This window comes from Stenella coeruleoalba (genome assembly GCF_951394435.1).
Source record: "Stenella coeruleoalba genome assembly, chromosome: 16".
NCBI classification, from domain to species: Eukaryota; Metazoa; Chordata; class Mammalia; order Artiodactyla; family Delphinidae; genus Stenella; species Stenella coeruleoalba.
Window position 1 is genome coordinate 60,470,204 of NC_137162.1, and position 122,416 is coordinate 60,592,619.

Genomic DNA, 122,416 nt, shown 5'->3' on the forward strand with positions numbered 1-122,416 from the left:
CTGTGCCCTATAAAAGTCAGGATAGCGGTTACTGCTCCTGGAGGAGGGAGGGGTGGTGCTTGGGGATGGGCGCGTGGAGGGGTTTGCGGGCGGGCTGGCCACCTTCTTTTTCTTGATCTCGGTGGCATTAACCTCGTAGTAATTGGTTAAGCCATGTATTGGAACCATAGGATTTTCTGTATCTGTGTTTTATTTTACAATGAAAACATTTAAAAGGTATTCAACCAATTAAAGTTGTAGAAGTAAAATTCCAGTCCTAATTTTCTCCCTCCCTCCCTCCCTCTCTCCCTCTCTCCATCTCTTTCTCCCCCTCCCTCCCTCCCTTCCTAACTTTTCTTTCCGTCTTCCTGTCTTTCAAGAAGTTTTTCTTTTTTCTTTCTCTCTCGATTTTTCTTTCTTTTCCTCTCTCTTTCTCTATCGGCCTTTAACAAATATTTTTCTGAGGACCCACCATGTTCCAGGGAATGGTCTGGGCTCTAGAGACCCACTGGTGAATAGACATGGTTCCTGCCTCCTAAGAGCTTACTGTCTAGGGAAGGGAGGTTGACAAATACATGGGAGAACAAATACTGCATCACTACACATTGGGATAAGGATTCTGCAGGTGTGGTGTATATCAAAGATTTTGCATGCATGTGCAAACATACAGACAATTTTGTATATTACATATATGTAGACTTTTTTTTTTTTTTTTTGCGGTACGCGGGCCTCTCACTGTCGTGGCCTCTCCCATTGCGGAGCACAGGCTCCAGACGTGCAGGCTCAGCGGCCATGGCTCACGGGCCCAGCCCCTCCGCGGCATGTGGGATCTTCCCAGACCGGGGCACGAACCCGTGTCCCCTGCATTGGCAGGCGGACTCTCAACCACTGCGCCACCAGGGACTTTTTTAAAGCATAAGGGTAGACTTTTTTAAAGCATAAGGGTCATATATAATACATGCTGTTCAGTAAATAGCCTTTCTTACTATAAAACAAAGAATATTGCCCACCATCCAGTTCTACAAGCATCAAGTCATTAATCACCGCAGTCGCCGAGGTACAGTACCCCTGGAAGGAATTCAGGATGAAAAACAGGATGAGGTGCTCTGTGCTTTGGAAAAACAGCCTCCCCTTAGTTAGAGATATCTCAGGAAAAAAAATCATTACATTTTTTCAGATTAAATTTCAGATTCTTGAATCTTCCCATACATAGAAGAGTAACCTTTATGCTTGACTGCACTTATTATTCTCTCACTGAAATCATATATATACTGGCTTCTCCCACTACCTCTTCAGAGCAGTCCCCTCAGAGATTCTGAGAGGCTGTTTCTCGGGCCATAGTCTCCAGCAGGGTCTCTGAATAAAACTGAAACCCACAGGGACTTCCCTGGCGGTCTACTTAGTGGCTAAGACTCCATGCTTCCAATGCAGGGGGTGCAGCTTCCAACCCTGGTTGGGGAACTGAGATGCCGCATGCTGTGTGGCGCGGCCAAAAAAACAAAAAACCCTGAAACCCACAACTCTTACGTCGTGCATTTTTCTTTCAGTCAACATCAATGCATTGTGGGAAATTCTCCCAATTGGTACATGCAGGCTACCTTATTTTTGCAGCATAGTATTCCATGCTACACTTACAGTGTTGCTGCATCAGTGACTCTCCACAGATTCTTGAAGTCTGCATGGTCCTGGGAGCAGCCTCAAGGATGGTTGAGAAGGGAATTGAGTGGGGTTTGTGGCTCTGCCTCATTTTAGCTGGAGCAGCCCTTGCTTTAATGTGTGTCTTCAACCCTGTCTGCATACAGGAGCCACCAGGAAGGTTTTTAAAACATTGAATCAGGATCTCTACAGTGGTCACTGGGAATGTGTGTATTTTTAAAAAGTTCTCAACCAAAAAAAAGTTATCAGATTTCTCTAGAGTACAGTCAGGATTGAGCAGCATTGTGTTATCATGGGCTGGGGGAATGGGGAGTTTGCATTAAGATTTTGAAAGCTGATGACCTCACCTCTAAGGAGGATGCAGAACCCTCACAGCAGGTTAGGAGAAAAACTGGACCAGAGCCGGAACTTTTTTTTTTAATTGAAGTGTAGTTGATTTACAGTGTTGCATTAAATTCTGTTGTATGGCAAAGTGATTCAGTTATACATACGTACATTCTTTTTCTAAAAATATTTATTTATTTATTTATTTTGGCTGTGCTGGGTCTTAGGTGCGGCACACAGGATCTTCGTTGCGGCATGTGAACTTTTAGTTGCGGCATGCAAATTCTTAGTTGCCACATGCATGCAGGATCCAATTCCCCGACCAGGGATCGAATCTGGGCCCCCTGCATTGGGAGCGTGGAGTCCTACCCATTGTACCACCAGGGAAGCCCCTATACATTCTTTTTTATATTCTTTTCCATTATGGTTTATCTCAGGATATTGAATATGGTTCCCTGTGCTATGCAGTAGATCCCTGTTGTTTATCCGTTCTATATGTAATAGTCTGTGAGTCTGTTTCTGTTTCGTAGACAGGCTTATTTGTGTCATATATTAGATTCCACATATAAATGATATCATATGGTATTTGTCTTTCTCTTTCTGACTTACTTCACTTGGTATGATAATCTCTAGTTGCATCCATGTTGCTGCAAATGGCATTATTTCATTCTTTTTTATGGCCGAGTAGTATTCCATTGTATATATGTACCACATCTTCTTTATCCATTCCTCTGTCTAGGGAGATTTAGATTGTTTCCATGTCTTGGCTATTGTGAATAGTGCTGCTATGAACATAGGGTTGCATGTATCTTTTTTTAAAAAATTAATTTATTTGTTTATTTTTGTCTACGTTGGGTCTTTGTTGCTGCGTGTGGGCTTTCTCTAGTTGTGGCGAGTGGGGGCTACTCCTCGTTGTGGTGTGCGGGCTTCTCATTGCGGTGGCTTCTCTTGTTGTGGAGCACAGGCTCTAGGTACTTGGGCTTCAGTAGTTGCAGCACACGGTCTCAGTAGTTGTGGCTCACGGGCTCTAGAGCGCAGGCTCAGTAGTTGTGGCGCACGGGCTTAGTTGCTCCGTGGCATGTGGGATCTTCCTGGACCGGGGCTTGAACCCGTGTCCCCTGCATTGGCAGGCAGATTCTTAACCACTGCACCACCAGGGAAGTCCCTGCATGTATCTTTTTGAATTATAGATTTGTCCGGATATATGTCCAGGAGTGGGATTGCTGGATCATATGGTAATTCTATTTTTAGTTTTCTGAGGAACCGTCATACTGTTTTCCATAGTGCAGAACTGGAACTTTTGCTGCATCTCACAGTGGAGCATTAAGCAGCCATCCAAAAAAAAAAAAATGAGACCAATCTACATTCACATGGAGAAATGAATACATTATATTACATGGAAGAAAGCAAGTTCCAGGACTTCCCCAGTGCTCCAGTAGTTAAGACTCCGTGCTTCCACTGCAGGGGGCGCGGGTTCAATCCCTGGTCGGGGAACTAGATCCCACCTGCCCCTTGGATTCTTAACCACTCCGCCACCAGGGAAGTCCCACCTACATGTTAATGTAAGCATTTCCCCCCACCATGAAAAATCCCTCTCAAACAGCACTGTAATTGGCTGTGTGATATTCTACGACTGTCTCAATTTTCTTAATAATTTTCTTATCGTCAGATATTTGGATCATGTCCAACCTGCTACTATTATGACTAATGCTGTTTAAATGCTGTTTAAGCATCTTTGTACATAGCGCTTTCTTGCACTTGGGCTTTAAGATCCATTCCCAGTAGCTGCACTCCTGGGCTAAATGGAAAGAACACTTTTAAGTCCCTGGTACTTCTTGCCAAGTTGTCTATGAAGGGGAGGAGACTGTCTCCGCTACCCCAGCCCTGTAGCAGCCCACCCTAAGGAGGTAATTTTCCATTTCATTTCCTAAGAAGCCCAGTTCCTTTTCTGAATCTTCTCCCTACAAAGGGACTCAGTTTTCCCCACTCCTGTCCTCCCTCCCCGTGGTTTAGTGGACACAGCAGGGGACGGTAGGTTTTGAAATCATGGCTGGCCCTATGACCAACTGTGTGACTTGAGGAAAGTCACTTGACCTCTCTGGGCCTCCGTTTTCCTCTTTATTTCCTCCCTTCCTTCCCACCTGGCTTGAAAGCTAAAGTACCTGTCCTTGCTTTCCAGAGGTCAGGCGGAGTTGGAGAGTATTCTTCTCTTTCTTCTCTGGGACAGGATCAAACCTCCCCAAGTGTCCTCCAGGGATCTGGCTGGGAATTCTCTCTTGCTTTGTAAGGGGCGTGTCCTGGTGCCTTCCCCGCCCCACAGCAATTACCTCATACTGAGAGGAAGGTGCCCTATCTTCCTTTCCTTAGTGCTTCTGCCCAAGGTCATCCTCTCCCAGGTGAGAGAGCAGGGGCTTGTTGGCTCACTGACAGTTCTGTTTTCCCCTTTCTTTCTTTCTTTTTTTAAAAAATTAATTTAATATTATTATTATTATTATTATTTGGCCGCGCTGGGTCTTCGTTGCTGTGCGCGGTCTTTCTCTAGTTGTGTCGAGCGGGGGCTACTCTTCGTTGCGGTGCGTGGGCTTCTCATTGCAGTGGCTTCTGTTGCTGCAGAGCATGGGCTCTAGGCGCGCGGGCTTCAGTAGTTGTGGCACGAGGGCCCAGTAGTTGTGGCTCATGGGCTCTAGAGCGCAGGCTCAGTAGTTGTGGCGCACAGGCTTAGTGGCTCTGCAGCATGTGGGATCTTCCTGGACCAGGGCTCGAACCCGTGTCCCCTGCATTGGCAGGTGGATTCTTAACCACTGTGCCACCAGGGAAGTCCCACTGTTTTCTCCTTTCTTGCAAACCAGTATAGAGACGCTGCAAGTGGTATGAAATATGGTGGGCCCAGCTGGAGACTAGGAACCAAATCAGCCTGGAGACCTGGGTTCAAATCCCATCTCTGCCACTTTCTGGCCAGGCAAATCTTTTTAACTTCTCCAAGACTCATTTATTGAACAAAAGGTGTTGAGCACCTCGTGCCAGACACTTCTGGACCCTGGATATTCAGTGACCATCACGGTGGGCCCAGGCCCTGTTCTCATAGATTCTTCCTGTTTTTCATAAGCATATAATCTGCAGGGAAGACTATGCTGTGAATGTGGATTATGACTCGTAAAATTCTGTTACCTAGGGCTTCCCTGGTGGTGCAGTGGTTAAGAATCTGCCTGCCAATGCAGGGGACACGGGTTCGAGCCCTGGTCTGGGAAGATCCCACATGCCGTGGAGCAACTAAGCCCATGAGCCACAACTACTGAGCCTGCGCGTCTGGAGCCTGTGCTCCGCAACGGGAGAGGCCGTGACAGTGAGAGGCCCGCGCACCGCGATGAAGAGGGGCCCCCGCTCGCCGCAACTGGAGAAAGCCCTCGCACAGAAGCGAAGACCCAACACAGCCAAAAATAAAGTATAAATAAATAAATTTATAAAAAAAAAATTCTGTCACCTAATGTTTGTTTAAAAGAAAAGATGACCCATTTAGGCTGTATGGTCTTTGTGAAAAACCATCTGAAGGGATAGCCTATATAAAGCCATCTGTGGTGGCAGTGGAGGTGACAATGAAGATGACAGTGATATCTGAGATTTAGGAGGTCCCTAGAGATGGGAGAATGTGGAGGAACGTCATCTCTTGATCTGTGTGGGCTGGAAATATTATTCACAACCTAAAAGTTGAGAGTTATGTTTTATTCGGTGGAAACTTTTAGGATTTCAAGCCTGGGAGGCAGCATCCTAAGTAACCCTGAGAGAACTGCTCTGAGGAAAGGGGATGGGGAGCCAGGCTATACAGACGTTCCGCAAGGGCAGGTGGTCGGGACATCAAAAGATTATTGTTAATTAAAGAAAACCAAATACCTCAAGTTAAGGAATATAGCGCTTTTCTATGTATGGGAAGATGCAAGAGTCTGGGCTCACTGAAATCGTTCCTTCGATATGCACCTCAGCTATCTGGGGCCGGTAGCCTGTGTTTTCACATCCTGAGTTTCCTCAGGGCTCACTGGCTCCCGTTGGAGGGCTGCAACTGCTGATGACTGACATCCTTTGTTTACTGACATGGCAGGAACTATTCCATTTCTCATCTGCATGGGGCCTCGATGGCCCCCTTCAGAATCTCTTGGGGACAGGGCTCCGCTGTACCCTCCTCTCAGTACCCAGTACCCGAGCTCAGCCAGGGTGGTAGAGGAAATGACTGTCTGCATCCCCATCAGCTGATCCCTTGCCCAGGGAGAAGGCCTGTCTTGTCTCCCCGTGAGTCCCGTGTCCCTAAACCCAGATAAAGTGGCCTAGAGATAGTGAGAGAACAATGAGGGTTGTTGCAGACTGAAGCACAGCCCCGGGCAGGGATTGGCCTCCTTCTGGCCTCAGGTCCCATGCCTGAGTCCCCTTCCAGAACTTCACTGGGCTGAGGCCATCGGGCTTCTCAGGGAGTCAACCACCCCAAGGCCTCTCAGGACCTGATAACACTTATCTGCTGCCCAAGCTGGCAATACTGTGTTATCAGAGGACCCCTGGAGGTCATTCCATGCATCATGGGGGATGTGCTCCCCTAAGGAACTGTGGAAGATTGCAGCAAATTGGATAATGCTGGAGCTGGAACAGAAAGGACGGAGCGGATTTTGTCAGCCTGGGAACAGTGCAGGCACTCACATCCATATTCCTCTGCTCCTTCATTTATTCACTCAGTCATTCCTCAAATACAATCATCCCTCCTCGGTAGCCACAGGGGATTGGTTCCAGGACCCACATGGGCACCAGGACATGAGGATGCTCACCTCCCTTACATTAGGTGGCGTGGTACAGTTGACCCTTGAGCAACACGGCTTTGAACTGCATGAGTCCACTTATACGCAGATTTTTTCAATAATAAATACTGCAGGACTATATGATCCAGGGTTGGTTGACTCCTCGGAAGTGGAAACACAGATAAGGAGGAACTGCATAACTGGAGGGCCGACTAAAAGTTACATGCAGATTTTCAACTGTGCAGAAGGTTGGTGCCCCTAACCCCCTCCTTGTTCAAGGGTCAACTGTGTTTGCAGATAACCTATGCGCATCCTCCCGTATATTCTAAATCATCTCTACTTATAATACCTAATACAATATAAATGCTATGTATATAGTTGCTGGTGTGCAGCAAATTCAAGTTTTGCTTTTTGGAACTTTCTAGAATTTTTTTTTTTTAACATTTGATCCTCAGTTTGTTGAATCTGTGGATTTGAAAACTACAGATAGGGAGGGCCAACTGCAATGATTATCTGTGGCCCACACTGGAACCAAACTGTCCCCACTTCATCTGGAGAATGCTCTGGAGCATGTTTCCAGAGCACTTACTATGTGCCAGGCCCTGACCTAGTGGCTGGAGATACAGCAAGATTAACTCTCCTTCCTAACACTTACATTCAAGTACCCTGGACAGTAAGTAAACATACTGCTGGAAAGGATGATGCCAAGAGGAAAACAGCAACAGGGTGACAGGTCGGGTGAGGGTGGAGACTACTTTGGTTGCAGGTGGTCAGGGAGCAGGCACGAGAATGAATATCTGGGGGAGGAATGTTCTAGGAGAGGGAAGAACAAAGGGCCACAGCCCCCAGGTGGGAAGGAACTGGGTGCATTTGAGGAGGAACAGCCACAAAAGGCCACAGGGGACATTTCTGAGAAAGTAAAAATGACATTTGAGAAGCTAGCTTTGGGCTTCTCTGGTGGCGCAGTGGTTGAGAGTCCGCCTGCTGATGCAGGTGACGCGGATTTGTGCCCCGGTCCGGGAGGATCCCACATGCCGCAGAGCAGCTGGGCCCGTGAGCCATGGCCACTGAGCCTGCGCGTCTGGAGCCTGTGCTCCGCAACGGGAGAGGCCACAACAGTGAGAGGCCCGCGTACCGCAAAAAAAATAAAAAGGAAAGCTAGCTTTAAAAAGACAATGATCTTCACACATTTTCTCCAGAAGCACCCTTTAAAATACATTTGAAGTCTTTTTTCTTTTCTTTTCTTTTTTTTTTTTTTTTTTTGCGGTACGCGGGCCTCTCACGGTTGTGGCCTCTCCCGCTGCAGAGCACAGGCACCGGACGCGCAGGCTCAGCGGCCGTGGCTCACGGGCCCAGCCACTCCGCGGCATGTGGGATCTTCCCGGACCGGGGCACGAACCTGTGTCCCCTGCATCGGCAGGCGGACTCTCAACCACTGCGCCACCAGGGAAGCCCTGAAGTCTTTTTAATCATAAATTTAAACTTGCAAATGATGCATTTTGTGGCTTGCTGTATGTTGTCAATATTTTAAAAATATTTTTTTCACCCAAACTTGGGGCTACAGCTTTAGTTCCTTTGATTTAAGAGGAATGTCTGTCACCACAGTCAGCCGAGCAGATCTGCTTTTTGTCAGAACACATCTGACTTCACTTTTTATTTATTTTTTATTTTTTTGCGGTACGCGGGCCTCTCACTGTTGTGGCCTCTCCCGTTGTGGAGCACAGGCTCCGGATGCACAGGCCCAGCGGCCATGGCTCACGGGCCCAGCCGCTCCGCGGCATGTGGGGTCTTCCCAGACCGGGGCACGAACCCGCGTCCCCTGCATCGGCAGGCGGGCTCTCAACAACTGCGCCACCAGGGAAGCCCCCTGACTTCACTTTTAAATTCAAATAAGCATGCATCCTCATGACAACCTTTTTTTTCCCCAAGCTCTGATTGCTGGGAGATGGCAGGAAGTGGAGCCTTGTTGGGACCTGCCCTCACTGGTGTGCTCCTTCTGGGGCCTGGGCCTGCCACGGTTCCCTCTCAAACTGCCCCTTCACTGGGTTCCAGGAGCTTGTCGTGGGGGTGTCCCACAGAGGACTGGGGTTGGAGGTGTGCCTCTCCTGTGTGGAGTGGGAGGATGACACCCAGGAACAGGGACATGGGAAAGCTAGACGGGTGGACCTCAGCTGTGCTGACATCTTGTGTATCCCAGGGACATCCGTGGGCACGGATGGCTTTAAGGGAGAGTTTTGTCAAATCTGCATTGATTCACCACACCCACATTCCTGGCACGGAGGATGGAGAACAGGGGGACAAGGGAGGGAAACAGGAGACCCCCAGAGGCTACCCTGTGAGGTGGGAAGTGGTCTGGCCTAGGCTGGTAGCAGTGAAGGTGGTGAGAGGTGGTTTTGTTCAGGAAATATTTGGCTGCCCCCGTGTTCTGGAGCCTGCCACACTTCTTTGGAAAGGTGACTGATCCTGGGCCTAGTATTAAAAGCAAAGGAACTTAAAGCCTAATCCCGCCACTATGCAGCTTGACAAGTCACTTAATTTCTCTAGGGCTTATTTGTCACATAGGAAAAGTTAGGCGGGCCTTGCCTGACTCTCAGGGAGTGTAAAGGTGAGCTGGTGAGGGGACGGGCTTTGGGAGGTCCAGTGTGCCAGGCTCCTGGGAGACTCCAGACTCAGCATCAAGCTCACCTTGCTTTGTGCCTCCCGGGGATTAGGGTCCCAGAGATTCAAGGTTTTGTTTATTTTTTAACCTTTTAAAAATTTATTTTATTTTTGGCTGTGTTGGGTCTTCGTCGCTGCACGCAGTGTTTCTCTAGTTGTGGTGAGTGGGGGCTACTCTTTGTTGCGGTGCACGGGCTTCTCATTGTGGTAGCTTCTCTTGTTGCAGAGCACTGGCTCTAGGTGTGTGAGCTGCAGTAGTTGTGGTGCGCGGGCTCAATAGTTGTGCCTCTCGTGCTCTACAGCGCAGGCTCAGGAGTTGTGGCGCACGGGCTTAGTTGCTCCGTGGCATGTGGGATCTTCCCGAACCAGGGCTCGAACCCATGTCCCCTGCACTGGCAGGAGGATTCTTAACCACTGTGCCACCAGGGAAGCCCTCCGAGACTCACGGCTTTGAGGGTCGGTGACTCAGGAACCTAGCTGGGCTCTTGTCTTGGCACTGTTTGAGCTTTCTCAGCCCAAGCTCTCCCCTCAGGGGCATTTTCTTAATTAGTAACGTTCATTACGATCTGAATGGCCCAATTCATAGATCAGAGGAGAGGCAGAAAGGACAGATTTTCCAATAGGCACCAGGAGCCCTGGCCCAGCCCTGCACAACCTGTTTCCCCCTCACAGTAACACCTCTGGCCTGAGTTTCCCCTCTTGAGACTCCGCTGCGTGCCAGGCTGACCTCTGAAAGTGCAGCTTGGAGGTTCTAATGGGGAGAGTTTAGACCTGCTAGGTACCTAAAGCCCTACTATGTGCAGAGCCTGCCTGCCGGTAAAAGGTCTCCTGGTCTCCTGGGGAGTGACCTTGAGCCAGGCCGTTGGCCTCGCCAAGCTGCTGGTTTCCCAGTCCTACAATAAGGGCAATAAACTAGACCAGTCTAGAGCTCTCAAAGGGCCCTTTCAGCCTTGATGCTTTCAGTTCTACTTTCCCAGGCTGTGTGCTACTACCTCTTGGGACTAAGGTTTGGCAGAACAGGAACTTCAGCTTCTATTTCCCATCAGGTGTGGAACACCATGCCCAGTGGGTCCTTAACCCCTGTGTTGATTGACCCTCTAACCCACCTTGAATCTCAGGATGCTAGGTGGGTGGTGTGACCAGATGACTCCGAAAAGTATCCTAGTCAGGATGACAGATTAGATGGTGCTTCCATTGTAGGCTGTGGGACCCACCCACACCTACAGGGAAATTGAGGGAGGAATGCCGGATCCACTGACTCATGGGGCACCCAGCCCCCAACACGCCTGCGGGCTCTGACCTCCTGCAAATTAAGCCTTTTCTTACCAGCTGCTCCTGGCCAAGGACGAGGGCAGCTCACGTCTTTCTCAGCCCTGTAGAGGCCTAGTCCCTGTCGCTTCCAGAATCAAGTTTGATAACCAGTCCTCCTCCTTCCTTGGGCAGGGTTCCTTACGCCTTAGAGATTAAGTGAACTTCCAAATTGATGTATTTAGCAGATTATTTCTAGGGCAAAAAGGCCAAAAGTGTAGAAAAAGCATTGTCCGGGGAGTCTGGAAACCTGGGATTAGCCACAACTCTTGCTTTTCTCTGGGTGACCTTGGAGGAATTTCTTGTTTCTGGATCTCAGTTTCTCTTTCTGCAGAAAGAAAATTTTGGCCTAGGGAGTTCTTTGAGGGACTGAAAATTCTGTCTTTTTTTTTTTTTTTTGGCGGTACGCGGACCTCTCACTGTTGTGGCCTCTTCCGTTGCGGAGCACAGGCTCCGGACGCGCAGGCTCGGTGGCCATGGCTCACGGGCCCAGCCGCTCCGCGGCATGTGGGATCTTCCCAGACCGGGGCACGAACCCGTGTCCCCTGCATTGGCAGGCGGACTCTCAACCACTGCGCCACCAGGGAAGCCCCTCGTTGTGGTTTTGATTTCCACTTCCTTCATGACTAATGATGTTGAGCCTCTTTTCTAATAGTTAATGATATTGGTCATTTCTTTTTAAAATAGTTTTAATCATCTTTACTTTTTTTAAGTGGGTAGGTAATGCCTTCACATGGTTTCTAAATGAATTCTAAAGGCCGTTTGGTACAAAGTTTCCCTTCCACCTGCCCTAAATTCTTCCAGAGATATTCTTTGCAAATATGATAAAATATGTACAAATGTTCTTTTTTAAACACAGTTGGAGCATATTAAACAACTTTTCTGTGCTTTGACTTTCTACTTTATATCATTACATATGTCAGCGTTGCTCTGTAAGAGCCACCGGAGGTCCCAGTGTGTCTGCAGGGTCACGACCCTTTAATTTACCTCTGGAGCAAATCAGGCAGAATCTGGGAGGGCTTTTAAGGTCTGGTCTCTGTGGCAGGGTGTTTTTGTTTGTCTGTTGTGTTTTGTTTTAAATTAATAGACTTTATTTTTTAGAGCAGTTGTAGGTTTACAGAAGATTGAACAACTAACAGAGTTCTCAAATGCTCCTTCTTTCCCCTCCCCAGTTTCCCCTATTACAACCATCTTGCCTTGTTGTACATTTGTTACAATTAATGAACCAATATTGATGCACTATTATTAACTAAAGTCCATACTTTACATCAGGGTCCACTCCTGGTGTTACAGTTTTGACAGATGCATAATGTCATGTACCCACCATTTCAGTTACACAGAATAGTTTCAAATCCCCTGTGTTCCACCTATTCATCCCCTCACCACTTCCCCACCCCAGGCCACAACTTATCTTTTTACTGTTTCTCTAGTTTTGTGTGACAGGGTTTTGAAGGGCAAGCCTGCCCTCTTCGTGGGTGATGCTCCCAGCTGCAGGGAGGGGCTGGAGGCCACTCGAAGGCTAGGGACAGGGGTCTGTTGAGAACTGTCAAACGACAGAACAAAAACAATTTAGTCATGTTTGATGTCCTTTATTCAAGGGAAAAACGATCCATGCATTAGGGGGACACTACTTCACGAGCAGGGGAGCACTCTTCCTGAGGGATTTGAGACAAGAGGGTTTTATAGAGCATTAGAAGAGGCAATTTGGGAACAGGATGAGATTGGCTAGGAGGTCAGAGATTTCCTTATAATAAGGCTGGTGGGGCCTGTTTTCTAGGGTCAGGTGAGCTAGCTAAGCTGAATTGGAGGATTGTGATTGGTGTGTGGTAAGTTTCCTTGACAGGTGTTTCCTGTAAGTAAGTAAGTAAGGCTGACTTCAGTGTAGGTTTGTGAAGTGGCGGCGGGGGGGAGGGGGCAGCCTCCATCTTGCGTGTCTGGATATACACGTGAACTTCACCAGAGCTGACCCTGTTGTGCCCTAGGAGAGCCTACGAAGGAGTCAGGTGCTGCATGGGTCTCCTGGTCAAAGAATTTGGGTCATGAGGGGCACACCTTCCTAATCCCCCATGGAGAGGAGGGGAGAAGAGATGCCTCAGAAATCGGCAGCCATGGTCTCCTCTCGGAAAAGGGGGTGTTCACCCATCTGCATCCCCACCCAGACTACCACCTCCTGAGGACAGGAAGACATCTCTGCCCTTGTATACCTGGTGTCTGGCCCAGGGCTGGCCAGGAACATGCATTAGTTGAATTTGGGGCTGAATGGGAAAGTCTGACCTTGAAACAGGCTTCTGCTTCCCAGGGTCACAATGATCCCTTCTGTGGGCTCAGCTTTTTTCAGTTGGTTTTATAGGGTGTAACAATTTGGATGAAATGACTGCGGTCCAGGGGTCTTAGTCCACCCTGCCCAGTGAGAAGTTTAATGTTTTCAGGGCCCAGAGTTAACGAGGCTCACAAACAAACTCACAAGTTCAGTACAAAAGCTAGACCAACAGTCTTTACTGCAAGGAATAGCCCCCTCACCTGAACAGAATTATCTGCCCAGACAAGCAGCATTTTCCCACCGCTATCAGGACCGTCAGGCAAGTTACAGAGCCTGTTCTGGGCTTGTGGAACCTGAACATGGAAAGGTGGTTGTATGTTGGCATCAGGCCCTGATGGCCCCCATGCCTCGGGCACTAAGGTAAGTGTCCCAGCCATGTCACCCCGGGGCAATTCTGGGCATTCTCAATGAAGGCTGTGTGGCATAGGCCTCGGCCCCAAACTGCCTTGGGCTTGAATCCTGTTTTGCCAGGATCAGGGATATCCTAGGTAAGTCAGCCTCCCGAGACTCAGTTTCTCTCTCTGTAAAATGGGCAAAATCCTTGACTTAAAGATTTGAGCCCATGTATGTAGAGTGATCAGGCGGGAGCCTGGCATATAACAGGCAATCAGTTAATGCCAGCTGTGGTTGTGATTGTTGTTGCTGTTGGATAATGCCAGTTTGCCTTTTTGATTCTTCTCTTCCACCTCCTCTAAATTTCAAGTCATTAGGAAGCTTCATTTGTTAAAGATATGCTAATGTAGTCAATTTGATTAGAGCCCAGTTCTTGCTTTCCTTTCAGGCTCTGCAACTAACTATTCAGTCTAATCTCATCTTTGTTATTGTTCACCCTCCAAGCCTGGCCCAGAGCAAGGGCTTGAGGGTGCTCTAGAAGTCAGAGGAAGAGAAACGTGCCTGAGGCCGGAGGGAGGGAGCAGGGAGGCTTCCCAGGAGGAAAGGGCAGGTGCTTGGGACAGAGATTAAACTGCTAAACCAGGAGGACCGGTCCCAGTTCTGTTCCCTACTGGCCTTGTGATGTGTTCTGTCCCTTCCCCTCTTTGGGTTTACTGCAGTTCTCATTCTGACATTCACAGATGGACAGCGGAGGTCTGAGAATCTCCTGAAACCAGTGCAGAATGTTGTGTCTGAGCACTTTTTGGCAGACTTTCAGATTCTCAAAAGGGTTTTGACCTCACGGACTGGCCGACTTCCTCACAGTGACTCAGCTGTTTCCCCTGGGCTCCGTTGCCCACAGCTGGCTCACCAACACGAGCTCTTAGCAGCCCCCGGGGCCAGCTCCCCACAGAGCACCTGATTGGCTCAGCCAAGCACAGTCCACTGTGACTACACCTGGGAGCAGAGCTCTGGGGCCAGGCCACATCGTGGGGGTGGCCAGCTTCCAGAATAGACGGGCTGCCTGAAACTGTGCTTGTCGTCCCCAGCCCGGAACGTGGCCGGGCCCAAGGTACCAACTGGGACCTGTGCACCAGGAGCCCCAAGGGAGCCGTGGAGCTGGTGGGGCAACTCTGGCTTCCATGGAGGGGGTGAGATAACATCAGGCCTCATGTGTGGCTTTTCTATTAGCCTGTGTCTTTCAATTCAGTGTCCACAGCCTTTGGCACAGGATTTGGCATATATAATACTAGGTGCTCAATAAAAGCATTGCTGAAAATAACCAGACAGCTACTTGAGCAGTGAGTAAAGTACAGTAGGGACAAGAGGGCGCCTTGACCATCTCCTAAAACATTGAAAAGTCTTCCCTCTGGGAGTATCATTTTAACTGGGTTTTGAAGGTTGAATAAAAGTTCACCAGGGAAAGAGGTAGAAAAGGGAAGTTGAGGTGGGGAGGTGGGTATTTACAGGGCACACAGATGTGAAAACACACAGGTTATTCAGACAACCATAGAGGGTGTGGGGCAGAGTGGCTGGGACCATGAGATGGAGGGGTAAGGCTGGGAGTTCAAGGGAACAGATTGCAGCGTTGGGTTAGGGCCAAGGCCTTGTGTTCTGAGAAGAAATGTCAGAGAAGAAGGAGGACAACTCAGAGCAGAGGTGTTAGAGTGGTGCTGTGCACCCCCAGGTCTCCCTGTGAAGACCAAGGAACTGTTAAACACAGGACAGTAGGTCCCAAATGGAGTCACCTATGTTAAGTCCCATGGCTCCAAACTGAGAATTATAGTGTTGGCTCTCCCAGAAATGGATTCTTAAACCAGTCATTCAGGAATTACCTAGTCAGGACTTCCCTGTTGGCACAGTGGTTAAGAATCTGCCTGTCAATGCAGGGGACATGGGTTCGAGCCCCGGTCTGGGAAGATCCCATGTGCCGCGGAGCAACTAAGCCCGTGAGCCACAACTACTGAAGTCCGCGTGCCTAGAGCCCGTGCTTCTCAACGAAAGAAGCCACCGCAATGAGAAGCCTGCGTACCACAATGAAGAGTAGTCCCCGCTCGCCGCAACTAGAGAAAGCTTGCACGCAGCAATGAAGACCCAACGCCAAATAAAAAAATAAATTAATTAAAAAAAAAAAAAGAATTACCTAGTCAGCAATCAGTATTAGTTAGGTTATCTGGCTGACATCTGACATCTGTCTGAACCGTGACATCCCTTAAAAGGAAGTGAGCTTGCCATGAACAAGCTGCTTGTCTTGGCCTAGTTTTTTTGTTCCTTCTCCCTTCTGTCCATAAAAGTGTTTCATTTTGTATAGCTCCTCAGAGCTCTGTTCTGTCTGTCAGATTGGATGCTGCCTGGTTCATGAATTGTTTGTTTTTGGCTGTGTGGCATGTGGGATCCTAGTTCCCCAACCAGGGATCGAACCCGCACCCCCTGCATTGGAAGCACAGAGTCTTAACCACCTGACTGCCAGCGAAGCCCCCATGAATTGTTGAGTAGAGCCAATAAGAGCTTAAAAATTGACTCAGCTGAATTTCGTTTTTTAACAACTCATTTCCCTGCTGCCTGGAGGGCAGCCTGCTGAGGTCTCACAGCTGTGCACTTGTCCTGGTCAGCTTGGGCTGCCATAGTAAAATACCATAGACTAGGGTATTTATTTTCTCACAGTTCTGGAGGCTGGAAGTCTAAGATCAAGGTTTCTGCTGATTTGCCTTTTAGTGAGGGCTCTCTTCCTGGCTTGCAGATGGCTGCCTTCTTGATATGTCCTCACATGGCCCTTCCTGGGTGTGTGCAGTTGGGGCTGGGGGACGGGGTGCAGGGAGAGAGCAAGCTCTCTGGTGTCTCTTTTTATAAGGACATGAATCCTATGAGATCAGGGGTCCACCCTTAATTACTTCCTTAGGGGGCCCCACCTCCAAATATAGTCACGGGGGGATTAAGCTTCAATGTATGAATTTTGGAGCAGGATACAAACGTTCAGTCCATACTAGCCCCCGTTCAGGAATTGCCCTCAGCCAAAGGAAGCCCTTGGCCCAAGGTTATGCCCCTCCCCTGGGGCACTATTATGTTGCCTCAACTGAGGACAGTTTGGCAGGGCCATCCCTGCAGCCTGGGGTGGGCTGAGGCCTCAGTGGCAACTTTACTGCAGTTTAATTTCCCGCTCTGCCCTATCTTGCTGCCCTCACTGCCTCAGAGGTGTGACCCTGCGAGCATGAGCTAAAGACCTCTGCCCACACATCTCAGTCTCAGAGCATGTTTCCCAGAGAACCTCACCACTTGACAGGTGGCAAATATGTGTCAGTCCAAGAGCCAACTTTGACCAGTTGGTCCTAGCAGCTGGAGTACTGAGTGAGGAGGCTTTGAAGTCACGTTCTAGTAGTGATGTCTATCATGGGTGAGGAAGTGGGCATGGGGACTTCTGTGCTGGATGTCCAGCATCCTGCAGAGTGGTGCTGTGTCATGGATACCAAGTGGGAGAGTTGTAGGAAGGAGGAGCAGACCAACAGTATCAGACGCTAAAGGGAATGAGAAGGTGCTGGTGGACGTTCCAAGTAGGAATTTACTATTTACTTTCAAAAAGTCATTCAGTGGAGCTGTGGGCTGGGCTAGGGTTAGTCTGGAGGGAGAGTAGTAAATATGGTGAGTGTAGGTGACTGTTTCAAGGAGCAGGGCAGTGAAGGGAAGGTACGAGAAAGTAGCTGAAGTGAAAGTCAGGGATGAGAAGATTTCTTTTAGGATAGGAGAGCCTTGTGTGTATTTATAATCTGAGGGGGAAGAGTCAGCGGTGAGGGGGGAGACTGAAGATATGAAAAAGGAAAGGACAATGGATGGAGCAAAGTGCTAGAGGGATGATAATAAAAATATTTAATAACTGGTAAGGCATGGGGAACAAACAAAAAGAATGGACACACCTAAAACTAATATCATATTGTAAATCAACTATACTCTAATTTTTAAAAAAGGAAAAAACATATTAAAAATAAAAAGAATAAAAAAAGGAAAAAAATACTAAAAATAAAAAGAATAATAAAAATAAAAAGACCTAGAGGTCACAAGAGCTGATCAACAAAAGCACAGGAGGGTTTAGCAGCTACAGTTTGGCCGCATAAAGAGAAGAAAAGGCATTTCCTCCTCAGAGATGGAAGGGAAGAGGTAAAATAGGAAATGAGCATGAAGAAGACAGAGATGAGGTCAGGGCTTGAGCATTGTTGAGAAGATCTGGAAAGTAACAAAAACTCAAGATAATGAAACCTTAAACAAGATATGGCTGTGTTTACACAAATAGTCTGGAGGTGGACAATATAGGGCAAATAAAACCATCAGAGATCCAGGTTCTTATCTTGTTGCTTTGTCATCCTTAACAAGGCTCCTACCTCATGGCCCAGAATGGATGCTTGAGCTCCTGCCATTATGTCTGCAATCCAGCATAAAGAAGAAAAGAGTTTGCAGCCTTAGATGACGTTTAGCTGGTACAAATCAGTAGTGTTGTTCAGCAGTAAAATTATTGAACTACTTCTGTACCACCTGCTGGTAAATAGCTGGTGACTCCCTGGTGCCCATCCCCCTGCTTACTCATCCCCTGGGACCACCCACCCCTCCAAGACAACAACTTGGCTCAGTTGGGACCTTCCAGGACATTCCCCCAACACTGTGGTCAGTGTCCTGGCAGTACCATTTGTTAAATATTTGCACTGGCTGTGTCTCTTCCTTTTAAGAGCAGTACCTTAAAGTCACAAAATGGGCACTTGTTCTTTTATTTCATTGGCCAGAATGAAGTCCTATGGCTGCAAGGCAGGTTGTGAAATGTAGTCCTTTTTCTGGGTGGCCATGTACGCAGCCAGAAATAGGGGGTTTGATTACTAATTATCAAGATCAAGGGAAAAGAGGCGAAGCATATTAGGAGACAATAGGAGACTCGGCCACCTGGGAGGGCCAAATACGTCCCAAGTAACACAGAGGGCTTTGTGAGCCTAGCTGGGATGGTTCATTTCTCCAGCAGCCCAGGGCTGCTGGGAAGAGAGGAAAAGACAGCAGAGGCCAGAAATTGGCAGGTGAGTGACTAAAGTTTGATGGGGAGAGTGGTCTTTGGGAGGGGCTTACTAGAGTGGTTGCCTGAGGGTCCAGACTAGGCAGAAAGGAAAACGCAGGCAGGAGAGACTGGAGGCTGGAGGTCTTGATGAGGGAGATGCTGGCGGGAGAGGAACCTGAGCTTCCTTCTCTGAGACGCAGTGTGGGTGTGTTATGGGGGGAGGCGGTACTTCCAGGGTGGGACCAGGGTGGCTGTTGGGGGAGCCAGAGTGGAGCTTTGGGGCCAGGCATGTGGGCTGGGCCTTCACAGTGGAGGCCTCTGTTCTATCAGCTGTCTTGGCCCAGTGCTCTTTCAGTTGCACAATAGAAGCAGTAACAGATGGAAGCCTTCTGGGGCCAGAAGGGGAATTATTCATCTGACGGGTGGGAGTCTCACAAGATCTCAGGCACTAGAAGTGGGGCCTCGTGAGGAGCTGGGACCCAGAACTGGAAAGTCATCAAGAACCCCGCCAGGGTCTCCAGTATGGATCACATTTCCAAGGAAAAATATCTTTGCAGTTCCCTGAAAACTTGAGCTCATAGTAGGGAGGAAAAGAAGGGGATTTTCTTATCTTTAAAAATTTTTCCTATAATTTTTTCTTTAAGAAGTATGAAGTAAAACGTGGACAGTCCAGTGAGTGAAATAATGCGATGACGGGTAAACCCCAAATCAGAAGACTCTTCTCGCTTCCAATTCTTTGTTCCTCTTCTGAAAATCCTGCCACTTCTGAGAGAGAAGGGCACCTTGCTGATTCTGCCTCATGCTTCAAGCTGCTTCAAGTAACGTTGTTTTGTCCCGGCCCATTTCCTTAACTAGCCCATCATTGTTCAGCATTTGAAATCTTTCCAGTTTCTACTGTTACAAAGGGCTATTCTGTGAACACTTTGGATAAAGTACTTCTTAGCTCTGGATTATGTCTTTGGGGAGGTATATAGCTAGGAATGGTATTATAGGGTCAAAGGGTCCAAATAGAATCATAGCTCTTGTTGCCTACACACAGATGGTTAGGAAGGTATTTAAAGAGGATTGAAGCATCTACTGACGTGGTAAAAAATTATAATAACCCACTTACTGCTTCTATCTTCTTTATTAAAATTCTGTCCTTACAGGGAAGGGGGTGGATGAAGGAACATATTACTCTTGTGTTCCAGGTGTGCAAATAAAAGGCAACAAAAGTTCATCTCAAAAACACGGACATATCCCTCTAGTTGCGGGGGAGGGTATTAAAAAGAGTCGTGGTGGGTTCAGGCTCTGTCATTAAGTAGCTCTGAGAGCTCAGTTACTCCGGCCAAGTGAGAGCCTGTGATCCGAAGGGCTCCAAGTTTCCTTTTGGCTTGGGGTCTTGTAACCTCTGCGTGGGATGCTTTGCCTCCTTCATCGGCTAGGAGCTGGGAACCAGGCTGTGTCCTAGAACCCCACCTCCCTTGCATTTATCTGGCTGTTGGGGTAATCTGCCCCATGCTGTGCCTGGACTTAGGAAGCCTGCAGATGGGGCAGCCATGCAGCCTCCGTCTTGCCATTGAGGCCAACCAGTGAGGCATCCAGTTTAGACCAAATCTTGTCCCAACTTTACTCAGTTCTTTCACATCACCCGCTGCGGTGCACACTTCCCCATCCAGCTCCCCAGTGGGAAGTAAGCCTCGCTGTGTGGGTGGTGGTGGAGGAGCTGAGCCAAAGGTGCTGAGACCTCTGTCTGTGGGCTGTTCCTCAGGGAGCATTATAGATTGTCACAGACAGATGGGACCCTGGGTTTGCCCCTCCCTGGTCAGGTGTAACCTTGGATAAATGTCCCTCCCATTCCAGGCCTCAATTTCCCAATTGGTACAATGATGGAATGGGACTAAATGACCTTTAAGGGCCTGCCCTAAAAGTCTGAGGTTTCCTTCCTTTCCTTCCCTTCGGCTTGTAGGTACTTGGCCCTTGGAGGACAGCGAGGTTGGGGTCATCCCTCTGCTCAGGACCAGAGGGTCAACCACAGGTAGAAGGCAAGTGGTTTTGTGGGCCACCCAGGCCTTTCTTACTCTGGAGTAAGATGAAGATTGAGGGCTAGACAGGGTGGGCAGCTTCCTTCTCCATTAAGGCCCCTGGCTGATTTTTAGCCTGATTCTCAAATTCAGGCTTCACTCACTGTTTCCTTCTCCAATGGCTCAGACACTTTCTATCCTCCCCCATCTTGCTTCTCAATCCCTTTCCTCCACTCCCTCCAACTCTGGGACAAACCGTGAGAGGGCCTTTGCATATTTTAGGAAGGGGAAAATTTCCCTTCCCTTTTTTGGTTCTTTTTGGTTGGTCAAACAATTAAAATGATGTAACACAGATTAACAGGAGAAAATAAAATTTAATTTCATATGTGCGGGAACCCCACAAACACGAGAGGGTCAGAGACAGAGAGGTAAAATGAGGTGTATAAACCATGCTGAGCTAAGAAATGGGATAGGGGTCTGGGGCTTCCAAGGACAGGAGGGTCATCCACAGGCAGATAAGAAGAGCAGATTTTTCCGTAATTAGGTGTCTGCTCTGCCGTATAGATGGGGCCACTTAGATAAAATTTGTTCCTGGTCATAACACCTTTTCTGGGAAAAATCCCCCATTTAAATTCTTCTAGGTAGTTAAGGGAGAGGCAGTAATTCCTCTTGAGCCCACAGGCTCTCCATTGCCTTTAGCCAAAAGAATCCACATGCCAAAGTACAACATCTCAGAGACCTGTTCTGATACCCTACATATCTAACATTGAAAAACCTGTCTGTGAGTCATGGGGAGAAGGGATTGTGGATATGAAATGCTAAGAGGGAAAGTCAGGACCCAGAATGAAGTTACACGCTGGCCCAGCCACGAAAATACTATGAACGTCATTTAAGAGACAGCGTGGGTCAAGTGGTGAGTTTGAGTTTTGACTGTGAGAGCTTAGAAAAAGTAGATAACCTTTTTGAGTACGGATTCTCAACTGAAAAATGGTACTAATAATAGAAAATGGTACTTCATAGAAAAAAGGTGCGGTTGACTTCTTCATTTAGGTATTCTTTGATGACCTCTCCATTCCCTTCCGTCTCCTTTTCCTCCTCCCATGCTCCTTCAATCCTTTCGTCCTCCACACTCCTCCCACCTCCCAGCCTTCCTTTTGCGCAGGCGCCCTGTGCGGCGCTGAGTCAGGCTGCGGGGAGAATTCGGGCCGCCCGGCCGGGCCAGAGCTTGCGCCTGCGCAGTGGGCGGCTTTGGGGCGGGGCACGTTTATATTCGCTGAGGATCAGCTGACGCTCTGCATTGCAGACTGCGGAGTCAGGAGGCGTCATGTACTCCTTCTTGGTTCTGGCCAGCCTCCTGGGCGCGGGTAAGCCCTGGGACCCCCAACCTGGGGAAGGGGACCCCGCAGGACGCAGCCCGCTAGTCCCGGAGCGGGTTGTACCGGGCCTCGCCCCTTTGCTCCCCATAAAGATTAGTGAGGGGCGCGCACTGCGCAGGCGCCTGCGCAGAGCCGGGTACCTGCTGGGCGGCGGAGGGGCTGCTGGAGGCGGGAGGCGGTTGGGAGCCTGGCTGCCTAGGGGCTGGGGTCGGGCTTGTGTGCGAGGCGGGCGGGGCCGGGGAAGTAGCGTCTCCCTCACGGCCTGAGTTGGCGGACTGGGGCTCCCTTAAGCTGCCGGTCCAGCTCTCGGGGTGGGCCTGTAGGGTGACCCCTCCTGCAGCTGTGTCGTGCTTGTGCTGGACGCACGTCATGGAGATGGACTGGAGCCCCAACTTCTGGATAGACTTTGGCCCTTGGCCTCACTTGCCCCAGTTTTTAAGAGTATTGAAGTTGCAGAAAGCACCTAAGTATATCTTCCGTATTGATGTTTATCTTTGCATATATATTTACTCTTGATCCTACATCTTGAAGATGATACGGGGTTTTTGTGGTCCTGGTGAGTTTGCAATGGAGCCCTCATTTCATCTTGCATGGCCATTGGCAGGTTTTGGCAGTGGCCTTTATTTTGGGGAAAATCTAAGTACCTGAGAAGTTGTGGTCCTGAAATAGTACTGACGGTTGTTAAAATCATCGCAGGTTATGTAGCCAATGCTTGGGAACCAGCTGTACTGCCTTCCTGGAATTAGAAGGGGTCCCGTGCCCTTCCCATGTTATCGAGACCAGCCCTCCTTCATTAACCTTCATTAACCTCATCTAAATCATCATGGTAAAGGGAAAGGAGTGAGGTTGATTGACTTGGAGCCAGATTTTAATTTAAATACACAGAGGATCCCAAATCTGGATGTTTTCAGATAATAGCCCACTGAGGGCAATAAACCTGATCTTCAGGCCCGTCCTCAGTTTCTGTTTCTAGTTAACTGTAATCTAAGGGCTAGCTTCCATTCTAACTCATGCAGCAATCCAAATTTTAATAGACAGTAATGTAATGGATGACAGAGTTGATGGGAATCAAATAAGATATTTATAGGTGAGATAGATTTAAGGTGTTTTTCTCATGTTAGCTTTCAGCAACTTCCACGAATGTGTCTTAACCTTAAACCAAGCTCCTAAACTTGCTTTACTTGTGGATTATGAAAGGCAGTCAGCTTGTAAAGAAAGATTTTTGGTTTTATAGTCACCAAAGAAACTTTCTTGCTGGGGTTGATACTGCTTTTATTCCATAGTCAGTATGATAAACTAATGCTAGTCTCTAAATTTTCTATACTGATTGAAAACGAGTTTTTTGTTTTTCAGTATCAAACTGTTCTTACTGGCAGTGAATCACTCCTCACGAGACCCTTAAGGGTTCTGAATCACTCAACCCACACAAAAAGGACTAAATTGTTTGTTTGGAAATGTAAAATCCTCCTCTGGTATATATGGGAGTATGGCTAACCAGACTGTTAAGTTAAACTAGATACCCTTTTCCCTGAACACTTGGGTAAATAGGAGTGTGTAATAATGGCCTTGTTCTAATCTTGCTGCCCAGCCTTTAGGATTATGCCAAGGTCATGCTCTGAACACAATGTATGAATGCCTGCTTGCCTTGACAGCTCTGGCCCCAGTGTAGCTTTTTGGAAATGTATTCCTAAAATTTTTAATATTGATAGTGAGCTTGTTAATGAAGGTGTCTGGTGACAGCAGCCGTCATCTGCTCCCTGAGAGCTTAGAACTTGCTGTTCCAGTGGAGGCAGAGAGTGTCATCCTGAATCTGGAGAGGCTCTATGCTTTGTGTTTTAATGATGTCCTGGTGGTAGAGACTTTTGCTCTTGAGTTATTTTCCTACTCATCCAGTTGCCCCTCCTTTTTCTCCACCTGGAAAAGAAATGGCAGTGATGGTGTACTGAGAGAATTGGAGAGTATCTCCTCTAACCTCTTAGGAGTGAAGACACTGAGGCCCCCCCAGAAATGGCTCCCCCAAATCGTAGGCCATTTACGGGGGAAGTCAGAATCAGAACCCAGGACTTCTGACAGTGCTTGCTCTTTATCCTTCCATCAACACCAAGCGCTTAACTTTACAAACTTATGGGGCTGTAATTTACATACAGAAAACATGCACCTGTTAAGTGTACAGATTGAGGTATTCCCGCAGAGTGAACGAGCCCACTGTAAGCAGCCCCCAAGGTAAAGGAGGAGCATCCAGAAGCCCCTGTGCCTCCCCATCCACTCACCCTCTCTCACTTGCCCCAAAGGAAACCGCTTTGTTAGCTTCTAGCTCTGTAAATGTAAGAACCTAATTACTGTTTTTGAGCTTTTTATAAATGGGATCGTATAGTAAGGACATACTGTTGGGTGATTCCTCTAGTGGAAAAAGGCAGGCCCAGTGTTAATGAGGTGGTCAGTATAAAACAAGTGGCTTGGTGCCTGGGATATGGTACCTCTTCCCTGAAACTTAGCTGCCCCTGTTACTGCCACCTGTGTAGAGGCTAACCAGCTGAATAGTGTTTACCCGCCACTGAGGCAGGTAGCTCTCTAGGGATGCTAGAATGTGTTATGTACAAATATATATACTCATTTGATAGCTTATTTTTATTAAGATGCAAGACATGAACGTATAGCACAGCCTGCTGAATGTCAACAACTCCAGTTCTCACCTGCCAGGAATTTGGATAATTCCCCTGTTTATCAATTTTTAGTCAATAATCAACTTTACTCTGAAAATAACAAGGATTTGGTAAGTGGTTTAATTGCATTTAACAAGGTGTATCCAATACCTCCTACGACGGTTGAAGCGTATTAGATCAGGTGGTCAGGATTTTTCTAGATGGGGAAGGAGAACTTGCTCCTCCATTTTCTTGGGCTCTGAAGCTGGAATGGCTGGGCTGTGGCTTAACTGAATGGGGATGAGGAAGGGCGACAGGGTGTTGCTGGCTGGGGAAAGTACCTAATAAGGCACGGGAAGCTCTCAGGGCCAAGACCATGCCACTTGGGCAAGTGTGCACTGCAGCTTCTGGAAGCAGTCTTCTAGCATGGGCCTTCTAGGTCCTCTAAGCCTTGCTTCCGCCACCAGTTATTTGCTTCTGCCTCCTGGAAGGAGGGTCTGGATTTTCCTGCCCTGCCTGTTTTTTTTTTTTTTTTTTTAAAATCATTTTAAAACTGATGGTAAATACAGTGATTGGGATGAACAGTTTGACTGTTGGCGAAAGCACTCATTGCTTTACTTTTGTTCCGTGAAGTTCCAGAAAATAACCTGAATTATGGCCTTGGGTAATGGTCTATGCACTGAAAAATAACCTGTCAAAATTCCATGTTTTCTTGCGGAATTTGTAATTCTTTATGATGGGAGTGAGATGATACTGTAGAATAGAAGTTTAACTTTATCACATCATTGACTGACCTTGGGCAATTTTCTTCAACTGTGCTTCCTCATCTGTACAATGGGATTAATAATGTGATGCTTTAATAACTTACTGTACGACAAGGCATAGGTAAATAAGTACTATAGGGTTTGTTGTTAAACCACAAAAAAACAATACTATGTTTGTTAATGTCCTTGTCCCACCAGCACAAGGACAAAATCAGTCTCTGCTCTTGATTTTGTGATGTCTCCTGCCTTCTTTCATTTCATGGGATGTTGTAAATTTAACAACAAACAAAATTAAATTGACTTGTAAATATGTTATGTTGGACGTAATTACCAGATCAGAAAACAAACTAGGGTAGGTAGTCAGCCATTAGGAGGGAGGTGGGAAAGAATTTGGCTAGGCAGCCAAACTCTTGGTTTATACATCAGTTTTTAACAGAACAGCCCAGCACATCAGGGCTGGTTCCTGGTAACCTGACTACTCAGATTCTAGGCTGGTTGTCCCTAACCATGGTACCTGGGGTAAGTCTGTTCTCCACTCCCCGCCCCAGTCTGGTTTCCCCATCCCTCAATGGCGGTGAACTGTTCAGATAATAACTGCACACAGTAAACAAGTTCCATCGGTGTAATAGTGCATAGAGTAAAAAGTATGTTTCCCTCCCACCACTGTCCCCTGGGCCTTTCCCAGAGGCAGCCTGGTACCAGCTCCTTTAGGAGCCTTCCGGAGCTACCTATAGGTGGCTCTGTGTATGATTTCCCCTTCTGTTTTTCTTTTTAACACAAACACATATTACACTGTTTCGCTCCTTGCTCTTTTTTAAAATTGTGGAACATTCTAGACATCCGGAAAAGTGGAAGAGTAATGATAATGAACACCTATGTATATAACACTCTAGTTAAGATATAGAACAACCCGCTGCCTTCCATAGATAACCACCTTCCTGGCCTTGGTGTTTATCATCCCCCTGCAGGTCTCTCTTTATACTTTCATACATATATGTGTGATCTTCAGCGGTATGTGTAGTATTGTTCTGGATTTTTTTTTTTTAACCTTTTTGGCCGCACTGCGCGGCATGCGGAACTTCCCCGACCAGGGGTTGAACCCCGGCCCCCTGCGGTGGAAGCGACAGTCTTAACCACTAGACCACCAGGGAAGTCCTGTTTTGGATATTTTAAACATTTTATGAATAATATATATTCTTGGGTTAGTAATTTTTTTTTTTATTTTGCTAGTGAGGTTCATTCATTTTGAAAATGTTTAGATCTGTTTCATTCATTTTCTCTGCAGTACAGTATTACATTTATATCATACTTATTCTCCATTCTGTTGATAGACATTTAGATTATTTCCAGTTGTTTTATTGTTGTTACAAACTGCTTCTATAAATACTCTGGTGCACATGAACAGACATTTCCTTAGAGGATATACCTAGGAACAGAATTGCTGAGTTGTGGAGTATATCTGTTTTCACCTTAATTAGAAATCGCTGAATTACTCTCTAAAATGATTTTAGGAATTTCTGTTCCCACAGAATATGCGGTTTTTAGTTGCAGTGTTAACATGTGATGTCAAACTTGAAATTTTGCCATGATAAAAGGGTGAGGTGGTTTTCATTTGCATTTCTCCTTTTATTTGTATCTTTAGAGGTTATTTCATGCTAATACAGATAGATCTATACTACTGCCTTTCTAAAAAAACATAAATTTTGGAATAATCTTAGATTTACAGGCAAGTTGCAAAGCTAGTACAGCGAGTTTCTATATACCCTGCACCCAAACTTCCCTTACTGTTAACATCTTATATAACCGCTGTACATTTGTCAAAAGTAAGAAATTAACCTTACTGTTCACTAGACTGCACACTATATTTGGATTTTACCAATTTTCCTAGTAATCTCTTGTTTCTGTTCCAGGAGTGGATCCAGAGTACCACATTGCACTTAAGTTGTCCTATCTTCTTAATCACCTTCTACCTCCCAGCTGTTAAAAAAAAATAGCTGCAGAGTATTTTATTGTATGGATGTGTCAATTTAGTTAAACCTGTTGATGGACATCTGTGTCACAGAAAAAGTGAGATGGATTCTAATGACACTTCCAAATTTTAAAATTAAATTCTGGCCACATTTGGATAGATACTGCTTTTGAAAAGAAATTCCTTACATGACAGGAAACTACGTAAATAAGATTGAAGGAGATGTTATAGAAAGTTCTTTTGGCCAGTCTTAGTGGCGTCACTTATTATAGTAAAAAAAAAAAAAACAGAACTCCTTTAACAGCTGTGCTGGAATGCTGTCTCCATGTGCAGGCACTGATGCCAGAGGGTCATGTGGCTCTTCCTGTCTCACTAGGAGTAAAACCTAAAGTTTATTCTGCAAGGTCATGTCATCTGGCCCTCGGCTGCTGTTCAGAGTTCTTCCTCTCCCATCAGGTCAGGGCTGCTTACTTACTGTTGCCCATTTGGTGTTCTACCTATTTGGGTCATCTACCTTTCCAGGTAATCATGTAGTTTACTCTCTGCCCAGGTGTTGCCTTACCAGAGTTGCGCCCTGCTCTGTCTGAAATGTCCATGTCTTGCTCTTCCTTGGCTTCATTTTTCTTCGTAGCACTTGGCACTGCCGGGCATCATATGATTTTTTTTTTTTGCGGTACGCGGGCGTCTCACTGTTGCGGCCTCTCCCTCTCCCGTTGCAGAGCACAGGCTCCAGACGCGCAGGCTCAGCGGTCATGGCTCACGGGCCCAGCCGCTCCGTGGCATGTGGGATCTTCCCGGACCGGGGCACGAACCCGCGTCCCCTGCGTCGGCAGGTGGACTCTCAACCACTGTGCCACCAGGGAAGCCCCATATGATGTGTTTTTATTTGTTGTCGTGGTCACTGACTGGATCTGCAGCACGTACAACAGTGTTTGGCCTGTAATAGGTGCTCAGTCCTGCTGAACCGTGGTGTGAGCTGTAGCAAGAGGACTTAAGCTCAGTAACTGCTGGTGGGTCGGTGTGCATGAAACTTAAATGCTGGTAGTGCCAGATCTTTATCACGATTAAACAAAGCATTTTCTTTTATTAACTGAAACGAATTTTACGAAATTGTGTTTAGGAGTTTGCAAATCAAGAGTGACTTTGGACTCAAGTGAAGTGTTGGCTTTTAATAATAGTTCGTGTCCAGGTTAGAGCCAATCCCCCCACCCCCACCCCGAGCCTTTTGGAGAGGATTTTATGTAGGGGTTAGGGACACAGGACCCTAACATAACTAAGATACCCCTGGTGGCCCTGATTTGAGGTAAATCTGAAAAGGGAACCAGCTATAATCTGAGGAGTTGTTTCCCCTCTTTTTAGTTCCAGAACTTAGTTGTTCTTAAATGTTTAACCCAGTGGTTCTCAAACTTTTTGGTCTCAGGATCCCTGTATACTCCTGAGTCATTGAGAGACCCCGAAGAGCTTTTGTTAATCTGGGTTATATCTGTGATATTTACCATCTTATAAATGAAGCTGACAAAATTTTAAAAATAATCCTTAAAAAAAATAAATCCGTTACATGTTAACATATTGTGATTATAATGAAAAATAGCTGTTTTCCTAAACATAAACCTATTTAGTGAGAAGAACAACTTATTTTACATTTTTGCAATCTTTTTAACACCTGGCTGGATTTTCAGCTGCCTCTGCATTCAGTCTTTTGCACTGTCACGTGTCATATGCTTCCAGAAAAATTCCACTGCTCAGTTTTGAGTGAATGAGTGAAAAGGGCAGCTAACATCTTCATATTACTATTATGAGACTTTTGACTTCATGGATCCCCTAAAAGAATCTCTGAGACCCTCAGTGTTCTGTGGGCCACGCTTTGAGTGTGAACTACCAGTGTAGCTGATTTGCAGGAACTGCAGACATCATAGTAGGTGACACTTCCTGAGAGTTCATTGTGTGCCCAGCACTGTTCTAAGTGCTTTTTGCTTAACATTTTATCCTCATAGCAGCCCTCTCAGGTGAGAGCAACTAAATCAGAATGCTGGGGACATTCTAATATCCTGCCCTAATCCATGCTGTGGTCTGAATTTTAGATTTCAGCATTTCCAATGAAGGTGGTATTCCTTTTAAGTATTAAGTACTCAAAAGTGACATTTATAGTAGACACACTTGCATGTATCTGAAACTTTTTACTTAATAAACAGTCATGTGCGATGAGCCCAGAACACTGAATTTCCTTATTAGTGGGTTTGCATGAAATCTTTTTTTTTTTTTTTATGCATATTATTGTCTTCTTCAAGGGTGCAGAGACCACCCAGCCGGTTAGCAGGGATGGGATAGAGCCTGGGCCGGCTTCTGGCTGGCTGAATTGATTTCTGGGCTGTACCCTGGGCCGAGTGTAGAACCATACAGATGTGCCTTTGCCCTCTGCCTGTACCCAGTCACCTGGCTGGACCTTGGGCATTTCTGTCAGGGGCTTCTTCATGGTCCAGTTGTCAAGTAATATTATCTAAGGTGATTTAAGTTTATGTCTGATCATCACCTGATAGGTTGACACTTTGGAAGAAGAGCTTTGCTGACAGGAGTTTATATTGGACTGGAGTGCTCCTTTTTGCTTTTTTTAATTAATATTTTTTATTGGAGTATAGTTGATTTACAGTGTTGTGTTAGGACTAGAATGCTCTTTCTTTAAATATATATTTATTTTATTTTTGGGTCTTCGTGGCTGCGTGCAGACTTTCTCTAGTTGCGGCAAGTGGGGGCTACTCTTCGTTGCAGTGCGCGGGCTTCTCATTGCAGTGGCTTCTCTTGTTGCAGAGCACGGTCTCTAGGCACACGGGCTTGCGTAGTTGTGGCATGCGGGCTCAGTAGCTGTGGCACGCGGGCTCTAGAGCACAGGCTCAGTAGTTGTGGCACACGGGCTTAGTTGCTCCACGGCATGTGGGATCTTCCCGGAACACGGATCAAACCTGTGTCCCCTGCATTGGCAGGCGGATTCTTTTTTTTTTTTTTTTTTTTTTTTTTTTTGCAGTACGCGGGCCTCTCCCTGTTGTGGCCTCTACCGTTGCGGAGCACAGGCTCCCGGACGTGTAGGCTCAGCAGACATGGCTCACAGGCCCAGCCGCTCCGTGGCATGTGGGATCTTCCCGGACTGGGGTACGAACCGGTGTCCCCTGTATCGGCAGGTGGACTCTCAACCACTGCGCCACCACGGAAGCCCTGAAAATTCTATCTTAACTGGTGTTGGTACCTGAGGGTCAGGGTCTCAGCCCTGTACTGCAGGGCTCCACTGTGGCCTTTGCTCATGGCCTGAGGCCAGGAACCAAGGAGGAAGGGAATTTTGATTGTCACTCATTTTCTGAAAGTGATGACATTTGGTTTGGAGACTTTGGTCCCATATCTGTGGCTAAGCATATGACCCCAGGCCGCCTCAGCCACCCAGGTGGTTCTATGGAGGGATGAGCCTGTGGTTGGGCTTCCTACCAGAGCATGTGACCAGGCAGCTGAGGGCTCTGGCTGGCAGTGAACTTCCTCAAGGCTGTGACTCCAGGTAGGGGTGGAAGAGGGCCCATGAGGGTGGGTGCTGGTCACAGCTCCTTCTGGGCCCCTCTGAGTATGACTTTTCCTTCCGTCTTCGTGCTTTCCTGAATTTTCTTAATTGTAGGCAGTGAACATACGTGGTTTGGTAATCAGGAAAAAAAAGCCTGTTATTATTTTTAAATTTTTTAAAATTATTTTTTAAAATTAATTTTTTTTTTTTTTTTTGCGATACACGGGCCTCTCACTGTTGTGGCCTCTCCCGTTGTGGAGCACAGGCTCGGGACGCGCAGGCTCAGCGGCCATGGCCCACGGGCCCAGCTGCTCCACGGCATGTGGGATCTTCCCGGACCGGGGCATGAACCCGCGTCCCCTGCATCGGCAGGCGGACTCTCAACCACTGCGCCACCAGGGAAGCCCTAAAATTAATTTTTATTGGATTACAGTTGCCTTACAAGCCTGTTATTATTATAATATGTATATATATATATATATATATATATATATATAATTTTGCTGTACGCGGGCCTCTCACTGTTGTGGCCTCTCCCGTTGCAGAGCACAGGCTCCGGACGCGCAGGCTCAGTGTCCATGGCACACGGGCCCAGCCGCTCCGCGGCATGTGGGATCTTCCCGGACTGGGGCATGAACCCGTGTCCCCTGCATCGGCAGGTGCACTCTCAACCCCTACGCCACCAGGGAAGCCCAGGAGTGCTCTTGAATGAACTAGATAGGAATTTCTCTTCCCAAAATCAATTATGCCAAATTGAATCGTTCTTTTACAATCTAAGAAGATCACACAGCCTTGCCCCTCAGTGTGTGTTATCACACAAGGCAGTGTACCTGAGGATTCTGTTGCTTTCTTCATGTGGATTGATTTCTTGTCCTAGAATGATCTGGCTTGTGAGGAAAATTAAAAAGCAAGGGGGCAGTGCGAGAGGAGAAGCAGGGAAGAAAGAACCTTTGTCTTAAGTAACAGAAATAATAGCTTATCTGAGCCAGAGGTGATGGGATGTCAGCCTAGCAGCTTGAAAGCTTTATTGCCACAGATTCCTTCTGTGATAAGAGGACTATTTGGACCTTACTTCCTCCAGATCAAGGCAGGCTGCCTCTAAGCGAATGCCATGCAGAATGATTAAATGGGCAGTATTTTTATTCTGCTCTGCAGAATGTTTTCCAAAAGCAAGATCCTCTAAAGAAGGGACAAGTGCTCTTTGTCATCGAAGGTATTTGTGACACCAGCTGTTTCATCGAGTAGTCAGTGTTGAGTGCATTGTGTTATCTCCTGCTCTTAGGGAATCTAAGTGCACAAATTCTCCTGAGAAATGTCTGAATGCGGGGGACCTGAGGTAGATACTGCCTCTCCTGGGGTTCCTCTCTCTTGGTTTCCTAGCAACCGGCTTGTTGCCATGGCAATGCATTACCCAGGCAGCAGATCCACTGCCCTGTGGAATGTGTACTCTGATTGTTGAGATTGGGAGGCTGCTTGCATTTTCTGTTACCCCCTTTTTTTTTGATAATTAGACTCGAACGGTATTTAGCATATGTTAACTGAAATATTTAAAAGGAATAAAAAAGATTTTATATGGCTAAAATAATAAGACTGATTGTTTTAACAAATAGGGCATAAAACACACATTCTAGGAATGATTATCCCTTTCATTCTGAGGTGGTTTTTGAAAATCTTTGTTAATTATATGGTGTACATGGACTTTTAAATATCGCAGTGGAGGTAGGCCTTAGTAAAGACTTGTCATTTGGAGACGATTTTGGTGAGTGAGGTAGATGATTAAGCTGGTATTATAGTTAGGCTTAAGTTTGACTGCAGACAACAGAGACCTAGAATAATGGTGCCTTAATTATGATTGAACTGTTCCCATCTATCATAGCGAGTTCAGGAGCCAGGCAGTCTAGGGCTAGCATAGTGGTTCTACTTCCAAAAGAATTTGGAGACCCAGGCTCTTCTAGCTCAGTGCTCTGCATCATTGAGGTCTAGGCCCTTTCTTCATGGCCCATGATGGCTGCCAAAGTTCCAGCCATCACTTGTCTTTAAAAGTGCAATAATGTCTACTAACATCCCATCAGCCAGAATGTGGTTTCATGGCCAGACCCTGCTACAAGGGGGACTGGGAAATGTGGTTTTAAATTTTGGCAGCCATGTGTGTAGCTAAGAATTTGTGGTTCTGTTCCTTTGAAAGGAGTGGAGAATAGATATAGGGAGCAACTTGTGGTCTGTGCCACACTGGGTGATAATTGTTCCCTAAAGCAGGTTGTAAGGTTTAACTATTTTTTCTGATTTTAAAAGTAACATGAGAAAAAATTAATTTATGCTAGTATACAAAAATTAGAATGTGAACACCTCCCTTTGTCATCCTTTCCCTCGAGTCCACCATTAACAAGCCAGTGTACAATTAACTGAGCTTCATAAGTACCAGGCACTCTCAGTGCTTTCTGTGCCTTCTTATTAATCTTCACAGAATTCCTGAGAAGAGGGCACTCTTTTTTTTAAAGGAAGTTAATTAATTAATTAATTAATTTATGGCTGGGTTGGGTCTTCGTTGCTGCGTGGGCTTTCTCTAGTGTTGAGCGGGAGCTACTCTTCGTTGCGGTGCGCGGGCTTCTCATCGCAGCGGCTTCTCTTGTTGCGGACCATGGGCTCTAGGTGCGTGGGCTTCAGTAGCTGTGGCTCACGAGCTCTAGAGTGCAGGCTCAGTAGCCATGGCCCATGGGCTTAGTTGCTCCGCGGCATGTGGGATCTTCCCAGACCAGGGCTCGAACCCGTGTCCCCTGCGTTGGCAGGCGGATTCTTAACCACTGAGCCACCAGGGAAGCCCCAAGGGCACTCTTATTTTCCATATTTTGCAGATAATTGTGGCGTTAGTGAGTTGTCTGAGGCTTGGCTTTAGTAGACAGCAGAGCAGGAATTTCGTCAGGTCTGTCTACCCCCAACACTCAGGGCAGTGATCATGTTGCCATACTGCCTCTGTGCCCTTCCAGAGAAGGAGAGGTTTTTGAGGGGGCTTTTCTAAAAAGTGGGTTCCAAAAATATTTTCAACAGTGGCAACTTTCTTGGGATTGGAGGGCCAGTCAGCCTGTAGCTCCAATGACGTGAATTACTGAAAGCTTTTCACTGGTGGTGGTACTGGTGCTTCGCTGGGCACCTCTCATTTTTGCCCACGCAGGGCTTCTTGTTTAGCTCCTAGCTGTACAGGATCGACTCCTGGGCTCATTACAGTGGGGCCTGTGCTTCACTCTCCTGGTGATTTCTGGGTCTTGAATTTAGCAACCAACAACTTCTGAGGTTGCTGGGAAACAGCTCTCTAGGTCTTTGAGCTGCCAGTTAATGACCTGATTAAATGTAGAGAAAGCAAATAGAACATCCTTGATTCAGCTATTTGTGGAACACCTGTTCTGGGCAAGATAGTAGATGTGAAAAAGGTCTTCCAATTGCTACTGTGGATAATAATAGTAATAGTGCTCACTGGACTTCTGTAGCATGCCAGCACTGCACTGTGTTTTAGTCGGTTAATTTTTACAAATCCCTTGGAGTAGGTACTAGTAATAGGCCCATTTTGCAGATTGGAAGACCAAAGTCTGAAGGTCACATGACTAGAAGTGGTAGAGCCATGATCTGAACCTTCACTGTCTGATTTCAGAGGCAGTCTGGTAGGGGAGTCATGATAATGTGGGTAAATTAAGATACCAGAGAGATAGATGATGGTTGAGAGACTAATACTCTGGCCGTTGAAAGTGCATAGTTACGTCGTCTCTTTTCTCAAAACAATCCAGTGATCAATGGCTTCATCCTCATTTTACAGATGGAAAACAAGCTGAGATGGATGGTGATTTGTTTAGGGTCATTTGGACAGGACTTGCAGGCAGATCTTATTTTCTTTTCAGTATACCGTGTTTGAAAAACATTTAACTTGTTAGATGGTGGGTAAGTTGCCTTGGAAGCCTCACTCTAAACTTGGGGTTTAGCTCCTTGTCACTTAAGAAGTCATCGTAAGAGCAGCTAAAACGCACACGGCTGTGGTGAGCTCTCCCTCCTTCCCTCCCTCCCAGGCTCACTGAGGATTTTGGGTCAGAGTCTAGAGCGGCCACCAAGCCCATGACGGATCCAGCTCATGGCAGCTGTTCTCAAGACAGTAAAATTCCACTACAGCCTGTCTTTGATAAGTGACCTACATGTGGAGTGGTTTAGAGCACATCTGCTTATTTTCTTCTAAGCCTAGGAGTAAGAAGGGAACAGAGCCCCCACCCCTTTCCTAAGGAAATAACCACTGAAGTCTTAAAAAAACAAAAAACAAACCTGAAACCCTGTCCTCATAAAATGACACTTGGTTGTGGGGTTTTAGTGTCTCTGAAGTGATCATTTCTCTGACTCCAGCCCGCCAGCATTTGTCACTGAGGGCTCAAATGCCAGGCCCTTGAACTAAGAAGTGTAGTGCTCGCCTTACCCTGAGCAGTGATCCTTCTTAATAGGACAAATTTAATCAGAAATCTCCAGGGTGTCAGGCAGACATTCTAAGAACTGTCTTAGAGTTCAGCCTGTTGCCTCAGGGAAGGAAGTTGGTTTTTGGGGGCAGTGTGGGAAGATGAAAATAGAGATGAAAGCTTTGCTGGGAAGATGTTTTGAGAAATAACTCATAAGAACGTAGGTTAGGGTAATTTTAATATTGGTTATGTGTGAATACTGAAAATGTCATTTGCCTCATTATTCTAACAGTGAAGACTTTTGTAGCCCCTAGAGGTCTTCTAGCCCCGCTCACCACTCAGGATCCCTCTGACACAGAATCCGTCTAGGTTGGGCATTGCGTTTCTGCTTGGTTGCTCCCACTCTTGTAGAGGTCATCACATAACAAGCCAACTCATTCCCTTTTTTTTTTGTTTTTTTGTTTTTAAGCATCAGTTTAATGGTTAGAGGACAGTTCAGGCTTCAGAGTGAGAACTCTGACTTCAAGTTGAGACTCTGCACTTATTAGTTAGAACCTGCTTAATCTCTCACAGGTTTCCTTAATTTTTTTCTTTCTTCTGGCTGTGCCGTGTGGCATGTGGGACCCTAATTCCCTACCAGGGATCAAACCCCGCGTCCCCTGCAGTGGGAACGTGGGGTCTTAACCCCTGGACCACCAGGGAAGTCTGCGATTCCCCTTTTATAGCCTGTGGGTGTTAAGTGTGTTCCTTACCTAAGCTGTGGTCTGCTTCCCTTCACCTCTACCCAACTGCTCTGAGGTCTGGGATCGGAAGCCACCACCCAGAGCAGATCCACCCCCATGTCAGAGGTGGAAGGTGTCCTTCACCTGTGAAGATAACTGTGCTTATCCCGGAAGCCTTCTGTCTCCCAGCTAAACACCTGCAGTCTCCTAAGGGCCTCGCCTTCCGACCTGCGCTTGTCACTGTCCCACGGGAAGCAGGGTGCGCAGGTGTGCTCTGCCTGCCTGTGTCCACTCACGCCGCAGCGTCTGAGCCCCACCTCTGTCCTTGTGCTGTTGGCTTTTGCTGCCCTGCTTTTTCTTGCAGCCCAACAGACTTCACATTTAAATTTAACCCGGAGAGTTTCATTTTCCCAGCTGTCGTCTTCAGCCCTTGCTGTCCCTGCTCCCTGCTCAGCCTTTTTGGGATGAGCCTTCCACTCCATTTAGGTGCCCGTCATCTGGATCTCCCCACCTCCCTCCCCCTCGTTTCTGCCACATCACAACTGGGTGACACTAACACGAGCTGTCGCCCACAGCATGGACCATGGGCGACACTCATCACAAGGGATGAGTGCCTGGTGGGGCCTTTCCCAGTGGGCCTGAGGTCTGCTGGAGCCCCGCTCCTGAAAAGACAAGTGTTCTTTCCCTTCAGCAAAGATCACTGCTCTCCCTCAGAATGTTCAGGAATCCCCCTCCCCCCGCCCCGCCCCACCAATCTTTCAGCTGCCTTCTTTCAGGTGCCAGTTCAATTTTCATTTTGAAGAAGCCACCTCCGGCTCCCCGGAACAGTTGGGCATTCTCCTTGCAGCTCCGTGTTTCTGCTAACGCAGCACCATTATTCCTGTGTCTGTCCCTCCCACCTGAAAGCACTGCTTGTCGCGGTCAATGGAGTTGATAATTGCGTCTTCATCTTAGTTGTTTTCCCACTTCTGTGGAGAAGAACCATGCTTACCCCGAGAGCTTTCAGTCCCCAGCTGGAGTCCCTGGACAGGTGTTGAGAACCCCCTGAAGTGGTGTGAGGGTGTTGTGTATTAGTACGTTTTCTGAGGAAGGGATCTATGTTCCAAACGTGTTCTGACCCACTGTTTGATTCCCTCTCAGGAGACCGGCTCCCGAAATAAGCCCCTGAACCTCTCAGCAGGTCACGCACTTGGCATCACCAGACTTGTTTCAGCCTCATTACCAACCCTGAGGACACGCAGTTGTTTCGGGTCATCTTAGGAAATCGCACCACAGACCATTTTAATAACGTGCACCTTTATAAATTTGGCTTTAGTTTGGAGGTAAATGGGGAGGTCTTGGTGAGAACTGAGTTTCTGGGAGCTGGGACTTCAGTTTTCATTTCTTAGTGTCCCTGAAGTCCGTTTTAGGCTTGGATTGGGTGACCTCTCAGGTCTGCCAGATTGGCCACCAGGCATACATTTTACCTCTAGTTCTGAGGTGGGGGCTTGTTACCATTCAGCGACTGTTAGGACTGGGAAATGACCTTGGGTTCTGCAGTAGCTGGACCAATCTCAGATAGAAGGGGCTACTTTTTTAGTCCAGAATAGCCTGGCCAAAACAAGTAACAAGTCTTTATAGCAGGTGATTACTGTTTCAAGTTCCTAGGGGGAGTAAACAAGTTACAAAGTATTCTTGCAGCTTGGGCCTGTGATAGTGCATTGTGTTCGGGGAAACCTGATAGATTTTGGTCAGTTAAAGCCGGTTCCTGGCTGGAAGTTTGGAGAAAATCCCTAGACTGAGTATTTGTAAGGATGGAGAGTGGTGGTCAGGCCTTGTGCAGGGAGCCCTGCTTTTATCTGCCGAGGTCCATCCTTCCGGCGTCACTGTGTATCTCTGTATGTTCCTTTGCCTAGAGACTCATTTTGTAGCCTCCTGTTCATAATTCGAGCTCCTAATTCAGATGTAGAAGCAGGCGATGTACTTAGTGGGTACTGTTCAGGGGAACTGGGAGGCCAGTGCCTGAGAGGAGCGTGGGAAGCGCTGGTGGGAGCTGCCAGGTCTGGGGCTGGCTCTGTGACCCCCTCACTCCTCAGAGCCCTTACCCTCGTGACGGGACTCCTGCTCCCCTCTGACCTCCCGGGACCTACGGCTGAAGGCCGCAGCCTAGCTTGGCTGTGTTATGGTTAACCATCTGGGGAGTGTGGTACTGTTTTGAATCGGGCACATGTTTACCCACAGAGACCAGATCAAACCAACAGCTTTTGGAATGTGGCCAGTTCTGTTGAGTTCATGAACTGGTTGTGGGTTGTGATTTTTTTTGCTCCCCAAAGGGCAGAGAAGGCTGTAATCTGGGCAGATTAAGAATTCATTTGGTGGTGTCTGAAGGGGCGCAGATCATCTGGCTTGAGCTTTCTGGGGACCTGTGACTTCGTGTCTGCATGAACAGTTTGTCGAACTATAGCTAGTCTTGAATAGCTAGTAAAGTAATAACAGTATTTCCTTTCCTTCCTTCTAGTTTTTTTTTTTTTGTTTTTTTTTGCGGTACGCGGGCCTCTCACTGTTGTGGCCTCTCCCGTTGCGGAGCACAGGCTCCGGACGCGCAGGCCCAGCAGCCATGGCTCACGGGCCCAGCCGCTCCGTGGCATGTGGGATCTTCCCAGACCAGGGTACGAACCCGTGTCCCCTGCATCGGCAGGCGGACTCTCAACCACTGCGCCGCCCTCCATGTGTTGTAGGCTATGATATGTGTGTGTGTGTGTGAGTGAGAGTGTGAGAGAGAGAGAGAGAGAGAGAGAGAGAGAGAGAGAGAGAGAGAGAGAGATGTCTATAGAATTACTGTGTCCTCTCTTGGTTTACAAGGTGAAGCAACATGCAGCATGACTCCTGCGGTTCTAAATCTGTTTCTACGTGGCTGTGGGGTTTTCTTCTCAGACCCAAGCCAAATGTTTTCTGTTTACAGTAGAAGTTACTTCAACCCTCCTGTGATAGCTGCTGTGCAGTCATACGTCTGCATGTGGCCCGGTGTAATCTGTTGCTTCCTAGTGAGATGTGAATGTGAGAGTTTTCTTCCCAGTTTTTAGTTCCAGAATCAAGGAATACCATAGTTCTCTCAGGGCAGTTTATAAAATATTCTTTAAAATTACACACAAGCAACATGACATGGGGAATTTAAAAAAGTAATTTAGCCAACCATCTTGTTTTATTTTCTGATTTTTGTACAACCCCAATTTCATATTCTTGAATATTTTTCTGTTTGACGTACATCATTTTTATAAGTATATTTAGCAACTGCATAATATTTTTTTTTATAAATTTATTTATTTTTGGCTGTGTTGGGTCTTCGTTGCTGCGCATGGGCTTTCCTCTAGTTGTGGTGAGCGGGGGCTACCCTTCGTTGCAGTGCACGCGCTTCTCACTGCGGTGGCTTCTCTTGCTGCAGAGCATGGGCTCTAGGGGCATGGGTTTCAGTAGTTGCAGCACACAGGCTCAGTAGTTGTGGCTTGTGGGCTCTAGAGTACGGGCTCAGTAGTTGTGGCGCACGGGCTTAAATGCTCCGTGGCATGTGGGATCTTCCCAGACTAGGGATCGAACCCGTGTCCCCTGCATTGACAGGCGGATTCTTAATCACTGAGCCACCAGGGAAGCCCCTGCATAATATTTTGGTAAGAATATCACTAGTTTTTTCCCTCTAGTTTTGACCATTCAGGTTACATCTGCCTTTTTTTTAATGTCGTGAATTTGACTTTATATATATGTGTGTATATATATATATATATACACACATATATATATACACTTAGGCATATTGTATTTTACCTCTTGAATTACTGGATTTCCCTAAAATGTTTTATTAGAAGTGGATTTTTGAAGAGGGATTTTTTCCCCTCAGTTCTTGAAATATATTAATATATTTTGAGAAGTACTTACTAGTCACACTGCTGTCAGCCTTATAAGAATGCATCTTTTTCCACAAATTTATCACTATTTGGTGGTAAGGTTTTTTGTTTTTGTTTTCCGTTGGCTACTATTTTAACTTTAAAAATATGGTACCTTCTTGCTTTAACCTGCATTTCTTTGGTTCCAGGTGACTTGAACCTTTCTTCTGTTTTTTTTTTCCCTAATCCCATTTCTGTGGTTGTGACTTCCGCCTGAGTCCTTTCCTTGTTACACCATAGATGAAACTCTGTGTGTGCAATCGGTTTCGAATGGACATACCTACACTTTGTGATATCCAGGCTATGTAGTTTTCTTTTTTTGCTAGCAAACTTGTTTATGTGCAGAAACTCACCCAGTTGATTATAAAAGGTCTCTTCTACTAGAACAACATTAAAAGCCATTGTTTTATGTAATGAGGATATGACTCTTTGTGTTCTCATTACAATTTTTTTTTTTTTTTCTGTACGCGGGCTTCTCACTGTTGCGGCCCCGCCCACTGTGGAGCACAGGCTCCGGAAGCTCAGGCTTAGCGGCCATGGCTCATGGGCCCAGTCGCTCCGCTGCATGTGGGATCTTCCCGGACCGGGGCACGAACCCGTGTCCCCTGCATCGGCAGGCGGACTCTCTACCACTGCGCCACCAGGGAAGCCCTCATTACAATTTTTTTAACTTTGGCCATTTTTCATTTCTACAGAAGTTAAAATCTCTATTTTTAAACCTGCCAGTCTTTCCTCTTGTGATTTCTTTCATTACTTCATGGAAATTTAAGATGGTAAAGATTAAAAGGACTGATCTGATACTGTTTAAAAATAGTGTGAGAGGAAAACGGTGAACCAGGTAGATTAGTCCCTCTCAGCCCTGTGACATATGATGTGACAACGCAGCTCCTTGGCTCTGTGGCTCGTGTCTCATACAGCTGGTGAGGGGCCAGCCTAGTGTCCCGCAAAATGCCAAGGCCCCTGATGCTGGGGAAGCAAGTGAGGTGGGCCTGGTACGTGGGAATGGGCCGCATCCTCACACTGATTCTGCTTGCAGCTCTCGCCAGCCCCGTCCTGGGCCTGAGAGAATGTACCCGAGGCTCGGCCGTGTGGTGCCAGAACGTGAAGACGGCGTCTGACTGCGGGGCCGTGCAGCACTGCCTGCAGACCGTCTGGAACAAGCCGGCCGTGGTGAGTGCCTCCGACGGCTGGGCCTCTGTGTCCTCTGTAACTGCTGCCCTTTATGGAGCGCTCTCTCCTGCTTCCTTTTGTTTGTTCTTCCTGGTGAACCTGAGACCTGTTCGTGGGTGGGGGTACCCATGCGGAGGAGTGGCGGGCTGGAGCGGGGAGGCTCCATTCCCCCAAGGCCGCCCAGTGTCCTGGTGGCACAGATAGGGGGAGGTCCTGCCTGTCCTCCACCGCGTGCCCCATGCTGCCCTCCAGATGCAGCTCCCACCTCTCTACCCCACATAAGGGACCGGCAGGTGCAGCTCCCATTCCCAGGACAGGGCACACGGGTACAGCTCTGTCCTTGGTCACTCACTCGAAGTAGATGCTAAGCTTTTGAAATGCTTTCTCCCCTTTTTTGGTATTTTTTGTCTTTTAAACAGGCAGATCACTGATTCAGACCCTAGAGCTTGGTAGCTATCTAAAATTTTATTTCCAACTATAGCCAGACTGGAAAAGATGCCACTGATTTTTCATCTAAACAGTGATAAATATAGCACATTAATATGGGGAATACTCTTAAGATGACAGACCTCAAGTGCACACTCCACGCAACCTGAGTCCTCAGGAGACGCCCGAGCTCTGCTGGCTGGGCCAGGGGACTACAGGAAGTGCTGTTTGTTTGCTCTGGGATGTGCTTCAGCCTGTGGTACAAGGCAGGTTTGATTGTGTGGAGCTTGAGGTCTAAAACTTGTCGCTGGCCACTAGTACTCCTTCAGTAAGAGAAGAAGAATTAATTCAGTAACACTGCTCTTTTAGTTTTCTGAATTCACTGTCTTAAACCACTCTCTGTGGCCAAAATTACTTTCAGATTTGGTTTCTAATTTGCTTCTGATCTTGTTTTTAATACTGCTTTCTCTTTTGAAATTTAATATATCACGGGGGCAGTTTAGATCTTTCTCTCTTGACAGGACACTCTCGTGGATACTGGAACCTCTCGGGCATCATGCACAAATTCACGATATCATAAGTTCACGATACTGAAAAAAAGGCACATGTAACCTGAGTGGCCGCATGCACCGTATTAGCCTGATTAGGTCCGAAGGTTCAAGGCGGTTTCTCTAAATGCAGCTAAATTCACAGGTGTTCCTTAATCTCACCCAGATGTGTTAGTTCCTTCTTCATGGGTTGAAAATTGGTTGACATAAAGAAGGGAGCGCCCCAAGAGCTTTGAGGACTGACTAGAATTTCCGTGGTCCTGGGCCATGTAGGGATGCCAGTCTTGTCTAGAAGACTCGCGTCATGTCTCTGAGCTCTGCAATGGTGACGTGCGGCCTTCACTGGCACACAGCACTGCCCAGGAGGTGGAAGGCAGACAGAGCGCCGGCAGCAGTGCTGGTGGGAGTGCGCAGAGGTCTGACTGGGCCTTGTTTCACTGCCCGCACCCTCTTACTCTGTGATGTTCCGTCACGTTACCGATTTTCTCTGATTTCTGCTGCCCTGAGTTCCAGCTGACTTTTGAGCCTCAGTTTCTTCACAGAGCTGTTGTGAGCATGAATGCGAAATGTAGCCTGTGCCGTGTGCACTGAGCAAGGCGCTGAGGGGTGTAGAGGGTACAGGAGAAGGGTTTCTATCCTGCAGAAGCACAGCGTAGCGTGATCAGCCACATCTAAGCCTCCCTGGCGGTGTCCAGTGCTTCTCACCTAGGTTGGGGGACCGGGATGTGCCCGTGTGTCAGAGATGGCCATGGTTAGATGCAACAGGAAAACGGCCGTGGCAGTTTTCAGCTGTGTGCGGTGTGAGTTATGTCCTACGAATACAGATCTCTCTCCCTCGTGTTCCTTCCTCTTAGAAATCCCTTCCCTGCGACATATGCAAAGACGTCATCACTGCAGCCGGTGACATGTTGAAAGACAACGCCACTGAGGTGAGCCGCCACCAGGGTGTGTGACCGCGTGTGAGCGGTGGCCGTGTGGCCACATGCATCGGTTCTGTACAGAGCCGTGACTGAGGGCGTCCAGCGAGGAATGGTCTAGGCTCAGGTCGGAAATAACTGTCCTGTGGGCCACAGACTGCTTCTGTCATGTAACGTCCCCCACCCCCATCCTTTAAAAATGTAAGAACCATTCTTACCCACAGGCTGTACAAAAACGGGCCGCGGGCCCTAGTTTGCTGACTCCTGGGCTAGGCGTCAAATGCCCGAGGTTGATCGGGACTTTGTATCATATGCCGTTAACCTTTAGGTCCATTTTTGGTGACTTCTGCTCAGAATTCCCTGTGCCAGTGAGACCGCAGGTCAGAGGATCTTCGTTCTGAATACTGCTCGCACCTGCTTTTTGCCTCCCTGACCTGGCAGGGCCACGGCTCCACACTAGCCCTCTCCCAGGTCCTCTTCCCCGAGGGCCACTGTTTCTAGCCTTCACGTTTCTGGAGTTGTGGAGGGCCTCTTGCTTTCAGCCCGTTTGTGGAGAAGGAGTCCATCCTGGTCCGACCCTTGCCTCTGTCCTCTCTAGCAAGAGATCCTCGTGTACTTGGAGAGGACCTGCGACTGGCTGCCCAAGCCGAACATGTCTGCCTCCTGCAAGGAGATCGTCGACTCCTACCTCCCGGTCATCCTGGACATGATTAAAGGACAAATGGTACGTGATGGAGAGTAGATAGACTCTTCCTTCAAGGCACCTCTGGGGCCCGGGGGAGGTTCCAGACCAGATTACAGTGACTAAAACGGAAAGTCCGTTCATAGACTGAGATTTCGTCACCAGATCTTTTGTACAGTTTTCGTCCAGAATGGCTTTGGCAATGCAGACCACTCTGCTTGTAACGTTCAAGGGTTGGGGAGGGTATGGGAAATGGGAACTCATAGAATTAATGAAGGAATGTAAACTGGTATAACAGTTATAGGTGCTGACTTGATAACTCATGTCAGCTACAAGGATGCTGGACTTTCATTCAGTAAGTATCTGTTATGCATAAACCATGTGCCAGAGGTTGGGTTTTCAGCAAGGAACAAGGAGCCAGGTTTGTGGAATTTGGAAGGACCCTAAAAACCTCCAGTGGGGCAGGAGTGTCCTGAGATGGGACCAAGGTTTTGGTGAGGAAAGCAGGGGTCACATCACGCAAGACCTTTCAGGCTGTTTCAGGATTGTCGGTGCAGTGGGGAGGTCTTGGAGGGTTTCACGGGGAGAGGTGAGATGACCCCTTTTCAAAGGGGTTGGTCTGGTCTGGGTCCCACCAATTGGGAGTTGCAAGAGCTGGCAGGACGGTCAGGTGTGAGATCTGATGGGGACAGTGGAGGCGGACAGCTGCACGTGGTCTTAGTGGATAAACGGACTGGACTTGCTGGTGGAGGGGAGGAGTTAGGCATGTCTTCCATGTTGGTGGCTGGCACCCCCGGGAGTGGAACCATTTGTCATAATGGAGCCGTGGGGCTGGCCAAGCAGGTCGGGCGGTTTGGTTTGAGATGCGCCTGTTAGCTGGGCGTGCGCACGTGAGTCATGCCAGGAGATGAGGAAAGGGAGAATTCGAAGGCGCCAGGGGGGCTGTTTCCTTCTGGGGAGAGGATTTCCACTTGTGCCTCTTTCCCCCCAGAGCCATCCCGGGGAGGTGTGCTCCGCTCTCAACCTCTGTGAGTCTCTTCAGAAGCACCTGGCAGAGCTGAATCACCAGAACCAGCTCAAGTCCAATCAGATCCCGGACCTGGATATGGCTGAGGTGGTGGCTCCCTTCATGGCCAACGTGCCCCTCCTCCTCTACCCTCAGGACGGGCCCCACAGCAAGCCCCAGCACAAGGTGAGGCAGTGGGCCTGGCCGCCCAGGGCCCCGTGCCCTGTCTTTGGTTGGGTTTGAGCTGTGACACGAAAGGGGGCGGCGTGTGCGTACAGCTCTCAGACTGGGGCCTTATTCCTTTACTTGATTCTGCAGTTCCACAACCCACCGTTCAGATGGTTGTGCATGGAGGTTCTGAAGAACCGGGATATCTAACAGACGCAGAGATGGTTCCCCCTTCCTGTTAAGCTTTACTATAATCAATGCCCACTTGATTTTAAACCTGTCAGTCCCTTTAGAGCCTGTAAAAACACATTAGGAACAGTTCAGGGACTCACCCCTGGTGCTGCAGTTACGAGCATGTCGGAATCTGAACACGCTTAGCTGTTTTTAGGAATATGCAGTGTTTACAGACCAACTGCCCCTGTGTCTCTAGGCTGATGGGGACGTTTGCCAGGACTGCATTCAGATGGTGACTGACGTGCAGACTGCTGTGAGGACCAACTCCAGCTTTGTCGAGGCCTTGGTGGACCACGCCAAGGAGGAGTGCGACCGCCTGGGGCCTGGCATGGCCGACATGGTGAGCCTTACCTCAGGCATCGGAGGACGTTCTGGGCCAGGGAGCTGGGCTGTGGAGACAGCAGTGGGGGAGGCAAGAAAAGTTCACTTCCTGGGGCGCCATTTCAAGTTCCAGCCTGAGGGCTTTGAAGAAGAGATGTTCAGACAATTCCCAGTTCCCAGAAAGCAGCCAGATATGTGGTGGGTACTTAAATACCTGGTTGGTTAATTGAGTTTGGATATGCAACAGAACTCGTGGGACAAAATAGTGGAAGGAGAAGGAGACCACTTTTGTGAAGATTTTTTTTTTTTTTCTCGCAGTCGCCACAACTTTAAGAAACAACAGTAGAACCACTTAGAACCCTGTTCTGGTTCTAAGGCCTGACTGTTGTCTATTCGTAATTCTAGGTGTGCTGTCCCCGCCGCCAGCAGGGTGGTTGCCCAGGGGAAGCCACGCGCCTGGCTTGTAAGAGGCTCACCCGGGATGCCTTCCTTACTTTGGTGAATGTTGGTCCTCCAGGCTCAGAAACTCTTCGTTAGCCCCGTGGGGGGTTTATGTCTTGGACCGTGTTCCCATTACCCACACTCATGAGATTGATGTCTAAAACCAAAATGCCATTTAGTACCCGACCACTAATGAACCTCTGCAAGGCTGGACGTGGGGAGGCCAGCTGTAAGAAGTCCGCTCTGGGAGCTAAGGGTTCCTTTCTGTTAACTTTCTTTAAAACCTGTGAATCTTTTAGCCTCGTTGAAGTATCTTGGTATATTCGCTGTGTCAGTTGGCTTCCCCAGGTTAACCTCTCTGAGAGCTGTCATATCACCCTGTTTTCTCACGTATAGAGGCTCCCCAGTCATGACCAGATAGGGTCTGCAGGAAATACCTAGATTTTTATGAAAATCATTATAACTTAACTGGATTATACTGGATTTAAACTTTATAATCCTGTCCAAGAATGTGTGAACGGATTTGAAAAGTAATCTCGGATCCATCATAGTGTATCTTGTAGCCACACTCACTCTAAATTGCCCCTGAGTAGTTGCCGTGTGACCTCGGGGAAAGTATGGGCCATAAAAGAAGATTGGAGGACCTCATCTCTAAGGGCCTTTGGAAAACATTTTCAAAACACTTTTGCACACGTGTTTTCCTGTAAGGTATGGAGTAACCAGATTGCCATTTTTTATCTTATTGAGACTTGCCCAGAGCAGGCATTGATGATTCCACTCTTGGAAACTTGCTTGATACTCACCTGTTGACACTGTTGGAAAGGGTGGGGTTTTGCTGTGTTGTTGTAGCAGTGAGTTTCGCTAACAGTCTGTTTCTCTCTCCCCAGTGCAAGAACTATATCAGCCAGTATTCGGAAATTGCTATCCAAATGGTGATGCATATGGTAGGTGGCAGGGGAAGCTCCTTGTTAGCATTTTTCCTTGTCTCAAACTGTGATTTCTAGGATTTTGAAAATTATATGGTTTAGTTTCCCTTTTACCTTTAAGTACTGAATTGGGCCAGAATGAGCCCTCTTTGACCAGCAGACTGTCCACCTGCAACTCAGTACCTCCCCCTTGCCTTCCCCAGGTAGGGGAAAGGCTGAAGTAGCCTGACCCCCGGGACTGCCCTGCTGGCTTCCTGGTGGTTGGTTTGCCGGTGCGTATGTGAGCTGGCCATCAGATTTCTAGCATCTGCCTTTCATTCTGGGACCCTTGGGAATAGTCTGCTCTGTAGCTAGGCCAGGCCTGAGGATTGCTGTCTTCCAGCCTGAGTTCTGAGGCGGGAGCATCCGCCTCCCAGAGCTGGTCCTGCACTCTGCAGCAGTGTTAGCTGTAGCTGCTGCTGGAGCCCGTAACTCCTGCACTTGCTTCTCATGCATCCAGGGGGTAGGGGCATTCCTTCATTATTAGAGGTAGAAAATATCCAGAAAGCACAGTGAAGCCAGCTCGATCCACGCAGCAAACTGTACAGGGCAGGGAGGTCTGAAGGCATCCTTACATGGGGAAGATGCACTGGCCTCCTGAGATCTGATCTGCAGTGGGTGAGGGGCGAGTTGTCCTTTTTTTCTCTGTCATGCTGACTTCCCAACTATGTTGAGACTGGCCTACAGTCCTTGAGTTTGTTCTCCTCAGGGACAAGTAGATACACATGCGCATTCCTGGTTTTTCCCTTAAGATAGGTAACTAAGACTGGAATTGCTGAGTCAAAGGGCAGGGCTTTTAATAACACAGGCTTACCTCAAAGATACTGCAGGTTTGGTTTCAGACCACTGCAGTACAGTGAATATCACAATAAAGTGAGTCAAACGAATTTTTTGGCTTCCCAGTCATATAAAGGTTACGTGTATACCACACTGTGGTCTGTTACGTGTGCAGTAGCATTAGGTCTAAAGAAACAACGTACATACCTTAATTAAAAAATACTCCATTGCTAAAAACCATTAACCATCATCTAAGCCTTCAGTGAGTCATAGCAGTAAAAAGTTGAACTATTGTGAGAATTACCAAAATGTGACGCAGAAACATGCAGTGAGGAAATGCTATTTATTGGAACAATGGGGGCCAGTAGACTTGCTTGAAGCAGGGTTGCGACAGACCTTCAATTTGTAAAATCTGTGAAGCTCAGTAAAGTGAGGTATGCCTGCATTGTCAAACCAGCCTTCCAGGCTGGCATTCGGCCACCTGGGGGCAGATTGCCCTGAGACCTGGGCTGGGGATTCCTGACCCCTCCGGGTGTATTAGATATTCGGACACACGCCCCTGTTTTGAGCAGCCCTGTGTCTTGTTCCCGGCCGCTCATCCCCAGTCTGAGGTGAGGGCCTTGCAGGCGTGGTGGGCTTGGCTTCTGAGCAAGGAAAGCCCCTCCTAACGTGTTTTCTGGGGACCTGCTGCTCAGTGTTTTGCCGTGGCGTGTTAGGGGCGTGGGGATGGTGCACCAACAGGCTTCTGGGGGCAGTGTGGTCTGACCCTTGAAGGAGAGACTAGCTTTCAGGGTCCCCATGTGCATGCAATAGTAGGAACAAGGTAGGTTGCTGACAGGTGACCGGAAGGGCATTTCACCTAAACTTCTGGTGACAGACATCCTTATACCTGGTTAACTGCTTGATTATTGTTGTTTTAATTTTTTCTTAACTGTTGTGTCCTTTCCTTTCTCTCATTTTTTTTCATCTCCGATTTCCTGTTTTTTTGTTCAGCAGCAGGATCAGGTATGTGCTGGGAATTTGCTTGTAGTAGTGGGTCTGCTGCTGCTTGTTGTTAATTTTGCTCATCTTTTTCTGTACGGCATCGTCAGCTCTGACAGATAACAAGGAAAGATTGGGAAAGGCAGGCTCCCTCTCCGTGTTAATAACTTGGCTGGCAAGGGAGCTTCCGCATCTCTCCCGTGTGGTTCAGCCCTGGGAGGGGCCAGGGGCCTCACTTCCCCTTAGGGGGGCCCAGCAGATGAGGCCCGCAGAGCCTTGCACTCTGGTTGCAGTCAGCGCCCAGCCAGCCACGTGCAGGCCACCAGTGTGGCGGGGAACCATCGGTGGCCTCAGCTTCCTTCAGTGCAGGCCCAGCTTCAGTGGGACACCTTGTTTCTGTCATGATTCAGGAGAGCGTTGCATGTCATTGGTCGTGTTTTTCCTCGCCCCAGAAATGCTTCTGCTGCATGAGCAAGTCCTTTGCAGATAGCCAGCAGACTGTCCCCCTGTCTGTTGGCTCCAGAGAACTGGAAACAGTCTCTCGATGGCTTCTGCCCCTCTGGGTGACGGGGTCCTTTGGGTTCTGGAGCCACACGAGACAACTCAGGAGCCAGGCCACTGGGGGCAACACGTGGGGACCGAGCCCCCAGACTAGACTTACCGAGCCAGTGCCCTTTCGGGGTTGTAGTGAGCACTGCCCTCCTTTGAGTACTGGCATCCGTTTTTAGAATTAAAGATTTTCAAAGGTATTATGAAGTCTAAGAGGAGAGGACTTTGGTTGAAATATCTGAATTTTCACCTAGGCCTCCTCAGGGAGTTAGTGCGGCAAAGCTGATCTGAGACAAAGCAGCCACACCTCCTCATCTTTGTCCTTTTTCTAAAAAGCTTTTGCTATATCTTCAACCACTTTCTGATTTTTGCCCGTTCTTCAAGCCTGCCAGAGATAGGATACTTCTAGGATATACTTTTCAGAATTCTCCAGCCTTGTTTAATTTTAGAGCCTTCCGCATGTTAAAACAAGATGAACCATAGCCATGAGCTACTCTTTCCCCCTAACAGAGCCCGTTTGAGCAATCCTGTTCCCGCTGCTTTATGATTTGCCAGTGGGAGCAAATGCCATCAGGCCAGAGCTAGTTGCATTTGTTTACAAAGTATACCAAGTGTGTATACTTCACTTGCTCTTGGCCATTGTCGTAGTGAAATGGTCAAGATGTTGTCCAAACTATCTAGTTCTTCTGTGGTTTGGTATCTGGAGGGGAAAGGGGATCTGGAGACCTTGTGACTTGAAAAGATTCATGACATGGGGAGACTGGGTTTTCGTTTGTAGTGTGTGTGTGTGCGCGCGCAAGTGCAATTGTGAACGTAGAATGTGGCTTTTTAACAAGCCAGTATTTCCCCTTAATGTATGATTTTAAAGGGTCCTGCTACTGAAAGATCCGGTACGGTTTTATTTCTAACACATTTGGCTTTCTGTTAGTTCATGGGCATCGTAGTTCTTCCTCTAGAAAGAACATGTAGCTTATTACTTCCTCCTCCTGAGGGCGAGCCAGCTGAGCTGAAAAACAGACCAGGTGTCCTTGGAGTTGATTCGATTGCCCTTGAAAGGTGCCAGGAGTTTTGCTTCCCTGGGTGCTCCGCGGCTGGAGCGGATAGTAGTTCTGTCTGATCACTCTTCAGAGCTTTGCATGACCTCCTTCCCCACGTGGAACTGGTGCATCTGCGTTTGCACAAGCCCCTTTAGATTTAATGTGGGCTCTTTGGGGGGCAGTCAGCTTTGACACTGGGTCTAGGATGTTCCTCCAGCACCCCGACTTTGTGTGTAGAGCGTGGGACAGGGGGTGGTGGTTTGGGCCTGCCTCTCACTGCTGCTTCTGTGCTCTTTTTAGCAGCCCAAGGAGATTTGTGGGCTGGTTGGGTTCTGTGACGAGGTGAAGGAGATGCCCATGAAGACTCTGGTGCCCGCCAAGGTGGTCTCGGAGAACGTCATCCCTGCCCTGGAGCTGGTGGAGCCCATAAAGGTACCTGGTGCCGTTGGTTTTGTGATGCCCCGCCACTCCACACTGTCACACCCTACAAGGCACACACTCTTTTGGCTCCCTGCTTGGCTTTTTTTTTTGGCCGTATGCTGGCCTCTCACTGTTGTGGCGTCTCCCGTTGTGGAGCACAGGCTCCGGACGCGCAGGCTCGGCGGCCATGGCTCACGGGCCCAGCCGCTCCGCGGCATGTGGGACCTTCCCGGACCGGGGCACGAACCCGTGTCCCCTGCATCGGCAGGCGGACTCTCAACCACTGTGCCACCAGGGAAGCCCTCCCTGCTTGGCTTTTAAAGGTATTTGAGTTTGAGACCATTAGTTTACCATTAGTTTACAGTATCCCCTAAATTGATGTAGCGCCCCCTGCCCTCGTACATTTATCTCCTTGGTTATAAACCCCGGTGCTCATGGGATCAAGTCTACGTTTTTAGCACACCATTCGAAATCATTTTTCAGTGCCCGGCTCCGACCGAACCTTTCCGATGTGCTTTCTGTGGCCTCGCCCACCTCCTTCCCCATGCTGTGGCTGTGGTACAAACTGATGTTTCCAGAACAGGCGCCCAGCCACGTGATGTCTTATCACATGGCACGTGTGTGCACTTCTTGTTCCAGAACTTTCCATGTCAGTGTCACTTGACCTTTAGCTGTCTCGTCTCCTCCTGTTGTCTTCTCTCGGCACGTGTACTGTGTGGACCACACAAGGGTTGTGTCTGGCAGAGTCGGAAGCGCTGCTGCCGCCCCTCCTGTCCAGCCGAGACGCTCAGAGGCTCTGGCCCACCTTGCTGACTGAGTTAGTGGCTGGAGAAGATGGAGAGTTATAGCTTGTACTCTAGCCGCATGTGATACTTACATTTAAAAAAAAAAGAAAAATTCAGTTCCTTGGTTACACTAGCCACATTTCAGGTGCTTAGTAGTAGACTCATGTGGCTAGCGGCTGCTGTATTGCGTGGTACGGCCAGAGAATGTGGCCACTGTCACAGAAAATTGTGTTCAACAGTATTGTTTTATCAACGGTAGGCTCTGGAAAAGCAATCTCAGGCGCTGAGACTTGAAACGCAAGAGCAGACCTGAAACATGTTTAAAACGCTGTCTTCTAAACAGTAGACTCATAGTGAATCCTCTCTCTGTTCCTGCTCCCCCATTCGCCTCCCCAGAATGAATGCTGAATGATGAGGTGATTGCAAGCAAACGGACATTGAATGGACAGCTCTTTGGGGTTGGGGGACAGTTTCCCTGCTTCTGTTCCTGGTTTTGGGGGGGTGGTAGAGGACTGGGGAAAGGGACAGGTTTCCCACCATCTAGGAGCAGCAGGGACTGGGGCTTGGACACTGGGAGGAAGCCACACCCCATTCTGAATGCAGCAGGAAGTGGCCTTTGTGTGACGCTAGCCCGTCCTGGCCTCTGCCCCACTCCTTTAGAGGAGCAGGACCGAGGAGTGAGGCGAGGCCCTCAGTGTTAGTATTCTTCTGCCCTTTCAACAGAAGGATCCGGTCCCGGCGAAGGCTGATATTTACTGTGAGGTGTGCGAGTACGTGGTGAAGGAGGTGGTCAAGCTGATTGACAACAACAGGACCGAGGTACGGGGATTTCGGGAAATGCTGCCATCGCAAGCGCTCCCGGCCCTGGAGCCAGAATGGCGTGGTGGGAGGACCCAGCCCGAGAGCTGGGTTTGGCCCTTGTGGGTATGGGACACCAGCCCGGGAGTCGGAACCACCACTTCCCAGCAGCGGATCCCTCTGGGCTGGGGCCGGAGGCAGCCTCTTTGCCCTGCTCTGTAGGTCTAGCCTTTGAGGGAGAAAACAGCACCTTGCTGTTGGCTCCCTGGTCACATCAGCATTTTCAGAGTCTCTCCCACCCCACGCAGCCTCCCATCTTCTCACATGAGCCTCTCTTCTTGTGTTTCAGGAAGAAATAATTCATGCTTTGGACAGCGTGTGCTCGAAGCTGCCCTCGTCCTTATCCGAGGAGTGCCAGGAGGTGGTGGACACTTACGGCAGCTCCATCCTGTCGATCCTCCTGCAGGAGGCGAGCCCTGAGCTGGTGTGCAGTATGCTTCATCTCTGCTCCAGCCGGGGGCTGCCTGCGCTGACCGGTGAGCCCAGTGCGCGCGAGGCCGGCCGGCCCCTCTCGGGTTGGGGAGGGCCTTGCCAGCACTGAGCCTGTGCTCTCTTGCATAGCACACGTGATGCCGCGGAAGGACGGTGGCTTCTGTGAGGTGTGCAAGAAGCTGGTGACCTATTTGGAGCGCAACCTGGAGAAGAACAGCACGAAGGAGCAGATCCTTGCTGCCCTCGAGAAAGGCTGCAGCCTCTTGCCTGACCCGTACCAGAAGCAGGTACGCTGTGGGCTGCTTTCGGCCAGAATGTCAGACCCTGCTTGGGACATGCAGGAGCTGGGTAGCTCGCTGAGTGTGCTGCTGGTTGAAGTTTTGAGGGAGAAGCAGCCATTTCTGCCTCTGGCGTGGAGTCCGCTGAGATTTTCTTAAAGGTGCTCTGTTGGCTTAAGTGGAGCCACTAGGGGGAAAAGAACATGAGCAGGTGGGGGTAGGTGTGTCACCCGGGCAGGCAGGGAGGCCCTGGGCCCACTGGGCTGGCAAGGCCAGGAATTCTGGTAGAAGAGCACGGCCAGCGCCCCACACTCTGCCTGGGCCCACCTAGACCCACATTGCTGTTTCCCTAACAGTGTGATCAGTTTGTGACGGAGTACGAGCCCGTGCTCATAGAGATCCTGGTGGACGTGCTGGACCCTTCCTTTGTGTGCCTGGTAAGCGGCGTTGGGCCGGTATGGGTTCCTGGGCAGCGTGACCTGGGAGGTGCTGCGTGGACCCTGGAAGGGTTCCTCTGAGGTTTGGGGCCGGGGCCAGAGTCTGGGGATGGTGTGTGGGAGAACCAGGCATCCAGGCCCCACCACTTGCCTCGGCAACCCTGCCTTTTCTGGAAAGTGCTTATTAGAGCTCTGATTCTAGCTGCTTCTAGAAGCTGATAATCATCTCAGTTTTGAAAAAGGATTAGCTGGGCAGACCTAATTCTTCCCCCTTCCTTTGACCTTACAGAAAATTGGAGTCTGTCCCCCAGCCCGTAAGCCTCTTTTGGGAACTGAGAAGTGTGTCTGGGGCCCGAGCTACTGGTGCCAGAACATGGAGTCGGCAGCCCTGTGCAACGTGAGTAGCTCAGCAACTGCGCCCCAGGACCCCCGCCAGGCAGGCAGCTCGAGGGAGAACCTGCTCTAACAGACTCCTTTGGTGGGGAGCTGGGTAGGGGAGGGGGACTGAGGCCCAGGGGGGCAGTTAGGCTTACTTATGGGCACCAGCAAAAGCCGGGCTCACTGCATTGTCGTCTTTGAGGAGGGAGCGGTGGCAGTGGATGTTCTGCAGTGTTCTTTGCTTCCACCTTCAGCCCCCTGGTGACAGTGTCAGATATGCACGAGGTCACCCGAGGGATTGCACAAAGCCCATCGGATTCTTGCAGGAGGCCTCGCCTCTTAGGTCACTCTTGCCCTGGCTGGCGCCCGGCCTGAATCTTCACCCAGGGCCCAGCGGAGCTCTTCTTGAGCAGCCTGGGAGTTGGCTCCTGGCTGGGCAGCCACTACGGGGGTGACCCATGCTGCTTTCCTGGGTGGGGACGTTTCGGCTCAGCCTCTGTTACTTAATGTTCCTTTTTGCGTAACTTCCTCGTGGGGGGGTCTTCATGACCGGTAAGCCGGCGTCAGGGCCGCTGCAGGGAGGAGGGTGAGGCCCACCGGTGGAGTGCATTTCTGTCGCTCTCCTGGGTGCCCGGGCCCGTTTCTGAGCTGGCCTGAGCTGATGTATACCTCTGACTCTTGGGTGAGGAGTTCTGCCTTGGGGGCCTCGAGGCAGGGGCTCAGGTGTGTAACCAGAGGAAGGGGGTCCTACCTGCAGGGGTGCTGTTCATCCACTGCTCTGGACTCTTGCCTTACGAGTCCCCAAAACTCATAGCCACCTACTATCCCGAGTTTAAATGAGATGCTGTCCCGGGCCTTTAGTAGCATCTTGTGCCATCCCGGCTGATCTGGGACAGGATAGCGGGTCCCAGTTTTGGGTGCCGGCTGATGCACTAATGGGCCAGGGATAGCGTTTGTCACCTGCAGACTAAACTGTTTCCTCTCTCCTGTCAGGCTGTCGAGCATTGCAAGCGTCACGTGTGGAACTAGAAGGCGCGGTCTGTCTTAGAGAAACTGCAGCATCTTTTCCTGCTTGTGTCTGGGGGAACGAACACACAGATCTGTTGGCTTTGTTGTTATAAAAATGATTGATAGGATCCCTCTCCCTCAGTCCCTTTCTTCTCGCCCTCATCTTAGCGTTGCTGTCAGCAGGCCGCTGGCGTAGCTGCTTCAGTGTCCCTTTCCTCCCTGCTACATGGATGCCGACATACCGTACACTGGAGGTCTCTTGAGTCTGTCCCTGCATGGTGGTTACCCGGAGGAGACGGGGCTCTGGCTGTGGGCATGAGCCAGAGCCTCTTGACTGAGGTTGTCCGTCCTCCTGGATGGGCCTTGGGTGCTGAGGGCTCCGGAGGCCTGCTCTAAGGAGGGACCTTCCCTCCTCGTGGGCCTGCTGACTGCCAGACAGAGGCAGTTTTACATGAAAGATGAGAGGCTCAGAATAATTATTAGGCTTTTTAAACAAACAAACAATGTGGTCCTCACTGTAATAGAGCTGCTGGAAGCAGCCGCTCAGGAGACCTGGTGGGGCCGGGCTTGCTACCGTTGGGTCAGCCTTTGATTCGTCTTTCCCGGTTGATGCTGTGTTTGGAGTTCTGTGGTTTGGGGTGGGAGGGGAAAAAACCTGCATGAATGTAACCTGCTAGCTCTTTGTGGAGGTCCTGGGGGCCTGCTTTTGTGCGTGTGGACAGTGGTGACTGCGTCATGCCTGCTCTTGTGTCCACCCTGCTGCTCAGCGCCGCCGTTGCTCTGGGCGGTACAGCCCCCTCCCCTCTGACCCCCCCCCTCCGTAGATGGTCTTTCCCTCTGACCTCCCCCTCCCCCGTAGATGGTCTCTCTGACCTGCGAATAAATGTGGATGACAAGCTCCTAAGCTTCTGGCTTCCAGGTAGAGGGGCTGCTGGCCTGGGGCCTCAGCCGTCGCCCTGCCTTCTCTCCAGTTGGCTGCATCCTCTCCTCCACTTGCAGTTGCCAGGAGACGGCAAGATGCGCAGTTGCTACTAAATGAACTTACCGATTTTGTTTGTTTGTTTTGCACTAAAATTTCTGTGATTTAACAATAAAGTCTGTCAACCAGAGGCCGAGTGTTTCTGTGACACCTCAGCCAGAAGAGTGGCTGCTGATACGCTCCGAGGCCGTGAACCTGTAAGTGCCCAGCAGTCCTGTGGCCCCGTTTGGCCAGAGAAAGAAAATGCCATCTGGTCCTCCCTGACACACCTGGGGCCAGCAGTGGGCAGGGGAGTGCCCCCAAAGGTGGGTCCAGAGCTGCCCTGTCCTTTACCCCTGCAACCCGCCGGCCCACCCCCACGGGTGGTTTACCAGAGCCAGAGTGAATTGCCGGTTCCTTGTGACTTTTTTTTTTTTAAATTCAGACCATTCCAGAAACGTTCAGTGCGTATCAGTTGAACAAAACCAAGGGGAGAATATGGAGGGAATAACTTAATTTAAAAAAGGAATACACACGAACACTATATTCAAAACCCAAGGGAACATCAGTCGTTTTATGAGCCCGGCACGTTTGGAAAGCCAGTGAAATGGGAGAATGCCGTTGGCTGACAATGACCATGTCTGTGTGGGGAAGCAGGGATTACTCACTGCCCCCACCTGGATGTCCGGCCAGGGATGTGGCAGAAATGCACTGGGACTTGAACTGGGGTCAGAGAGTCAAAGCCAGGCAGGGTATGCCTGCTCTGGGCTCCCTCCCCGGTGCTGGACGCCTGTGCCGTGAGGCGGGGTGGGAGGGGAAGAGGGCCAGCTTGGCCTCTTGGTGACCCTCCTTACCTCGTTCTTAGATACTCACCATTTCTGTTTGGTTTTCTTAAAAAAATAACATTTTATGAAGGTAGAGATCAGATGCCGAATGAGCGTCTGGCAAAAGTGGAATCTGAGCGGCTGACGTGGGCCCTGCTTCTGGGCCGACCCAAGGCTGCGCGCCCAGAGCTGCCTAGGGAGGGCCCTCCCCCGCCCGGAGGTCCTGCCCCTGCTCTCGCCCCGGGAGGGGTGGGGTTGGGCTGCTCATACCCGTCGGGCTCCCCCCATCTAGTCATAGCTCTGTGATCTCCAGGGGGCTCTCCACGATCACGTCGCGAAGCTTGTGCCGGGGCGTGGATTTGGCGGACTCGGTGCGGGCGTTGCGCTCGAAGGCGCTGGCTTCGGCGGCGGTCAGCGTCTCCAGCGAGCGGCCCAGGCCCTTCTGGTCGTCCTCGGGCAGGCTGTTGAGGTCGGTAGCCAGCAGCGTGCCCGTGCTGCCGTGCGTCACGTGGATCCCGCCTGGCCCTCTGAGCTCCGTAGGTGGCTTGTGGCAGAAGCGCAGGCTGCCCTGGCCGGGGCTGCGCTCCCCTGGCTCCTCTTCCAGCTCAGTCTGGATCAGCTGCAAGAGGCCGGGACCCGCACATGTTCAGGGCAGGCCCAGGCCCTGAGCAGGTGGATGGCCCCGAGTCCCACCTGCTATGGGCCTGTTGCCTCCCTGCTGCACACGAGGACCCCTGGGCTCGTGCTGCAGCAGGCCTGTGCGGCCTGTGGCAGTGTTTCTCAAACTGGGTACAGAGGGGAGCCGTGGATACTTCTGGTGCTACAGATGTGTTGTCCGGAGCGTGGGCTTCCTATGAGAATCTTTCAGATCTCCTGTATTCACTTTGATCTATAAAGACCCTGTGACTGCGGTTGTGGCATCTGGATTGGTTACCACGTTGGCCTTAAGCAGGATCAGCTCCTAACTGTGGCCAGCTGGAAAGTGTCCACAGTTGAAGCTGGAGGGGATTAATAAGGTAGAGCAGAGGCTCACAAATGGCACTTTTGTCCTGTGTGGAGCTGTTCAGTTTTAGCTACTCCAGTTGAGAATATTGGCCCAGCTGGAAATCTGGGTTTTTAGATAAAGTCTGACTTTCTAAAGTGTTGACATATCACTGCAGGCAAATAAATATGTATATCTATTTGACCCTACAGCCAATTTCTTAAAATGATATCACCTCTCAAAGGTATCTTCTTGGGGCTCCTGAAGTCTAAGAAACACTGCCTCAATACCCACCCACCCACCCCTGGGGAAGCCCACTGTGGAGCCCAGATAGCAGAAGCAGAGCCCGCCGTCTGACTCTCTGAGCCCCCACCCAGTGCAGTCTTGGGCCCTAGCTGCTGATCTCCAGAGACTCTGAGGAGGATGAACGAGAGAGAGAGAGAGAGAGAGAGAGAGAGAGAGCGAGCGCACCCCCAGGGCTGGGGCACAGCACACAGCTCCCGGCCCACCCGCTACCTCGGAGATGGAGGAGTGGCAGGAGGAGGCTTTTTGCACCATCCGCTGTGCAAAGAGCTTTTTGAGCCGCAGGTAATCCTCCAGGACCACCTTCAGCAGCGAGCCCTGGGGGAGGGAAAGTGTTAACCCCCAACCAAGGCCCTCCCCTGCCTGCGCCGCCCATCACTCACTCCCATAACTAACTCGGGTGGGGGTGACGGAAGGCACTCTGGGAGTGTAGGATGTACAGGCGTCTGATCCTAGGGTAGAGGACTGAGAGCAGAGCCTGGTGACGGCGGCCAGACAGAGCCCACGTGGGCTTGTATCTCAGAGTCCCGGCCTCCAGGACACTGCAGGCTGAAGCAGCTCCTTATCAGCCCGGGGCCCTGGCCCCTCTCTGCCTCGGTGTTCTTGCCCCCGTGGAGGGCAGGTCTAGCTGAGTCCCTAGAGGTGGAGAAAGCTGTTTCCCAGGATCCTCCCCACTCCCTGCATCCTCTGGAGCAAGTCCGAGCTCAGCCAGGGGTCTGGGTGCAGGAGCTGCGAGGAGGGCTCACCTTGATGGGCCCCTCCCGAATGATCTGGCCCAGCTTGGCAATGTTGTCATACTCCTGGATGGCCGCCCGCAGGTACCGGTCATCATCAGGCTTGACTGCTGCTGGTTCACGCCCAAAAGTTCCCTGGGGAGAGAGGGGGCGCGTTAGCTGGAGCTGAGGTAGACCGCGCACGCACACGTGCAGGGCAGTGGACCGGTTCCCCCGCAGCCAGCCAGCTCCTTGGCCAGCGATGGCAAAGAGCGTACGCTACCTCCACCTGTCCCTCCTGACTGTCCACCCCATCCCTGCCCGGCCCGGGCCTGGGCTCACGTGGGTGCGGGTGGGGCTGCTCCACAGGTCGGCGATCTCACTCAGGTTCTCCGGCAGGTCATCCTCGTGCTCTGCCTGGGCAGCCAGCTCCAGGTTCCGGCAGAAAGGATCCAGCCACACGGGGTTGGCCCTGCAGGTGGGGAGTGGGGTTGACTCCAGGCTCGAGTGGACAGATGCCCTTGAAGCCTCGCCCCTAACCCCCCCACCGTTTCCCAGGCCGTAGTTGTGCTTTTCACAGGACTGGGCCTTCAGGGCCGTGAGAGGCAGGGCCCTTGCCTGTGGTACCCGTGGGTGCGTCCTCCCGCCTCAGGATCCTGCTAGAACCAGGACAACGTGTCCATCTGGATCAGCTTTGGTGCAGAGTCCTCACCCTGTATCCGATGCCCAAAGCCTACGCCCCCTGGCACTTGGGACCCAGTCAGGGTGGGGAGCCCAACTCGGTGGAGAGAGAGGGGTACCCGGCCCAGCAGGGGGCGCCCACACCCCAGGTTTCAGCCAGTCCATGATGCCCTCAGTGCTTGAGAGGCAGCGGGGGCTTCACCGCAGCTGGGTCCTGGGTGGGTCTCCCCAAAGTGCACCCGGCCGGGTTCAGGGACACCACTTCTCACTCACCCGTCAAAGGAAAACTTGTTGGTGTTGGGCATGTCCATGATGTCAACGAAGCCGCGATTCCCTGCAGGAGAAGGGTTGGGGTGTGGGGGGAGGGGTAGACCCGGCTGGGGAGCTGGGCCTGAGCCAGCCCTGTGGGGCCCGGGCTCTCACCCTAGGCCCTCAGGGGCCCCTCCTGCCCTCCCACCTCCCCACCCATCACAGCCCTCTGACCTGCCGAGCCAGCCACGATGGCTTTGAGCTTCCTCTTGTGTCTGGAAAGAAGCAGAGGGGCCGGTGAAGGAGGCTGCGGCTGGGCTGGCGTCTCAGGGCCTCATGGCCCTGCCTGCCTCCCTGACTGTCCCAGCAGCGGGGCTGGTCAGCCTGTCTCAAAAGGCAGGGCACGTAGGGGTCACTCACACGGTCCTGTAGTACCAGTTCATGAGGATGAAGAGCATGGCAGCCAGGAAGAGGAGAAGGGCCAGGACGATGGTCGCCATCTAGGGCAGCAGGGCCAAGCATGAGTGGCTGAGAGCACCCGGGGCAACAAGGGGATGGTGGGGGCGGTGTCACCAGGGGTACCTGCAGGGCGGACATGTCTTCGGGCAGCTGGATAGAGATGGCGGGCTGCACGTCTAGGACGTTGTAGTTCCGGAATAGATTCCTCAGCTGCTCCTTGTTTTCATCGATCATCTGGATCACCCTGGGCGAGGGGCAGGGGCCTCAGCTCCCATCCTCGGCCGTTCCCCGAGAGCCCGTCCCACTCAGGCCAGCCTGCCCCCACATTCACCCCCGACCAAGCCTTGCAAGATTAAGGCGCACCCAGCTCGGATAGCTCTGTATCTTACAGGGTTCACCATCCCTTCACACAAGCTCCTGTCTGCTGCTCACAGTTGCTGTAATACTCCCATTTCACACATGGGGAGGGTAAGGCTCCGGCGGGTGGAGCTCTGCTCATACACCCAGACCGTGTTCTCTCCACCCGCCCTGCCCACGTCTGGGGTAGAGCCCCCATACAGCAGGCCTGATGGCGTCATCCGTGCCTCCTTAGTGGGTCCCCTCTCCGACTTCTAGGGCAGGGAGGCAGACCGAAAGACAGGCTGTGCACAGACGCCCACCCACCGGTCCACGTCCAGGATACGGTTGGTTTCGCGGTTCACCACGTGGATAAGCAGCTCTGTCTGTGCGAAGTTCACCCGACCCTTCGTGTCCACGTGGAACTAGGCGAGAAGGGGCATCATGGGGTGTGTGGCAGGAGCGAGGGATGGGATGGGCGCCTCTTCTAACAGCCTCTCCTGCCCTACCCTGCCAGTAAACCCAACCCTACTGGATGCTCACCAGGGGCCAAGCTTGATGCCAGTCACTGAACCAGGCACTACTATTAGCTCCCATTTTACAGATGAGGAAACTGAGACCCAGAGACCCGGAAGGACTTTCCCAAGGCCATGCATCTAGGAAATGACTGATCCCCTTCATACCCCTGACCTCTCTGCAATGCCCTGTCCCTGCGGCCTGGTCCCCCTTCTCCCTCCACTGCCCCACACCCCAACCCTTCTCCTGCAGGGTACCTGCACGTCATCGGTGTTGACAATGGCACCAGTGATGTTGGAGAGCAGGCGGATGAACTCCTCCTCGAAGCCACGCACACGGTCGGGGATCTCATTAATGACGATCTTGACCCGCTGGTCATCCCTCAGGATGTAGATGCCAATGATGGCTGTGTCATTGTGACCTGCCAGGTCTCGGGCCACAATGTCCACTACAAAGTAGCCAGGGCTGTAGGCCATGAAGAGATCGAAGGTGCGCAGGATGCCATCCACACTCCCTGTAGGGAAAGCCCGGGGGTGGTGCACTTTTTCTGGAGAATTCTAAGTTTTTATCTAAACGTGCTGCATATTAAAACACAACTTGGACAAGTTTGGGACTCTGCTGCCCCATGCTGGGATGCTACAGAACGCTTCTGAGTTCCCTCAGTATCACCTCTCTGTCTCTTACACATACGCGTGTGCTTCGTAATTCCACAGCCACAGCTGAGAGATGACCAGCAGTGGTACAGCATAGTCTGCTCTTAAAAGGCAGTAGACCTGGGTTCAAAATCTGCCACTTTCTAGCTTTGTGACCTTTAGCAAGCCTCTCTATGCTTATTAAGGTTAAGAGCAGTGCGAACTCAGAGGACAAAGGGATGGTGTCTAGTTGTGTGACCGGGGGTGGCAGCTCATGAACTAGACTACAAAGGGTGGCTAGCGGGAGCATATCTGAAGGCAGAGTTGGAGGTCAGAGTGGTATTCCAGGAGGTGAAGGCCACGGGAGGACGGCGTGGAGCAGGCTGAAGCCATGGTGAGCAGGTCAGCCTGGGTGGGCGCAGTGCACTCAAGGGTAGTGAGGGGCTGTGAAACCAGAAAGAGGGATTAGCAGGAAGACCTGGGGAGCTTTGAAAGCCAGGCCAAGGAGGCTGGATTGATTGCTGTGGGCAGAGAAGAGCAGGGAAGGGGCTGGAGCTGGAGGTATGGTAATGTGACACCCACTGGGACACCTTCTAGAACACCTTCTAGAACCTAACAAAGAGACGCTCAGCTATCCACACAGGCAGATTCACAAGCAAACATGCATACTTCTACGTACAAGTGTGCTTTGTACACCTGGGGAGAATTCTGGCTCCCCAGTGCCTACCTAGCGCAATGCCTGATGCAGGCGAGGGTGAGGTGCACAAATGGAAAGATGGGTGGATCTATGGAAAGGAGAATGGGAGGATGGATGGACGGACGGACGGACAAATGGGTAGATGGGTGGGCAGATGGATGAATGAGAGGATGGATGGATGGGTGGACAGATAGATGAATAGGTGGGTGGACTGATGGATTGTTCAGTGGGATGGGTGGGTGGGTGGATGGATGAGGAGATGGGAAGAAGAAGAGAAGAAAGTGGGTGGGTAGATGTAGAGATGGATAGGTGGATTAGAGAATAGATCGAAAGATAGGTGGACGAATAAAAGGATTAACAGATAATGGCTGGCTGGCTGTCTGGCTGAAGGATGGATGAATGGATGGATGGGTGGGCGAATGGAAGGACTGACACAGCTGGTTGGCTGGCCGGCCACCTATACCCTGGGGTAACCCTACAGACCATATCTCCTCCAGACGATAGTCCATGAAGTGGCTGGAGCCCCTACCCATCGTGAAGACCTGGCCCACATCCTCAGAGTCATTGGCAAAGGCCCGGAAGTAGTGGATGGCCAGGATGCTGTAGAAGACGAGGCTGTTGTTGCCAATATCTGCATCCAGGGCCAGCACTTGGATCAACTCTGAGCCCATTTTAGCGTCGGTGGCCACTCCTGCAGGAACGGGCAAGCGGGTGTAAGCGGCAGAGCAGAGGCCATCCCCCACCCCAGGCCCAGGCTCTGGTCCCTGCACCTGCAGTGTACTCAGCCTTGGTGAAGCGTGGTGGCTGGTCGTTGATGTCCTCCAGCACGACACGCACTTCCTGCAGGGTGAGGTCAGTGACCAGGTCCAGGGCTAGGGAGTGCCCCCGGGGAGGTGTCCAGCTGCGATTGCTTGAGGCCTTGACGATGAAGGAGAAGACAGCTTCGCGCTCCCTGTCCAGGTCCCGCAGCACCAGCAGACGCCCGTCGGGCTGCAGCTGGAAGTTCTTCTCTTCGTCGCCGGCTGAGGGGGGGACCATGGCACAGCGTGAGGGGCAGGGCGGGGGCATATTTGGGTCATCTCCAGCCCCAGGGTAGGTAGGCACTAGCCCCGTCAGGCCTCACCTGCGATGAAGTAGTACACGATGGCGTTGGGGCCCTCGTCTGCGTCCACAGCGCCTGTCACGTTGCCCACGAGGGTGCCACGTGGTGAGTGCTCGGGAACTGTCATCAACTGGTACTGGGGGCTGCCTTTCTGCAGGGGGAGAGGGAGGTCGTGGGAGGCCAAGGGAAGGCCTGAGCTCCTGGCTCCTGCCAGAGGGCCCTAGGCAGTGTTTTTGTGGGTGCTGAGGGAATTTTTTGCCCAGGCCTTGTGGGGCGAGAGAAATTGCTGTAACCTCAAGGGAGCAAGGGCTGGGCTGGAGACACTCCAGCTCTGCCCTCAGGGAGTGTCACCCGTGGCATCCGCCATGAGGGCAGGGCTGAGCTTGGCACGTTCTCTGAAGTCTCCCAGCACTTAGATGGATGTTTGAATGAGGAGGGCATGAGCTTGAGCGTGCTCGCTCTCTGTCTCTCTCACACACACGCACGCACGCACGCACACGGTCTCCAGGGAACATTACATCCTAGGTGCACGCAAGAAGAAAAAACCACCAAGTTAGAGAGTCTGAGTCCACGTGAAGAGGTTCAGCCCCAGCTCGCTAAAGCAGAACTGATTTTCAGGCTTCTTGTGTGAGCGCGTATACAAACATGGGAACACCAGCTCCACGAGTCAGGCATTTTTGTCAGCTTTTTTGGCTTTTTTTTTTTTTTTTTTTTTGGTCTGCTTTTTTGACTGCTGGATAATGCCTTGACCTAGTAGCTGCTCAATAAATATTCTGTGAAGTGCTGTGCAGTTTCCACGTGTAACCACGTGTGTCTACGGCACAGTGTGCACAGGAAAGTGTGTGCTTGCAGGCAGGTGAGTCCCTGTGTGGGTGACCAGTGCAGGGGATGGGTGAGCTCACCGGAGGCCTCACGAAGAGGGGTTCGTTGTCATCGATGTCCTCCAGGGCCACCAGCAGTGGCTGCATAGTCTCATAAGGCACCGGCTGGCCCAAGTCGCTGGCCACCAGGATGAGCTGGGGGGCGGAGAAGTGCAGTCAGAGGAAGAGACGAAGGGCCCCAGGCAGGCATCCCCAGAGGACAGGTCACTACCCTCGCAGACATTCTAGGTGGGGACATTGTGGTCCTGTGCCCAGAGCAGTCTCTTCTTTGGCCCCGCCCCTCATGCCATGCCCCACCCCCTTACACTGTACACTGCCTGCTTCTCTCTGTCCAGGCGCTGCGCGGTCTGGATGAGCCCACTGACTGGGTCGATGGTGAAGTACTCCCAGTCCCGGTTGCCTGTTGTCTTCAGGAAGCTGTAGCGCACGGCCCCATTGAGGCCCTCGTCCTCGTCTGTGGCATAGACCTCGTACACGTTGGAGCGCAGTGGGATCTCCTGCAGGGGGCACAGGAGGGAGGCTCCTGGGGCATCTTGAGAGAATCCCAGCTCCCAGACCCGATGGAGCTCTTGTTCTTTCTCCTCCCCTAGCAGAATGTCCTCGCCACCTTTCAGCATCCTTAGGAAACGCCTGTCTGCTTGGCTGGACTCTCCTGGAGTCTGAGCATCTGCTAGAACATCCCTTCACCCCACCCCCAGCTAAGGCCACTGCCCACTGAAAGTCCAGCCTGGGATCCACCATGCTGCAGACTCTCTCAGGGCGACACCCTTCCGGGGGCTATCCCATCCCTCCGATCCCACTGCATGCTGAGGTTTAGAAGACAGAAGGGGAATCCCAAAGCTGAGGCCACAGCCACCCTGTGTTCCCAGGTCTGTCTTGCTCTCTTCTACCCCAATCACAGAAGTTCTAGGTATCCCCAAACAACACCATCCACCCAACGGGGTACCTGAAAATGGGGGGCATGCAGGTAGGGTGACATGGTATGACATGGTGGCTAGAGACTGGACACGTGCATGCTAATCTGTTACTAAATCACCACGTGACCTAGACATGTCGCTTCACCTCTCTCTGCCTCAGCCTCCCGAGTTCGAGTTAAGTCTGAGATATCAAAAAACCCAATTTACGTCAGACATTGACCCATGAAAAGGCTGCCAAGGGCACAAGAAAAAAACAAGTTTCTTTGCTTTTAGTTCAAAAATGATCAGCTCAGCATGGTTTCACTGTTTACCTCATTGATCACGACAATCAGAAACTCCAAATGGCAGTCACATCTAATTGACAGAAAGTGGGATGACAGACATAATTCCTTAACAAATGCTGGTTGTTTGGAAGACATGAACCTTTCAAAATAGGGACCCCTTGAAGGGAAAAAACTTAGTAAAAGGGGGGGCTTTGGTGTGCAAAAGAACTAGATTATTATTAATTGATACCCTGCCTCACGCTACAAAAAAAGATTTGAGGCAGCTTACGAGAATGCATACACAACAATAAGAGTAAATAAGTTAAAAAAAAATCAGGGTAAAGAAAAACCATGGTTGGCAGGAAGATGGAAACTGAGGGATGGGAGATAAGGCGTGTGTGCTAAGTCCCTGCAACATCATTCACGGTGGGCTGACCACTATGAGCTCCCTAGTGGGCAAAGCAAAGAGGGCCACTGCATCATTGCAGTAGACACAGGAAAGGGCAAATCACAAGGTAAAAGCATAGAGTTTCCTAGAGCTCAGCCCTGGGAGAAATTTCTCTTGTGGGACCTCAAAGAGGAGATAGAGTGACAGCAAGGACTTAACACTGACATTCTGAGATGTGGAGACATGCTGAAGTTTGGGGAGCAAAGAACAAGTGGGAGACACCCCAAGTATTCTACCAAGGAGCATTTTGGGCTTGGGTGCTGAGAGGAAGGAGGGGAAGGGCAGGAGTCAAAGGAGTACTTCCCCATCTTTACAAGACAACTGAGAGCAAGGCATGAAAGAAGAATTGGAGGTGGTCAGAAGCTCAGCCACTTCCCCTTGTTTCTTATTTTGATGCACATCCTCAAGTCCCAGGCTGTCTCCACACTGGTATCAGCAGGAACAACAGACGGACGGAAGGGGCTATGTGTTTATTTTGAGACAAGTGTAGGGGAAGTGACTTGCGGGGAGACTGTCCTTCTTGCAGACGTTTAGGAGCAAGAGATGGGGCATCTACTATTATAAGTCCCACTTTGCAGATGAAAAAACAGACTCAGAGAAGTCACTTGCTCAAGGTCATTTGGCTGGTAAGCGATAGAGTCTGATGTGAATCCAAGAGCCTTTGCTGGCCCAGCCCTTCTTACTAACGACTGTTCAATACTGCCCTGTGTGGCACTGAGCTGGCCCGTTCCCTACTCTGGCCTCAGTTTCCCTGCTTTTGCAGTGGGGGCCCCTTTACCCTCTCAGGCTGCAGGATGACTGCAGGATGGAGAAGCGGGCTGAATACTGGAAGGGGGTGTAGGTAGCAGGAGGCCCCGGGGGTCAGCAGTACCTCTTTGATGTGGAGGATGGTGCCATTGGGTGGGCGCACGAAGACGGGGCGGTTGTCGTTGACGTCGATGACCTCCACCAGGAGCATGGCGGTGCCCCAGAGTGGGGGCTGTCCGCCATCCGTGGCCACCACGGTCAGGTTGAACCTCTCGTAGGACTTCAGTGGCCGCTTTGTGGTCACCAGGCCCGAGTCCATGTCCACGTGGAAGGCCTCTGGCAGGTGGGGGCAGGAGAGCAGGGCATGGCTCCAACTGAGACCTCCTTCCCATCCTTCCTCCTATTACGCCTGGCCTGGGGCTGCAGGAAGGCAGCCTGCCCCTCCCACCCCCTGAGGCATCCTTGGTGGGGAGCAGGCTACGTACCCACGCCCGGGCCCTCGAGGGAGTAGGCCAGCTCCGCATTGGAGCCCTCATCCTGGTCGGTGGCCATCATGGTGATGACGGAGGTGCCCGCTGGCTCATTCTCATACACGCTCGTGCTGAACTGGGGCTTGGAGAACTGTGGCCGGCAGTCATTGATGTCCAACACCTGGATTACCACCTGGAGGGGAGGGTGAGCTCAAAGGTCAGGAGCACATTGGGGGCTGCTTCCGGTGACCCGGTCACACAGGATTAAGCCGAGGTGGACAGTGCCCACTGTTTAGTCTGACCCCAAACTATTGATTTAACCCCCTGACCCTCAGTTTCCTTAGGTGTACGTTGGGGACAATAGGATTTTCTCTCTCAGGGGCTTGTGAGGCTTGTCCGTGATGGTCTATGCGCAGTCCCTGGCCTGAGTAAATGCTCAGCAACTCGTACCGTGGTTAACAGGTCATCTGTGTCTGGGTCCTGAAGCGGGGACTCCTCCCCACATAGCTCCTACTCTGTCCTCTGTTCCTTCCCACAGTGGCCCCATATATCTGACTCTACTTTCTGGACGCCCCTCTTGACTGGGATTTGTGTCTGGCCTGGGACTGGGCTCTGTCTGCTGACCCCAGAGCCCAGGGCAGGTCCTGTGGATACACCAGGAGGCCCTTTTTCCCTGGCTGCTGTGGCCCTGCCTGGCTGCATCCGTAACAGAGCCCTTCACAGCCATGAACCCCTTTCAGGGCACAAAGCGCTTTCCCACCTCGCATCTCCTGGACTCACCGCCAGGCTGGGAGGGAGGCATCATCGTCACTGCCCCTGCCCTGCACTCCCTGCAGCTTTGACAACCGAGGCTCGGAGAGGTTACATGACAAATGCAGTGTACTCAGCTAGTGGAACCTTAGGCTTCTGACTACAAATACTGTGCTCTTCCCAATACCGCACGTGCCTCTGTGACAGGACAGAATGCAGGTATGTGCGAGCGCTCCCAGCTCGGTTGCCTACCTGCCAAAGAGAATTCTTCTTTGCCCACCCAGCTTCTCACCTCCCCACCCTTCAGGAGACTTGTCTTTGGATGGTTAGGTTATTGCTGAGAATTGGAAGAACTGAATACAGAAAGACAGGACTGGAAAGGGCAGAAAGAAGGGGGAGAAAGAAAGAGAAAGCAAAGTCTTGAGGTGTGGGACTCTGGATGGAAATGGGGACAGAGCCTAAAGGTGGGATGCTGGCCTCCCCAGAGCAACTGTGTGGACAGTAGACCTGGAATGGAAATGGGGTTGTGAATTTGATCCCTCATTAATGTTTTTTTTTTTTTTTGGCCTAAAATAAGGAATTTATTCTCTCACTGTTCTGAAGACCAAAGTTCCTCATTAATGTTAAGAGACATAAAGATAAATGCTTTATAATTATGTTTGGTTGCTGGACCGTGTTTCTTTCAATGGGACAGCATGGAGACACTGGGCCATGTGGAGCCCCAGCCTTTATTTGGGTTACACCCAGGTATGTTTAGCTGCCTTAGCAGGGGTTTGACACAAGAAGTTTCTCCTACAGAGTCCCCGTCTCCCTGAGCCACAGCCATCGTGAACCCCCAGCTAAGCTCTTGCCTCTCCTTCCTGCCACCGCACCTCTTGAGGGGCCAGGGTGGTTCTGTTCCTGCCCTGCAGCAGCCATGCTCTCAAGGCTTTGCCTACTGCCTCCACAATGGCAGTCCTTAGTGTCTCTGCTCCACGCAAGGGTCCCTCACCTGCACCGAATTTTCTCGACGGTTGCTGGCTACATCTCCAGGGTTATCTTTGGCCAAGGCAGTCAGGATGTAGTGAGCCTTCTCCTCCCGGTCCAGAGAGGACAGAACATAGATGTCACCCTAGTAGGGGGAGGGTGGAGTCAGGTCCTTCATCAATTCAACAGGTATTTATTGAGCATCTGCTATGTGCAGTCACCGTTCTGGGCTCTGGAGATATAGCACTGAAGAGACCACAGCCCCTGTGCCCCGTGCAGCTCTCATTCTAGTGGTTCTTCTTGTCCTTACTACCCCAGTTCACCTGGAGATGCGATGAATGGCCCAGGCTGGAGCTCACTACCTGGCCAGGTACAAAGTAGTACTCCATAAGTATTCACTGTTCATGGTGCCAGGCCAGGAGTGTGTTTTATTGTTCACACCAAGAGGAAGGAGAGAAACCCTGCTGAAAGGGCAGAGTGCAGGGGGATGTGGGCAGGCGGTGGGAGGGAGAGTCCAGCTCCAGCCCCACAGCTGGGGAAGGCCCTGCCTGGCCAGCCACCCCCGGGCCACAGGGCTCTCTCGCTGTACTGCAAGAGCAACTTTGAACCAATTTGCCGACATTTAAAATCATCACCCATTTTTCTCTTGAACTTCTGCATTCCTACAAGTCTGAGACCCATGGGAGCATGGGGGCTATGTCCATGGGTGCTTCTTCCCTCTCCCAGCACTGAGGATGGGGCCATGTATACAGTAGGTGCTCAAATACTGCTCCCACTTTCCGCAGAGCTTCCTATTTTTGACAGTTTCAAAAAGCAGTCGCATGGACTTGAATCAAGTCTTCCGGTCTGGTGGAGACACATCTCAGTTTTTGTCCCACAAGGGGCTAGTTCCAAAAGACTCTGGCCACTTCCTCCCATGTCTCCTGGGACAGAAAGGCCGCAGTCTACAGGATGTCTGGGACTCTGAGACCAGGGCTTGCCAACTTGGCTGAAAGACCTCTGAGGCTATAGATGTCCAGGTGGCAGGACCCAGAAACAGGGGGATGACTGTAATACTTTTGGTGGCTTCTCAGCCTGTGACCCTGGGCCCTTCCCACTCCCCACTCCCCAAACCCAGGCCCTCCGTTGCCCACTCACTGTGTCGGGGTTGATAGCAAACTTGCCCTCGCCGTCCACAAGGCTGTACTCAATGAGGGCGAAGTTGCCTGAGTCGGCATCAGTAGCAGTGACTCTCAGGATGACTGTGCCCACAGGAGCATCCTCAAAGATGGCTCCCTGGAGCCCAGTGGGCAGGGAGAAAGCATGGGCCATGGTCAGTCCTAGAGTCTCAGCCCTTGCCCGAGAAACTCACTGATGCAGACAACCCAGGGCATCAAGCTACTCATGGGTGGTCATTCCCACGGGACTTAAAGGCTGGCAGGGTGGGAGTGGGAGATGCCCAAAGGTGCCAAGGAACGGATGCAGGTCCCAGACCCAATTTGTTGGCCTGGCCACCCACCTGGTAGGAGAGTTGGTCAAAGATGGGGTTGTTGTCATTGATGTCTACAATCTCCAGGTAGACAGGAATCTCAGCTGCCCGGGGTGGGGACCCATTGTCTGAGGCCCTCACGGTAAAGTTGAGCCAGTGCACTTCCTCATAGTCCACCGTCCGATTGGCAATGACCTTGCCTAAGACACAGAGACACCCTCTGCCCTTTTGGCCACCCCTCACTCGTGGAAGCTCTCTGAAGTATGAAGAGAGGGATCTGGGGCTCTGAGGGACGAGTGTGGTCCCTTGAAGGAGGAGGGTAGCCAGGCAGCACTGCCCAGGCCAGGGGGCCGAGAATCACTGGCATCCAGCTGTTCTCCTATTCACAAGTCAAAGGCATGTACGCTAACACGCTGAGGACCTCCTCTGGGACAATTCCCTCTTGGGCTTCTTGCCCCCTGAGTGATACTAACTGTGGAGCTTGGATGGTAGGGAGGGTGATGGAGTATTCCAGGTTTCCAGCAGACACCGAAAGGGGCTTCCATCCCGACCCAGAGCTAGGCACTCTGTCCTTGCCTGTAGTTTGGGCGTCTGGGAGTGACTAGAATGTTAGCCATACTGGCTCTGGCCTAGCCCGCTGAGGGGCCCCAACTGGAGGGTGAGAAGCGAGCCACGGTCCCTCTCGGAGGCTAAGCAGGCACAGACACATGTTCCCCAACCCTCCTCTGGCGGATTTCCCACCTACCTGCTGAGGAGTCTTCCAGCTGGACATAGCCCGGGGGTATCAGGTCCAGCAGGCTGTAGGTGATCAGCCCATTGAGGCCCTTGTCGGGGTCCACGGCTGCCACGGCGATGAGCGTGGTGCCTGGGGTGGCCCCCTCCAGGACCCTCTCCGTGTAGTAGGTGATCCCGAAGGGCTTGAATTGGGGCGTGTTATCGTTGACGTCCAGGATGTTGACCGTCAGCTTGGCTGGGGTGGAGGCAGGGGGTGAGGGTGGCATGAATGGGCCCCAGTGTGGCTGGGCCAGGCCTTCCTAAGTCTGAGCCAAACCCAGAGGGGATGGCAGCATCTCACAGTCCCCCTGGGGCTCCCTAGAGCTTGCCCCAAGCCTCAGGTGGTGGCATGGCACGTGACCCTCGCCTCCGGTGTGGTCACTCACTCTTCCATTGGGAAAGGGGCTCGGGTTCTGCCAACTGGCTGGGTAACCCTGGTGGAACCCCTGGCCTTCGCTGTGCCTCAGTTTCCTAACCTGTCCCATGAGACGGGACTAAGATGATCTTTAAGACCCTTTTCATGATTCAGCCTTTTGTTTCCTCTCTGAGTTGTTCCCTCTATATAACCAGCCTGGGCCCTTTGCCTCTCTGAGCCTGGGACAAGGATTGGGTTGGCCAAAAAGTTCGTTCGGGTTTTTCTGTAAGATGCCACGGACAAGCCTGAATGAACTTTTTGGCCAACCCACAGGAGAAGACCAGGTCTGCCCTTCCTTCCTGAAAACTTGGGCCTCTGGGCTGTAAAGATAAGCCAGTATCTGCCAGGCCTATCTCCCCACCCCAGCAGCTGTCCTTGTCTCATGGCAGAGTCCACGTGAGGCCACCCCATCCCTACACCCTCCTCCCCACTCCCTGCTTGGCCCACACAAAATCCAGTGCCTCTGAGCAGCCCGTCCGGGCTCAGGCTGCAGGCGGGGTGGCCTGTGCCCAGCTGCAGAAGGCAGCATGCGTGCCCCTCTCTTCTCTGCCGTGGTGCCAGGGTGGTGTCTGTGGCCTCAATTCACCTTTCCTTGCTCTTTGCTTCCTCTGGCCTGACCAGGTGGCTTCTTTTCAGACCTGAAGTTCCTATCTCACATCCAACCACAACCTGCTTCCCAGTTCTGACAATGGGATTCCAACCTAAGTCTCTGTCAACCCATCCTTTTCTCAGTCCCCTTCCAGCCTCTACCAAGCCTTCTCCCTACTCTGAGCCTTTGGAGTTCAAGATCACACACAATTCTGGGCTTCTGGATCCCCCACTGCTGAGCTCTGCCTGACAGCTGGGACCCAGGGCCCCCCTCAGCCTCACTGTAGCTGCCACCTCCCCTCCACCCCTGCGGCCTGACGACTGGCAGCCCCGTAGCTGGGTCCCGCTGCTCCCCCCCGGGGCCAGGCCTGTGCCGGTTCTGGGCCTGTCTCTCTACGGGCTCACGTGGGAGATGCCTGTGGGGAGCCTTACCATTTGGCACACTGACGGAGAGCTCTGGTAGGTCGCTGGCATTGTCAATCACTGAGAGAGTGACCTCATAGGTGGCAACCAGTTCCCGGTTCAGGGGGGATTTCACCATTACAGACCCTGTAGACCAGACCAGGTCAGGTTCAGCCCAAGGGGAACCCCCTAAAATCTGGGCCTCCCAGGGGTGCTCCTGGCCAACCCTCCCAATCCCCACCAAGGGCAATGATCGCCAAAGGACCCAGGACTTGCCGGTCTCATCTTTGGCTGGGATGACACCACAGCCGTCTGCAAGCTGGGGGCACGTCACTCTGCCCCTCACTCACCGCTTACTAGCCGGGCAATTATTTAACCTCTCTACACCTCTGTTTCCTCATTTGTAAGATGAGGATAATTACAGTACCTACCACAGAGGGCTATTTGGAGGATTATAACAATTAACTGAATTTACATTTGTAAAGGGCTTAGAACAGTGCTTGGCACTTAGAAAAAGTGCTATGTAATTGCTTGTTTAAAAAATGCCTGTTGGGGGCTTCCCTGGTGGCGCAGTGGTTGAGAGTCCGCCTGCCGATGCAGGGGACACGGGTTCAGGCCCCGGCCCGGGAAGATCCCACATGCCGCGGAGCGGCTGGGCCCATGAGCCATGGCCACTGAGCCTGCGGGGTCTGGAGCCTGTGCTCCGAAATGGGAGAGGCCACGACAGTGAGAGGCCCGCATACCACAAACAAACAAACAAACAAACAAACAAACAAACAAACCCCCGCTTGTTGGAATTCCCTGGCTGTCCAGTGGTTAGGACTCCACGCTTCGTGGCCAAAAAAAAAAAGATGCTTGTATTCCACAACCATTGAACTTATGGTTAAAAATGGTTATGATGGTAAATTTTATATGTATTTTATCAAGATTAAAAAATGCTTGTATTCTAGGGAGATCAAGCATAAAGGAAGGTCAAGGCAGCTAAGAAGCCCTGAGGGGGTTCCCTGGAGGGGACAGTGGTGGCACAGCCTAGACAGTAAGGCCCACCCCTTTGTCTTGATTACGTGGGACATGACAGGGCTGGGCTGCCTGGGGCACCGTGAAAGGAGCACCGCCCTACAGCAGTACTAGCAAGGAGCTGTTTCCTTCTCTCCTACCCAACGCCTCCCCAAGCCCCTGCCTGCTCTCCAGAGGCTTGGGCTTGAACTGGACAGAACGAGTTTTGCCCATCTCAGCCTGGCTCTGTTGGGACCTCTCTTCTTCCTGCCAGTTTGAGGGCCTGGTGGCTCTTCTTCCCATTGGCCTCATCCTAGGGTGAAACCTCCTCTCTCTTTTCCTAGCTCCCTCTCAGGCGTTGGGGTGTCTGGGATTCCTGTCCCCCTGGCAGATCCCTCTGCTGAGCTCCTGTCCTCCTCGGGGCCCCAGCCAGGGGGCAGTCACTTACCCTGGGCCGCCGCCTCCTCCTCCTCCTCCTCCTCTTCCTACTCTCGCTCCCCGTCCCCCGAGGCTGGGGAGCGAGGATGGGGAGAGGGTGGCTGCATTCAGTCTGCAAAGGCTGAGCCACGGCCTTGGCCCAGGCCCCACGGGGTGGGAAGGGTGGTAGGGGTGCGGTGAGTATGGAGGAAGGCGATGGGGTGAAGCAGAGAAGAGATGAGGTGGGAGGTGACAGAGAATCAGAGCTCAAACCTGTGGGCCTGCCAGCCGTGAGGAAGAGAGAAGAGGGTCAACGTCAGTTAGTTCAGGGTGCAGAGGGGAGGGAGCAGAGTAGGGCGTGGGGGATGGAAGGGCTCAGAGCTGACCAGGGCTGTAGGTTTGGGAGGGATGGGGTGGACGGGAAGAGGCAGAGGGGCAGGAAGCCAGCGGAGCAAGTGGGAACCCAGTTGGAGAGGCACACTCAGAGGGCTGAGGCTCTGGCAGGAAGAAAGGAGAGAGAGGTGAGCAAGGGAGGGGGAGAGCATGAGGAAGAGGGGCAGAGAAGACACTGGAAAGGAAAACAGAAGAGAACAGAGTCAGTCGGAGGGAGGGAGGACAGAAAAAAATGGGCAACAGTACAGCATAAAGTTGGGCTGGGTCATGGAGTAGCTCTCCATGGTCCTGAGAAACCACTGCAGCAGGAATTTTGCTAACCTCACACATGACTAAGCTACCTAATTCCTCCTAGTGGCTCATGGTTTTCCTGTCTTCCTTTTTCCTTTTTCCTCAGAGGCATACTGAGTTAATCATACTCTCTGGTTCACTGCACACTATGGTCACGGGCACTGTTCTTGTTTTATGTATGTATCTATTCCCTTTTATTCTCCTACTCCTCTCCCCTTGGGCAACGTATTAAAGTGTATTTTTTATTTGAAGGTGTTCCCGAAAATCATGTATTGTTTTTGTGTATGTATTTTACATTTATGCGATGGGATTCTGGTATATATAACCCATTCTATTTCTTATTGTTTTCCGTAAGCACTTGTTTTTAAGGTCTACCCATGTTTCTCTGTGTGCATCTCATCTGTTGCTCCTAACAGCTTCCTGGTATCCCATGATGTGCACCCACCACATTTTACTCTCCAACATCCCAGTGATGGATGCCTTGGTTGCCTCCAAGTTCCTGTCACCAGTAACACTGCAGTGAACATCCTCAGATAGTCCCATTATCGACCTGAGTGTTTCCTTGTCACGTATACCCAGGAACAGGATTGCTGGGTCACGGGGTATGAGTGTACTTTGTGTTGGATTGCCGTCTAGATGTGAAATTAGTCAAAATTCCTACAGCAGCATAGGATGTCCCCACATTGTCACCAATACTCAATACTGTCCCGCATCCTAATGTCTGCTAATCACATACGGAAAACCAATATCTCACTGATGTTTCACTATGCATTTCTCTGAATAACAATGATTTTTAGCCTTTTTTCATAACCATGTTAGTTTTTCTGTCACTCCTCTGGGCCTTCCAAGAAGACACCTGTAAGTTTGTCCCATGTCCCCTCCTTAACTCCCCAAAGGAGCCAAAACACTGAGCTTTTGGAAAAATGGTAAAACCATCAAAATTATAATAAGCTGCGTAAGTCATGAAAGATAAGCCACAGTTCACTTTGTTTTGTGATAGTGTAAGAAAATCATTAAGGGTATACACACACATATGTAATATAGAAATATGTATGTGTGTATATATATCATATATATTTTTCTGTATTATATACATATATAGGAAACTTAGAGACAACTTAAATGGCCCGGATATATATGAAGAAAGTGTTCAACCACCCGGTTATTAAAGAAATGCATATTAAAACAAGATGCCGTGGCTTCCCTGGTGGCGCAGCGGTTGAGAGTCCGCCTGCCGATGCAGGGGACATGGGTTCGTGCCCCGGTCCGGGAATATCCCACATGCCACGGAGCGGCTGGGCCCGTGAGCCATGGCCACTGAGCCTGTGCGTCCGGAGCCTGTGTTCCGCAACGGGAGAGGCCACAGCAGTGAGAGGCCCGCGTACCGCAAAAAAAAAAAAAAAAAACAAAAAAAAACAAAAAAAAAACAAGATGCCATTTACCTATGAAATTACAAACACGAAAACTGTGTAATATGTAATGCCGTCAGGAGTGCGGTGACATGGGCACTCTCATATAATACTAGTAGAGTAAGAGAAGCAGACAGAGAGGGAGCTAGTCAAGGGAGAAGGAAGAAGAGAAGGCAGAGAGGGAAGGAGCCAGGGGAGAGACGGCAGAGAGAGGGAAGGATGTGCTGTCAATAGTGGGGAAACGAGAGGAGGAAGGAGCAGCTGAGGGAAAGGGAGGAACAGAGCAAGAGAACCGATAGAAGGAGGGTAAGGGAGAAAGCAGAGAGCCAGGAGGCTGGGGCAGGGAGTCAGGAGGAAGGCTGGAGGGGAGCAGGCCCTTGTACCTGTGTTGATATTCACGGCAAAGGCGTCCTCCTGGTCGGGCACCAGGCGGTCAGTGTCATCCTTGGCCACGATGCTGATGATGTGGTACGTCAGCTTAGGGTTGAGGTCACGGTCGATGGCGGTGACGTTGGCAATGACCGTGCCTGGCTCAGCTGACTCCAGCACGCTCACCGTCTGGATGGGGTTGAGGAACTCAGGGCGGGAGTCATTGATGTCATCGATAAGGATAGTGATGATGGCTGTGCCCGAGAGAGGGATGGTGCCCCGGTCGGTGGCCACCACTGTCAGCCTATAGGATTCCTGCTCCTCTCTGTCAATGGTGACATTGCCGACACGTATGACACCAGTCGCTGGGTGGATGGTGAAGCGGTCCTGAGCCCCAGCTTCTATTCGGTAGACGAGCTCCGCATTGAGGCCACTGTCCTCATCTGTGGCTGTGACCTGAAGGACTGAGAATCCTGTGGGGGTGGGAATGGGGAGCAGCTGAGCACAGTGGCTTCTTCTAAAAACACCACACCGAGATACTTTTCTTGGTGGTTCACAAGGGCCTCTTCCCACCGTAGCCTTGCCAGCATCTACCTTTGTTTTTATTGTTATATATAAAGCCTACTTTATTTTTAAATTATTTATTTTTAATTGAAGTATAGTTGATTTACAATGTTGTGTTAGTTTCAGGTGTACAGCAAAGTGATTCAGATATATATTTCGAGATACGTATACGTATATATATTCTTTTTCAGATTCTTTTACATCATAGGTTATTACAGGATATTGAATATAGGTCCTTGTTGTTTGTCTGTTTTACATAGTGGTGTGCATCTGTTCATCCCAAACTCCTAATTTATCCCTCCCCACCCCCGTTTTCCCCTTTGGTAACCACAAATTTGATTTCAAAATCTGTGAGTCTATTTTGATTTTGTAAATAAGTATCTATCTTTTATGCCTTTTGCATGTTTGCAATTTTCTAGGAAAATGGTATCCTATTTTATTTTGCATTCTTTGATTATTTGTGAGACCGAACAGTTTTTAATAATTTAATGATTAGTTGCATCTTCTCTTCTGCAAAGTGTTGGCCTTTGTCCTTTGCCCATTTTTGTCCATTTATATAAATTGTATAATTATGATAACTTGTGACAAATACCTTTTTTTTTTTCAGTTTGTTGTTTGCCTTTCGATACTGGTTATAATTAAATGATGTAAAGAAGTTTAAAATTCATATGCACCAAAATTTAGTATTTTTCCTTTTTGACGTTCTTCTGTTTCTTATATGTTTAGAACCTTCTTATCCCGAAATCAGATAAATAGTCACCCGAAGTGTCTTCTTTTATTTTTTAACGTTTTATACTCTTTTACAGCTCCTTTAGGATGTCTTTGGGTTTCTTTTTGGTGTCTGATATGGGGTGAGAATCTAGACTAAATAAGAAGAGATGTTTTGCACACGAAATAGTTTTCACTATTGGTTTCATTGTTTCCTTTATCGCATATTACATTCCTTATAATTTACCGGTATCTGTTGCTGGCCTACTTTGCCCCAGAGTCTTGTGTTCATATCACGTGGTTTTAAATACTGTAGTTTGGTAATATGTTATAAATATCTGGTAAGACAAATCTGGCTTTATTATACTTATTTTTCAAAATGTCCTTTTTCTTCCAGATGACCATTAGAATCAAATTTATCTCCCCAATCATGTTTGATTTTGATGGGAATCATGTTAATCCTATTTTGATTTTAAAACAGTCAGTTCTTCCATCCAGTAAAACGGACGGAACATACCTTAATAATCTCATTTTGCAGACAAGACGCTGTGGGTCCGAGAAGGGAGGTGAGGGGCACTTGGGTCTCCTGACTCCCTCTCCACCCACCCTGCTGCCCATCCTTCTCCCCGCTGGACGTGACTTCTGCCTCCAATCCCCACAGACCACCAGCCAGCTCCTGCCTGGGGGCTGGGGCCTGGGGCCTGCCCCTGCGTACCTGGTGGGCAGTTCTCCAGCAGGTGGACGGTGAGGGCGGCAGGGCTAAAGGTGGGCCAGTTGTCATTGTCATCCAGGATGGTGACGATCAGGTCGGCTGTGCCGTTGAGCAGCCCGATGTCCTCAGCCAGCAGCAGTAGCTCCAGGACGGGAGGTGAGAAGGCCTCCCGGTCAATGGTGACACCTGACCTCACCGTCACCACGCCTGGCACCCAGCGCCACCAGCCGGGGAGATACAAAGGAAAAGAGATGCAGTGGGAGACCGGGTGAGAACCACCAGGGAGGGGACAGAGAAAGATAAGGCTTGATGGGGACCGATGTGAAAGAGGAGCAGAAAAGGCAACCCAATGACTTTCTTCCCCAAAGGCTCAACAACCATTGTTTAGGGAGGTCCCATAGGTGCCAGTGTTCCGTGCCTGTCCCTTCCGCAGGTGCCCTCTGCAATTCTCCCGAGTCCCGCCTGGGATGAAGGACCCAGGCTGGAGGATTGACCCGCTCTGTTGAGAGAGGTGCTAGTATACCCCTCCTTGTCACCTGTCACTCAGTCGGCCAGGACCAGACTGATGTAACACAGTCTCTGTCTGGGGAGCTTTGGGTCTGGTTTGAGGACAGACCGTTGGCTTCCTCTGGCAGACGAGGAGCCCCATTCTCCGGGCTGGGGAAGGGGAGATGGGGGAGTGGGTTTGGGGATGCTCTCTGCCGAGCCTGAGAGCTTATGCACCAGCAGGTCCCTTCTGTTGACCCCAAGTGTCTTCCTGGTTCCTCCTACCCGGCCCCCGGGTGGCCTAACCCAGCTGTAAGATGGGGATTGTGAGGAATGGGGTCTCTATGGAGACCCTAGATCTAGCAGTGGGGTCACCCTAGCAGGAGTACCCAGAGCCAGGACGGGAGAGCTGGAGTGGCGCAGAGGCCTCACCGGTGCTGTTGTCAATATCAAAGAGCCCGCTCTGGGCACCCAGCAGCTGGTAGGTCACCACGGCGTAGACATCCAGGTCTGCGTCCAGGGCCAGGATGGGCCCATTGAGCACCGTCAGCGGGGTCCCTGGGCCGGGGGAGATGGGTCACTGCAGGGCCGACCCGGCCCCCTGCCCGCCTCTCCCCCTCCCCCCCCAGTCCCGGTGAGCCATGGCTGACGATGGATGAGAGGGAGGGAGGGAGGTGAAGTGGACGGGGTGGGAGACCCTGGGCCGGGCTGCGGCAGCCTTGGCAGACTGACGCAGACGCCTGGGGAGCGGCCTCAAAGCCCTGCTGGGGAGAAAACACAACAGTGGTGAACAAGCCCCTCCGGCCCGCCCGGAGCACGCCTGCCTTCCCAGCAGCCTTTGAGGCTGGCCACTCCGAGGGAGGGTCTGGGGGCTCCCTGATGTCCCCTCACTACGTGGGGGCCCTGGCTAGGTATGCACCCCCAGCCCAGCCTGTCCACGCATGTGTGTCCACAATGCTCTAACAGCTGTCCGACTATACATGGCTAGGAACCCATGTGTGTGTGCAGGACTCTGTGTTCACACGGCCACGAGCACTCACGCTGTAGCACTTGCAGGCCTGGGAGTCCCCAGGTTGTGCACTTGTCTGCCTCTGCAGGTGGGCATATTTGCACACGGAGTGCACTGTGCGGGCACCCATGTGCCTGTGTGTGTATGCCTTACGTGGACGTGCACTGCACACATGTGAGCACATGCACAGGCAGTTTCAAATTCCTTCAGCGGAGACACCCAGCCAGAGACAAGGAGTATCTCAGCTCATCCCTTTCCGACTTAGAATCCAAGCTGCGGGGGAGGCTGGAGGAGGAGTGAGGGGCTCCCCCGGGAGACAGCGAAGGGGAGATTCTGTCCCTTGGAAGGGAGGTGAGGCTGGTCAGCGCATGCGTGTGGGGAAAGGGCCACGCTGACCTATGAGGGGCCCCGGCCCCCCACCCGTGATTACAGATGCTCCCTGAGCTTTCAGAAGCCTCTAGGGGGCCCTATGCTCCTGGAGTGGAGGGAGCAGGGAGGAGTAGGCTTATTCCCCTCCTGGGTAGTCCTTACACCTTAACTCCCCTCGAGGAGGGGCAGTGGGGCTGTTCTCAGACAGCCTTGGAGACCAATGACCACATCCAACCTGACCTGTGGCCTCTTTGGTGGCCCCTAAGAGGCCTGGCAGCCCTGGCCCACCAGCCCTTCGGAGCTGTGCCTCTTTCTCCCCTCCACACCCTTCTGCACTTGCCAGGTCTGTGTTCAGCCAGGCCTCAGCTGGGCCTCCACCAGGCACAAGGGAGGTCCTCAGGCATCTGGGGCCCAGGGGGTGCCTGGAAGCAGCAGGAGTCCCCAGGTGGGCCCAGCACCTACCAGCAGGAGAATTCTCCATCACCTCCGCCAGGTAGGTGCTCTCAGTAAAGATGGGGTGGTTGTCGTTCTCATCCGCAAGGAAGATCAGCAGAAAGTCAAAATCCTGTGGGAGGCATGACGGCGGGGGGACAGCTTGTGGGCCACGTTCTAGCAAAGCGCTCCAGTGGGAGAAGGACTTGGAAGGAGGGCGGGGGTCAAAGCAGAGAGGTAGATGATAGAAAAGCCCCCGCCACGGGTCCGGAGACCTGTGGTTCAAGCCTCTGCTCTGCTAGTAGCTCACAGGGTGGTCTTGGGCAAATCTTTCCCTCTATCTGAGCCCCAGTTTTCCAATCTGACAAATGGGAATGTTAAGTCCCTCGCAGAGATGTTGTGAAGTTCACAGGGGAAGGGAGGTGGACGGTACTCAATCATGCTCCATCTCGTGGTAAGGAAGGACTGTAGCCAGGAAGATGAGTCTTAGCTTCCAGACCCTCCTGGCTCGCCTGGTGCCCTGGTCAGAGTTCATCCAAACTTCCACTCAGTGCTGCACTTCATCCCTTTCAAAAACCACAGTTATCCTATCTCTTAGAACCTCCCAGTGCCCCGGATGCTTCTCCACTGCAGAGGTGGGGGACCCAAGGCCCAGAGAGGGGCTGGCTATTCACAGCCGCGTGGTAAGTTGGCAGCAGAGTGGCAACCAGCCTCCAAGCTTCCGGGTTCCCACCACCCAATGCTGCTGCTTTCCAGGATGACCCAGGCCCTCCTAAAGGACAGGCAGAGGCGGGGGAGTGACAGAGGGAGAGAAAAGAAGGAGGGAGGGCGTGAGAGAAGGAAGGAAGGCGAGGAGCACGGGATGAGAGACGCCAGCGGCCTGCACCTCCAGCCCGAAGTCTCCTCGGCCTGTACAGATGCAGAAACTGAGGCCCGGAAAGGGCTGAGCCATACAACTGGTCAGAAGCAGAGCTGAGATGAGCCAGACCTAGGCTCATCTCATGGGCTGGGAAGAGGGCTGATTCCTACCCCCAAATGGACTGTTTGCTTTGCAATACCCACTTCCTCTTAGTAAAGAGAGCCAACCTTTTGGCTTTTGAGGGAAAAGCCACCTGGAAAACGCAACCCTTTCAGAACCCCAGAGTACGTGCTTGTGTACGTGTGTCCCCCCGACTGCCACCCCTGACACTGCTGTCGTGTGTGCCCAAGTATCTGTGGTTTGGGGAGAAGAGACGATAGCTGGTATTTACTGAGCGTTTGCCATATGCCAGGCACTGTGCCGAGGACTTGACAGACATTGGCTCCTTCAAGTCCTCTCCACGATCCTGGGGTAGGTATGTCTCCATTTGGCAGAAGAGAAAGTGGAGGCTGGGAGACAACAACTTGCGAAAGCCACACACCCACTGACAGGCAGAAGTGGGATTTGAACCCAGCCCTCGCTTACGCCAAAACCTGTGCCTCTCACCCGCGGGCCGTGCCGCCTGGGTACAGCCAGCACCGGCCCTGCTCCCCACGGCGCCCTCCAGCCTTACCCTCCTGGCTATGCGCGGATTCTCTGGGTTGTCCTTCACGGAAATGGTCAGCTTGTATTCCGGGATCCGCTCGCGGTCCAGGGGCCGGTTCACAGTGACGATCCCTGTCTGGGATGCAGAGGCTGGTGAGCTGAGCAATGACCTGTCCCCTACTTTGGGCTCTGGCCCACGGAGGCCCAACTGCTCCGCCTGTAGGAATGGCCATGAACGATCTCCCTCAATCACCAAAGATACGGTCTAGAAGGACCACAATGGACCAGCAGGGCCTTGCCAGAGCAAGAGCGACCCACCAATGCCCAGGTCGTGCTGCCTGAAAGGGACGGTCCCTCTGAGGACCCCACGGCGACAGCAGCCGGTAACACTCCAAGAGGTCGAGCGAGGACTTCTTGTGCATCTTGGTACAAACCAAGTGGTACCGAAGCTCTGGTCCCATCCCTGCACACGACAAGCCTTGGGGTGACAGGGACCCCAGAAGTGGCTCCCCTAGGAATCCTAGATTCCATGCTTCCCACAGAGACCCCACATCCCAGTGGAGGGTAGAGACTTGAGGAGGAAGTGGAACCAACAGAAGCCCAGACAGCAGAGTAGAAAAGCCCCTGGGGCAGGGTCCTGTTTTTTAGGAAAAATCCTGGGGGCTTCCCTGGGGTCAGAGCCAGCCCTACCGTGGCGTTGATGGAGAAGGCCCGCTCTCGGTTGCCCGCGGTGATGTTGAAGGTGAGGAGGGCGTTGCACCCGCTGTCAGCGTCGCTGGCCAGGATACGGGTGACGAAGCTGGAGACGGGGATGTTCTCGCTGATGGTGATGTTCATGGGTAGGTTCAGCAGCACGGGGTCGTTGTCGTTGATGTCCAGCACCCGGATCCCCACCAGCATCTGGGGCACGTCAGGGAAGAGGAGGAAGTGAAGGAGAAGGACCAGGAGAAAAGGGGGCGCGGGGGAGATGGAGGAGAGAGGGGAGGCAGAGAACGGGATGGTGGACATGGCGGCCGAGGAAGAGGCAAGGAGGCAGGTGGAGCGGGACAGCAAAGCGGTGGTAACGGAGGAAGGAAAGGTGCAGCTCGTCGTGGGCAAGAAAGAGGAAGCCCAAGAAAATGATAACAAAAAAGGCAAGAGGATGAAAACGAGGGTAAGAGGGAAGGAGGAAAAATAGAGGCAGAGGCGGGCTGGAAATGGCAGTGACAGGTGCAGAGGCCTGGCTGACAGCACAGCCTCCCCAGGGAGGCTGCCAGGCGCCAGGTCCAGCCTCACGAGGCACTTGCAGGTCTGGTAGGGGCCCTGAGGCCTGCACTGGCTTTAGAGCAGCCTGAGGTTGCTATGGGCACGAAGGCGGCAGCGTTTATAGGAGTCTCTATGGAGAGTTTAGGGGGCAGGGAGGTGAAGCCGGTGGAATGGGGCCCCCAGACTCACCGTGGAGCTGAGCGGGGGAACCCCCCTGTCTCGAGCACAGATGGTCAGGTTGTAGAAGGCAATGGTCTCCCGGTCCAGCTCCACATCCTTCCGGACCCGCAGCACCCCTTCCACGGGAGAGATCAGAAACTCCCCTGGTGTCACCCAGGAGAAGCCAGGGTCAGCTGAGGATGGCCAAGAGTAGTGGAGAGCCCAGGCCTTCCCCTGCTTCCTCTACTGAGCCTTACTCACCAGGGTCAGGGGCAGCTGGGGCGTGGGCCTTCCAGCACCCCCGGCTTCAGACCCTCGTGGGACCTGCCGAGGGCTGGGAAGTGCAGGAGGCAGGAGAACAGATAACTCCTAGGGGTACAAGCGGGCAGGGGCCCACTCATGCCCTGCTGGGCCTGAGATGCCAGGCCAGGGACCCACCTTGGGTAGGACGGTTATGTCGAAAAAGTGAGGGCTCCCTTTCTACACAAGCACTCTCTTTGTCACCACTATTGATCTGAAATCAATTAACGAAGGTGTCGGAAGCTTTGTCAGGTGCGATCCTTTCCAGATACCACATCTTGTAAAACAGCATATTGGGGAAGGGCAAAGCTAACCCCAAAGGGACTCCTTGCTAGTGGTGAGGCACCGGGGCAGGACGGAGCGGGAGGGATTAGGGACAGGGAAGCCCCCAACTGCCCTCCATTCAGCCCTGAATGGAGCCACATGGAGCGCAGCCAGGGCTCTCCCAGGCCTATGGCCATCCCTTGGCGCCTAGGTGGACCTGATTTCCTTTCTTTGAGGTTGCTGAGGACCCTCAGCTGGCCCTTTGGCTTCAATCCTTGTCTTGGCCTGGCTGAGGGGCCAGACGTCTGAGGATGTCTAGAGCAAGAACCTCAGATTCTCAGGCTCTGAACTGGAGGAGACCTCAGAGACCATCCCGTGTCCTTTGGAAAACGAAACGGGAGAGAAGGGTGATGACTTGTTAGAACCCCCATAGCAAGTAAACAGTAGAACCCAGACTCGAACCTAGGGCTCTGCATCTCAGCTCACTACATCCATGGGACTTACCACTCAGAGCTGACCAGGGTGGGAGGGGTAAGAACAGGTAGGGGTGGAGGAGAAGAGCAGAGGGGCAGGATGACAGGGGCGCCAGTGGGGTCCCAGTTGGACAGGAGTGCTCAGGGGGCTGAGGAAAGTGAGGGAGGATGAACGAGGGAGGAGGGGAGAGTGTGAGGAAGAGGGGGTCACCTCTCTGCGTTCCCCCAGGAACTGGGAACAGTGAGAAAGTTACTTCCTTCACTTTCCCTTTCGGCATCTGGGGGAAAAGGCTTAGAGTGGGGCAATGACTCGCTCAGAGACACACAGCACGCAAGGGTGCAGCAAGGACAGAGGCCCGAGCTCCCCAACAATTTTCTCTGCCTGCTTCTACCTACCTCACAACTCCCTGCCTCCAGCTCCTACGGCTCTGATTTACCGAAACAGCCCCTCCGCGGCCCAACTGCAGCTGGGATTTCCCACCAGCCCTTCCGCTCCCAGCAGTCCTATGGGCTACACCCTGCTTAGAGGGGCGGAAGCCACTTGAAGCAGGATTTCCTGAAGCTGATCATCCAAGGTCTCCAAAGAACAGGGGATTCCCTTTCTAGGGGTTTCCCAGCCCTGTCTCAGCCCCTGGCCACGTGCGAGCAGATGGCCAGCTGCCTTCTCTCCAAAGCGAACCACCCCATTGATGGAAGGGAAGAGGTTCCGAAGGCAGCCTGCCTGAGCAGGCCTGAGGTGCTGGGGGCTGGGCCCAGGCTAGACCCCCACAAGGTCAGCTCAGTGGGGGAGGTAGGCAGGTCAAAGGCCCCCAGACAGCAAAATGCCCTCCTCAGCAGCTTGCCCCGGGGCCTGAACCCCCCAACACTCCACTCCTTCTGGAGATAGAGGATCAAAAGCAGAGGCTTCCCATCAGTCATATCCCGGTCTGCAATGCTGACTTTGCTCTATGTGCCCTTGGGCATGTGATTAAATCTCGCCTTGATGTTCTCATTTGAAAAATGGGCTAATAAAGAGGTACCACAGCAGGGTTGTGCTGCTACTGGACAAGCCCCAGTTCACCTCGTGTATGCTGGACCCACGGCAGCTCTTTGTATCATTAGGGGCATCCTGAAAGGGAGCTCAGGCAGCCCTGTGAAGGAGCTGGGGGCTTACATGGAAGATGAGGATGTAAGAAAGGGGTCCAATGAGTGGACCTGACCAGAAAGGGCCGCTGGAGGTTCTGAGAAGGCCAGGATAGAGGGGGGAGAGGCGCAAGTGACATGGCCTGTTTCGCAACCGTTCTTTTTTTTTTTTTTTTTTTTTGGCCGCGTTGGGTCTTCACTGCTGTGCGCTGGCTTTCTCTAGTTGTGTTGAGCGGGAGCTACTCTTCGTTGCGGTGCGCGGGCTTCTCATTGCAGTGGCCTCTCTTGTTGTGCAGCACGGGCTCTAGGCATGCAGGCTTCAGTAGTTGTGGCATGTGAGCTCTAGAGCACAGGCTCAGTAGTTGTGGCTCACGGGCCTAGCCGCTCTGCGACGTGTGGGATCTTCCCGGACCGGGGCTCGAACCCGTGTCCCCTGCATTGGCAGGCGGATTCCTAACCACTGCGCCACCAGGGAAGTCCTCCCAACTGCTCTTTGACCACGTGCCTCCTCACAGCTTAGTGGGGCTTATAAGAGCCTAGGCAGCCCTGATGTCTTCCCACCAGCAGGAGCCCCCTCCAGGTTCAGGCTGCAGTGGGAAGGTGGGAAGGTGACCTTGAAGCCGGGTGGCTTGGAGTACATCCTTTCACCCGTGGTGTTGCTCAACTGGCTTTCCAGGAAAACAGCCCTGATTTATAGTGTTTGTCAGTTTTTCAAATTACCAACATGGTGTCAGACAACCCGGAGGTGAGGAGAGAGGTGGGGAGTGGATGTCGCGACCTGTGCGAGCCGCTGCAGCACAGCACTAGGTCACCCACCTCACCCCGCCCAGCCTCTGCTTATCTCCTCTGGAGCGGGGGCAGTTCTTGGTGATCCCCAAGTTACCTTTGGGCTGTGAATGTCTACTCTTCCTTTCCAGCGGGAGGGAGCCCCAGGCCGGGTCAGCCTGGGGAAACTCCTGACCCCTCTCACTGCCCCAGGGGCCTGCCTCTCTGCCTGCCCCTGTGAGGCCGCAAGTCCCTAGGCTGGCCCCGATCCTGTGTGCACTTAACCTGGCAGGTTCTGCTCAGGACAGCAAAGGCCCGTGGCAGGGAGCAGTCTGCAGTCTGCTGGGCATGAGTGTGAGCCCCGCACCCTGGAGGCGGGTGCAGAGAGGGTCCCTTCCTGGGAGGGGCTCAGCTGCCCACCCAGCAGCCACCTGTCAAGCAGACTTTGGCATCCTACCGAACAGGAGCAGGGCTCCCGTGACATGAGACAACCGCTGGGCGTGTGTGTGACAAGAGCACAGGAGAAAGGCAGAGCAGGAAGGCACAGTGCTTGGCCAGGGAAAGGACTTTTGGGACATGAGAGGGTGACATGTCAGAACAGAGTGGCCCACCGCAAGCTCTGGACAGCAGGGGCTCCACGTCGGGCCCTACAGAAGTGGTTTGTGTTTGTAGCCTCTTAATTGAAAATTCACCCCAGGTTCTCTAGCCTCTCCTCTGCCTGCTGTGTCAGTGCACTCCTCTCACCTCATGCCTTTAAATATCTCTGGGGTGGCTACTCCCAAATACATCTCTCCACTGCAGACCTCTCTCCTGAACTCCTGGCTTGGATATCCAAGGCCTATCTGACATCTCAAACCTAACCTCACCCTCCTCCCCATCGCCCCACCTTTCCTGCTCCTGCTGCAGTCTTCCCATCTGCTAACAGCATGGCTGCTCAGGCCAAAACCTTGGTGTCATCCTTGACTTTAGGTTACATCTCACATCCAATCAGTCAGCATGTCCTATTGGCCGTCTATGAAATATACCAGAACTCTCACGATCTCCAGCGCCGCTTCCCTGGTCCCAGCTACACCATCTCTAGCCCCAGTGACTGCAACAGGCTCCTACCAGCCATTCCCTAACCTCTATGGTCTGGTCTGAGCTCAGGAAATGGAGTGCTCCTGTTGAAATCTAAGTCAAATCACATCCCTCCTGTGCTCAAAGCTCTCCTATGGTTCCCATGTTACTCGGAGAAAAAGCCAAGTCCTCATAATGGCCTACAGGACCCAACATCTGTCTCTATTACCTCTCTGATCTCATCTCTTCTTACTCTTCCCCTTGCCTGGCTTCATGCCAGCCACTGGGCCGCTTTGCTCCTCTGTGAACAAGCCAGGCACACTCCAACCTCAGGGCCTTTGCACTTGCTGCTCCCTCTATCTGTCATGCTCTTCCGTGGATGTCCACATGACCCATTCCTCACCTCCTTCAGGTCTTTGCTCAAATGTCACCTCCTTGCACAAGTCTTCCTTGAGCAGTCTTTCTAAAACTGCAGCCTTCACCCTGGCATTCCCCATCTCCTGGCTTTATATTTCTCCGTAGCGCTTAGCACCTCCCAATAGACTAAGTCGTCTGCTTAACCAGTTATGTTCATGGCCTGTATCTTCCAACTGGAACATATGTTCTATAAGGGCAGGGATTTGTATCTGTTTTTTACCATTCTGTATCCTCAGCGCCTGGAATGTGGTCAGCAAATGCTCAATACATACTTATTGAGTGCTCAATTAAAATCAGGATGTTTCACAAAGATTTGGATTTCCAGCATTTCTTTTAAAAATGGGAAGGGCTCCCCCGCCCCAACCCCGGGGCCTGCATTTCAACCTGACCACAATCGGCAAGAGCGGAGCTGTGGCTGCTGCAGCCCCCGCCACTCCCTCTTCTCTTGCCCAGACCTTTTCTCCCATGTGTGCTCCCTGCATGGCCCCAGCAGGCCTTGAGTTTGGGATTCCTGCTCTACAAAAGTGAGTAAATACTGTCCTGAGAAATTGCTCTGGCCAGGCAAGCCCTGCTCTTCAACTGAGGAGAACAGTCGGGCTAGTTGTGAAGGCTATTAAGGGATGATGAGATGTGCAGAAGAATCTGGGTGCTCCCTGCATGTGTGCATTTGGGGGGTCCTGAAGGTCTGGGGCAAGGGTGCTCGTCTTTCCTCTTGCCTGGAGCCTTTTCTCTGGGTATGACACAGGGGTGTTTTCTATCTCAAAGGAGTCTGTGACCTTCCAAGGCTACCAGCCTCTGCTCCCAGATTTCAGAGTGTTCTCACCATATTCCTGGGAGAAGATTACTTTCATCATCTTATGGGTGGGGAAACTGAGGCCCCATCGCACAATGGTGGGGCTAATTGCCTTGAGACCTCCTTTTTCATCCTGCTCCTGAGTGGGGTCGGGGAGAGGCCCGCTGGGTCATGCCACCCCCATCACCCAGCTCAGGCCCCACTCACCCAGAGGGTCTCCGTCCACGATGCTGTACTCCACCTGCCCATTGGGGCCCGAGTCCCGGTCATGGGCCAGGAAGGTCCACACTCTGGGTCCTGGTTGGCCCTCGGTGACATCAAATGGTCCCTCGTAGTCTCTGGGGAAGGTGGGCACATTGTCGTTGATGTCATTCACGTTCACAAGCACCTGAGATGATGAGCGAACTTAGTCAGGACCGCACCCCAGCCAGCCCTGTTCATCTGTAAACTGGATCTGATAATCCTGCCTCATAGGATGATGGAAGAATCATACTGGTTAACGGATGTGGGAGGGCTTTTTAAGCTATTCATGTGGATAAGCTATTGTTATTGTCAAAGTCTCTCTATGGGCATAATAATATTATTAATAATAATGCTATGAACTTCTGTTTATTGCTGTACTATGGTCATCGTTTTTCTGGTTTCGTTTGCTCCTCCCACACCCTGAAACAGTTTTTTATTATCCCCCCTTTACAGAGGAGGAAAGTGAAGCTCAGGGAGGTTAAGTGACTTGCCCAGAGTCACACAGTTAGGAAGTAGAAGATCAGGGACATGAACCCCTGTCGGTCTGACTGGAGTTTGTGCCCTTCCCGTGAAGGGGAGGAAGGCAGGTGTCATCATCTATCTGATAGCTGCAGCCACGCAGAGAGGTTCAGTAACCTCCTCAAAGTCACACTGCAAGTTTGGGTGAGTTGCTGAGACCAGGACAGGGCTCGTGGATTTAGGCGTTTCTCCTGGAAACCCCGCTTCCCCACAGGACCTTTCTGTGACCTGTCCTACCCCACCCCCAAGTTGGGGCTCTGTCCCATCTACCCACCCACCCACCGTGGTGGTAGAGGTGAGGCGATGGGACAAGATGGGACACTGGTCCGTGGCGGTGACGATCAGGGTGTAGCGGCCATGGCTGATCTCGTAGTCCAGCTCCTTGGCAGCATAGATGACTCCCTGCAGGATAAGTAGAGGGGACGAGGGTGGATCAATAGATGGTGGGTCTGGGGCATCCTCTGACCACCCCAGGAGGGAGGTTGGCCCTAACATCCTGGCCATGACAGGGAGTCCCTGTTGTCCTCTAAACCAGGCCCCACCCGACCTTTTCATCCTCCCGTACTGGCTGCCCCCCCAGTTTCCTCCCGGACTCCATCTTTGCTCTGCTCCCACCCCCATGATGTCACTGAGCTCCCCTCCAATCCCTTTGGCCAGCTGACCCTCTTCCTGGACCCCGCCACCAGCCACTGACCGTGTGCCTGTCGATGTGAAAGGTGTCGATGATGTTGCCGGCAACGATGGCATAGGTAACTGTGCCGTTGGGCCCCTCATCCGGGTCTAGTGCCTGGACGGTGACGAGGCTGGCATTGATTGTGTCCGGGCCCTCATCCAGTAAGATCTCGTAGTGGGGCTGCTGGAACGTGGGCGCGTTATCGTTCTCGTCCACGATGGTCACATACACGTGGGTGGTGGCCTAAGGAGAAGAGCACGATCAGGTTCCTTGGTCAGCTGGCTAGAGGGTTTGAGGTGGAGCCAGCTGGATGCCTTCCTAGGCTGCACTTACTCAGCGTGATCCAACATGGTGAGGGAAAGGGGGAAGGATGAGAGCGAGGGAAGTCCCAGGCTGACAGAGGAAGTCCCAGAGGCTCTGTCAAAAGCCAAGCTAGGCAACTGCTTAGGTCCAGGATGGCACTCACACCACCACTCTTACCGTCCGTGACATCACTAACCGATCACGGCACTGCTGAGGCCGGACGCAACCTCAGGATCCTGGTTAGCACGTTGCTCTAGTGATTACAATTGGCATATGAGATGAACTCCAGTAACTGCCTCCAGCCCACTGTGTGTCCTAGTGTAGGGGTGTGCCAAGCCTGCTGGGTACTCCTGCACCTGCCACACATGTGTGTGCATGTGCACAAGGGTGTTGCAGGCTCTGGAATCTACAGTCAAGCCTGCCCCAACTCACTCACCTAGCTCTTTACAAAAGTTACATGTCATCCATCCGTCCATCTATTCATTCATTCAGTCAGTCAGTCATTCCACTACTGGGAGTGCCAGGACCTGGGCCGGGCTGGAGGACGTCAGGTACAAGCCTCTGCTGGTGGGTGAGGGCTGATACAATCTATGATGATGATGATATATCGCGCTAAGTTAGACGCAGATGTACTTCTCAGGCTTTACAACAATACTAATCCTCTGCAAAGAGTAATGGGGGAGAGAAGAAAAGGCTTCAAACGGGCGATCAAGTGGCGCTGACTCTTGGCATACTGACTGGCTCCCCCACCTACAAGGCCAGCCGGGTGCGAGTCAGCGGGAAGCCCCTCCCGCGGGGGCCCTTGGAGAGGCAGCGCTTCAGCCTTGGCCGCCCGGGGGCGCTGTGGGCCCCTGGGAGCGGGCGGCTCTCGGGCTGCCGGCCGCGCTCACTTGCTCTGCGCTCACTCGCGCGGAGGTTTCCCCGCCGGCCGCGTCCCGTCCGCTCCCTGCGAACCAGGAGTGCCCCCTGCACGCCCCCGGGCTCCGCTCCGGCCCGGCTGCACCAGACGCAGCTCTGCCCGACGGCGACATGGGCGTCCCCCCAGTCCCGGAGGCTGGCAGCTGGCGCCGGGGGCCTGTGCTCCTCGCCTTCTTCCTGGCTGCCTCCCGAGGTAAGGTCGGCGGAGCCCGGGTGCTAGGGAGGAGCAACGGGAGAGCACAGCGGGGCAGGGTGGGGGGTCCCAGGTCAGATGGGGACGCCCTGGGAGCCCCCTTCAGCCTGCCGTGACCCCAGCCCGCGGCAGGGAGGCCGCTAGGACGGCTTGGCAGGGGCGGCGGCTCTCTGCCAAGTGCCCTGGCTGGGTGGTGGGCACGCGTGTATGCTGACAGCTGCCCAAGCAGCTGCCTGTCCAGCCCTTCCCGACCCAGAGAGCCCAGGCACGAGTACCTTCTGCAGCACAGGAGATAAACACGGTGGAGACAGCCCAGTGTGTTCTAGTGGATGCCACTGGCTTTTGACACCTGTGGCATCTCCCTGCACCACCCCAGGACCCCAGGGTCTCACGGGGCGCCGAAGTTGTATACTCTCAGCCAGTGTCCCGTACCCTGGTGACACTCTTGGTTGAGCCTTGGTGGGCACTCGTCAGTGCAGGCACTGGTCCACAGCTGGACATGGGCGCCCTCTGGTCCTTATCCTGAGGGTCTGATGGCTGAGAGCTGAGTGGTCAGCTGATTCCCAGCATCGTAGCAAATCTGCAGCCCAGGGACTGGTGTAGGGCCTGCACTGGGGAGAATGTGGGACATTGCCCAGCTTGGCTGTGAGCCCCTTCTAGGTCCCTGGGTAACTTATAGCATCTTTCGGGCCTCAGTTTCCTCAGCTCAAACACAGAAGCCATACACAGGGAGGTGTCACTTTCCCCTTCCAAAGTCTAGGTGGTATCCTGGTCAGGACACAGGGGCTCCTTGAGTGGGGGGCAAAGGGCCCGGGACCCACAGCCTGGCCCCTGCTTCTTGCCTGTCCAGGACTGAAGCAGCTGGATCTTGAGGGAAGAGGGGGCCGGCAGGCAGCCTATGGAACTAAACTTTAAACTTTTTCCCTGGGAAGGCTCAGGGAAAGTGTGAGTCAGCAGGGAGTCAGAGGGAGGCAGGAGGGAGGTGGGGAGCTTGGCAAGGGACCCAGTGGGTGAGTCAGAAGAGGAGGAAGGGGAAGACAGGGTAAGAGCAAGAGGAGGGTTCTGAGAGAACCTGGAAAACGCCTCAGAAACTGGGGAGCCTGCAGGCAGCATGGTATCTCAGTGCTGGGAGGCTGGCCTGGGCCTCCTATAAAGCGGAGGGAGCCCACACCCCACGGACAGAGATGCCTAAGCCCTGAACTGGATGCTCCCCAGGAAGAGCCAAAGCAGGTGGGGGAGCAGTCTCGGCACCAAGGCCATGGCTCATGGCAGACAGGGCTTCCCAAAGGAGCAGTGGATGGTGGCAGGCAGGACCGGCCAGCACCCCACCCACTACAGACCGCCTGCCCTGCCCCCTCCTTTCCAAGTGACCCCAAGAGGCCCTTCCGTTTTCTTACCCCTACCCTGTCCTCCTCTGGCTGAGCTGATCTCTGTTCAGCAGCCCCAGTTTGGGAAACTGAGTTCCAGAGAACTAGGGCATAGAGAGCCAGCTTTCACAGAGCCAGTAGCAGAGAGGCTCAGAGCCCCTCACTCCATATTGTCTCTTCAGCCAGGAGGCTCCACCCCCAGAGGCCTTGGCTACTTCAGCAGCTTGGTGCTCCATCTCTCCCTGGGCCCAGCTCAAGGAGATGGTTAGGGTTTGAGTCAGGAGAATTCTCTTAGTTTTGAACTACTCTGGGACTCAGTATTCCTAACTGTAATATGGGCGTGCTAATGAATATTCATGCTGCTACCCAGTACAGTGTGCAAGAAGGGGGATAAGAGACGGGGAGGCCTGGTTGCAGGCATGGTCCGGAGGGTGTCTGAGTTGGAAAGACCTGCTCACCGGCCTGCTGAGGTGCCGGGTGGCCCTGGGCAGGATTGCTCACTGTCAAAGCCTTGATGCTGTGGGAAGGTGAGATGGAGGCGGCTAGTGCAGACCTGTTTGTTCTCTAGCTCTTGGGGCTGGGCCAGCACCATGGAGAAAGATGGTGGTGATAATGGCGCACAGGAGCCTAGGAAAAGTTGCAGACACCCCTTTCCTGGGCCTGACCCAGGTTGAAATGGGTGGAGGGAGGCACCTAGGGAGCCAGGACCCAGCAGACCCCAAGGGTGGCAGAGCCTCTTCTTCCCCTATTGGCCTTCCCAGGACCTGTGGAAGTTATTGTCCCTGCCATGTCCTCACAGGCTAACCCAAGAGTCCCAAACTCTGGGACTAGCCCATGGAGTGCACTGGGGCTGGGGAGGTGAGAGCCCTTCTTCCCCTGTATGGTAAGCAGGGTTGCAGGGCCTTGTTGAGTAACCCAATGGTGCAAGCCTCTGACACAGCAATGATCGGCTCTTAGGAAATCCACAGTCTGCTGCCCAGAGGCCCTGAGGTGGAGAGAAGCAGGCTTGAGGCCAGCCCACGGGCATAAGGTAGCCTCTACCCAATGTCAGGGGTACGCAGCGATACTGGGGAGCCCCTTGCTGAGCTGGGCTGGTTGCTCTCTCTTTCCTCCAAGTAGGGCAAAGGTTCCCTCTGGGGCCTGACCTCCGTAGGAGAGGGTGGCCCAGGTGGGTGGTACACCGCTGGAAGGCCACCTCCCTATATGCACACACATATGGGTCTTAGGCCCAAGCAGACAGAGGGAAAGAAGAGAGGAAGAAAGGGGTCCTTCGTGCCCATCGGGTATACTGGCCGTGACCCCTCACCAGCACTGACCAAGCCCCAAAGACTGAGTTTGAGGTGCCAGGTTTTAAGCCAACCGTTCATCCAGGAGCAGTCTGGCCTCACCAGGGAGCTGCTGTGAAGCTTCTGATGGACCCTTGGATCCCCTTAGCAGCAGCGCAGGCATGACCAAGGCCTTCCTGATGCCACCCTGTGTGAGAATGGAAGGGACCTGGAGTTGTGTGCCCTGCATGCCAGGGCTTCCCGTTCCACCCTGTCACTTAACAGTCTGGCTTGGGGAGTCAACCAGAGCTCCGTTCAAATCCCAAGATGGTCCTTTACTGCTCTGTCACTTTGCACAAGTTACTCAGCATCCGTGAGCGAGTTCTATCATCTCTCCCATAGGGATGACGACAGCACCTCCCTCAGAGGGCTGCTGTGAATATTCGGTGCACACGTGACACAGAGCCTGGCATAACATAGCGCCTGGCGCCTGGGGAGCTCTGGCTGTGTGGTATTATTCTGCCTCTTGGCTTTTGGAGGCCACACGCCATCGGTTTACCATCGTAGCTCCTTGCTTCCTGCAGGGTCCGGTAGAGCGCCCAGAGCATGGGAAGGCATTGACCGGTCTCACTGGGACAGGACTCTCTAGCACCCTGGAGGTCTGAAGTGCTGGGCCCAGCCCTCCGTAGCACCTCTACGCACTTACAGTCTGTAATGCCCATGGAGGTGCCCGTACATTCTCCTCTTAAAGTGCTCCAGAGGTGGGGACTTTGCCACTTCAAGGCAAGCCGGGCTCAGGGTTTCCTTGTCTTATTGGGGTCTTTCTTGCCACTGAGCTTAACATTCATCCTGTTGACTTTGGCTGAACATCCCCAGAGAGAAAGACAACGGCCACCACTGTGTCCATCAGTAACTCAGTAATGAAGTTGCTCTGCTCCTGACCGAGCCAGCCTAGTCCCTCAGCCTTTCTACATAGGATCTTACTTCCCATGGGGACCGGGGGTCAAGCCCTGTCTCTGCTGTTCACTTGCTGTGGGACCACAAACACACACGCCGCCTTTATCTGAGCCCTGGGAAGGCTAGGTAACTGGGTCTCGGCAACGCTGACCACTCACTTCGGAAGGGTAATCCCATGATGGTGCTTCCTGACCTTCAGGCCGTTTGTTCACCACTTTGGGGATTTCTCCAGTGTCTGCCCATCATCATATGTGCCCTCTTTAAATCTACTCATTCTTTGACTTAAGTAAATAGATTTTAAAAGGAAACTTTGTATCACTGCCATAAATGGAAAGCCAGTGTCACTTGCCATAAATAGAACAAAATCATAAAAGTACATAATAGGAAAACCAAATAAGGTAAATTCTAGTTGGAAACTATAGCCTGGGGAAGGCTCCAAGCCTGCTGTACCTTGCAGGAAAAAGAAAAAAAAAAAGAAGAGCTTAGCACATAATAGAGATGTTTTGAAGACACACTGGCATCAAACTGGGACTTTCTCTTTGATGTAATCAGGACTGAAAGAGAATCGAAAAGGGAATAACCTTCTCTCTGTGTGATTCAGTGTTATTTAACGCCATAAAACTGAAAGTAAAACTACCTGTGCTGTAGATGCCGTCAGCTCCTCTCCATTGAAAAAGAAAACTCACCGCTGTGAGGAGTGGCGGCTGGGGGCAGGGGACAGTTCAGCTCTCCTGGAAGAAGGGAGAGATGACAGTGCTCATCCTAAGAGGTCAGGACAGGGTCAGAAGGCCTTTCTGGGCTTCTTCCAGGCCCAAATTCTCCCAGCCCCCGTTGCCTTCCCCAAATAAATACGGTGGCTCTAGCTGGGTCCTCTCCTCATGCTGGGGCCAACAGGCTGTCCCAACAACTACGGAGACAGTGGGAGAGGGAGCCTGCAGCCTCATTGGCCAGGGCAGCCTGTCCATCTGCAAGAAGGAGGTGGGGCCTCTGGTCAATCCCTGGCTACTTCTATACCCCAGACCTCTGGAGCGAGACGACCTGGGTTCAAATCCTGGCACCACCACTTGCTATTCATGAGACTCTGTACAAGTTACTTAACCTCTCTGTGCTTCAGTTTCCTGATCTGTAAAGTGGAGACGATAACAGTACCTACCTTATAGGGAGGGAGGATTCAATAAGCAACTCCATATAAAAGTGATTAGAATGAGGCCTGGCACAGAGTTAAGAGCCTGCTACTATACCATTACCACCGCGCCTCCTGCACTGAGGGTGGGGCACAGAGAGATTTGAATCTGAACCTTAGGAAGTCTTCACAGCACAGGATCTTGAGGGGAGCTGGCTGGAGCTGGTAGTCTGGGCTACATACAATGTCCTCAGGGAGGGCCTGGGAGAGCTGAGGAACGAGCCATCCAGAGACACATCCACTGGTGCGGCTCTGGCCAACCGCCCAGGCCCTCCCTGGGGAGGTGTGCTGGCCAACAGCCTCCAGCCCCAGATGCACTGATGCTTTCCCAATGTGCTGGAAGTGCCGCTTCCTCCGATAGAGCCTGGCTTCCCCTTCCCAGACTCCTTGGTCCAATGTGAATGGACACTTCCTGCAGGAGCAGGTATCAATAAACACATCTGAGATGCCCTTTGTCCTCACTGGCCACGGAGCCCCATGGACGGACCTGCCGGCTCCGGGCCCTCAGCCCTTTGTCCCGGAGGTACTTCCTGGAGCTTAGCACTGGAATCAGGACCAGTCCTGATTGGTCCTTGCCTCTTGCCCTCTGTGCTCTCCATCTTGATAAAGACAGAGCCTAGCCTTTCCTTATACCCTCCATGGACTGTCCTGGAGGACAGGGTCTGGCAGGGAGCTGGAGACGAGGTCCATGTGAGTCTGGGGCCCCCTCTGAGGGTGAGGGCCTGGCCTTCTGCATCTAGCACAGGGCCAGCAATAGCAGGCCATCAGTAACTGTTTGCTTACAGCCCCTAGCAGCTGGACAGAGTCCAGCTCTTTGGGTGGGGCCTCCTAGGCCTGACCAATCAAGCCAGGGACCCACCTCCAAAGGCTGGGGCATTGCCTTGGCGACTGTGGAGTAAGCTCATGCCGGGTCAGGGTAAATACACAGGCCTGTCTACACCCACACACACCCATCCCATGCACACCCACAGGGTTTCACGAGGTGAGAGCTTATGGGCGGAAAGAGGTCACAAAAAACTAGCATCCTGAGATGAAGCTGAACAAGGACTCCTTTCCTCTACACGGGAGCTTTCACAAGAGGCTGAGCCCCTCTGCGGCTGAGGGTCCCACTGCTAGAAAGTGGCAGCAGCAGGGCTAAATTCTGAGCGGAAGTCCCTTAGGGAACTCTGCACCCCCACGGCCTCTCTGCCTTGGGCCTGGCTCATGTTGGGACCTTAGTAAATATTTGTGGAATGAAAGAATGATGTTTTCGGTTTGGGTCTGAGGCAGAGCAAGGCTGGCTGCGTGGAGAGCACAGACGTCAACTGGAGGTCAGTTTACTCGCTAAGTAGCTGGAGGATGAGGTTTCAGCCCCGCCCGCTGGAGGGGTGGAGGGCTCTTGCTGCCTGTAGTGCTGGCTTGTCCAAGGTGTGGGTCTCAGTGCAGCCACGTAGGGCTGTGTGGCCTTGGGCAAATCGCTTGACTTCTGATTTGATTTCCTCATCTTTAAAATGGGGACAATGAGACCTACATCAGGGGCGTCATGAGACTTAAACGAGTATAAAGTGCTCAGCAAGTCCTAACATGTAAGAGGGGCTCATAAATGCCCGTGATCACCTTTGTAGCCCATTCTTGCCTCCTTCCTCTGCCCTAAGACAGACTTTCTCACCTGCCACAGGGTTTCAGAGCTGGAAGGGGCTTAGGAATGTGGGGAGTCTCTCCAGATAGGAGGAAGAAAGGGAGGCCCAGAGAAGGATGGAACCTGCCCAAAGGCACACAGTAAGGGCAGGGCTAAGTGGGGTTTGGGGCCCAGGGATCTGCCTGCCCAGGCCAGAGTTTGAATCCTGAGACCTCACATTTCCCAGGATCACAGCATTCTTCCTCCAGGTGTTTCTGCCATCTTACCCAGCAGCAGGTGGGGGCTGGGTGGGGGGGATGCAGGGCCCCAAGAGCAGCACAATGATGGATGGTTCCCACATGGGCACAGGCTCAGCCCAGGGCTGGGGGCCTTTTCCTGTCCCACATGCTCTCGGCCACCCTGGAGCCAGGGGCCTTCCTCCCCAGTCTCCGACAATGCCCCAGGTGTCCAGAAGGATCTGCCCCTGACAATAAGCAACATCCTCCCGCCAAATAATTATACTTCCAGCTGGGCTATTTCTAGCCCCCGATAACACGTGCGCATGCGCAGTCACGGCAGGCATGGGGCATGTGCGCTGTTTTCCCTAACGCCGTGCCTCCTAAGGACAGGCTGCCCGTGGGCCTTGTCCTGGCTGCAGTCTCAGACACCACAAACAAGATGTTTTCTCTCCCCCCAGGACAAAACCTGTAGATGCCCGGCCCACTCCCGTCTGGCCCTTTTGCTCAAACTGAATCCTCTCACCCACGCCCAAACCTGAAGCCCAGGGTAGCCTCTCCTTTTTCTAAAAGGGGAAGAGGTCCCTCTGGGGCGTGCGGGGTGTAAGGGATTGAGCAATGCCCCCTCCCCAACTCTGTCTCTGAACCCCAGTTCTGTGTGTCCCCCCTGTGGGTCTTCAACGAAATCGCTCCTCGGGCTGAAAATCCCCTCTCCACTGCTTCCTGGGCAATTCTGCAGTCATTAACACCACTGCTTGGACTCAGGGGGCTCTGGGCCTGACGTCCTGCTGGAGGCCCTGGGCTGGTGCCCCACTGGAGGCCCTGCTGCTTGCTCCCGTCCTGCCCACACCTACCCTGCCCACAAGCTAACCTCAGTCTTGCCACATCTTGGCCCCAACCCATCCACACCTCTGTCCACTCAGCATTCCCCGCCCTGCTCAGCTCTGTGCTCCACTTCTTGCGTCTGCCTCTGCCCACCCCAGACCTGCGGCCCTGGCCTCTACTGAGCCAGCTTCCCCGTGGCCCCCAAGGTGTGTGTGCTCCTGCAAAAGCTGCTGGATGTGGATTCGGCTCTCACCCTTGGCGATAGTTCTGGGGCTGAAGATAATGTTGGGAAAAGGGGAAACCAGTTACCAGCTGGGAGAGATGCTGCTGGGAGCTGCCCTGTGGCCTGCTGGGGAAAGGGGGAGTAGAGGGCAGAAATAATCCAGGGTCCACTCTCTGGGTGGGTTTTTATTCTCCCTTAGAGGATCCTTTCTGTAGCTACTCCCCACTTCCATTTACTGGCACAACCAAAATCTGGCAGTCAGGCTTCCACCGGGGACCTTGGGCGGATCATTTCCTCTCTGAGCCTGAGGGTTTCAACTGTAGAACAGTGGGCTTGGGGAGCAGAATCCCTCCCTGGTTACACCAAGAAGCCATACTCATGCATCAGAAACTCAGATGCCCACGGGACATTTATGGTGAGGGAATGAGGCAGGCCAGGTGGGAAGTTAGGGAGTAAGTAGGAGGGACCGCAGCAGCTAGAACACCAGTGTCCCATCTAAACGGAGGCTGCTGCTCAGATCCAGCGGGTGGCTGCCTCGTAGGAGAGCTGCTTTAGTGTTAATTTACTGACTCTCAAAGAGAAGCTACAAGTCGGAATTTTCATATCAAATTCCCGGTCTTTAAATTTTGGCGATCTCAAAAAAAAAAAAAAAGAGTAAAATACTTTAAGGGTCAAATAACATATGTTTGAAGGCTGAGTATGGCCGGTGGGCTGCCAGTTTCTGCAATTTTTTCTTTCAGTACAGAGTCTAAGTGCCTAAGTTTAATTTTGACTCTAGTACTTATTTGCTACATGAACTTCGGTGAGTTACTTAACATCTCTGTGCCTCTGTCTCCTTATTGGTGAAATAGGAAGGAAAAGAACACCTGCCTTACTGGGTTGTTAGACATGTCCATGCTATTCCTTCTTCTAGTTCTAACTAGATCCTGCTTTACCTGAAGCCTCCATGCTCTAGGTTCTGAGTTTACACCCTCTGGAACGTCAGGCAAACCACTTTCCCTTTCTGGGCTTCTATATTTCTGCTGGAAAGGAGATCAGCATCTCGCTAAAGAAGTTCTGAAATCCCTGCTTACCTTGGCAATGACTTTCCAAAAATCTGGGGCTCCCAGACACGGCTCCCTCTCACATGTGGGTGCTGTAAGTGGGAGGCTCTGGTGTGTGTCTGTCCTGTTTACCTTCTGGGGCTTAAAACTCCACCCTTGCAGACATATTCTTTGGGGCCGTGGCTTTGCTGCCTCCTCACACTGTGCTTTAAACATGCAGGCAGGCCAAGGTTGGACCACAGCTGTTACCAGTCAGTCACACCTTAGTGGGAGAGAATCTCAATCTGGCTTCTCCATTCTATCGTGCAGAATGTTTTTCACTCTTAATGTCCTAACGTCTCTTGAATTGCAGAAATGAGTTAGAGACCTATCTTTCCCAGGTATCAAGCACCAACCTTCAGAGCATCTCATGTAAATTATCTGTAATTCTGCCTCAACTCCGGCAGTAGCTGTTTCACTTCTATGTTCTACAGTGAGGGGTCTGAGGCTCAGGGTCTATGTAACTCTCAGCTGTTGGACTCCAATGCAGGGTGGGCTAATTCCAAAGCTACATCAGGCTGCCTTTCTCCCGACTGGGCCAGGCTTTCAGCTCTGCCAGGTGAGGGGAGAGGGGGATGGGCTGTAAAATAGGGAAGGGGCATCTGGAGGAAGAAGTCGTGTTGTTATCCTGGGTTCAGGCAACGGCCATGGAAAAGACATAGCCATTTTGATCCTGTACACATTTACAGGGTCCTCCTTCCCTGTCTGCCCACAACAGCCCCTGATTTTAGCCAATTAAAATCAAAATATCACTAATGTCTAATAACTATAGCTATCCCTCCTATGTCTGCAGGGGGCATGAGAGCTCACCTCTCGCGTTCTCCTCTTTTCGTCATCCTGTCCTCTCACAAGCCTCTTGTAGCTAATATTTTCCTCACTGCACACATGAGGGAACTCATAGCTCATAGCTAGACAGAATTTTCTGTTTTGAAGGGCCAGCGCTTTGGGGGGTGAACCTGGTTAAATGCTGGGAGGCTGGGGTAGGGTAAACAGGACCGGGGCATGGCTTCATTTGCTTATTGAAAACAAAATGAACTAGAAAATATTTCTAAGAAGACTGGGTGGCAGGCGGGTGCCTGGATGAGACGACCTTTTCTGCGTTGCCTGTCCTTGACCCTTGGACACCTTGGGTTTTCCTGCTTCCCTACCACCTTCCACTTGCTGGAATCCTCTCTGTCCGTCTACCCCAAAGACCCTCCTTCCTTTAAGAAGTCTCCTGACCACCCCCAGGAAGGTTGTGTCCTCTTTTCTCCAAGTTCCCTGAAGGCTGCTACGGGTTTGCCCTTTAGCCTATGGGGTTATTTTGTCAAGAAGCAGGACTTGTCTACCCAGCTAGGCCATAAGCCCCTCCAGGTGAGCTGTAGCACCTGGCACAGGCCTCACGCAGGTAGACGCTCTGTTAGGGCTCACGGAGGAGGAAACGCGAAGGCAAGGCCAGCCCCGGGAGCCGCTGGCCCCCAGAGGGGCAGTCAAGGGCCAAGCGCTGCTTTTCCCAGACAGCCTTCCTCTCCTCACCCTGCTTCCCACCCGACGGCACTGGGCACGGAAGCTGGAAGTGCCAGGGGCCAGGTGTGGGCAGAGCCGTGGTGCCTGCAGTAGGGGGATGGGAGCCGGGGCTGGAGCACATGTGCCCCCCGGGAGAGGGACACACGCTGGCCGGGTCCAGTCTGCTGCCTGCCTGGAGTCTCTCCTGTGCCTCACCCAGCTACACCTGGAGAAGCTCCTGTGGCTCCTGCCGCACAGCCTGGGGCGGAGCCGGGTTCGTGAACTAAAGAAGAAGCTGAGGCTTGGGGAGGTCAGCTGACTTGCCTGGAGCTTGTGGCTGGGGAACGCGCATCTTTGAAGCCCCAGACCAAGGTTCTTCCCTACTCTGGGGGCACTGGGAGTGGCGCCGGCTCAGGCGGGTGACAGGCTCTCGTCTCTCTGAGCAGGTCTGGTGGCAGCATTCAAGGTCACCACGCCGTATTCCCTGTATGTGTGTCCCGAGGGACAGAACGTCACTCTCACCTGCAGACTCTTGGGCCCCCTGGCCAAAGGGCACGACGTGACCTTCTACAAGACCTGGTACCGCAGCTCACGAGGTGAGGTGCAGGCCTGCTCGGAGCGCCGGCCCATCCGCAACCTCACGTTCCAGGACCTTCACCTGCACCACGGCGGCCACCAGGCCAACTCCAGCCAGGATCTGGCCCAGCGCCATGGGCTGGAGTCAGCCTCTGACCACCACGGCAACTTCACCATCACCATGCGCAACCTGACCCTGCTGGACGGCGGCCTCTACTGCTGCCTGGTGGTGGAGATCAGGCACCGCCACTCAGAGCAGCGGCTCTACGGAGCCATGGAGCTGCAGGTGCAGAGAGGTGAGGGCTGCCTCTGCGGGACAGCTGGGGATGGTGCCTGTGCTTGTCTGGGAGGGGGAGCAGAGAGGAGGACGGCGTGGCTGCGGGGTGGCGCTGTGCATCTGATGGTGCGACACTGTGCCGGAGGCTGTGTGATTCTGTATGGGCGGTGCTGGCACTACAGGGGTGGCACGGTGTGTGGAGCTGTGTGCGTGTCTCTCTGGGTAGCTGGGTGTGATGGACGGAAGGGCATACGTGGCTCTGTTTATGACAGTGGGACTTTTTAACGGGAGGGGGTGTATGAACTTGGGCTGGGAGTGTGACTGCTCACCACGGTTCCACGGCTCACACCTGGGGTGTCAGGAGAGAGTGTACGTGTACGTGTACGTGTGTGTGTGTGTGTGTGTGTGTGTGTGTGTGTGTGTGTGTGTGTGTGTGTGTGTGTGTGTGTCTAGGTGAGAAGGCAAGGGGTGGTAGAGTAGATAGACGTGTGGGTATGGGCAGGTATCGACATGCCCCTGAGGGTGTCATGTGTCATGACAATGGGCAGGGCATGCCTGGCTGTGCAGTGAAAATATGCCTCCGTGTGCGTGTGTGTGTGTGTGTGTGTGTGTGTGCGTGCGCGCGTGTGTGTGTGTGCGTGCGTGTGTGTGTATGCGTGTGTGTGCGCACAGCTGGGCCAATGTTGCCAAGGGGACACTAGCCTGAGTACCTGTGACGGGGGGTGGGGCATGCCAGCCTGGACAAGTCTTCCTGGTCTCCTGGGTCTGATACCCACGTAATGACCTTTTCTCTGCTCCCACAGGCGAAGAAGCACCATCCAAGTGCACTGTGTACCCGCCCTCCTCCAAGGAGAGTGAAAGTAAGGAACCAGCTTCTTGGCTCTTCTGGGTTCTCTGTTCTCCTCTGTCCTCATCCTGGACCCAGACCTCATTCTGAACTCTGACCTCATCACCCCAAGCCCACGGAACCCCCATTCCTCCTCCTTTGCTGCTGCCTCTCCCTTTTGTTTCCTCCTTCACCTGAGCCACTGGGCTGCAGCCCCCAGAAGCCCACGTCCCTTCCAAGGCCCAAAGCCTGAGGAAGGTGGCTCCTGGAGTCCCAGCTCCTGACTCTCTGAGTGGGGCTGTGCCCTGGCAGTGACCTTTGGCCAAGTGACCTCGCGACAGGTACTGGGTGCCACAGGCTGCCGAGCTTGCTTTCAGTGGGCACGGCTCCTGCACAGTAGCCCTCTGCCACAGGCGAAGGTTGGAGCGCTGTGGTGGGGGTCCTCCTGGCTTGGACTCAACTATTTAAAATCTCCTTGTTCTCTGTGGGGAGGTAGGAAGGAGAGGCTCAGGAAGCGGAACAGAACTACCTTTTCTAGAGCTCCTACTATGTGCCAGGACTGTGCTAAGTCCTTCCAAGTACTGGTATCTCAGTGGCTTCTTATAAGAACCCTGTGAAATAGGTGTCACCAACTTCACTTTACCTGCATGGAAATGGAGGCCCAGAGAGGTGACATAACTGCTCAGTTCACACAGATGACAAGGGAAGTGCAGCTAGGACTGTGCTCACGTCACCTTTTTCCCACGTCGGGGTAGGAGACTGGACACACAGTGTGGTGGGTGTCAGTCAGCCCCCTGGTATTTGCCCAGAGGTGCCCTACAGGGGACGGGGGCACGGCTTCAAGAGGTGCCCGGGTCTTCCCTGGTGGCGCGGTGGTTGAGAATCCGCCTGCCGATGCAGGGGACACGGGTTCAAGCCCTGGTCCAGGAAGATCCCACGTGCCGCGGAGCAACTAAACCCGTGCACCACAACTACTGAGCCTGAGCTCTAGAGCCCGCGAGCCACAACTACTGAGCCCGTGAGCCACAACTACTGAAGCCTGCATGCCTAGGGCCCATGCTCTCCAACAAGAGAAGCCACCGCAATAAGCCCACGCACCGCAACGAAGAGTAGCCCCCGCTCACCACAAGTAGAGAAAGCCCGCACGCAGCAACGAAGACCCAATGCAGCCAAAAATAAATAAATTAAATTAAAAAAAAAAAAAAAAAAGAGGTGCCTGGGCACTAGGAGGCCAGGCGAGAATGTCCAGCAGCTTGGAGACAGCAGGAGGCAAAGGGAGGACATCTTAGGGACACCCCCCTCTTCTGAGAGGAGGGGTCTTGGCTTCCTCAGCCTTCTCTCTGTTAGTATTTATCAGGCATCCAGTGTGGACCAGCCCCGGCCTAGGCCCTGGAGACACAAAAGTGCAGGCCTCCTCCCTGCCCTCCAGGAGGACATACACCAAAACTGAAGCCAGGAATGGGAACAGCTCAGCTACGGCCCTGGCCAAGGCTCCACTCAAAGGCTGTGGTGACTTTCTATTCGAACTACTCATTTTTTTTGAAGCAACAAATGGACCAGCCAGGAACAAAATTAGAACGCACAGTTGGGTCTGAGTTAGACCCACACGGAACCAAGAACAAGCCCCTCTTCCTGCACACCGCAGAGCTCGTGTGTGGCCTCGGTACCAAGCCGCTGCCCCTCCTCACTTCCTCCACTGGCAGCTCCCTGGGGAGGGTGGAAAGGCGGCCCCCCACCCCGAGCAGCCCCTCCCTTCCCATGCAGCAGCCTCATGACTGTGTGCGCACACGTGTGCTGTGCACAGGACAGGGTGAGCCTCACGTGGTGGGGTTCCTGAGTGTTTACTTCCCCATCGCCCCTTCCACTCTGAGCAACCCCCTAGTCCCACTTCTGCTCCCGCAGAAACACCTCCGCCACAGCCGCCATTTCACAGATGGAGAAACGAGGGTTCACACGGGTGAAGGGACTTGTTCCCAGTCTCCCAGAGCCAAGAGGAGAAGCCAGAGTGCCTGATTCTCAGTGTGCAAACCCTGCCTGAGCACTGGGGCCTCCCCTCTGTCAACACTCGTTTCCTGAAAATTAGCTGTATGAGTTAAGTCTTGGAGACAGAGACAAGAGATGCCAGAGGGGACGGTGCTAGGGAAGCCAGGCGTGAAATGGAGAGGGCGTGCAGAGCTGGGTCGTTTATCTTGATCTAGACTCGAGAAGCAGCTGCTGGAATTAAGGGAACAGGAGTCACCCGGGAAATCCCAGGAGTCTGGCTGAGGAGCGCCCAAGAGTGAGGCAGAACCTTGAACTTGACTGTTAAGGGTCAGGCTTCCTTTGCCGGGCACCTCTGCTCTCAGGTTTTGACATTTTCCTCCTCTCCAGTTTGCGGGATGTGCAGCTCACTCTGCTCCCTGCTTCCCTGAACTACTGTCTACAGGGAATTGGCTAAAGGCCAAAGGGACACGTTTGCTTCTGTCTCGGCATCAAGGGCAGGGGGATAGCGTCAATGATCTCTGGAGTCCCCTTTCGATCCCCTTCCAGGCCCTTGGTTCTGGAGGTCTGCAGACTACAGCTGTGGTGGAGTTTTGGCGCTAAGGCGGAAGTGGTCTCAGATGAAGAGAAACCCGGCTATGCTTTTGGGTGGGGTGTGCGGGCTTCGGACAGTACTTCAGTTCTCCGGGTATCGTGTGTCCACTGAACAACATGAGCAACTGTGTCCCTTTCCAACTAACAGGGAGGCCCCCTGTGTTATCTAAGGTGCTGAGTCAGGGCTCAAAAACTAAATGCCCGCAGGGCCCGGGAGCTGGTGGGTAGGACAGTAGGGAGGGGTAGAGACTGTGGTGAGCACCCAGCTGCCAGTCTGTACTTGCAGTTCCAACCACCACATGCCAGGAAGGGGGCCCAGGGTTGCCAGAGCCACTGAATTTTCAAGCAAAGTCAGAAGTCCAGAATTTACATGAACTCCCTGAATTTTAAAATGTTGGCAACTAATTAAATAAAAATTAAGTACTGTATCGGCCATAGTTGCAACCTGAGTCCATTCTAGTGAAAGGCAGTGTGGTAAAGTGGGTAAGAGCACAGATCCTGAAATCAGCCCAGTTGCTTAACCTCCCTGTGCCTTAGTTTTCTCATCTGTAAAATGGAGATGACAGTTACAATCATACTTTCCAGGTTGTTATGAGGCTAAAATGAGGTCCTCTGTGTAAAGAAAGCGCTAAGAACCGTGCCTGGCACGGAGTAAGTGCTGTGTATGCGTTGGCTACTATTACTTCTAGGCCTGGCTTCCCGTCATCTCATCCATTCCCCTGTGCCAAGGCAGGATGGCGAGTAGATGGCAGCAGCAGTGGACACATATCCTGTTTTCCAACAGTTCGAAACATTTGCCTGGTGACCCATGTGCCTAGTAGGCCGCAGGGCTGACTGCTGGGCACTGCCCTCCACTGCCACTTGCCTTTGGAAAGATCCCAGTCCCTGCTGTAAGACAGGTGCCCCCCAGCCGGTCTTGGTACCTGATCAGTTAATGATGCTTCAGCCAAGCAGCTCTCTGAGTTTCCCTGCTCTGACTGCAGCCCCAGCCTCCTAGCGTTATCTCTGGGGAGGAGGAGGGTAGTTGGTCTATGAAATCTTCTGAATGCTCACAGCAGCTTCAGGTGGCAGGGGAGGTGATGAGAGGAGTGGGGCTGAGGAAGGTGGTACCCAAGGAGCCCAGGAGCCCCGAGTTGCTGGGGGCTGTGGTTTTTCACTGAACCTTCGGAAGGGGGCTGGGCAGCCCATCTCCCTAAGAAGCAACCTCCCCCCCTCAACACAGCAGGAGGTATGGTTTGCTTTCATCCAGCCCCGTCCCTGGAACCGGGCAGCTCTACTGAACTCCCCCTTCCTCCATAAACACCCTCGGGGTACTACTGGCAGGCCCTGGACAAAGACTCGCTGGGCCCCTCCCATCCCACCCCGCTGTGTAAGGGCCTGGCACACTGCTTGCTGCTCGCCAGGCAGGTGCCTCTGCCGGTGCCTGATCACCTTCTAAGCATGAGTCTGGCTCTGGATGGCTACAGAGCAGGAGCCCCCAACCTCACCCCCAGGTACTGACCACACGTAGCGGGAGGGCTGGGGAGCTGTGGAAAGGCTGTGCTCTGCAGAGGAGCCCACGGTGTCGGAGGGCAACTGGCCCACAGAACTCTCCCCAAACCCTGCCCCCTGGCCCTAGCCTCAACTCCCAGGCCAGGCTGTAAGTAAACCAAGCCCTGATCCCCTAGAGGGGCCGAAGAGAGGGAGTCTTTGCTTGGGGACAGGAGTCAGGTAGAGGCTGGGCCAAGCCACCCACAGCCAACAGGGAGCTGGACTCAGTGATCACTGACTGACTACACCAAATGCTGCCTAGTACCAGTCTGGAGGAGACCTGCTTTGACGACCAGAAAAGAGCGCTGTGTAGCCGGTTTCTCAGTGCCCACAATAAGGTCCTGTGATGGGGTTTAGAGATACTCAAATGTCTGAATTATAGAACATTTAACTTTCAATACTCTCAAAGTGCAGCCTCGCTAAGATCTGTGGGGAACCTGCTTTAATGTGGAGTCGAACTTGCTTTGTAACAGCACAGCGACTGTTCTTGTACCAGCGGGTACTTCTAAAGCGCCTGAAAACAGCTTGTTCTCTTCTGAGGTCTGAACAAACTCCCTGAAAGCTTGTTTACACCGTCAGGTTGTTCAGCAATACAATGAGATGAAAACAGCCTTTATTCCCAAATAAGTAGTGCAAAGGCAACATTGAGCCCGTTCACCTCCCCAAAGCTCCCTGAAGCCAAGCTGACGCTGTGACGAGGTATCCCAGCCCGTGGCTTTTCTGTCAGAGGGAAGGGCTGAAATTGGGAAGGAAATGCATTTACACTGGTTGTGGTTCTGAGGGCATGTCTTTTCCCAGCCAAACTCCTGGAGTCAGCAGAGGGACTGAAATAAACCAAACCTCCCATGCTGTTGATGGGGTCGTGAAGCAGTACGAGTTTGTTTTAGAGGGCAATTTAGCAATAGCCTCAAAGAAAATACACTTACTCTTTGGCTCAGCACTTTCACTACTAGGGTTTTATGTACGGATGTACTTGCCCAAGTGAGCAAAGATGTCTACACAAGAAGTTCATTGCTACTTTATTAGTTATGTTGAAAATGGAAGAAACTTACCTACGCACCAGTAGGGGACTGTTTCGATAAATTTTGGGTGAGCCACGTGGTAAAGCCCTAGGCAGAATGAGGTAGATCTCTGCGCCGATACAGAGAGGTGTCTAAGCTGTGCTAAGTGGGCAAAGCAACTGTCCTGTGATCCCATGTATGCTCTGCATGTGGGGGATGTATCTAGACTAAACACAAAAAAACTGCTGACAGGGATTATGTCTTTGGAGGGGACCTGGGTAGAGGGGGAGGAAGAAACTTTTGAATTTTTTTTAACTTGTAAATTTTTTTCTGTGTAATTTCAAAAGTTTAAAAAAAATTTAAATGTTGGACAAGGATTCCCATTTCCCTAGTTCCTGCCCCAAGAGTTTTCCCCGTGAATTGTACATGTGAGATCAGTTCAGAATCCCCATCCTAGAGCCAAGGAGTCTCTCTGGGGATAAATAGGGCTTTTTATTCATTTATTTTTCATTGAGATAAAACATATATAAAATTTGCCATTTTAACCTTTTTTTTTTTTTTTTTTTTTGCGGTACGCGGGCCTCTCACTGTTGTGGCCTCTCCCGTTGCGGAGCACAGGCTCCGGACGCGCAGGCTCAGCAGCCATGGCTCACGGGCCCAGCCGCTCCGCGGCATGTGGGTTCTTCCCGGACCGGGGCACGAACCCGTGTCCCCTGCATCGGCAGGCGGACTCTCAACCACTGCGCCACCAGGGAAGCCCCATTTTAACCACTTTTAAGTGTTTGATTCAGTGACATTAATTATGCTCTCAGTGTTGTGCAATTATCACCACTAACTATTTCCAAAAGTTTTTCATGTCTCGGGCTCCTTCTGACCTTGAACTCTGTGGCGTGAGGTCTGTGAAGGGCCTGCTCTCCCTTTTCAGGGAACAGCCTGTCACCCGTGGTCGAGCTGTTCCCCGTGGGCTGGGATGAGGACCCTTCTCTTTCCCCGCTTGAGATGCCTCAGCTGTAAGCGCCTGGCCTGCTTTCTGGTGCTCTGGCCCCCCCGGGGTCCCCAGACCTTCCGTGCCCCTGCAAGTCAGTGAGGGTCTGGCTGTGGGGCGTGGGTAAAGGTGGGTCCCCCTGTTGCCAGGCCTTCCCTCTCTGGGCCTCAGTTTCCCCTCAGGAGGTGCAGTGGGAACGGGGCCTCACCTTGGCCGCCTCTGTCCTTTCAGGCATCACGGCTGCTGCCCTGGCTACGAGCGCCTGCATCGTGGGCATCCTCTGCCTCCCCCTCATCCTGCTCCTGGTCTACAAGCAAAGGCAGGTGGCCTCCAACCGCCGTGAGTATCCCTGCCCGCCTGGGCTAGGTGGGTGTGTGAGTGACCTGCCCCAGCACCCACCCCCAGCCACGGGGATTAGCAAAGGCTAAAGGCAGGCACAAGTCTGCTCTTCAAGAGACAGGAGCTGCTACAGGTCTTGCAAGGAGTTGGGCTCAATGGTGGAGAGAGGAGGGGATCCACTAGCCCCTTGGCGCTCAATGAATAACTGTTGAATGAATGAATAATCATACGGAGTAGCTGAAATTGGCTTATAAAAGTGCTACCGCCTGGAGACTGTTTGGGGCCCTGCTTTAATGTATGGGTAGGCTTGTCTTGGTAGCAACTGTTGGGACAAAATGACCTTTGGATTATCAGAACTGCGAGAGAGCTTAGAGATAACTTGATTCAGCTCTTTCGTTTTACAGGTGAGAAACCTAAGATCAGCAGGGTTAAATAACTAACCCAATGTTATATAACTTAGTAAGCAGAAGAGCTAAGACTCAGACTCAGAGCTTTTCACCTCACGCTTTTCAGGGAATATAGTCCCACCACATAATAAAAACACTCGTCAGCATGCGTGTCATAGCAGACGACCCCTAACCAGTAGGACTGCTGTGCCAGGTACCACGCCAAGCTTGCTATATACGTTCTCTCACATATTCCTCATAACCCCTCTAAGAGTTTGCTCCTACCATTGGCCCCATGTTACAGCTGAGCAAACTGAGACACAGAGCCGTTCAGTAACTCCCTTAAGGAACCACACAGCGAGTACGTGGTGGAGCCAGGTTTCAAGTTGTGACCACAAATACCTTTTTACCCGTCTCTTTGGGTGACAGTGCACCTTGCCCTTCCTCTGACTCCACCCATGAGCCTCGTCCTGTCTCAGTCTTCCAAGAGCAGGAGGGTGTGGGCCCTCGCTTCGCCTCCCCCACCTCTTCCCCTCTTGTCCTCTGCAGGAAGGCTCTGGCTTACACCTGATTGCCTTCGGCTGGACTGTAACGACTTGACACCCCTCTGTCCCTCTGTCACTGGGTCACTCAGAGGCTGTGGCCACCTCTCCCTTCCTCTCAGGACGCCCTTATTCCTCTCATGAAATCCACCACAGTCTATCTACACAGATACCCTGGGGTTGGCGCCGGGGTGGGGGAGGGTAAAGGGGTTGGAGTAGAAAGAGGAACCCCGGGGGTCAACCAGGGAGAGAAATCATTGCAGAGCTGCCCTCAGCTCCTGCTCGTCTGTGGAGCACTTCCACGGAGGTGGGAAGGGGACGAGGAGGGGGCCACGCTCAGCTAGGCTTGGCTCCCAGCAAAAGAGGTGCTTTCTGTCCCCCTTACTCCAGACCACAGGGCTGTCTCCGTCAGGGAACGGGAACTGGGAAACAAATTCCTGGCAGAGGACGGCGTTGGGTGGAGGAGGTGCACTGCTGACCCTGTTCTGGCGCCTCACAGCCTTCCTTACAGGGCCCCAGGGGGTTGGCCAAGGCTCTGCCCCTGTCCCGGGCTGGAGGAAGGAAAAACAGAGAGGGGACATCCCCAGGCCAGAACACTGTGGGGTGTCCTGAGGACACGGGGAGCCGGGGTCAGCCCCCAGTATCTCCTATTCCACGCACTGGGACACTTGCAGACTGAAGGCTTCGCAGAGGAAGGGACAGATGAGCTGGGTGCTGAAGAATTGCACTGAAAGAAGGCTCAAGGGGGTGCGGTGGGCCGGCTAGGGCTGTTGAGCACATCTTCTGAAACTCTAAACGAGCCCCACTTCTGTGATGGGAAGCCACTTCATAGCACCATTCCCCAGGTTTAATATATGCAGTAACAGGAAGGTATCAATCATCTATCTCCTAATAAAAGTATTTTTGAGGGCTTCCCTGGTGACGCAGTTGTTGAGAGTCTGCCTGCTGATGCAGGGCACACGGGTTCGTGCCTCGGTCCGGGAAGATCCCACATGCCGCGGAGCGGCTGTGCCCGTGAGCCACGGCCGCTGAGCCTGTGCGTCCGGAGCCTGTGCTCCGCAACGAGAGAGGCCACAACAGTGAGAGGCCCGCGTACCGCAAAAAAAAAAAAAAAAAAAAGTATTTTTGAGGCCAGTCCTCTGTCCTCTCCACAAAGAAAAAAAAATGACTTGCATGGTCGAAGGCTTAGAGACAGACACAAGAGATGCCAGAGGGGACGATGCTAGAGAAACCAGGTGCGAAATGGAGAGGGAGTGCAGATTCAGGTCATTCTTCTTGATCTAGACTCTAGAGAAGCAGCTGTTGGAATTATGGCAACAGAAGTCACCTGGGACATGCCAGGAGTGTGGCCACAGGGCAGAGGCCGAGTGGCCCAGAGCGGGGCAGCGGGGAGGCAGGTCGGAGACAGAGTGGACGGGAGCGTGTGTGGTGCACTTTGGGCAGGATGATGGCACGGAGCCTGGCACAGAGCCTGGAACAGAAAGTATGCTTGGGAATGAGCCAAACTCAGGAAAAAAGAAAGAGAAAGGGTTGGGAGCACTGAGGAAGGCAGCGTGCTGCGGAGGCCAATGGGTGTTGCAACCTCTCTAGTATCAGGGCCTCGGTGTCCCCAGGGCAGAGGAGAGGATGAGCTGAGGGAACGCAGAAACCCGCACGAAGCCCCACGCAGTCACTCGGTAAACAAGGAGCCATGATTCTGATACCTCAGAGATTTCAGGAACTTGTGTGCAACTTCCCGTGGGTGGTGTTGTTGTGCCCCTCCCCTACCGCTTGTTTCCCCATCGTAATCAGCAGCAAAGCCCGTAAAAGACGAGAAAGATCTGTGGGAGTACGTGGGGAGCTGCAAGAAAGAGGGAAGTTGGGGTCACTGCATCTGGTTGGTGGCCAGTTTGGGGGGTGGGGAACCCGCACAGCGGGGCAGGGTGGCAGCAGCTTGGCTGCAGAGCAGAAAGTAGTAGCATGGCTGAGAAGTGAGAGGGTCTCAGGCCCCCTGAGTTTCCTCTAAGAGATGTTGCCTTGAAAGCCACCCTATGAGGCAATGCAGAGGGCGGGACAGAGAGGACCAGGAACTCTAATTAGGAGCTGACCTTCCGACACTCCTGCCCAGTAAATCATGGCTGACGACCAGAACGTGACAAATGGCCAAACAGGAAACGGCAAGTTCAGGAGCCAGGCCTTGGGTTGCTCATGAATGTCTAACATCACCAAGTGAAGACATGGGAGAAATCACTGGCTGCCTTTCGTTTCCTGGCAACAAATGTTGTCCCAGACACTTGTAAAATGCAGCCCAAATTTCATTTATCACTGGTCAAACGGGGCCGCTCACTGGGGCCTCACCTGCTGGGTAGACACGCAGAGCACTGCCTGCCATATGGGCTTCCTGAGTGAACAGAAGTGGGATCCAGGGCTGAGCACGGCCCTGTCCAGGATTGCTCCTGTTCCCCGAGGGACATCTGCCAGTGAGGGCAGGGATGCTGTCTAGGGAAGCCTTCCCTTTGTGACTAGCTTCTCTGTCTGTTTGTCCCTAGGTGCCCAGGAGCTGGTGCGGATGGACAGGTAAGGCCCACGGAGACCTTCCTGAGAACACTGCTAGCAGCTGTGCCACCCCGATTCAGAGTTTGGCAGGCCGTGTCTCTTCCCTGGGCTGTCATCTCTGAAGGGCAGCATCTACACCCAAACTCCTTCTGCAGCAGTTAAGGGGGAGGGGGATCTTTTAGCCAGGACAGACTGATTCTGCCACCCTCACCAGGATCTCTTCCCCTCTCCTCTCTGGTCACTGCTTATACCACGACAGGGCTGAGAACACAGGTGTGGCCTCCCTGGTCCTCTCTGTGCTCTGGGCCAGCTGTCAGGAGGGAGATATTTCTGGGCAGCAGGGCCCCTGTTTAGCTGCCTGGCACAGCTGGTTAGAAGAGCATTTGCCACCTGCCACCGAGGCCTACACATCTGTGCTGATTGGCTGTTTTCCCTGCCACCCCTCACCCAGCAGTCTGAGCTCCAGGATGCTTGGATGAACTACGCACCCACCTTCGGGCCTCAGTGGTCAGCCAGGCCAGGGTGGGGGAGGGGAGGAAGCAGCTGAGCCCAGGCAGACACTGAAACATGCAAAGGAGGCCAGCACATCTGGAGTTGCGGCCCCTCCCTGCAGGGCACTCCAAGGAGAAGGCTGTCAGGCTACAAGGACAGAGGCTGACCGGGCTCAGATGGAGGCGGCAGGTTGGGGATAGAGTAGAAAGGGAATGTGTGTTGGTGCACTCTGGGCAGGAAGCTGGCATGGAGCCTGGCACGGAGGGCGTGCTTGGGAATGAGCCACATTTAGAAATTTGGCCCCAGTACATGCAACACTAAATTCAGAGCTCCTCCCTGATGTTTGAAAGGGATGATATTCAAGACGGGTCACAGGAAGTCCTGCTAGAATCTCAGAGTTGGAGGGGTCCTCAGAGGTTGTCCTACTCCCAAGCAGGAAGAACGCCTCCCTTCAGCTCAAGACAAGCTGTGGGGACATTCAGCGCTGATGCCATTAACTCTACTGACCAAAGAGAGACTTGTCCCCAGATTCCGGAGGCGCCTCTGACCCTGGGCTTCCCTCCTGGGCCTGGGGCAGATGGTCAGACCACAGGGTGGAGCTGGGGTCAGATGCCCTCAGCTCAGGGCAGGTGGTGAGGGCAGCCCATGGCCTTTTCTCTCTGGCCCTGGATCCTCCCTTCCTGCTAGGAGAGGCTGCTGACGCCTGGGGTGGGAAGGCAGGTGAGGGGAAGGGAGCAGAGAAGGCAGGCAGGCGGGAGGGCAGAGGCCTAGCCCCAGGCAGCACGGATGACCTTCAATTCTGATTCTCTAGCAACAACACTCAAGGAATCGAAAACCCCGGCTTTGAGACCTCTCCACCTTCCCATGGGATGCCAGAGACCAAGCCCAGGCAACCCCTGACGTACATGGCCCGGAGGCAGCCTTCTGAGTCTGGGCGGCATCTGCTCTCTGAGCCCAACACTCCTCTGTCTCCACCAGGCCCCGGGGATGTCTTCTTCCCCTCCCTAGGTAAGTGCTTCTCTTCCCTCACGGCTCTATGGCCCGCAAGGTCATGACCTCTCCATGGCGTGCAGGCCATCAGCCTCACTCCCCGCCCTCCCTGGGGAGTCCTCACAGCCTCAGGGTGTGGGGTTGGGGGGATGAAGGACAGAGGAACCCCCACTTCACTCTGCTTCTCCTTTCCTTTGCAGACCCTGTCCCTGACTCTCCAAACTCTGAGGCCATCTAGACCAGCTGGGGGCCGTGGGCAGTTGTGGCTGGGCCTGGGGCAGGTGCATCTGAGCTAGGGCTGGCCCTCTAAGTGGTCCCTCGGCCTTGGCCCTGGTTTCTTTCCTCCTGCTCTAAGCTCAGACTCTTTGAAATACCCCTGATGGCCAGACCCTCAGCCTCCCTGGATGCTACGTGGCAGAAGGGAGAAGATGTTGGATCGCTCAGTCCCTGTCTCAAGGATGGTGGGGTGCTGGGATCCCGCCGCAGAGACCTGAAATTCACCAGCTACTGATGCCACCTGACCTCCATCTTAGAAGCCCCAGAACTGCCAGCTGTGTGGCAGCCTCTCTCCCGGGACCTAAGCCTTGGGACCTGACAGCAGAGATGGGCACTGGGCAGACTCCCCAGTGCCACCCTCCAGGCATGAGGGACAAGATAGGACAAGATGTGGAGAGACTCCTCCGCACTGTGGTGGACCCAGCTCCCCCATCTCTCCTGAGACTGCTCGTCTGTCAAACCTCTTTGTAACCATGAGGCTCTGGGGCTGGGCCTGCATGACCCTGGGCCATGGGAGCCTTCCCCAGCTGCCTTCTAGCAGCCAACTCTGAGGAGCCGTCAGCAGGTTACACAAATCTGGGGCTCCCACTGCCTGCACTCTGGTCCCCAGGATTCATTGGCCAGAAGCCCCAAAACAGGAAGTATATGCTGGCGGCACGGTGGCCACTGTGAGCCAGCTGGCATCTTGGGCAATGGGAACCAGGCCAGAGGTTGCACCACCCACCACAGATGGGAGTGGAGGGGAGAGCCAGGGGCCTGCTGGGAAGGTGAGAGGAGAGGGCTCCACCGCCTGCCCCCTGCGGTCGAGAGAGATGGTGACCACATAATGTACTGCTCAACCTCTGACACTCTTGGGGTGCTATTCAAAACTACTTGGGCAACAGTGCAAAACCTGTGGGTGGATCGTAAGAGCTGGGTTGAAATCCCTACCCTGCTTCCGAGGTGCCTGAGGCCCAGGGAGCCCTCTTCCCCCACCGCCCAGTCTTTGGTCCTCTGTTCCAGTCCATCTGTGCTGAGCCTTCACTGCAGTGTGATCCTGCCGGGTGGCAGGAGCAGGCGTGTCCCTAGAAAGTCTTATGCCCGCTCTGCTCTGGACCCTCTGCTCCATCTCCTGCTTCAGGGCATAACCCACGTTTGTTTTTACACACGTATATGAGGGGAATCCTTTGTGGAATTTCGATTAAAGAGTTTTAGAGCATGGAGAGGCGTGGGGAGGGGTCTCTGTACACTGTGGGGTGAAAACGGGTGGTGGGGCCTGAGAAGGGGAGGAGGAAGTTTGAGCTGGACAGGAGCCCCGGGCACTGCACTGTGGAGGGCGTCATTTCAACTGGGCATTCATCTGCCAGCAGCCTACGCTGGCTCTGCTGAGCCAGGCCTGGGTGCTGAGAGCCAGGGCTTCAGGCCAGGGTTAAGGGCCCAGCAGGCAGGGAGAAGCCCGCCTGGCCTGGTTGGGGATGGGAGTTGGGGTGGGAGAAGGGAACAGCTCGAGGCTCTCCAGCAGCAGTGAGCCCCGGGCCTGCAGTTGAAGCCAGGGAGCCCCTTGGTTGCCTCCTAAATCTCCCTTCTCAGGCCCAAGACCGTAGGTCGACGTGGGCCTCTAGCTGTGCCTAGGGGCCTTGAGGAGAAGGTGGGCGCGGGCCTCGGGCCTCGAGACTCTGCACTGACTCCTCCAGTGGCCGGAATGCCAAACCCTGGCTCCTGCTTTGTCCCTGGGGATCTACCCCTCGGTTTCATCTGCTGCTGTGGACTCTTAGTGCCAGCTGCCGCAGAAAGAGGGCGCTATTCTCACAGCTTGTGGGGGCCCAGGGAGCAGGGATGGGTAGGCTGATACCTGCTAGAGGCAGGGCCAGGCTACCCCTAGGGTTGAAGGACAAGCCCATGGACCAGATTCCTCACGCCCCAGCGCAGAAAGAATGCTCCTGCCCAGCGGGGAGGCTGGCCTGGCCCAAACCTCAGCTTCTAACCTCAAGGCAGAGACAACTTCTAAGAAACTGGCTGCCAGACCCTAAGGCCAGCTGCTCTGTGTGGAGGAGGGCGGAGGCCCCGCAGCAGAAAGACACCACACTTCCTCCCCAGCTTCCTCCTGCATGGCCTCGAGTTCTCCTTCTCTGGACCCTTTACTAGTGAACGTATCGCTTCGTGGTTTCCTGTTTTCAGTGAAATTTACTCTGAGCTCCAGGCTCCATCTTCATCCATGACAACACGCCCTGCCCCTAGCAACCCTAAAGGCACCCTCCCTGATGCTGTGGGGAGGGGCAGGGCACTAGGGTATCCCTCTGTGCTCGCCCTAGGGTGGTGGCGCCTCTGGAGATGCCAGCTCTGGTGGCCGGTTCCTACAGGCTCAGTGCCTGTGGGCTGGGGTGCATGGCACGGAATAGGGGAGCGAGAACACGGTGCCCGCCTCCAAGGGGGCTGGGAGGAGCCCTGGGCCTTCTGGGCAGGGTGCAACTGAGGCAGGAAGCTCACGGATCACGGCACTGCCTGAGGCCGTGGGAGGGAAATTTGTGCTTTTAGGCACTAAGTCACTGTTAGGCACTAAGTCATTGTTAAGAGATGTATCAGGAATTCTGGGACCTGTAACCTATCTCCTGATCACATTTAATAAAGATCTCCAGCCTTTATTTCCGTCAAGTGATAAGCTAAGGGGATGGAATTGACCCTCTCTGAAAACATACTGCAGAGGCCACTGGATATGCTGCTGTTGGATCAGGCTGGCCCTGCCTGGGGGTCTGTGGTGATGGACTGGGGTAGGTGTGCAGGAACCCCCGGGCCACTTGTCGTAAAGACCAGCCCTGGGGATACCCTGGCTCCTGCCTGGCCAGAGCTCCCTCCTACACGCGGCAGCCTGGGATAGAGGGGCTAATGCGTCGCCTTCTGCACGGAGTGCTCTGTGGTGAGGGAACTGGGAAGACGAGGTGGGGCTGGGGGTTGCAGAGGTCTTATCACTCTCCACCCCAGCTGGGGCTCTGCGGCCCTGCCTCCTTGAAGAGGCCTTCCTGGGTGACAGCTAGAGCTCTCCAGGGCTGGCCTAACTGTGCTGGGGGCCGGGCTAAGATTTGCTCAGGGAACTCAGAGGGAATAACAATGGCAGAAAGAGGAACTGGGCCTGGCAGTCAGGAGGCTAGGTGCAAAGTCCTCTCGAGAACCTGACACTCACAGCCCTGATCACCACCTGTCCAGCCCACTGAGAGCACTGACCATCTAGCCCCTTCACTGGGCATTCACTGTACCCGCTTTGCATGCTCACCTCTCCTGCACGGACGCCGTGGCTCCCTAACTATTCTGTGAGTTCTATGGTAGGGATCCAATAACAGCCTGCTCTTTGGACCTGGTTGTAGAGCTGAGGACTGAAACACAGCCACTGGGTGAGGGGCTGAACCAGGATGCCAGGGTTCTGTCCTCTGGACCACGCATGATCGGCAGGGTCACCTCTGCCTTTCGGCTAGCTCGAGTTCCCAGCAGCTTCGTCTGGGCTCTCTCCTCAACAGCAATGATGCCCTGAGCTTTTGCAGGCCAACGGGCATGGGTTTCATTTTGTTTTGCAATTCTGATCTCTTGGTATGGCTTCCTGGAATATATGTTAAGAGGGATTCTGAAGTATCAATATAGTTTAATGGGAAAGTGCTGACATCCGCTAGCAATGCATGCCTTGGGCACAGGATAGGCAAGGGCAGTGCATGTCCCATATCTTTGCCTCTTCTGTGATAATACTGTGCTTTCCAAAATGCTTTACCAGGTGTTATTACTTCTTTGGTTCCTACTCCTCCCCACCCCTCCCCTGGAAAACCCTGGAAGGTTTTATTGTCCCATTTAATGCATAGGGAAACTGAGGTTCCAAAAGGTTTGTGTCTTGTCACAGTTGAATGCGGAACTGGGACTGAAGCCTGGGTCTCCTGCTTCCCAGGTCTGTGCTCCTTCCTCTGCACTGAAGCGAGTGGCATCACAGGCCAGGACTTGGACTTGCTCACAGTACATACCGGGCCCTGGGGGATGAACCTGTGCCCACAAGCCCGTGGTTCTACTCCTTCCACATCAGTCTTTTCACTCCCCTTCCTGCCTGGCAGCCCTGAAACCACAGGACTCCTGGTGGGCATGGCGGCCCGTGCACCCCACTTGCTTGCGGGAGGGGAATGGGGAAGGGAGAAACTCATCTATCTGCAGAGCCCCAGGGTCTCTTGGAGGAACTGAACCAGTTGCATGTGTAGCATTGGAGCAGCTGCAGAACACTCTCAAGAAGCAGGGCTACAGGAAGGGTCTGAATTTAGTCATTGCTGGGCCAGAGAAGGCCGGCTTACTTGGTGTGCAGCGCAGGGAAGGGGCCGGGCTGGGGTTTCCTGAGCTTGAGCCAGGGGAAGCGGGCTTCACAAACAGCAGCAGGGTCCAAGTTTAATCAACAGAGGAGCCTCGGCTCTAAAAATATGAGGTGAGCTGCCAAGAGCAGCACCCCCTGCGCACAGACTTTCGTGGGGCTGTTGCTGGCGGCTCTTGTACCAGAAGCGGCTGGTGGGAGATTTTCTGTCTTTCTGCCTGGACAGGTGTCTTCTGCAGGTCCCCACCAGCCTGAGAAGCCAGGGCTGGTTATCTGGGATTGCTAACCTCTGGCTGTGATTCGCACGGCAGGGAGGCCCCCCTCGAGAACCTCCGTCTCCCCATCCCCCTGCCAAGGCACCTCTGTGCCTGGGGCTCAGCTCCTGACCTCCCAGTTGCCTTCCGTCCTTCCTCCCTGGGCCCAGCCCTTCCTCTTGCAGGGGTCTCCTGACGGCCACTTGGACCCCTCCCCCAAGCCTGCCCTCCCTGTCTGTGGCCTGGAGCGAGGCAGAGGGCCGAGGCTGTACTACGACTTCCCCTGCTGGGCGCACACCATTGTGTGACAGGCCTAGGCTGGCCCGGATGCCCCTTGCAGCACAGCTGTTCTGAGCTCTGGGTGATACGGGGCTGAGAGCTGGGTGGGGTGGCCTGGGCTACTTGCAGGAATGTTCTGCTCTCAGGAAACTGTGGGGGAGGGGACCCTAGGGAGAAAAGAAGAGATGGGAGGCCTCGGATATAGGATTTCTCTTGGTTTTAGGGAGACTTTGTAGCCGAATCCCACCCCCCTGCTTAGAAAGCCTCAGCCTTTAAGACATGGATGCAAATGCCTTGTCCAGAACCCTCCCTAGCTCCTGGCTCTGACCTCCTAGCATTCTATCACATCCTAGAGTGTCAACTCTCTGTTATGTGTCCACTTCCCCCACTAACTGTAGGCTCCTTGAGGGCAGATCTGTGTCCAACTCATTTCTGACTTCCTGGCCTCTAGCACAGGCCTGGCACTTACTTGGTGTTGAATGAATGAATGAATGAATGAATAACTCCTACTTGCCCTTGTCCAACAGGAAGGCTGGTCCTGTGCCAGCGAGGGCTTGCTTGAACCAGGCAGGTACTTGTAGGTGGGAACAAGAGGACGGCGTGTGGGTCTGCCGGGCGTCTCTGGACAGACGTATGCACCCCTATTAAACCACGGTGAACTTTCTTGGAACCTCGAGATGGCTGGTCTGAGGCTTCTCAGGGCTCTGGCTGGTCTAGAAGACGCTGGAGCGATCCTACTTCCTCAACACTCAGCCAGTGAAATCTGCCCAGTAGCAGACAAGGTCCCTCCTCTGGTCCCCTCTGGCTTGGGGGCACTCATGACCCCAGAGTGTTCACTGCCCAGAAGTAACAGCCTGGCCAGTGGCAGCAAACCTTCAAGGGTCCAGCACTCCTCGGAGACAAACGCCAATCATGGAGGGGCACTGGCTGTAGGGCCCTGGCCTAGCGGGGCCAGGAGGGAGTGGAGGGGCCACTTGGGAAAGTATTGGGACCGGCCCCTGGGGCCTGCCCCAGACAGAATGTGGGGAGGATACGTAGATACAGAGCCCTGCTCTGGGCGCTGGATGCTGCCACGGGTCTAGACCACCTGCAGCTCCCTGGACCCACCCCGGATTACCACTTGCTCTTAGGCCTTTGCTCAGGTCGATGCCCAGTTCCAGGATATGATTTCCCCCTTTGCTGTGCTAACTGTGACTGACTGACAAGACAGCCCAGGTATCACCTGCCCCGGGAAGTCTTCCCCGAGGCCTTCTCAGTGCCCCATCTGCACCTTGGCCCTGCACAGGGATGTCCTCATGGCCTCCCTTACGCAGCTGCACTTCATCATGGCAGGACCCGCACTGCCTTCACCTCTGTATCTCTGGGGCCTGGCACATAGAGGGTATTCAGGGAACACTGGCTGAATGAATAAATGAATACATGAACAAATATGGTCCAGTGCTAAGTTCTCAACAATGCCCCTGTGGTCCCTGTAATTCTTCACTGTGCTGTCACCAACAAAAATCAAATAAAAGTGATCTTTTCCAAGAAGCAGAAAAAAAATGGAAAGGATGGATACTTTTTTTTTTTTTTTTTGCGGTACGCGGGCCTCTCACTGTTGTGGCCTCTCCCGTTGCAGAGCACAGGCTCTGGACGCGCAGGCTCGGCGGCCATGGCTCACGGGCCCAGCCGCTCCGCGGCACGTGGGATCCTCCCGGACCGGGGCACGAACCCGCATCCCCTGCATCGGCAGGCGGACTCTCAACCACTGCGCCACCAGGGAAGCCCAAGGATGGATACTTTTTGACTTAAAAGTTTTCTCCTTTAAATGTTTTTCCAGCTGGTACCTGATGCTGTTTGTCTGTGTTATTATAGTACAGCCCAGGAACCATATCCACACATATACATATACCCAATTCCTGATCTTGGTCATCCTGAAGTTGTTTTCTTGGAGCAGAGCTGGTGATGACCAAGATGAGGAAGGTAGACAAAGGGAGACTGCATTTCTCACCACCCAACTTCCCACACTCTTACCAGGGAGCTGGAACAGGCCAAGACCTGCTTCAAGGAGGGCCAGAATGTCAGCGGCCCGCGTGTGAGAAGGCAGTGTTCACAGGTCTCCACCAGGCTAGGGTGGATCTCTAAGGAGAGTTTGGTCAACAGATGAAACTTCTGGCCATGGGGACTAGTCCCAAGTTCTGCAGGGACTGCTTGGGGAGTGGCCCACCATTCGGGGTGGCTAAATGTGGCTAGGGTGATTTCACATTTCTCTAATTCTCATTTCTTCTGGGGACCAAAAGGAAACCAGATGTTGCCTCCTGAACTCAGGGTCTTAGAATATTGTGGGTCTCACCATCTGCCTCCCTGGAAAACTCTAGGACTATGTGTTATAGAGGAGGGTGGGGAGTGGGGGTAAGAGTGGTGTGTTCACTGGCCTAGGTCAGGATGAAAAAGAGCAGCATGGCGGATGCCATGAGTTGCCCACCTCTTCTTCACTAACAGAGCCCTGCTTTTATTTGAGGCAGTGTTATATGTGGCCCCCAAGTAATTAGCCAAAGGGCAGAGGTGGCTTGCATAGCTCTTTATTATTTTTTGTCATTTCCTGCCTTGAACTCTGACATGATGGCTGGAGCTATAGCAGCCATCTTGCAACCATGAAGGAAAGGCCAAGATACATTAGCTCTGACATCACTGAGCATGAAATCAACGTTTGTAATTCTCTCTGGGATTGTTGTTATGCGAGAAAAATGCATTCTCATTTATTTACAAATCCATAGTTAAGTTTCTGTTACTTGTAGTCAAACACATCTGT

General features: G+C 52.4%; 3 protein-coding genes across 4 annotated transcripts; 2 read left to right on the forward strand and 1 right to left on the reverse strand.

Moving 5' to 3' along the window:
* The first annotated feature begins 21,641 nt into the window (after positions 1 to 21,641).
* On the forward strand, positions 21,642 to 55,701 carry PSAP (prosaposin). Of its 2 annotated transcripts, none has more exons than XM_079900966.1 (14): positions 21,642 to 21,785; positions 40,810 to 40,943; positions 42,772 to 42,846; positions 43,433 to 43,558; positions 44,508 to 44,708; positions 45,121 to 45,264; positions 46,574 to 46,630; positions 50,296 to 50,427; positions 51,924 to 52,019; positions 52,348 to 52,534; positions 52,620 to 52,777; positions 53,125 to 53,205; positions 53,495 to 53,602; positions 54,577 to 55,701. In XM_079900966.1, exons 1-14 carry the CDS (start codon positions 21,746 to 21,748, stop codon positions 54,610 to 54,612), a joined length of 1,575 nt encoding a protein of 524 aa, XP_079757092.1. In that variant the 5' UTR covers positions 21,642 to 21,745; the 3' UTR covers positions 54,613 to 55,701. The 2 variants fall into 2 exon arrangements, with proteins under 2 accessions (XP_079757092.1, XP_079757093.1); XM_079900967.1 differs by having other exon boundaries at positions 50,299 to 50,427.
* A 139-nt stretch (positions 55,702 to 55,840) lies between these two features.
* Positions 55,841 to 89,486, reverse strand: LOC307175651 (cadherin-23). The gene is made up of 31 exons (XM_079900972.1): positions 89,430 to 89,486; positions 88,593 to 88,773; positions 83,226 to 83,359; positions 82,482 to 82,691; positions 81,820 to 81,927; positions 80,318 to 80,420; positions 78,910 to 79,035; positions 77,995 to 78,198; positions 76,022 to 76,480; positions 72,163 to 72,279; positions 70,699 to 70,923; positions 69,984 to 70,153; positions 69,623 to 69,760; positions 68,511 to 68,630; positions 66,785 to 66,962; positions 66,424 to 66,635; positions 64,230 to 64,421; positions 63,946 to 64,059; positions 63,065 to 63,194; positions 62,712 to 62,963; positions 62,471 to 62,632; positions 60,870 to 61,126; positions 60,424 to 60,521; positions 59,884 to 60,004; positions 59,722 to 59,801; positions 59,536 to 59,576; positions 59,326 to 59,386; positions 58,714 to 58,843; positions 58,405 to 58,527; positions 57,872 to 57,976; positions 55,841 to 56,992 (listed from the first exon to the last, which is right to left on the reverse strand). The coding sequence occupies exons 4-31, from the start codon at positions 82,689 to 82,691 to the stop codon at positions 56,666 to 56,668; spliced, it is 4,563 nt and encodes a 1,520-aa protein (XP_079757098.1). The 5' UTR covers positions 83,226 to 83,359; positions 88,593 to 88,773; positions 89,430 to 89,486; the 3' UTR covers positions 55,841 to 56,665.
* A 1,394-nt stretch (positions 89,487 to 90,880) lies between these two features.
* On the forward strand, positions 90,881 to 115,983 carry VSIR (V-set immunoregulatory receptor). The gene is made up of 7 exons (XM_079900052.1): positions 90,881 to 91,234; positions 101,901 to 102,326; positions 103,111 to 103,167; positions 109,455 to 109,562; positions 113,019 to 113,046; positions 114,329 to 114,525; positions 114,708 to 115,983. Exons 1-7 carry the CDS (start codon positions 91,153 to 91,155, stop codon positions 114,743 to 114,745), a joined length of 936 nt encoding a protein of 311 aa, XP_079756178.1. The 5' UTR covers positions 90,881 to 91,152; the 3' UTR covers positions 114,746 to 115,983.
* The last annotated feature ends 6,433 nt before the right edge of the window (positions 115,984 to 122,416 follow it).

Excerpts from the sequence above, each read along its gene's own strand:
- PSAP (XM_079900966.1), top strand. The coding sequence starts at position 21,746 with ATGTACTCCTTCTTGGTTCTGGCCAGCCTCCTGGGCGCGG. Across the intron at positions 43,559-44,507 it reads ACATGATTAAAGGACAAATG|AGCCATCCCGGGGAGGTGTG; the intron begins GTACGTGATGGA and ends CTTTCCCCCCAG. Across the intron at positions 52,020-52,347 it reads TTGACAACAACAGGACCGAG|GAAGAAATAATTCATGCTTT; the intron begins GTACGGGGATTT and ends CTTGTGTTTCAG.
- LOC307175651 (XM_079900972.1), bottom strand. The coding sequence starts at position 82,691 with ATGCTGGTGGGGATCCGGGTGCTGGACATCAACGACAACGACCCCGTG. Across the intron at positions 64,422-66,423 it reads CCATCCTCCACATCAAAGAG|GAGATCCCACTGCGCTCCAA; the intron begins GTACTGCTGACC and ends TGCCCCCTGCAG. Across the intron at positions 57,977-58,404 it reads TTCGGGAGGGGCCCATCAAG|GGCTCGCTGCTGAAGGTGGT; the intron begins GTGAGCCCTCCT and ends TCCCTCCCCCAG.
- VSIR (XM_079900052.1), top strand. The coding sequence starts at position 91,153 with ATGGGCGTCCCCCCAGTCCCGGAGGCTGGCAGCTGGCGCCGGGGGCCT. Across the intron at positions 109,563-113,018 it reads GCAGGTGGCCTCCAACCGCC|GTGCCCAGGAGCTGGTGCGG; the intron begins GTGAGTATCCCT and ends GTTTGTCCCTAG. Across the intron at positions 113,047-114,328 it reads GAGCTGGTGCGGATGGACAG|CAACAACACTCAAGGAATCG; the intron begins GTAAGGCCCACG and ends CTGATTCTCTAG.